Below are 106,576 nucleotides of genomic sequence, written 5' to 3'. Positions count from 1 at the left end.
TGCACCTGCCCCAAGCCTCGCCCCTTTGCCCCCACGTCCCCGGTGGCCCCCAGCCGGGCTGAGCCCCAGGCTTCACTCCTCCATTCTCTCAGCAAGAGGGGCAGGGGACCCCTCCCTCGAGGTCCTCAGTGGCCCTATTTCGTTGGGGGGGGCAGCGCCTCCAAGTCCACCAGCAGCCAGGACCAGGCAGTCCCTGTCTGGGCCCAGACCCAGAGTCCACTCGCCTGTCCAAGCCCCACCAAGGCTCAGGGGTGAGTCCCCGGGGCGGTGTACTCACAGCCCCTTGAGGGGTCTCACAGTGCCCCCAGCCCAGCCGGGCCGGTGGTTTCTCACTGACCAGCAATGTGGGGAGGGGTCTCCTGGGAGCTCTCTGAGTGGAGCCGGGGAGACACAGATCCTGATCTTGGTTGGCCCTTGTCCCTGGTGACCCAGGCTCATCCCCCGTCTTCTCTGGGCCTTGGTTTCCTCCTCAGCAAAATGAGGGTCTGGGACCAGAGTCCCACGGGCCTGGCCAGCGCTGACCAGAGCAAGCCTGAGCTTCAGCCTGAGGAAGAGTCCTCTCTGCACAGCCCAGGGTGCCTTCCCTGTCTGGCTGGCCAAGGACCCAAGCAGACGCTGAGCAGGACAGCGGAGGCAGCAGTTGCCGGGGGGAGGCTGAAGGTGGGGTCCATCCCCGGGGGACTCAGCCCCCTCCTCACTGGGAAGGAGACTCCCGATCTGGGAGTGGACCGTCGTGACAGTGCTGGGGCCTGAGACCCGGGGCTGGGGGCCTGGGCTGAGTCTGGTGCCTGGACCCAGGTGGGTGGGAAGGGGTCGGCTGAGCATGAGAGTCGTGTGAGTGTGTGCTTGTGCTGTGTCTGTGTGTCCTGTGTGTGTTGCGTGGGGTGCAAGTGCCCAGGAGACCAGGGGCTCCCCATGGGCAGGGGCGGGAGGCCAGGTCAGCAGTCGGGACAAAGCAGCCACAGTTCTTTCCCGGGGTGGGGTCCTGGACGAGCCGTCCACTCCATGGCCTTGGAGGCAGATGGAAGCTCCCTTGGCAGGCGAGTACTCCCGATATGCAGGGAGAGGAGAAAGAAAATATCAGAAGCCGCGATTATCTCTCCCAGGAGGGAGTCACCAGCGCAGCCTTGAATCCGGCCCTGGGCAGAGGAAAGGCCGCTGCCTGCAGGGCTGCGGGTTAACCCTTTGCCTTCCCCTCCTGCCAGGGCTGGGGCTGCCATGGGTGACTCGGGCCGCACCCCTGGCCCACTGGCCCATCGAAACCCTCCCAGGCCCTGCAGCCAGCGGTCAGATCCTCCGGGGACCGGCCATCTGCCCACACAGCCAGCCAGGGGTGCCCAGGGCCACAGGGGCCTCCGAGTTCGGCAGCACCAGCCACACTGCCCTCTCTGCAAACGCTCCGGGGCAGCCAGCACAGGCCTTGCCCCTCACTCCTGAAGACCCCCAGGACCACCCAGGTGCCCCCTTTTCTCCCAGCTAGGGTCAGAGGCCCAGACCTGGTTCTGTCACCACAGCTCCAGGCCCACGTCCTCTCTGTAAACCCAGTGTAGGGCCACCAGATGCCGCAAGTAAAAATTCAGGACACCCAGTTAAATTTGAATTTCAGATGAACAATGAATAATTCCTAGTGTGAGTGTTTCCCAAATATTTCATGGGACACACCTATGCTAAGAAATTATCCATGTTATTCTGGGACTCAACTCTGACTGTGTGTCTGTGTTTCTCAGCCAGGGCTGCTCGGGGCCAGCCGTGTCACTGCCTCAGGGCGGGAGCCCCTCCCCTCCTGCCGCGCCTGCAGCCCCCAGCTTCGTTCCTGTTTTACTGTTTATGAGGTCAGACGAACAGCCTCAAGTGCACAGTCCCGGGGGTTTTGTCGAGTGTGGGACCCAGGCCATCCCATCGTGCGTCGCCTCGCGTGGCTGGGCCACTCGGACTGTCGGCTTCTCCCAGTGTGAGTCCCCGCAGCTTTCTGTCCTCTTCTGTGAAGGGGACTTGGAATGGCTTCCAGCTCGAGGACATTGTTGTTCAAGTCTCCTTGGGGGCTGATGATTTCATTCCTCTTGGGCAAACACCTAGACGTGGAACTATGGGGTCATGGGGTGACGCAGCTTTAATTCGGGGGACCCTGCCCAGCTGTGCCGTGTCCAGTACCCCATCTGACTGGTGCTGGAACCGAGGCCCGGGGAGGAGCCTGCCATGGGAGCTGCCCTCCAGGCCTCCCTGCTCCTCTGTGGAGTGCTCCCCCCACTGCCTGGCCTGCCCCTCGGGGTGGAGAGGGCAGAGGGGTGATAACTCTGGTGACTTCGGTGAGTCCCGGGACACTGGCCTCAGGGAGAGAATGCCGGGGATGGTCAGGATGCAGGGCAGGCCGCGGGACAGGACAGGGCAGGGTACAGGGCAGGGTTGGGCCCAGACCCTGGCTCCCAGTGGAGCCCAGACTCTGCTGGTGCAGAGACCAAGTTCTCGACATTGGACTCAGACAGGCAGGCCGACCTGTCCGGGGACTGTCGCTGGAGAATCCACCTAGGGTTAATGGTGGGCTGCTTTCCAGGGACTGCAGCCTCGTTAGACTTGAAGATGGGACTACCACCCCCCACCCGAAAACGAGGACTGGGGGGGAGGGAGCAGGCGAGCGGGCCTGAAGGCCACCCCTTATCACCCGGCAGCTCTGTGCCAAGCACGTCCTCTCAGCCCACAAAGATACCTTCTGTCTCCCAGGCAGAGGGAGGGCCAGCAGGCGGGCTTGGTGTTGCAGGGGCCACTGTTGGGTCCACGGTGTCCAGGGCTGGGCTGGACCCAGCTGCAGGGTCTCTGCACCACGTGGGTCCTCCTGAGCCCCTGCTGACATGAGAAGGACCAGGACACAGCTCCAGCCTGTGCTGCTAGCCAGAGCGCTGGGGTCTTCCTGGGGTGGGCGGTCCAGCTGGAAGCCCGAGGGATGGGGGAAGGACACCCGTGGAGGCCGCACCACTCGGGGTGTATGGGGGTCTGCGTCTGGAGGGCCTCCTCTGCTTTCAGGCACTTTCAACCCCTGCTCTTACAGGACTTCTGCTTGAGTCCCTTGGACAGGTGGGAGCCGGACTGTGGCTGTCCAGGGTGTGGGATGGGGAGCTGTCCCCAAGGGTCCCGGTGCTCCTGCTCACAGGTCTGGGTTTCACTCAGCACTGGGGAGCCTGGAGGAGCTTGGAGGGGGGGAGGTGTATGGGGTGTACTGTCAGAAAGCCTGAGTCCCCCTGCTGGTGGCCTCTCCTGACCCCAACTCTCAGGGCTGAGGTTTGCCTTGACCTCACAGAATCCTCGAAACAATGAGGTTGTGAGGAGGGGCCAAGACCCGGAGAGGTTACAGGACTCTCCAGGGGTCACAGCCAGGCAGGCCAGGCTGGGGTTGGAACCTCCCCGACCCTCAGGCTCCTGGTCCCTCAGCCGCCTCCTCTCTCTGACCAGCTCTACTAGGCAGTCTAAGGGAGGTTTCTGAATCACACACACAAAACTTCCACATGTCACTGTCTGGACTTACAACCTGCTGTGGCTCCCTGTGGCCTTAGGGAAACAAAGCTGGTGGGGGTCAGGCCAGGCCAGGCCAGCAGCAGGACAAGCCTGTGGCCACTCTGACTTCCACAGCAGTGGCAAGGGGGACGCACCTGCACACACAGCCCACCTCTCCACCTGCCCCTGCAGACCTCTCTGGATTTTTAAAGTGCTTTATAACTAGCAGGTGTTGCTTCTATAATCTGGAAAAGAAGTTTAAGAAAACAAAGTGAAGAGCTCAGTGGTGCTTCAGAATAGTCCAGGGCCCGCCCCACTGTCTCTCTGTCTCTCTTTTTTTTTTTTTAAAAAAAAAAGCTGACCGGTAAGGAGATCTTAACGGTTGACTTGGTGTTGTCAGCACCACGCTCTCCCAAGTGAGCCACGAGCCGACCCTTGTCTCTCTCTCTGTCTGTATGTCTCTGCCTCTCTCCGTCTCTCTCTGTGTCTCTGTCTCTCTCCATCTCTGTCTCTGTCTCTCTCTGTAACTCTGTCTCTGTCTGTATGTCTCTGTTCCTCTGTCTCTGTCTCTGGCCTGCCTCCCTCTTGCAGAATGGAGGCCGGGAGCCCCAGGTCAAGGTGAGACCATGGCTGCGTTTCCCAGAAGCGCCGGGGGCAGCTCCACAGGGAGGGCAGATGCCACCTGGCACACAGGAGGACAGGGGCTCAGTAGCGGCCTTGGGCCCAGGCCCCTGGAACTCTGATCTGGGCTCCTTCTTTAGCTTCAGGGTGTTTGGAAAAGTGGGGCCCGTCCCTTCCAGTGTCCCCACAGGCCCCCTGTGGGATCCACGGACCTCAGGGAGTGAGAGGGCCTGTGAGTATGAATGAGTGAGCGTGTGCATGTGTGCACGAGTGTGAGCATGAGTGTGTGAGTGTGTGCATGTGAGTGAGCGTGCAGCGAGCGTGTGTGCGTGAGTGTGAGTGTGCATGAGCGTGAGCATGGGTGTGACCGTGCCTGAGCTCCCGGGGCCACACTGTAAAGCTGCCCTCCTGTGCTCCGCCTCCCTTCCACCCACCCCACAGGAGGACGCGGTCCCACATGCCCCTTGTCCCCAGCCCAGGACACCTTGGGTCATGCTCTCTCTGGCTTCCCTCTCACTCCTACCTATTCCCCTCCCCCCACAGAAGGTCCTGGCTTCACCCACCAGGCATCCAGTACACTGCAGGAGATGCCATGCAGAGCCACCTGGGGGTGTCCATGAGGCTCAGAGCCCCCCATGCACAGGCTCAGCTGGCCTGGGGCAGAGGGAGAGACGGTGGGCCACTGGAACCCCCAGGGCCACTTGCAGAGGAAGGACAGGGAGGGGCCGGGCATCCATCCCTGGCCCCCGGAGCCTCTAACTAGTGCAGACCACCACAGTGGCAGAAGAGGGCACAGAAGGCTGTGGGTGCTGGAGGAGCAGGGGTTGGCTGGGCGGGATACTCAGGGGACCCAGGGGCAGGGCACCTGACATAGGAGGCCCGAGGCTCCTGGCTCAGCCATTCAGTTTGGGACCTGGCCTGCACCCCTGCTCCCCCCTACACAGGGACTTCTGTGAACCCAGACCGTGGCCTCTCTTGTGGACAGAGTGGTGGACACTTACCCGTTTGGACCCAGCTGTCCCCAATTCTGGCTGGCATCGACCACACACCTATTTCCTTACACTGCAGGGGCTGAGCTGCCCTGCCGAGACCCCTCGGCTTGGGGACCAACTGCCCTAGGCAAGGGGGGTGTGTGTCTGCATATCTGTGTATCTGTGTGTGTGTCCGTGTGTCTGTGTACCTGGCACAGACAGGCCCAGGACTTTGTGTCTCCTCTGAGGATACTGGTCACTGGCACAGGGGTGCGAGTCCTCAGCCTCGCTCCCTGGCCAGCCTCCGCTGGGCCCATGTCCTGGGGAGAGACCACCTGCCAAGGTTAAGATGCCCCCTGCCTCCTGGGTTCCCATGGGCAGGAGGTTCTGTGGGCTTTGTCCTCATGTCCAGAGCCTGGCACATGGGGGCAGCCCCAGGCCTGCAGGAGCTCAGATGCCCTGCCTGGTGTCCCTCGGTCTGGGGGCCACCTGGTCCAGGGTGAGGGGTGGGTATCTCTCTGTGAGGTCTCTGTGTGGCAGCTCTGGGTCTGTGGCCAGCTGGCCCTGCATTCCTGCCCACTGGGGCTGCAGATAGCTGAGCCCACATCAGGTCCGTGGTCCGGGAGGGCTCTCTGGGCCTCACACTCTGGACCAGCATCCACCTAACCCTCCAGACTCCTGGGCAGCCCCCAGCCACAGAGGCCACTCCAGGCCTGGGGGTGGGGGTCTGGGCCTCAGGGACCAGAACAGTGGGGGATGGCAGGACACGCTGGTCAGGGGCTTGAGATCCTCTGGTCTGGCGTCTGGCTGTGGGAGCAGCCGGAGCTGCTGGCGTTGCCAAGCTGGGCAGGCCGGGAGGGGAGAGGTGCCCCCAGTCCCTGGACAAGTGATGCTCCCCCGTGAGCACCTTCCGGGCCCCTGACGCAGGCAGAAGCTCATCAGGAGATACATGTGGAGGGCGGCCGGCCAGGGCTGGCCCCGTCCCAGCTCCTGGGCAGCAGCCCCCGGCCCCGCGGGCCCCGCTGCCCACCCACCCGCCCACTGGGCCTGGCTCCGCTCTGCTCAGAGCAGGTCTTTGTGCCCCAATCTTGCAGGTGTGGGGGTGGGCCAGGGTCCTTGGCACAGAGCAGCCCTCTGAGCACACGTGACAGCGGCCGGCCAAGGTCTCTGCCGTGCATAAATGCGGAGCTCAGCCGGCAGCAGCAGGACTCCACCACTTAGCAGATGAGCTGTTCCCAGGCTCCACTCGGCTCTCAGGCCACCAGGGACCTGGTGCCCAGGCGGCTGGACCCAGGTAAGGCAGAGGCCAGTGCCTCCCCAGGGCCCCAGGCTTGGCCCCTGGGGACAGGGCCTGGGCCTGGCTCGGTCCCTCTTCACACCCACAGGATGGTGGCGCCTGCTGCCCGCCAGGCCTTGGTCCCGAGAGGCCTCCCTGCTGGCCTCGCACAGACGCTCCCAGGACGCCGCCTCCAGCTGCAGCAGAGCCGGCCTGCCAGAATCTGCTCACCGTTCCTTTTTCCTATGCATATACTTCTTTGAGGGTCTGGCCTAAAGAGGTATAGGGCATGGGAAAATGGGGCGACGAGGTCCCGCAGCCAGCACCTGCGCCCACGTCTCTTGTGTCCTGACCGAGGACTCCTCCTGCTCCCCTCTGTGGATCTGGGGACCTGCAGGATGTCTGCTGTGTGTGCCTGGCAGTGTCCGGGGAGGGCAAGTTCCAGGTCCTCCCCTGGGCTGACTGTTGCGGGTTCGGGAGCTGGGAGAGGGGCTGCTGGGGGGAGGGCTAGAGAGGCCGTGCTCAGTGATGACTCTGGCTGAGGCCAGGGGAACTCGGAAGGTGCTGGAACAGGACCTGCGCTGGGACAGGGCTGGGTCTGGGAGGCACCTGGCGGGGCAGGGACCCCCTGCTTGAGGGACATGGGCAGACGTGGCAGGGGGTGGGGGTGTCTGGGGCCTGGGCATTGCTGGGAGGACCTGCGAGTTGTTTTCGGGACATTTTCTTTCCAGCCACGCACCTGCCCTGTGTACGGCCTTGCTGCTCACGCCCGCGGGGCTGCGGCTCTGGAGGGACCAGGACGAGGCCGAGACGCTGCTGGCAGAGGCCATGGCCTTGATACGCTTTTGCAGCGGTGGGCACGAGTTGACTTTCTGATCAAGAATGTCCATAAAGCTGATTCCGTGTAAACTCATTAAGTGTTGTAAAGTTTTGACTATAAATAAAATTTCAAGAAGAAGCCTCTCTGCTGGGCTGTTTTCCTCTCCGTGCTGGTGGGCTGCCACACTGCAGGGTGGTCTTGGGGGGTCTTCATGAAGAGTGCTGAGCATGAGGGAACAACGTGGTTCCCGGTGCCCGGCTGGGACGTGGTCTCCAGGAAGCCAGGGGTGGCCTGCACTGTGCCCCAGCTGTCTCTCTGCAGGTGTGGCCTCTGCAAAAAATGGACAGAGGGAGCCTCTTGACGCTAGAGTTTAAACAATGCTTGTCGGGGTGTTGTTTTTAAAAGGAGGCCCGAGACAGCATCTGCGAGACGCCCCCCAGGTCTTCAGGACCCACATCTGGGCACCTACTTTGAAGGCTGTGGAGCCTTGATGTGCTGACTGACCCAGCAAGTGCAGCGCTGTGCTCCTGGCCTCTATCAGCCGCCGTCCACCAGGCTGGGCTGGGCCTGCCCCCCCAGCTTCTCCCCTAATCTCAGCTGATAGTCACCTGCAAAGGGCCACAGCCCAGTGTGGGGAGGGGAAAGGTCAGGCAGCAGGCGGAGGGCTGGGGGCTTCCAGGTGGGAGGGGCCAGGCCACACGTGCCACAGCCCCCAGAGGCCCTGCCTGCTCACGCAGCCACACCTCCACTCCTTGGGCCCTTGAGAAGCGTGGGGGCCTCAGATGCCTTCAAACCCTCCACGGGGCACTTTAAAGTGCCATTTCGGATCAGCACAAACTGAAGTTGGCGTCCTGGTGCTGCTGTGTGTGAGTATGCAGCCGCCGCGACGTTACTCACAGTGTTTCCTACAATGGGCAGGATTGTGGGTTGCAGGCATGGCTTGATCCAGCGCACTCTCCACACTCATCGTGCCTGGCTTTGCCCCGGAGAGCTGTGGTGTGGCCAACTGCAGCGGCACAGCACCGCTCCTGGCTGAGTCGACTCCCCCAGAAAAGCTGTGCTTCCAGGGGGCCATGCCCTCCTCGGGCTCTGGGCTGGCCCTGCTGGGTCCCGTGCCCTCGCCTGCACTGCAGGGTGGGATGTTCCCTGGGCAGGGCCTGGAGCTGCCAAGACTCTGTGACGGTGGGCTGCCCAGGCTCGCCAGGCCAATGTGTGTCCATATATCAGCTCTGCTGAGAAGAATTGAGGGGATGGGGTGGGGCTGGGGAGGCGCCTCAGAAGTGCAGGCGGGCATCCTGCCTACAGCCCGTCAACCCCAGGTGCTCATCCCATGAACAACACATGAGCCTGCCTGGCAGATCTCACCGTGGCCTCCCTGGGGTAGAAGTTTCCACCCACCTGTCACCTTGCCCTTTGCAAATACAGCTACTCTGGGAATGAGGGTCTCACTGGCCTGGCAAAAGGGGGAGCCCCGCCCTGCCCCATCGCTGGCCGTGCTCCTGGGCAATGATGGGTCCTTTCTGGGGTGGGGATGGTGGAGCCTCTTCCGCCAGGCTGCAGATGACACGGGCTGTGTGGGGAATCTCTGGTTGAATTATTATTCTAGTGCCGGGTGTGCAGGGCTCCTCCAAACGCCCTCAGGGCAGGGCACACCGGTTCTGCTTTGCCTTCAGGGCTCATGGGGCGGCCTGGGAGGGCTGGTGGGGACGGGCCGCTCACTGTGCTGACCACTGTCCTGCTCTGCACATGGCGCAGGATGGGGCCGAGCACTCGGCACTGGAAAAGAGCCCGGGGCCAGCCGGCCAAGCTCACCTTTGCTCTGGTCAGCAGCCCCTCCTGCGACTCCTGTCATCATTTCAAACAGAAAACGAGAAAGAAGAGGGTGATCAAGCCCACAGACCCAGCAGGGAGGGCCGGCGGTGGATGCATCGCGGTGCTTACCCTACTCACACCAGCCCCGAGACGGCGTCCCCGACACCCCACACCATCGGCGCTGTCCCCACCTGCCCCAAGTCTGCAGTTTTTTTCACGCAGTTCCTGATCTACATCCACACAGCGAATCTGCTGCTGTGTCCCCTGGTCTCTGAGCCGGGGACAGACCCACCCTGTCCCTCACAGTGGAGACTGCTGGAGCAGCCCAGCCTGGCATCCACGGCAATGTCCAGAGGTTTCTTGTACACGGGAACTTGGATCGGAAGGTGCGGTAAGACTTGTGGCAAGACTCTCATGGTGATTCTGCGAGCCACCTACCCTGGCCTCAGTGCATGTCACCAATGCTCCTGGGTGGGCTGGGGGCTTGACACTGTCCACCTGAGCCCTGGGCCACTGATGTCACAATGGACACCTGGATTGAGAGGACCAGGCAGAGGAACATTGGGGAGCTGCAGAGGATGCCCAGGACCCTGGGAGTGGGGACGACACACAAGACATACACACAGCACTCATATGACACACACCACACACCATGCTGTGAACACTCAGCTTCAGCAGGGCCACTGGGAGCTCCAGAGAAGCAGGATAACCAGGTACTCAAGGTTTTGGGGGCATAGAGAGAGCCCGGCTTGTGTCCGACACATCTGATCTTGATGCAGACAGTACTGGGGCCACCTTCTGCTCAGAAGCCCCCCAGCTCCGCTTTGATGCAGAGTGAGTGCTGTAGCCCTCAGGGCATGGCCTTGAGGTGGGGGGACCCCCATCTGCCTTTCTGGCATGCCCTGGGCAGCACCCCTCATTCCTGCAGTCCTTGTCATGGATGCCTTCCCCGACTGCATTCTCTCTGTTGGGAGCAGGGTCTTCTGTCCCCAGGCATAGGGTCTGCCCACACGGGCCTGAGGCATCTAGGCTGGCACTCAGGGTGGCGGGATTGAGAAAGGGGAGAGGTGGGGACCCTCCTGTGACCCACGGGGGGCGATTGAGCTGCAATGGGGCAGGGAGGACTTAGTGGTCAGCCAGAGGACCTTCAAGGAAGAGTGGCGAGCTGTGGCCAGTCACCGTGTCTAGCTGTGGGGAGAGTGGTTGTGACACTGATGCTGCTACTTCTTGAGGTCTTCAAGGTCCCATCCAGATACAAACCCATCAGGCCTGAGACAACTCACACAGCACCCCCGGGCAGGGGGCAGCAGGCCGAGAGCCCGTGTCCTCTAGGAACTCAGGCTATGTCAGTGCCGGACACCTGGAGCCTGCTCCTTTCCACACGCCCCTCCCCCCAGAAGGCCAGGCCTGTCTCATTGCAGATACGGACCCGGCTCAACCCGCAGGAGCCGCCTGCCATGGTGCCCAGTGCAGCTGGCCTGGGCTGGCTGGACCTTGGAATGCCCCAAACCCTGGAGTCTCCATTCACACAGCAGCGGCCCAGGGACAAAGGCCACGTGGCTTCTGTGGCTGGGCACTTGGGATTGTTTTACCTCTCGTAACATGCCCCATCCCCAAGCCTGCAAACCCATCCTGTCCAGACACTGACAGCAAAGCCTGGTTCAGACTTCAATCACACGCCAGAGAAAACAGGGGCCTTCTTGTTTGAGATTTCATTATAAAAACATGCTGATTATGAACACTCTCCACAATACGGAAATAAGCGACGAGAAGAAAGTGAGGGTCTTGGTACCCAAGACTGGTAGTGTCAGTTTGCTGTGTACCTTTCCACAGGCGACTTGCAAAGGACCAAACTTCTATTCCCGTTGGGACACAGGGCGACCTCGGCCTTCCTGTGGGCTGAGCCTCCGGGTCCTCTCACCATGTGTGCCCCGGGCATTCACACACCCGGCTGTCCGTACAGACACCCTTGGCACAAGGTGGACAGATGTGTGTTCATGTGGCATTTGCACCAACGTGTCTACCCATGGGGAGAGAAGACCCACCAGCCCCTCGACCCTGGCCCAGCCTCTGGGGAAGGGCTTCCCTGTCTATTGGTGGGCCCTTGCAGACTCTGCAGGGAGTCGCCTGTCCTTTGCCTGTTTTGTGGAGTGGAGGCTGCTGGGGGAGGGTGTGTAGGCCTCCCTCTGCAGGCAGAGGACCTGCTCTAGGGGATGCGCAGGACGGGCTTGGCTCTGGAGTCACAGACATGGCTCAGCCTGTCCCTCGTCAGTGGAAGGACAGCCATGAGAGGGCAGAGTGCACACGGCTCACGTGCCAGGATTCACATAGGGCCGTCACCACTGTTTTAACTTCCCAGTGGGCAAAGTGACAGCCTCTGCTCCATCCTGCTTTGGGGTCATTAACAGGGACTCAAACCCAAGGTTACAAACACAGCCCCTTCATTCCTCCTAGTCTTTTCATGGTTTTCTTTTTTATACATAAAGCTGTAACCTTCATTTTTTCCAATTGGAAAGGCAGTTTTTCTAACAGCTTTTATTTAATAAGTGATCCTTTTATCATATTCTCAAAGCCCTACATGTAACGAGCCCTCTTCTGGGGACTGTTCACTGACCCATCAATCACTCCCTAAGCTGACACTTTCATGGGGGTGGGGGGTGTGAGTCCCAGGAAGGAAGCCAATGTGGGCAAGACTGGAGACGCGGTCAACACTAGTGCAAATCTGACCGAAATGCCAATCAGGTTTTTGGAAGGAAGCAGGTTTCACAAAGTTGTGTTCACACTCGTCAGACCAAATCACTTCAGAGGGCACGAGGGGGAGGGCGGACTGCGATGAACGCATTGGCAGAGGAACTTTGATGCCAACATGATCAGGTGGCTTTTTTGGGGTGGGGAAGGAGAGTTACCCATTGTGGAAAATAAATTTAAAATTTAACCTCATTGAGGCATTAAATTATTCCACAAGAACTTTTTTAAAATGAAAATTTATAGATAATATCAACCCTACTTTGGACCAAGTGGTACTTTAAACCTAAAAGCAACCATTATGTCACAAAGAATAAAAGACAAATAAAATCTCAGCAAGCGACAAAGAGTTAGATAAAGTTTAGGAAGCCGAGGAGACCAGCGCCCAGGAGCTGAACGGGCAGAACTTCGTGAGCAAGGAAATGTAAGGCCTGTGTCTCCATGTGTGTCCTTAAACCAAACCTGTGGAGTTTCTAAAAAAAAAACCCAAAACCCCCAAGATCCCAGGAGAAGCGTGAGGGGGCTGAAGTCCAGGTGCTGAACGAGGCGCCGGCTTTGCTGGGTGAGGCGACACCCCACCCCAAGGACAGGTCATGGAACCTGAAAGCCACGTGCACAAAGACGCCACCGTCAGTAAGCGTCTGGAGCCGGCCCTGCCTCATTGAGCTGGCGGGAGGGGATGACAATGATGACACTTCGGACAGTCCACAGGCAGTCAGGCCTGGCGGGGGTGGGGCACAGCTGAGGGCTGGGGTGAGAGGCTGTGCAAGGGGAGACCACAAGGGGCTTTTGCTTCTGGGGCAAGCATTAGCTCCCAGGAGGGGGCCGGCAGGACCTTAAACCCCAGTCCTAGCAGGAATGCCCCCCAGTCCTCCCCACTCCCATCCCTTCCTGGGAAGAGAGAGACTGCCCCGCCCCCACGACCTGCCATCCACAGGCATCTCTTGCACAGGCATCACTTGCACAGCCATCACTTGCACAGCCATCACTTGCACAGCCAGGTCTGAGGACGTGGCCTCCTCTATGCAGATAGTCTGAGGGGGCTCCACGACACTGGACACCTGGCCTGGGCCAGGGAGGCTTCCCCGGGAGATCTTGGCAGGCCCAGAGGTGCAGGTCAGCCCTGAGCAGCTGCTCTGGGAGAGCCAGTCCATAGAGCCAAAACTGGAGGGCGGCTTTTGGCCCTTGGGCGGGGTGCAGGAGGGATGCATGGCCCAACCGTGGCGCCCACGCAGGATCCACTGAGGGCTGGGGGTTGGGGCACGAGAAACGGAGAGACAGACGGTGGGAGCCACCCACAGGATCCCTGGAGGGGCGGCAGGGCGGGCTGCATTTATAAACTCAGGAGGGGTGGGAGCCAAGTGTGCACAGGAGGCTCTAGAATCGCCCAGAGCAGCAGCACCTAATTGCCTTCAATTGACAGGCACACTGGAGGTCGTTCACACCTCCCGGGCTCCAAGACGTCTGGGGCAGGGGCAGAGCTGCGGTCACTGGTCACTAGCCATGTCATGGTTTGGGGGCTTGTTACATCCTTTCATTTACCCCCACCCCCACCCTGGCTGGCCGAGGTTGTAGGAGGACGTGCCCCCAGCCCGTCCCTCCGGGGCAGTATGAGAGGTGCTGGTGCCCAGCCTGGAGGTGACAGGTGTGGGCACATGAGGGAGAGCAGGCCTTGGGGAGTCAGGGTGGCCTCGGTGGAGCCGTGCCCGATGCATCCAGGATGTCCAGATAGGCAGGCATTCTCAGAAGCGGACTGCCACAAGCAGGGGCTGGGGGGTGACCACAGAGGGACCGTCCGGCTGCTATTAGCCCCGCTCGGTGGGCTCAGACGCCTCTAGCCCTGGCCCAGCCCGTCTAGGGGATCACTCCAGATTCGGGTGACAGGTCGGTCCTGGAGGGAACCGCTTGCTCAGGGCACGGACAGCTCCCTGCCTCGCTGCCCAACAGGACGAACGACCTCCCTCGCCGGCGGCGCGGGGACTCGCTCTGGCCGCAGGGCTCGTGCGTCCCCGCCGCGCCGTCCAGACGGTCGCCCCGACCCGCCGCGGCTTCACCCCTGAACCTGGTCCGCGTTCCGGGAGGTCTCGGGGCGCCTTCGGACTGCCCGCGCTCCGAGGGACGGGGCCGCGTCGGCAGCCCCCGCCCCGCGCACACCAGGGGCCCGGCGGCCACCGGGCTGTCACCCCTAACCGCGCCCTCCGAGCCTCCGGGCTGGGAAGGGCAGGAAGAGGAGCCCGTCGGGCCCCCGGGCCCGGGCAGCGCGCGCCGGCGTCTGACCCCGCGCGGGCCGGGGGCTCGGCTGGGTCGCCGCCCTGGTCCTCTCCGGAGTCACTCGGCCGCCTTCCGCCGCTGCCGTCCCGGTTCTCCGGAAGGGGCGTGGAGCACAGCCCGAGGCGCGGCCTGAAATGCAGTGGGACGTTCGTGGGCACGGCCGCCTCGTGCACGCCGGCGACACGCTCGGTGGAGCCCGGGGTCGCATTTCTTCCCGCCCGTCTTCCCGGGCCCGGCCCCCTCGGTCTCCTGCCCGCCCCCAGCTCTGCAGGCGCTTCCCTCCGCCCCCGCCGAGTCGGAAGGTGACCTCGGCTCCGCTCAGCAGGGCCACACGGCCCCGCCCCCAGCCCGTCCCTGTCGCCGGGCGGTCCCCTCCCTTCCCCGGTGGCCGGAGCCGCACACCTGCACACCGCCGCCTGCGGGGCCCGGGCCAGCCGGCGTGGGCGGCGCAGGGGGCACCCCACGCCAGAGCCCGAGGCCACGGCCACGCGGGCGGGCGCCGGCGTCTAGTCACCGGGCCTGGAGGAAGGAGGCCACGGGCTGCAGAGTCACCGACGGGGGCCGCTGGCAAAGAGGGACCATCCTGGCGGCAGCAACGGGCTGGAGGCGGGGCTCAGGAGGGAGGGGCCGTGACCCCGCCGAGTGGAGCTGAGGTCACCTTCGGCCCATCCCACCCTCCAGCCCCCGCCCTGCCCTGCCCTACGGTCCCCGCTGCCACCCGCACTCTCTGTCCCTTGCTGGAGCACCCCACTGCTTGTTTGCGCTCCTTGCGGAAAGAAGGGAAAATGCGAGCGTGTGGAGCGATGTGGGCCTGACCCCACCCCAGCTGGGCCGGCCGGGGAAGAGAGGTCGGGGTGTAGGATTCTCAGGCTAACGGTGCAATGGCCAGAGACCCCTCGTGGCCCGTCTGGGAAGGGGCTGCTCAGGGTGTCCGGCTGCCTTCTCTGTCTCAGCCTGGGTCTCTGGTCATGTCCTTCTAGAGGCTAGTCATCCTGCAGGACAGAGGCCACCTGCTGCCACCCTCCGCAGGAAGATCAGGAGTGGATCCTGCTTTGGTCCCTTTCCACCTGTGCTACCTTTGGAGGGTGCACCAGGGAGGGCCGGGTGGACACACGGACAGGGTTAGATGCTGCGTGAACCCAGACGGATCAGAGAAAAGAGGAGCAGAGCTCTCCCCTTTTGAATTTGGAAGGGGCCCCCTTGTGGGAGACTGGTGACAGGTGACAGGAGTGTCAGGTGGCAGCCTTGACTTAGGAGATCTGTGACTTGTGACCTGGGGCTGGGAACGCAGCACTCATGGCCAGGGGTGCCTGTCACTGCAGGTACCTCAAGGCGAACGCTTGAGGACCAGTACCACGCGGGGCTCTGGGGACAGCTGTACATTAGTGACTGCCTCTAGCAGATGGGGCCACCAGAAAACAGGTGGGATTAATCACGTCCCAGTCGAATGGGTCAAGAGTGGGACTTAGATTGTTGAAGGGACCTTACGGAGACAGGTCAGAATGGGGGCTTGGAACATAAGGGGAGTGACAGACGTCTCTCGGTTATCCTGAGTGTGAAAGTAACAGATTAGACCTGTCATGTGTTCAGAGAAACCTGGCAGAAAGAATCATCCACACACGGATAAACCGCCAACGAACAGGCCCCAAACCTGAGAATCTCCCCTGCCAGGGGTGGGGGAAAGGCAGGGGCTGCCCCTGTCCTTAAGGCTGGGGAAGGTGCCAAACTCCTGCAAAGGACTCTGCAGTGCCAGATCTTGGCAGGTGACAGGTGCCCTGGCATAGCTGTTATCACAAAAACTGTTAGGATTTTACTAAAAGGATTGCAAATGGTGGTGATTCTGGGAGACAGCTGCACGCAATGGCATGAGGGAGCCCCTCAGAGGGCGTCAGGGAACGAGGCCAGGGCTGGCTGGACACGCTTCCGGGTGCGGGAATGACAGCACTGAATTCCCAGTGTACACCTGTGTACATTTAGCGACACAGGAATATGGTTCCTGGAAGACAAATTTAGCAGCAGAAGAGGCGGCGGCAACGTGGTTATGAGCCCCCCACGGCCCAAACCATGGTGAAGAAATCAGACATCATCGATGCATTAGAAAAGCCAGTAATCAGACCAAATGCCTGTGAAGAACTCAGAGTCTTCCATATCTCATTATAAATCACATAAAGACAAGCACAAATTTACCAAAGCCTTAGGGTTACATCTTTGCAAACCTGATAGATAAGGTCACTGAGCCCAGTTTGCACTCACTCTTAAGGAAAATAACATATTTCAGAGACTGCCCCAGGAGACTAACAGCCCCGAGAGCCTCGCTGGACTGCAGCAGGGATTTGAGAATGTTCAGAACCTCAAATCATCCACAGGCGGAACAGTATGCAGATGATACTCTTAGAGGGAAACGTACAGAACAGACCGTGATTTGGACAGACGATGAGACTCCGCAGCACAAGGTTGTACAGGAAACGCACTTGTTAAGTTCTTAAAGATCAAGAGAATAGCCCCATCCAGGGTTAAAAGAATGTCCACAAATTGAGAAGATTGTTTGACTATTTGGAGAAAACAATTAACATTCAGGTGTTCTCTTATAACCAATATCAAAATCACTAGGAAAAGCTGACTTTACAAGGGCCAAAGCAGCCCTAATCACCGTGATGGATTAAACACGACTTGAAAACATTGACTCTGGTACCACTCCCTGCCAAAAAAAAAAAAAAAAGAATGAAATAATGACCAGGAGCTGAGCGAGGCCAGAGCTGGGTTCCAGCCCACTGGTTCCCAGACAGAAACAAATGCAGCCCCTGGGGAGCACTGACCAGGGGACACCCAGCAGCCAGGTGATACAAAGGGCAAGTTATGGGTCCAGCAGGGACCTGACTCAGTGCTCAACAAATGGGGCCTGGAGAGAACTAAAAGGCCATGGTGTAAAAGGGAAGGGACACAGCCAACCCTGGTCCCTGAGCTGCAGCCGAGGCAGGGCCCCATGGCAGGGAGGGGAGGACACGACATTGCTGCCAGAGGTGACACCTGCGACCTCATGGAGGGGGATCCCCTCTTGCTGCATAAAGGCCAAACCCGGTCACAGGGGCGGGCATGGACAGGACAGCCCAGCAGCTGCATTTACAGCAGTGAAGCCACCAGACCACACTTACAGAGAAGACACCTGGGGCCACCCTGCACCCAACTCACAGCCACAGTCACCAGCCACACAACTGGTTCCACACGGTGGAACAGGACTCAGCCTGCAAGAGGAGGGAAATCCCTACACACGCCACAGCATGGGTGGACCTGGAAGATGCTGTGCTGAGTGAAACACGCTGGACACAGAAAGGCTTTGTTGCTATGAAGCACCTAAGGCAGTTGAACGCAGAGACAGAAGGTACAGTCCTGGGTACATGGGACGGGGCTGGACTGGGCTGAGGGAGCGGTGGCTGCTGTAGGGGTAGTTTCAGCTTTGGAAGATGAAAACTTCTGGACATGTGGTGTGAACGCAGTCACTACCGCTGACTGCACACAGAAATGACTAGATGGTCGAGTCTACAGCATGTGTTTTACTACGATTTTCACAAAAGGAACCAAATATGTTGCCCCAGGGGTCCCCAGCAAGACAGGAGGGGCCCTCTCCTAAGGAGTGGTCCTAGGAGACCCTGCACTCAAGGTCAGAGCTCCCAGGGGGCTGCTGACCCCACCACACCCCAATGCCGAGCCCAGAACACCTGTCATGAGACACACAAGTGCCACCACGTGGGCAGGGGATGGGCCTCACCACTAAGGAGCCACGGCAGGGTCAGCAGGAAGGGACCCTGGGAAGAGCAAACCGGTTTAAAGACTACAGAAACTTGCCAGGGAGCTGAGTGAGCTCGCCAACCGTGCTCTGGCCAACACTGCCATTTTAATCACCGCAGAAAGGACTCTAACAGCCAAAACACCCCGCACCAGGTTAGCAGACACCAGAGGTCCAGGTCGCCAGAGGAGGAAGTGTGGCACATGGTCCCGAAACAGAGCCTGGGCAGGAGGGCAGAGGAATGCTTTGGTGACCCCGCACAGCTCTAGCCCAGAAACAGCCCTCACCCAGGGTAGAGGATCCAAAGGCCCCTGAGCAGTGGACACACCCAGGCGGCCCCCACTCTTAGAGTGTATTTGCTGGGATACAGTCACTTGGGGTGACCTTCCCAGGGGGTGTGTGTGTTGGGTATGTTTGCAAGCTCGGCTGGGAGATTCTCGGGGACCACAGCACGGTGAAGTGTGTCCGGATGAGAAGACACAGTTCTCTGGGACCCGGCCTCTGACACCGGCCCCCAGTGCCTACTGGACGCTCTCATTTCCCCAGGAGCTGCCCTCAGCACTAGCGTGGGGGAAGGGCTGTGGTCCCCACCTCCCGCCCCCGTGCCCCCAGGCAAATGGCTTCCCCGTCAGGATGGGCCCGGCGTTCCCCGGGATCCCATTGTTATGCTAGTGGAGCCCCTCCGGTCATATCCTCCTCTCCAACTCCCCCACCCCGCCTCCACCCCTTCCCACTCACCCGTCCAGGGTGGGGCCCTCAGGTGACTTTTCTGGAAATGCTCCCCAGGCGATCTTGATGAGGTCCTCTCAAAACTGAACAGACCCTGCCTTCAGCCTCTGCCGAAAGGCTCGGAGCCCAGCCCTGGCCGCTCAGCACCTCCCAGTGCCTTACGGACCAGTCCCCTCTCCCGCGACGGAAGGGATACCTGCCCAAAGCCCTGCTCTCCCTCCTCTGCGGTTTCCAAGGACCTCTGAAGACTCCAGTGTTGTCCAGGCCGAGCTCAGTTGAGTGGCTGGAGACCGGCGAGGCCAAGGTAGGACTTGGGAACAGCTGCCCACGGGTGGAGGGGACACAGGGCGCTCACAGGCGGGCCGGCCCTGCGGTTCCCTCGCGACCCCCAAACTCCCCGTCAGGTCTGCTTGGCGGGGATCCCCAGGAGGAAGGGGTGGTACTCACCGCTGTGCTGACGAGCTCCTGGTGGGCAGAATCTGTGTGACCCTGAGGTCGCTGGTGTGTGACAGGGACTCCCACACCACGCCACGTGCCCGTAGCCCCCTCCCCTTTGGACAGCTGGCCCAGGGGAGGTCCTGGCCACCAGCCCTGTGGGCTCCCAGCCCTGGGGCTACACGTGGCTGCACCCTGCAAGGTATCCAGTTAACGCCTTAAGAGTAAACTGGCCCCCTGCTTAGGATGTGGAAACATTTTAACCTCGTCCTGACCTTTGCAGCCGGAAGGAGACCGTGCCTTCCTACCAGCCCGAGAATTTAAACTCATCGCCAGAATTAGACAAAAAAAACACCCAACTTTTTTATTGGAAGTACCTAAGTTTGGGTTGGGGGAGGCTGTAGGAGGGGGTCAGAGCAGCCGGGAGCTCGGCCCGAGAGAGGGGACAGCTGGCCGTAGGCCGGGCTCACTGGCGCGGGTCACCCAGGACCCCTCGCTCGGCGGCCGCACTGCCCAAAATGAAGCCCACGGCCAGAGACACGGTCTGGTCGAAAGAGCCTCGCAGCTGCTCCACGTGCTGGTTCAGGGTCAGCAGCTGGTCGCGCAGCGGGCCCAGGATGGCCACGATGTCTCCGAGGTGCCCCAAGGTTTGTAGCAGGGCGGCGTTCAGCGACAGGGGCGCGGCCTGCGGGGGCGCGCGCTCCTCGGGGCGACCGGGCGGCGAGCCCGGCTCTTCCAGGACAGGGTCGAGGGCCGGCGGGGAGCCGGGGTCGCGGAAAGGCGCGCGGTCCTCCCGGAGGCCGGCCCCGGGGGGGAAGGTGGACAGGGCTGCGGGAGAGGGGGCTCGGGGGGAGCCGGGGGCCCGGGCGGCGTCCGCAGACTTCGGCCGGGACGGGCTGAACCGGAGCGTCCAGGCGGGGTCCCCGGCGGCCGGCAGCAGCGTGGCACCTGGGGACGCGGAGCGGGTGGTCGGGTGGCGGCCCGGTGGTGTGCCCGGCGCCCCCCACCCGCGGTCCCCGCCTACCTGGCTCGTGGGGCGCCGGCGCGGGGGCGCCGTGGGCCGGGCGGCGGCCGCGCTGGGGGCGCCCGGGCGGGCGGCGGGGCCGTCTGCGGCCGGTGTCGCCCAGCAGCCCCATCAGCTCGCGGATCTGCGCGTCGAAGGGCCCTGGCGGCTGGCCGCCCTGCGCGTCGCGGAGCTTGTCCTTGAGGAACTTGTAGCGGCGGCGGCACTGCGCGGGCGTGCGCCTCACCTGCTGGCGCGCCAGCGCGGCCGACACGCGGCGGTAGGTGGGCAGCGCGCGCCGGCGGTCCAGCAGCAGCGAGCGCCACACGGCTGGCTGCAGCAGCGTGCCCAGCAGCAGCTCCGTCTCCCGGGCGCTCCAGGGCGTGCGCTGCGCCGAGCCCGGGGACACGGGGGACTCCGGCTCCTCCAGAGCGCCCGGCGACGAGGGCCGCCCGGGCGGGGTCCCCGGGGCCACCCCCGCCAGCCGCGGCTCGGGCCCAGGGCTGGCGGGCGACGGCGGCGCGGGGGGCGCAAACGGGGGCGGCCGCCGGGGCCGCAGCAGCATCCCGGGGCCGGGCCGGGGCACGCAGGGACTCCGGGACCGCGGCCGCCCGCACGCACTCTGAGGACCCTGCGCCGCCGCCCGCAGGTGCAGCGGGGGCCAAGCGACCCTCCCACCGCCCGGCCGCCCCGCTCCGTCCCTCCCCTCTCCTCTCCACCCCCTCCCCGGCCCCTCCCTCCCGCCCCCTCCCCGGCCCCTCCCTCCCGCCCCCTCCCCGGCCCCTCCCTCCCGCCCCCTCCCCGGCCCCTCGGTCCCTCCCCTCCCCCTCCGACCCCTCCGCGACCCCTCCCCAACCTCTTCCGCCCCCTCGGCCCCGCCCCGCCCGGCCAAGTTGAGCTCGGTCTGTTCCTGCGCGGTGACGTCCTCGTCCCTCCCCTGATGCGGAAGAACCTGCAGAACAGGAGCGGTTGTCTCAAAATCGTTTAATTGAGATACAACATACCAAGGTGATGCGCAGAAGGGGCGTTAGGCGCAATCGCTTTTACGCACGTGCTGCGTCCTTCAGTCCCCGCCCACGCCCAGCCGAGTCACGTGATGTCAGGTGCCCTCCCGGGGCGGGGTGACGCGACCCCTCACCTCCCGCCCAGGGCCTCTCCCGCCCCTTCCTGCTCTCCCGCCTCTTCCCGGCCCCGCTCCTCCCCCGCCGTAGCACGTGCGCCTGGGGTGTGCCTAGTTCGTTCATCCAGGCGACGGTGTGCAGGCGGCATAAGGGCTGGGTTTGACAAAGAGCGGTGACCAGCTGTCAGACTTAGTTTCATAAATCACACACTCCCCCGAAAGGAACTTCTTTATTCTGATGAAGTATGTCTATGGTTAACGTTACAGACAATGTAAAATACGGAGCGCTTCTCCCCGACATTAGCACTTGCTCTTCAACACTCTCCTAGAAGTCCCAGCCTGTGCAGTAAGACAAGAAAAAGAAACGAGATGTACAAAGACTGGAAGGAAACGGTCACTAGTTCAGATGATGTGACTGTACACATGGAAAGTACAGGATAATCCACAAGTGCAGTATTAGGGTTCAGTACATCTAGCAAGGTCACTGAACACAGCAATAGATAAAAATAAGTTGTATTTTTGTACACTAGCTACAGCAATTTAAAAAACACTTTATTACTGAATAATTTTAGGTTTGGTTCCTGTTTCCCCTAATATAAAACATCTTAGATAAACATGGTACATTTGTCAAGGCTAAGACACTAACATTGGCACACTCCTGTTGCCCAAACCACAGACTTTATTTCCTTTTTACCAGTTTTTCCACTAACGTCCCTTTCCTGCCCCAGGCTCCCGTCATGCACCATGCTGCATGTGGCTGCTGGTCTGTGGCAATTTTTCATGTCCTTGACACTGCTGAGGAAGACTGGCCAGGTGTTTTGTGGTACATCCCTCAATTTGGGCTTACCTGGTGTCTTCCATGACTAGACTGGGGTCCCCCAGAGGGGAGGTGCTGGCTCAGAATGTGACGGGACCCCCATGCTTGGTTAGGGTGGTGTCTGCCAGGCTCGCCACTGTCCCGTCACTGAGTCCATCCCCCACTCGGGAGGGTGTTAAGCTCCACCTCCGGGAGGAGCAGGATCTGTCTCCCCTTCCCCAGTATTTCCTCATGCAGCACATGCTCCTGTCAGTGTGGACTCTGGATGTGTATTTTGTCCTTCATGTCATAACGCAGTGCTATCATTTTTTTGCTCAGATTATTCCAGCTTTGACCACTGGAGTGTTTCCCAGGTCTTTTCCTCTTTTTCTGGCCTATTGATACGTCCCCCTCCTCCTTCAAAGCACTTTCTGTCTTTGCCAGCCCCAGCCCTGGAATCAGCTGTTGAGCCATTTCTCAAAAAATCTGTGGTTCCTTTTTTTGGAGAATAGTATGTGGAACCACTGTCTGGGTTGAGGGTGTGCCAGCTGTCACTACTTCTAGGCCAGTGGTTCTTGGGAGGGATGTTTGGCAATGTCTGAGCATTGCTGGTTATCATACCTGGGGTTGGGCAGTGCTTCTGGCATCTGGGGGGTGGTGACCGGCAGTGCTGCTGAACAGCTTGCAGTGCACGGGGAATGACCGCCCCCCGGGGCAGTGGTGGGCGGCTGAGAAGCCCTGTGCTGAGGCCTTTTGGTGTAGGGTCTGGAGGTGTTTGTGTGTTCTAACTCCTGTGTGCACATATCTGTTTATTTCTGAGTCTGTGTCCTGTTAGGATGAATGCGAGTGTGCGTGAGGTCTGAAATGCTCTCCCAGCACTTCCTGTCCCTTCTTGCCTTCACTGGCTTTTCTGAGCTTCTCTCTGGACAGTGGTGGCCTGGCTCTCTCATCTGCAACCTCAGTGTGCGTGGGAAGTAGTGCCAGGATTGCAGACCTGAATCCCTGTGAGTGACAGATCTGCCTGACTTCTCAAAGATTTTCCAGACTGAAACCAAGGAAGCGCGCCAGGCTCCATGGGTTTTAACAAGTGCACAGAGTTGTGTATCTACGCTCCTGTACCGTAGAGAACGACCCCATAAACATGGAGAGAAGATGTGGCCTTTTCCAAAGAAGACACTCAGATGGCAAGTGGGACGTGGAGAGATGCTCACCACCATTGTCATCAGGGAAGTACAGAGTAGAGCCACCCATCGGTCCGGAATGCCACCATCACGGCCGGCAGATGCAGGCAGGGTGGGGGAGGAGGGGCACACATCGTCGCTGGCAGGAGTACAAGGTGTCACAGCCATGTGGGGGATAGAATGGTGGTTTTTTTATGAAACTAAATGTACTCTCACCGGATGACCCAGCAATCACGCCACTTAGTATTTACCCAAAGGAGCTGAAGACCTACGTCCGCACAGAAACCTGCGCATGGTTTACAGCAGCTTTATTCATAACTGCCAAAACCTGGAAGTGGCCAAGATGTCCTTTCGATGGGTGCTGGGCAAACACAACCTGGGGCATCCATGTGACCTTTGACCCCTGCAGCAACAGGGATGAGTCTTAACTGCATTTTGCTCAGTGAAAGCACCAGATCCCAAGGTTACATCCCGTATGATCCATTTGTAGGACGTTCCAGAGAACGCAAAACTACAGGGACGGGCTGCCAGGGGCGGGGAAGAGGGGTGGGCCACAGAGGGATGTTTTTGCTGATGGGGCAGCTGCAGTGCAGGCCACCGCTCCAGGATTGGGGGCAGGCAGGGTGGACGCCCACTTTCCTGAGCATCCCCTGGGAAACAGCACCAGGAACCCCTGTGTGAGCACATTGTGTAGAAGCTGACATAGGAGGGGATGGAGTGAGGCTGGAGAGACAGGGCGAGGTGCATCAGGAGGCTCCCTGCGTGCTCAGCTACCAGTGTAGGCAGCGGCAGCGGGAGCAGCTTATGTCTTCTGAGCCGCTGGGCTGGCTGCCACAAGCCGCTTCTGCAGATCAGCGGCCGAGTCACAGAGGGGCACTGAGCAGCCTGACGTTGCACAGCCGGCATTTTAGTGATCTACTGGGTGTGGCAGGCCACTTAAGCCTGGCGAGGGATAGCCACCGCTTTGTTATGTGGTGATTCTGTGGGTCAGGAGCTTCGACGAGGACCTCGTCCCCTCTGTGTTTTCTTGTGACTGGGGATGAGGACCTCGTCTGCTCCTCTGTGTCTCCTGTGACGGGTCGAGGACCTCGTCTGCTCCTCTCTGTCTCCTGTGACTGGGGACGAGGACCTCGTCTGCTCCTCTCTGTCTCCTGTGACTGGGGACGAGGACCTCGTCTGCTCCTCTCTGTCTCCTGTGACTGGGGCGGGTGAGGGTGCCTCTGGCTGGCAATGCTGGGCTGGCTCTCCTGGGCGCTGTTTCTGGGGCTATGGCCTGGCTATTGTCTGGGTCTCTTATACCTTCTCTAAGTGGGCTGGGCTGGCTGGGACAGCTGGGGCTGATGGGGCGTCCCCCACTCTCCACATAGCCCACCCGTGGTCACCTTGGGCTTGTTCCCGGTGTGCTGATCTCAGGTAGTCCTGTGTGGTGGTGGCTTCTCCTGGAGTAGTGGGGGCGGACTCTGTCAGCACAGGAGGGTGGCATGTGGGTGGGAACCTGGGAAGTGGGGCTTCCCTGGGGGGTCAAGGAACCGTTGGCTGTCAGTGCTCCACAGGTCAACTCCGTGGGTCAGCAGAGCTAAGTTTAGTAAGACCCACCAAGGCAAGGGAGACCCCACCGCATAGCTTCTCAGTAGGGGAAGTTGGGGAAGAGGACTAGGGTTTCAGTGATTTTGAGGTAGGTGAGGACCAAAACCACCCAAGCACACATGGCCTGGGCGCCACAGTACCTGCCCACATTGGCTCCTGCCCTGTGAGCGTGACTTTGCTGTTTCATTGTCTTCTGCATAACCTGACTCCTTCCTCCTGCACAGACAGATTGCTCTTCCACAGAAAGCACCAACAGTTTACACCCCAAAACTCTCAGAGTCCCTGGCCTTAAACCCCTCCCTTTGCAATATCTGTTAACCTAAACTGTGACATCAGGGTCCTTTCCCAGTGGCAGCCAAGCCCCTCATGAGCAGCCCCCCCACGTCCCTCTCTGAGATGGGGCTGCAGCTCTGGCGAAGTCACTGCGGACCCAGGTCCATCTTGCGTGGGTGATGCCCAGGCTGCCAGGTGGGGAGCTGGCTGGTGAGCGCTGAGGCCACAGCCTCCTGGGATGGGTGGCCAGCAGTGTGGCCTTAATGACCCAGCTATTTCAGGCAGTTTGCAGTCTCCACCAGAAGCAAGTATTTCCTGCAGCAGCAGGGTAGGTTTGCTTGTCTCATGGGCCTGGGCGTTTTGGGGTTTCAGTTCTCCTGGTGGGCCTGAATTAGAAACACATCTCCAGACCTGGACCCTTTCTCCATGCCGTCGAGGGAGCGCTGGACCCGGCAGCTTAGTTTTCGGAACTGAGCTGCCTCGCACCTTGCGTCTTCAGAAGTGCCTGTAAAGTGGACCTCTTCTGTGGAGACCTTCCTACCCTACAAAGCAGACATCACCCCAACCCACAGAAGGAGCAGCAGGCAAGCAGCTTGCTAGAAATGATTTTATTTAGAAACCACATGACATGAGGGCGCCATGCAAACACTCCTGCTGAAGCCAAAAGCTGGGTCCTGCAAAATGAGTCGTTACAATCAAAATGTTGATTTGCGCTGGACGCTACCTTTGTTAGATACAAAATCTAAACATGTAGAATTGATCGGCAGAACAAAATCTTCATATAAAAGCCTAAAAAAATGAATCGTATTAGCAGGGCCAGGATGTGAGCTCTTCTTACGTTACATTTAAGCAGGGCCTGGGTGTCTCCTGTGAATTTATGTGGGGAAACACAGGTTGACATTAAAAATTTGGCGTTTTCTCACAAGCAAGTTTTCCTAGAATTGCCACTAGCTCGTTGCTCTAAATCACTAATCCTAAAACACAAAAGAACAATTTTGAGTCTTGCGGTGCCTGGGATGGCAGCCAGGGGTGCGGCCTCCCTGTTGCAGGAGAGGCCAGTGTGGGGATCAGACTAGGAAGGCTCCCTAGACTTGCCGCAGCCATCCTGTTTCGAGCCCTGCCCAGAGGGGCTTCCTCCAGTCACTGAGCAAATGCTCAACCCCACCTGTTTGGAGACCATCGACTTCAGGGAAGGGCTTGGTACCATCGAGGCAGCAAACTTCACGTCCTCGTCTGTCTGACAAAGCCATGGGGTGCAGCAGGTGGGGGAGCTGGGGGCGCGGTGTGTGCATGCACGGCTGCTAGAGGCAGTGGGCAGTGGCCTGTGGGCTGCCGCTCAGGTAGGGGGGCCCACAGAGGTGACATCTGTTTGGAGCTGCTGCTAGTGCCCCATGCCCTTTCCTGGGAAGAAGAGCTTTGCTGGGCACAGCTATCTCCCTAGCATCTGTCCTAAGCTGGGGGTGTGGGGACTAGGCACAGGGAGGAGAGAGGGTGTCCAGCCCAGGTGACCCCCTCGCTCATGGCTGTGCCAGGCTCCTGGGGGATCTGGGCTGGGGAAGAGTAGGGAGGACTGGGCAGTGGAAAAGGGGGGGAGTTCTGGGTGGGGGTGGGTGGGTACGTGTTGAACCCGGGCTGGGGCTCAGGTCATTGGAAACCTCAGGGGCTCCAATGGAAGTTTTGGAACTCTTGGGCCCGTGGTTGGAGTGTGGGCTCAAGAGGTCAGTTTTGGTCCTTTGTTTTGGTCCTTTGCTGCTGAGCAGACATAGGGTGGACTCTATTAAGTCAGGGGCGGTTGGATGTTGGGTCTTTTTCAGGTGAGGGGATTACTGGAGAATTGGGAGAGGCCATTAGTCTATAAGAAGCATAGATAGGTATGAAACTCTGGAGAAGTCTATTTACTCCATTCTCATTTTAATTTTGAAATTTAATCTTTTAGTTCTAGCAGAAACACACAAACCTCCAACACTGTGTGCCCATCTTGGCTCTGTCTGTTGGGAAGAGAGGTCAGCTCCTGGCCTCTGGGCCTGGGTGTGAGCCCAGCCCTGCCTCTCCCTGTGGAGTAGCCTTGGGTGGGTACCCCTGAACCTCCACCTACTAATCCCAAATTAGTGAAAACCCACGTTCGTCAGGGCTGGGTGCAGAGCAGCCTCATCAGTGTGTGCAACCCCGAGCAGCAAGCAGGTGTCCGCGAGGCGAGGCCCCTTTCTGCCCCAGCCGCCTCCGCGCGGGCCTGATCCAACTGCACACCCAGACCCCGGTCCTCGGTTACTGGAACGTGGCTTTCATTCTCCGTAATTTGTCCTGGATCTTCCGGGAATGCTTCTCGCTGGAGATGTGGTGGAAGTTGGCCCTGTTGTCGGCCGCTAGGATGGAAATGTCGGCCCCGCTGAACCGAGCGATCCTCTGCTTGAGGTACGACTGGAGCTTGAGGTCGGGGCTGAGCGTGTAGGGATTCTCCTGGAAGGCGTGCACCTGGCTCACCACCTTGGCGATGTTCCTTTTGTGGGGGAAAGAAAAGGACGTTAGTTTGCATAAGTCACAAGGAGCCACGTGCTGAAGCGCACGGATTCCTGGCATGTTCTCAGGAATCGTGTGAACCAAACCTTTTCAAAGTACAAAACTGAAGGGTGGACGTTCTGCATTAGTCTCAAGGCCACCTCTTCTCATTGCTCAGGCCTGTCCATCTGTCCATCTGTCCGTCCACCCACTGTCCAGTCCACAAATATTTATTGAAAACCTACTGTGTCCTGCTGTGGTTGGCACTAAGGATCCCAACACGAATAAACCCAGGGCCACCCGTCAGGGCTCCCACTTCAGAAGAGGAGGAGGCAGCCACGGGGTCCCTGAGCTGCGCAGCCATGTGTGCAGGGGGAGAGTGGCCACGGCAGGAGCCCTTACAACGCCCGGGAGTCACAGACGTGGGAGCCAGGGCTTGTCCCCTGGAGGACTGGTCGTTAAGCGGTGACCAGCACACCGCTGGGTGTTTTCCTGGAAAACTGAGACTCAGAGCAGAAGGCCTTGATTCTGGCTGGGGGAGGCCACCTCAGGCTCTGCACATGGGTGCTCCCCACCCAATTTTGGCTGAAGACACAGTATGTTCAGTACGAGTGACATTTTTGCTAACTAAAGGACAAACGTATATATACGTACACGCATATAAAAAAGAGTCAAGAAGAGTAAAAACTAAATCTTAGCCTGTGTTCTTTCTAGATTGTGGCTCTAGATTACATTACGAGTTAAGGTTCCTTTTTGCTGACATGGGTTTTCTGATTTCTTACAATAAACACACATTTGTGGTGTGTCTTAAACATTACTTCTTATTAAGTCGGGGGCTTTCTAAAAATGGGACCTTGCATTTAGCAGGTGGGAAGCCAGGTCCTCTGGGCCTTGTCCACCAACGGGCTGTCTGCCCCTGACCCTGAGGGGTGTGTAGCTGGGCTGTTGCCTGACCAAGCTCCACCTGACCGCCAGTGTGGACGATGGAGGGAGGAGAGAAGAGATGGGAGGGTGGGAAGTGGTGGGGTGTGGGCGAAGGCGAGCCCAGCCTGCAGGCCTGGAGAGTGTCTGGGCTGTGGGCACCTGGAGGCACCTCGAAAACAGGCCTGAGCCTGCAAGGAAGGGACGGCCTAGTGTGCCAAGGCAGAAATGAGACAGAAACGAGAGACATGGTTCTCTGTGGACTGGAGTGTGCAGCCCCTGGTGGGTCACGGTGGTGGATTTTACAACTAGCCCCCGGTCTCTGCCTTCCAGGGGGTGCGTGGGGTGCCTGGGTCCCTGGAGGTGGTGCTGGGCAGGTGAACGGTGGAACCACAGAAACAGGCCGAGGACTGACCTAGATGGACGGCTCTAGGGAGAGGGGCCCAAGGAGTAGCAGGTGTGGCAGGGAGAGCAGGGACCATGTGGCACCTGGAGGCGGAAGGGACAGGTCACATTCTGGGTGGCCTCTGGGCTGCAGACACCAGTGGAGGTTGGGTCATAGGTGTGCCTGGGTCTTGAACAGGGTTGTCACCAGGGAGCTTTTTGGGATCATGGATACCAGGGGTGCAGGAAATGCTTGGACTAAATTTGCAGGTGGCTGGAGGTCACCTGGGGTAGAGGGAGCATGAAGGTCCTGGGGCCGGTGAAGGCTGAGTGATGGGCAGGTGACACTCGTCACCTGAGCCTGTTGCACCTGAGGGCCTGTGGTCATGCTGAAGTCCCCTCCTCACCTGAGCTTGCTCCACCTGTGGGCCCCGTTGGTCATGGTGAAGCCCCCCGTCTCCAGCTGTTGGATGTGCATGGCCAGGAGCCGGGCTGAGGGCAGGGTGGGTTGGGCTCGGAAGCGGCGTCCTTCCATCAGACACAGGCTGTCACTCTTCAGGAAGACCTGGAACCGGCAGAGGAGAGACAGGAGTGGTCAGTGCAGGAGGCTCAGATGGGCCAGCTCAGCCTGCTAACCCCAGCTGGAGCCTGTCTTCCAGATTCAAGGCCTCCACAGCATTTCCGATCCAAAATGTACTTGGATTATTGGACTGTGGGTCAAAAGTCAGAATGTTTAAGCTTGTAGGCACAACGTGACCACCGACGCTTTTTCCTCATGCTCCTGAAATGGCAAATCCCTTTCCTTATTCTCTGCTGGGCTCCAGGGCAGAGTTGGGTGACTCAGCCTCCCCAAGAGACACCTGGGCTGGCCAGCTGCCGCCTTGGGTCTGTGTCCAGTGAGGGACCCACACCTGCCCTCCCACCAGGGAGAGCTGTGTCTGGGGCATGTGGCTGGGCCAGGCCGTGGCTGCTCTGGGGCATCTGCCACTGGCTGTGATGGCAGCAAGTTCCTGCATCCTCATCCTGGGAAATGCCCAGTCACTTCGAGCAGCGTCTCCTCATTTATCTCATATGGCCACCGCTGCACTCCTGGAGGAGGCCCCAGCTGCAGACCTCAGTCCTGTACTCTGGGCACTATGACCTGTGCCATGAAGTCATAGCAGCCAGGTCACGTGACCAGCAGGCCAGCTGGGGTCCCACAGCGAGGCCACACCGGCCAGGCTGCACCATGCACAGCTGCACGAGCACCATGTCTGGGGGGGCCACAATGCAGGCCCTGCTGCCTGAGCACCCCCGAGGTGTGCTGAGCAAGTCCTCAAGGAGAAGCGCCAGGTGGATGCAGCTGCCGGGAGAAGCTCGCAGGAAGTGCTGGTACCTCCACGGCCTTCAGTTCCTCCATGACCTCTGCTATCTTTGCAGGTAGAATTCTCCAGGCCTAGAGAGAAGCACAGGTGAGACCCCTGCAGCCATGTGGCCCACACCCCCACCTGCATCCCAGAGGTGGACGCACCGGGGACTGCCGCACGGCTAGGTGCTCCAGCCCGCTCAGGATCTGCATGGCCGTCGCAAAGTTCCTCTGCTCATAGCAAGACTTCGCAATCAGCAGAAATTTGGACAGCAAGTTCACCTGCAACTGAAACAAGAAAAGCACAGATTCAGTGTCCTCTGGTTTAAGACGAATAGAGAACTTCTGAGAAAGTTAAAATAACCCAGCTGCAAGGCACGGAACAGCATGTGCCACATCGTCTGTGCCAGAAGGAGGTGGGTGGGCGGACACAAGGCTATGGGACATGGCGGGGAGGGGTCCTGGGGTGGCAGAATGGGATGGGCATTTCTTGCAACAAAACAGAAAGGTGATGCCCACAAGTGGAGAGATCTGAAAGGAAGTCCAGCCTCACTTCTTCAAATGCAGTATCACACAAGGACGGACCTCCCCAGGCTCCCAACAGCACGAGGAGTGGGACGGGTGGGAGGGACACAGCTTCAGGACCTAGCAATGTGCCCCACCGAGGAAGACAGGAAGACAGGAAGATGGAACCGACGTGCCCAGAAGCAAATAGGGGCAGTCCAGGATGTGGTCCCTGAGTCCCACTGCTTCATCCCCAACTCCTTGGTTGGCAGTGTTGAATTTGCTGGATTTACGAGGAATGTCCCCTGGGTGGCATGTGGCACATCCAACGGGATTCTCACACCTTTTCAGAGCAGTACCAAGGAGCTGTGTTCAAGGAGATTTCTGGAAGATTCTGGAGAATTCAGGAGATGCCCCTCATTTCAGAGCTGCCTCCCTGAGGACCGTCACCACACCAGGGCCATTCTTCAGGTGGGAGCATTGGCCACGGGTCCCTGGGCTCAGCCCCGTCTGCATTGTCCAGTGCAGTTGAGGTCACTTGGCTGTGGCCTCCCAGCTGTCCGGCCCCAGTGCTCTGAGGACCTTGGGAAACGTTTCCCGCCCTTGCTTTCTAAGTTGACCTCGCAGTATTTTCTTCATAGGCTTGCACAGCTGTACAGTCTGTAATTTCTAGCACTTTCAGCAAAAACTGTTCCATCACTTTTTTTTGTTTTTATTTTTGCATTTTTTAATTGTAAAAATGCATAATATAAAATTTAGTCTCGTAACCACTTTTAAGTGGCGTTAACGACATCCATATTGTCATACAACCAAGCTCTAGAACTTTCTCATCTTGCAAAACTGAAACGCTGTCCCCATTAACTGCGCACCCCCCACCCTGACAGCCCCATCGCACTTTCTGCCTCTGTGACACTGACGACTCCAGGAACCCGTGCACGTGGAATCATACAGCATTTGCGCTTTTGGGTCGGGCTCATTTCACTCATCCAAACGTCTTCCAGGGGCATCCGTGTTTAACGAGTGTCAGAACGTCCTTCCTTCTTAAGGCCGAGTCACATCTCAAGGTCTGTATGCACTGCGTTTTATCTGTGTGCCCCTCTGTGGACGTGGGCCTCTCCCTCTTGACTATTGTGTTCCATCACTTTAAACATATCTGATGAAATCCAAATCCTGTTTTGCTTCCACACTCACCATTATCCATCTTTGCAGGCAGCTGCTCTGGGAGGAGGTGAGCCCACCTCCAGGCTGAGGCCGTGTTGCCACGGGGTAAGGGACTGCACTACATGGAAGGAGCCTGGGGACCCCCGGCCCAGGGAGGCCGAGCCACGCAGACCTCAGGTGCGAGGAAATCAGAGGCCTCTGTAACAGGGCGTTTGCTGGGTGGAGGTGCAGACCCCAGGGTTAGGGGGACTCGGTCCTCCCGAGAAGCTGTGGGCACTCTGGCCCCTCCTCCAGGGCGGGTGGGCACCTGTAGGGAGGTGCTGGCCAGGGGCTGGTGACCCGCCTTGCGTGGGCTGCCTGGTTCCCTGCCTGGGAGCAGGAAGGGCAGGTCAGGCTGATGCCCCCAGGCCAGCCCAACGCCCAGACCTAGAAGGGCTGGGACCCACACCGCACCGTCTTCCGGGGAGGGAGCAGGACCCCGACAGTCTCTGCCTTCAAGGAACTCGAGGCAGGGGTACGGCGGGAGCCACAAAGCCCGACCCTGGGAAGGCTCAGGCACCGCGGTGATTGGGTGACAGGAGGCCTGGGGGGTGTGGCCTGGCTGAGCCCTGTGTGGGTGACAGTGAGCAGGTGACTGTATGTGCACACATGTGCATGTGGCTGTGGGGGGATAGTGTGTGCATAGCTGTATGTGTGCGTGGCTCTGTGTGTGTGTCTGGATGTGTGATTGTGGATGACTGTGTGTGACTCTGTGCGTGTGTGTGTCTGGGTGTGTGTGACTGTGTATGACTGTGTGTGACTCTGCGTGTGTGTGACTGCATGTGTGTGTCTGGGTGTGTTTGTGTGTGTGACTGTGTGACTGTGTGTGTCTGGGTGTGTGTGACTCTGCATGCGTGTGTATGATTGTGTGTGACTGCATGTGTGTGTCTGGGTGTGTGTGTGTGACTGCGTGTGTGTGACTGTGTGTATGACTGTGTGTGACTATGCGTGTGTTTGTGTGTGTGTGACTGTATGTGATTGTGTGTGCGTCCTGGTGCATGACTGTGTGACTGTGTGTGTGTGTCCTTGTGTGCATGAACACAAACTTGTGTGGGGGTTCTGTGGAGTGGGGAGGCCTGTCCTGGGCCTCCAGGTGGCTCCCAGTGGCCCATAGCTGAGGAGCGTCCCCAGCAGAGAGAGGAGCGGGTGTCAGGCTGGGGACGTGACAGCCATACCCACAGGGAGCTGCTGGTGTGGCTGACCACCAGCTGTGTCCACAGTGCAGTGAACGCTGTAGTTCTGCTTCTCCCCTGTGCTGTGGGCCGGGTGTGGCTCCTTGGGACACGTGGGTCCCTGCACCTGGAGAAAGTATCAACTCTGGTCCCATGGGAGTCATTGCCCAGCCCAAGCAGTGGACCCCATACCCGCTCTGATGGCAGAGCCTCGGAGGTGCCCACCTTGGAGGTGTGGCTGGTGACAATTTCGGCAGCTACCCAGGTGCTGACGTCATCTGCATTTCTTAGAAGCTGTAACAGGTACTTATCTTGGATGTAATTGGGCAGAAATAAGCTGCAGGTTTTGGCTGACAGAGACTCGGCAGAGCTGGCTCTGGAAGAAACCGCGATGTGGGTTACTCGGATGCAATGGTGTCCCTGCCCGGCCCTGGGGCTGCAGGGGCTCAGGCTGGAGTGTGTGGGAGCCAACAACATCTACGAGACCTTAGAGGAGGCCCCTGAGATCTCCCACCGACCCTCCAAACCCAGCCCAAGTGGCCCGTGGTGGACACACACTTGGGGATGGCGGTGCTTTTGTCCACCACGCCCAGGGCCCGTGAGTTCAGGAAGTGGACGGGGTGGCACTTCTGAAACAGCTCCTGCAGAGACATGAAGCAGATGTTCAGGCACTGCCCCCAGGGGCCTCTGGGGCAAGGCAGTGTCCTGGGGGGGCTGGGGCTTTTGGATGCTGTCACTGCAATTCTAGGTCTGGCACCCACCCTATGGGCCACGGTGCTCAGCTGGCAGGGTTCCCCCTGTTGTCCTCCAGGACCCCAGGCACCTGGCCAGTCCTGATGACAACAGGGGTTGCAGTTCACCATCACTGCTATCACGTGCTGCCGTGTGACATGAGGTCCCAGGGGAGGGGGGACCCAGGAAGGGGCTGCCTGGGGGCTGGGTGCAGAGGGAGGAGTTGGGAAGGCACCCCACAGCAGGGCAGGGGCACAAGGAGCTCCAGAGGGAGGGGCCCAGCGCCCAGGGCAGCCCACAGGCCCCCTAGCACACATGAGGTGGAAGTGCTGGGGCTGAGTGGGCAGCGGGCCAGTGTGCCTTGTGCTGGCTTAGCCAGAGCCCAAGCCCCTCCTGGGGCCTCCCCCAGACCCGTGCACCTGGCGGTGGACCCCACTCGCCTGCTGCAACAGTGTCAGCTGGCTGAAGAGCTGGTGGGTGCTGTACTCGGTCAGGAAGTAGGGCCCCTTCTCACTGGCCTTGGCATAGGGGCCATAGAAGTCCTCAAAGAAGCAGGGCTTGGGCAGGGCAGACGCGATGGTGTACTGGCGCTCCTTGTGGTGTGGCAGCACCAGCCCGTTTCCCCGGGGCAGCCTCCATGGGAAGCTCTGCAGGGTAGGACAGGTCACACTGAGGGGCCCCACCGGTCATCCCATCCAGAGCAGGGCCGTGGGGGCAGCTGAGGGCCCTTCAGACTGGCTCCTCTAAACCAGAGAGCAAATCCCTCCTGCCCATGGCTGTTTTGGCATGAGGACACCTGTCCTGATCATTTCAGTGGTTCCCCCATGAAATAACCACTGAAGTCTGGGGCTGTCCCATATGTTAATGGAAATGCCATTCATTTCCCCACAGTGGTTTCATCCTTCTGGTCTCCAGCCTGAGGGTCAAGTGAGTCACAGCAGGACCCTCCTCATCTGAGGACCTGGTCAGCCCCTCAGCTGTCCTTACCCATGGTGGGTGGGCCAGGCAGGTAGTGCCAGCCCAATAGGGTTGGTGCCTGGGACTGGGGACATGGGAGCTCATGTGTGCGTGTGTACCTTTGGGTGCGTGTGCATGTGAGTGCATGTCTATGTGTGCAGTGCATGTGCTACACATGCGTGTGTACATGCACGCACACGTGTATATGTGCACATGGGCATGTGTGTATGTGTGTGTGCAGTGCATGCACTGTGCATATATGTGCATGCACACATGTATATGTGCACGCATAGGCATGTGTGTATGTGTGCATGAGTTCTGTGCATGCATGTGTGGATATGTGTGCAGATGTACATATGCATGCAGATGTATGTGTGCATGTACATGCAGACATGTATTTGTGCATGCATGGATGTGTGTGTGTGTGTGTGTGTGTGTATACACGCAGCACACATATGTGTACGTGTGCATGTGCCCATGTCCTCGAGGCTGGGCTCAGGGAAGTGCACCTGCCTGTCCAGGGATGTCCTCCGCTGGAAAAGGACCTCACCTTCCGGGAGATGCCATCCTCTGAGAACCTTTTACAGAGGGTGTTGAAGGGCCTGGTGTCCTCCTCGGCCTCTTTCATGTCCTCCAGGTCTGCACCTCTAGGGGTGCCCTCGGCCCGCCGGGCCATGCCCACCTCCAGGAGACCCAGCAGGTGCTCGGCAGAGCCGTCCAGGGGCAGGATCTAGGCAGAAGCACAGTGGGTCACTGCCACCTCCAGAAGTGGGAGGCAGATGAGGGCAGTGTCTCCCACTGTGGGAGTCACAAGTGCTGGCCGGCGCTGGCTTGGTGCAGGGTCACCTTGGAGGAGATGAAATCCTCGAGCTGCCCCAGCAGCCCCGTGTTCCTCGTGAAGTCAACGGTGTAGCAGTCTTCCACCCAGGCCTGCAGGATGCAGAGGCTCCTCTTGTAGATCTTGGTGAAGGTTGACGTGGGGTCCTGGTGGGCCCTGGAGGTGGATGGGAGCAGGTCTGAGCTGCCTGGGACACGAGAGAGAGAAGGGCAGAGGCCGGGGACAGCGTGTGGGCTCTCCCAAGGGGCAGGGTGGGGGCCAGGCTCCACAAGGTGGGGAGGAAGGTGGAATGGGTAGGGTCTCTGGTGGCTCCCTTCTCTCAAGGTGGGAGGTGGCCTGCTGATGGCCAGAGGCTGCCTGGGGTGCCTCAGCCTGAGTGAGGGGCAAGCTCTGCTGGGTAATGATGGGCCAGCTTAGAGAAGAGGCCAGGTACCTGCTGCCAGCCCACCATGCCTCCCTGCTGACCCCAGCCCCTCAGCCGTGGGTGCTCTCCAGAGGGAGGCCAAGAGCCAGCAGGACCCTCCCCTGTTGGCTGCCCTCTCCCGCTGGTGGGCTCAGCTCTCACCTGTCTTGCCACGTGTACTGCACCACCATCTGCTTTCCTCCCACATTGGTAGGTAGGGGTCCTGCCCGCACCCCCACAACTTGTCACCTCCTGGGGCACAGGGACGCCCGGCCTCCGTCCCCTCCCACCCACTCCTCTCTGCATCCCCCTAAGGCGTGGCTCCACCTGTCTAGTCAGGCTGCCCTGCACCTCGTCCCCAGCAGGGTCTCCAGGGGCAACCTCACTGTCACAGCCCAGGCAGTGGCCGTACCTGGCCAGGGCACCACGGATGCGGTCAAGCAGGAAGCGCAGGAAGTCGTGCGGGGTGCAGAAGTAGCGGAAGGTGTACAGGAACTGCTGCACGTAGCCCTCCAGGAAGGCATCGCTGCGGGTGGGCCGGGGCGCCTGGTGACCCGGGACTGCACGCACTGGGGATGCCCCCGCCTCCCGCACATGCCCGGCCCCGCGGAGACCCCGTTTCAGAGGAGGGGCTGCACCAGGTGACCCTGGCAGGCAGGCAAGCAACCTGCCACTTCCTGAGCGTCCCCACCCTCAGGGCTGCCCCAGGAGGCCTCATGTCGAGGACACCCGTGGGTCTCCACATTGGTCTGTGACATCCGGGAGCCCAATGACCGATGGTCAGAAAGATGAGGTCCTCAGGGCATGTCTGACTGTGACTGTGTGTGCCTATGTGTGTGCATGAGTGTGTCTGTGTGTGTGACTATGTATGTGGGACTGTGTCTATGTGTGTGCATGAGTGTGTCTCTGTGACTGTGCGTGCAAGTCTCTGAGTATGACTATGCATGTGTGACTGTGTGTATCTGTGTGTGACCATGCGTGTCTGTGTGAGACTGTGTGTCTCTGTGTGCATGAGTGTCTGTGTGACTGTGTGTGTATGCATGAGTGTGTCTGTGTGTGAGACTGTGTGCAAGTCTCTGTGTGTGACTATGCTTGTGTTACTGTGTCTGTGTGCATGAGTGTGTCTGTGTGTGACGATGTGTGTGTGATTGTGTGCGTGTGTGACTGTTTGTGTGCAAGTCTCTGTGTATGACTATGCATGTGTGACTGTGTGTGTATGTGTATACATGAGTGTGTCTGTGTGTGTGACCATGCATATGTGTCTGTGGGTGATTGTGTGTGACTGTGTGGGTGTGTGACTTTGTGGATGTGTATGACTGTGGGTGACTGGGTGTGTGTGTGTGGGGGGTCTTGGTAAGGTGGCTCCCAAGTGGGAGGAAGTTTTAGGTGGGGCACATCATGTCCCCCTGGGGGCCTCTAGCAGCCTCATGCTGGTGGCCACAGCCTCTTGCCCCAGTTGCCCTGCACAGATGATGCCCACAAGCTCTGCAGAGCTGGGAAAGCCCCTCGTGGGCGCTGTTCCCTCAATGGAAGCGCTGTGCTCATGCACACACTGTACACGCCACACCCCGACACACACCATATATACGCATACACCATACACACCTGCAAACACACCTGCATACGTGTACACACCACACAATACCCCAACACAGCACACATGTGTACATACCACATGCATACCACAATCATACACATCACACACGCACTTGTACGTACACACCACATGAATCATCATACACACATCATAATAAAACACAATACCCCAACACATCACAAATGTGCACACCTGTGCACTACACACACGCATACACAGGCATGGTCATACCCATAACACACAGACGTGCACATCACACATGTATACCGCACACAGTTGTATATAACAAGCACACACGTTTCCTGTAACAGTACAGAGACCCTGTGGTGGGCGTGTGGCTGCACCTGTTTTGCGGATGAAGAGGAGCTTGAGCCGTGTGTGGCGTGTGTGACGTGTGTGGAGTCCCCGCAGCAGGAGGCCCCCAGCATGAGCAGGTGCAGCCCACCTTGGGAGAAAGGGGTTGGTGGGGAAGGGGCCGCCGTGGTGGGACCTCCCTACTCCCCACTGGCTGCCAGGAACCTTCGCCCCTTGACCGTCCTCTTTGGCGTCCCCTGCTGATCAGATCTGGGGTTGCCACAGCCTCTGGCTCAGAGAGGGCCCCGGGGCTCTGAAGTTGTGTCATGAGAGTCCCCAAAAGCCAGGATGGGAGGGAGAACCATCATTGACTGGGAAGGTGGTCTCCCTGGCCCAATGCCTGGGACAGGGTCAGGCCATCAGGACAAGAGAGCCTGCTGGGAGCTGCTGGTGCCTGAGAAGGAGGTGAGAGCAAGGGGCCACTCAGGGCAGAGTGGGCAGAAGGGCAGAGGGTGCTGGTGGGCAGCTCGGGGGTCCGCTCCCCCAGCCCAGCTGACGGCCCTGTGGAGAGGTGAGAGGATTCGACAGCTCTTCCCTGCTGCAGGGCAAGTGTGCGCACGACGGTGTCTGATGAATAAAACTATACACCGCAGGAGCTAGCAGCTGCCTAACCTCATTGCGTCCCTGGGGGACCAGATGGTTAATTGTGGGACGTTTGACCTAGTGAATTGGCTGGAATCCAGGCTGTGTCTCAGAGGCTCTTGTGTGTGTTTAATTTTGGAAGCTACTGATGTGTTAATTGTGCAGGGCCGCATTCCCCAGGGCTCCTGCAGGTGCCCTCTGGGCACACCCTGAGTTCCAAACACCCTCAGCCACGGGGGAGTCTGCGTAGCCTGTGCCTCTGAGGACACCGTGGCAGTGGCTCAGCAAGCAGCAGGTGGCAGCAAACACAGTCGACTTATAACTGATGAGATGTTTTCCTGAATTAGTAAAAGGTACAAACCTGTCCTACACGAGGGAAGGGGGACTTTCCCCTCTTTTCAGCTCCGGGGGCCTATTTTTTTTCTTGAATAGGCTTTTTTTTCCCCCCTTTTGCTCACAGAAGGCCGGTGGGCGGGGTTGGAGGGGAACAGGGCCCCTGGGCAGCGCACCTGGAATACAGGTAGGCCATGAGCCCCAGCGGCGTGCCGGCCTGCAGGATACGGGCCTTCTTCTGCCGGCTGCTGCACGGGTGCTTGTTGACGTTGTAGAATATCAGGGAGGAGGACTCGTCCAGGGGGCTGAAGTCCAGCGTGTCGCAGTGGGCTGCCGTGATGTTCACGATCACCGGCAGGGCGCAGGGCTCCAGACCCCAGCGCTCCGCATACATGACCTGGAGGGGGGCACCTGGTCACCCTGCCTCTGACCCCAGGGGTGGCGGGGCTTCCCAGCATCGTGGGCCCCTCGACTCAGGGCTGGTTCCTGTGACCTCACAGAGACCGACTGATCGGCAGCAGGAACCCAACTGGGGCGAGGGCCTCGCTGAGGAGGGGCCACTTGCCTGCAGATACTTCTTGACCAGGCCGAGGAACCGCACCTTGGACTTCATCTCCTCCAGCTGCCCTCTCAGTTTGGACAGCATGGTCTTCACCTCGGAGCCTGTGGGGCAGGGCAGTGTCGGCACGCCGGCTCCTGAGCCCACCAGCGCCTCTGCCGTCCTTGTGCCTTACCTTTATTCCGCTTTTCCTTCTGCAAGAGCTTCTGGTAGAACTTGAGAGTCTTCCGGTAGTTTCTCTTCTCCATCATGAGCTGCTGCTCCAGCTCCTGGCGAGCAAACAGAGCGTGTGAGCTGGGACAGCCGCGGCCTGGGCAGACCCTGAACATGGTTCACACGCCTGCAGAGTCCACGCAGAACCAGGACACCGAGAACATGCGAGCACCGGGAGATCCAGGGAAAACGACTGAGGAGCACCTGGAGAACATCCATGCGCCTCCATGGGGACGGGAGGCCTGCTGGGGTGTCCCAAGGAGGAGAAAGGACAGGGGCAAAGATTGGTGGTGAAAAGCATGGTAAGTCAGGACTTGGAAGGGACTGAACTCCACAGTCCTACTTTTAAAAAGTGAGGCCCCAGGAGGAAAACTGCCCTTTATCACCGTCCCCCAAGGATGCCCAGCCCCAGCAGTCCCCATGCGTGGTCAGCGAAGGGGTGGGCATGGTGTCCAGGTGCTTTGGTCTGTCCCCACCCCTGGGTCATGGCCCCACCCCTTGGCACCTGACTCCACCTCTTGAGCCCTTGTGCCACTTTCTGGCCTGACCCTGCCTCTTGGGGTCTGGCCCCGCCTCCTGGGGTCTGGCCCCACCTCCTGGGGTCTGGCCCTGCCTCCTGGGGGTCTGGCCCCCTCACTCAGAGTCAGGCCCTCTCAGGGGTGGCTCAGGTATGTCTACAGCAGGGAGGGCTGTGCGTCTACCAGGTCCCTGCACCTTGGCCCTCATGGGAACCGGATGCCGACCAGAGTTCTCATTCGGCCCCCTGCCCCAGTGTATGACCTGGCACCTCTGGGACCTGTCAGCTCAGCTTATGCCAACTTCAGGTCGCTGCTCTGCTTGACGGCACCAGGTGGGGCCGAGCTCTTCCCGGGACTAGATGCTTGAGGAGGATCTGTTTGTGCGTTTGGGAAGAGGACGCCTCCTGTGCCCGTCAGGGCTCCCCTCCTGAGGCACAGTCTCCCCTCTGTCCCATGGGGCAGGCAGGCTCCTGGCTTGCACAGAGATGGAGGCCGGGAGAAGGGCGGCCCCGAGGACAGGGCCAGGTAGGGGCAATGACTTCAGAATGACAGAACAGAGGTGGCCCCCACTTCAGGGGAGAGGACAGCCAGCCTCCGCGACTGTACCCCAGCTGTGAGCCCCGTGCCTGCCAGGGAGGGCAGTGGTTGTGAGGGGTCGAGGAGGTCTGAAGCCTTTCTGCAGGGGTCCGCGCAAGCTGGGACTCCAGCGGCTCTTCAAGGGGGACTGTGAGGTTGGCTTTTCCTGCAGGAGGATGGGCTGTGGGCCACAGTGAGGGGTGGGCTGTGGGCAGGGGGTGGAAGGGGCAGGGCGCCGCTGGGGACCACAGACTCCTGGAAGAACCGCTTCCCGCACCGGGGCTCAGTGTGGCCCCAAGCCCCGAGTCGGCCACACTGAGGACAGTGTCGCTCTGGAGCCTGGTGCGCGCAGGCTCCTTTCGTGAAGTCCAGTCAGCTCACACCAAAACGCACTGCCCCTGGTCTCATCCTCCTGCAGTGGACTTTGCCTTGTTGATGGTGTTTATTTTTGAATGATTTTGCAAAATGAAAAACAGGTGGTATTTAAATCCCTTCCATCTGGTGGTTTCAATGACGATGTGGTTCATTGGCCGTCTTCTGCCAGGCCTGGTGTTTTAGCAGTGGCAGTCGTGGGCAGCCTCATGGTTGGTCAGAACCTCTAGGCCCCCGAGACCTCTGGCTCCTGCTGCAGCTTAGCGATGGCAAACTGCTGGGGGAGGATCGCATACAGGAGCTGCAGGCAGAGTCTACCTCCATCGAAGCAAACCTGGGAAAGCCGATGTAGACCATCACAGGATTTGCACGCAAGGCTGGCGTGTCCGAGGGGGCCTGTCAGACACTGCTGCAGGCTGCCCCAAGCTGCGACTTTATCTTCCTGGCACAGTGTCTGGAGGACAGCCCAGCCTCAGTGCAGCTCTCCACCTGACAGCGGGCGGATGCCGACAACTCACTGGGCCTGAGCCTCACTTGTCCTCATGGAGGCGGGGAGAATGGGTCCCCATGCTGGGAGCAGAGCAGGCGCCAGGAGCCATGTGCCCCTGGGCCTGGGCCTCCCACACGGGAGCTGCTGGCCACCTGTGGCTGTCTAGATGAAAAAATTAAAATGTCATTTCCTCAGTCACGTGGGCCACTTCTCAAGTGCTTAGAAGGCACACATGGCTGGTGGCTACCCTGTGGACAGTGCAGACCTAGAATATTCTGCCATCAAGGAAAGTCCCAGTGGACGGCACATTTCCACGTCAGTAATGCAGGTGTGTCCATGGAGCCGTGTTCATAGGCTGTTCTGCTGCCTGGGCAGCCCCTCCACACATGGCTGCTCTTGGATCCTGGCTTCTGAGGACAGTGGCCATGGACACGACCCCCTGGTTACCCTGCATCAGGCTCCATCCACCCCCGTAGCCCCATCCACTCTTGGGAACACGGGTGTTGACAAAATCCCCTGGGGGGTTTGTGGGCACTGAGGCATTCCAGAACTCGGAGGGCCCCCCTGCGTGGTCAGGATGTGCCTGCCTTCTGTAGAGCAGCTCACGCAGACCTGCCCATGGGTCAGTGTCTCAGGGCCTCAGTTTAAATAGTTGACATTTGTCAGCCTCACTCCCCGTGTTACTCAACTACAGATAGATTACTTGAGAAGGAGTGTTTTGACATATTCACGGTAAATCTATGTGAACTGAAATTCACACAACACATGGGAGGTGGAGAAGAATTCAGGAGAGAAGGGCGTTGTGTCTGGGCCACACCCTGGGGGGAGCACAGATGTGGACCACAGGCTGACTCGGACTGGCCAGGTCTGGATACAGTACTGAGGATTCTCTGACTTTAGCTGGTTTTCCCCTGGCCTGACCTGACAGAGGTTTCTCACAAATTAAAAGGGCATTAGCTGCCTGGAGCAGTAAGTGTGGGTGACTGGCAGGCACAATTGAGGCCTGGCGGCTACTGGCTTTAACTGGAGAAATGGCTGGTGGATGCTGGGGAGCAGACAGACAAAACCGTGGTCGGAAGGTGGGTGGGACAGCCACGACTGCAGACAGACAGACCTGGGGGATGAACCGAAGCCATCACCGTCCACCTAAACACTGAAAGCAAAGGCTGTTTCAACAGCAGGAGAGGTCAGACGCAGCACCCAGGCCTGGAGTGTGAGGGGGACCAGGGCACTGCTCTGCAGCCTAGGGGACACCTGCATGTGGCCATGCACACATGGTCGCAGAGGTGCCCAGAACCTGGGGGAAAAAAGGACGAGGACCCAGGCCTCACTGTGGAAGGGAAGGAGACCCCAGGAGCTTGCAGCCTGGAGGAACCAATGGAAACGAGGGTCTCAATGAACACAGCCCCCTCCCTGCGCTCGCTCCCGAGGACACAGTCAGTTCCTAGACTGAGTCATAAAGTGAAGTTCAGACAGTGGCAGGTGAGGGCTCGGGTGACGACCACTGGCTGTCCCTGCAGCTCAGGGATCAGAGGTGGGCGGTGGTGAGAGAAACCAGGGCAGGGATGGGGGCCGGCAGCTGGTCACCGGGGGCGGGCCCTCGATGGGACAGGCAGTGGCCTGTGTCCAGAGCTCTGCTGGTTTCCCCTGCACACAGCTGGCCAGGCCTGGCCTCCTCTCATGCTGACCGGGGCTGAGCATGGGTTGTCCCTGACCCGGGATGGCACTGCCTGCCAGAGAAGCCCAGGCCAGGCTGCACCACCCCTGGGGTCCAGCCCAAACTTGCCACAAGCCAGGTGCTTCTGGTATTTTCTCTTGTCTCAAAGTGATGCTGCCCATGGCCAGGAGACCGGAGGGCTGTACCTGCCTGCCCCAGCAGGACATGTGGCCTAAACCTGACCTCACATGTCCAGCGCATAGGAGAGAGGAGCCGTTCCTGCCCTGAAATGTGGACAACATGGAGACAGCAGAAGATTCCCACTGAAAGGTGCAGCGGGAGTGGGTGAGACCACCGTGGTGGGGGTCCCTGGGGCAGGTGGGGCACCAGGAGTGAGAGACACCCTGGGCAGGGGGCTGGGAGCCCAACACGCCATCTGTCACCAGGAGTGATCCTTTGCTTGACCAAGGGCCTCACCGCCTGTGGCGCTCCTGAGGCTGCAGTGAGTGATGCCACCCCCCGGGACTCACCGGGCTCTGGGCCTCGAGCTCTGGGGACCCGCCGGCCTTCTGCCTCCCCAGGTCCTTCGCGTAGCTGTAGACGTCTGCCCCGAAGCAGTCGGCCTCGTAGAAGGCGCTGCACCAGCCGGGGCTGCAGCTCTGGAACTCCGCTGGGCTGGGGGCTACGGCCGGGATGCACTTCTCGGGCCTGGCCAGATGGGCCACCGCCTCCGTGTCTGAGGCCCTGCTGGCCGGCTCGGGACCCCCACCCTGCTGCCCGGCCCCTCCAGCCTGGGGCGGCTGCTCTGTGGCAGCTTTGATAGACTTTTGAGGCCGAAATCCCACCTCAAAGTTTCCCCGTGAGAGCTCGTCTGAGTCTATGTCTGTCAGTGACGGAGGCGAGCAGGGTGCTCTGCTGCCCCGGGCCGCGGCTGGCTTCTCTCTCCCTTGAAAGAAGGAGGCGAGGGTTACGGGCAGCAGCTGCACTCGGTGTGTTCTGGGGAGGCCCCTTGCTCATGGTGGGGCCACTCACTCCTGGCGGGGACACTACATGTCCCCTTCTGCTCTCGAGAGGCCCACGGGGGCCCCTAACCTCTGCTGCATGTTTGGGTGGAGGTGACAGGGGAGACTTGCGGGTTGAAGGACGGTTCTGACCCTTCCTAGATACAGGTCTCCACGGGGCATTTTCACTGTTTCTAAACTGCTTGTCAAATGGCAGAGTGGGACCCCATCCTCCCCACCAGCACTGACCCCTCTTTCCTTGGGGCCCCTCCGTCTCTTCTGGAATATTTGAGAACAGGTGCAGCTGTGCCATGTCACACACCAGCCCCTCAGTGGCACTCTGGGCTCCATCAATGCTGGAAGATTCCGTCTGGTGTGGGCACCACTCCCCGTCACCCAGGGGCATGCAGACCTCGAGCCCAGGGCCTGCTCACTGTTCCCTAATTTGCTTAAATACGAGAGAACTTCCAAAAGTTCATGGAAAGATTCGTATTATCTTTTAATTCTATTTTTCCACAAACTTCGAAGTGCTCTCCTGGGTACCAAAGCCCACCATCAGTGTCTGGTTACTGGCCGGCAGGCAGATCTGGGGTGAGCACGCCCGCCCCTCCTTAACCCTGAAGTTGGCCACTCTGCCAGGCTGCTTGGACTGCTTGAGACTGGGTTTCGGGAAATTACAAACTTTTCAGTTGACCTGGGAATCGTGGGCTAACAATCCAGCAAAAGCAGCGTCAGGATCTTTAAATGACATGTTTCCAGGGAAGATGCAAAGACTCCCCAGCCCTCGCTCCCTGTGGCTCCCCCAGTGTTGGGACTGACAGCCCCAGCCCCAAGGCCCTCTTCCTGCTGGCTGCCCAGTGTGGGGCAGGGGGAGAAAACCTTCCCTTCACAGGACAGACCCCTAAGATCGGACAGCCAAGCCCTGGGATCTCGGGGTACCCCCAGGGCAGCAGTGACAACAGTTGGAGAAGCCCTTCCTGAAATTGCCTGGTGGAGCCACCAGGGACCAGAGGACCCCTCCCCTAGACCCTCCCCCACCGTGGGAAGTCCCTGCCCCACAGTGTGCTGTGGGCGCAGGTCCTTGTCTTACCCAGTCCATGCAGCGAGGGCCTTTTGCTGGATGGCGAGCAGCCCCCCAGTGTGGTCTCGGGTTGGGGCCCTGCCTCCTCGGGAGCACTGGCGAGAGAACGGATGGTCGGGAGCCCCACCCCACCACCTTCCCCTCCACTTCCTTCAGCCATGGAGGGGCCTCAGCTGGGCAGAGCGACCCCTAAGCACTGAGCCTCACATGGGGCGCACTGGGGATGAGCTGGGCCCCCCCCCCACCGTCTTTGCTGGCACCTCCCAGGCACACAGGCTGCAGAGTGCCCTGCAGCTGGGGGCGGTCACCAAACATGGGATCCCCCAGGATGGGATCTCTGGGTCATAACTTCTTGGGGTCCTGAGACAGAATCCAGAAATAGCCCAGGACAGCCTTTCTCAATGCTGCGGAAACTTGTGGGTGTCTGGGTTGGGGAGTAGGGGCTGATGGGGGTGCTTGTCTTGTGCCTCTGTTTGGAGAGCTGCTCTGGGCACCGTGTGGAGCAGCGAACGGAGCCCCCACCCCTGCTCCCGCTCCCAACACAAACGCACACCCTAGAAACAGCCACACCCCAGGTGGTGGTCACCACAGGGGGTCAGGGCTGCCTGGTTCTTGGGTGTCTGGGGTTGCCTCAGGCATGGCCAGGATGAGAAGTCCCTGCCCCTCACCATATTGGCCTCTGCTCTGGGAGGGGGGAAGGTGGGCCCCACATCCTATTGTGGGCCAAGCCTGGCACCGAGGAGGGACCAGGCACGTCTAGGGTGTCCATTCCTACTGGGGCAGCCGCAAGGGTGAGGAGGCCTGGGGGTAGGGGTGGGGAGGCCCAGTGGGGGGTTGGGAGGATGGGGAGGCCAGGGGTCATGGGTGGGCAGGGGAGCTGCCTGTCTTCCCTGCAACGGTCACCCCACGGGCCGGTGCCGTCGCCTGTGCCCCCACCTAACATGGGATGGGAGCCATCACCCTGCCCTGAATGTCACCTGGGGGTTGCGTGGGGGGACCAGATAGTGGTCCCTCCAGGGTTTGTGGCCACTTGCTTCGGGGCCTCCTCTCCCCTCTGGGCTCCCAAGCTGGTCTCTCTGAGCAGGGAGACCTGTGGCCACCAGTGCCCAGGCCTGATGCAGCCGCCCAGAAGCTGGTGCCAATGGGAAAGCTGTGGGGAGTGGGTGGGCTTCGGCCCAAGGAGAGGGGCCGCTGAGACCCCTGCCCCGTCCGACGCCCGGAGGGTGGCCACTGCAGGGAAGGCGAGGAGGTGGAAGCTGAGCTCAGCGGGGTCCGGGGGTGGGGCACGCACCTCTTGGAGGGTGACGTCGGCTCGTTCACCACTTTGAAGAGATTCTGCAGCAACTTCTCATTCCAGTAGAGGTCACAGAACTTCTCCGAGATGGCACCACAGAAGGTGGCGAAAGTGAGGTCTTTCAAGGCAAAAATGTACTCCCCTGGGTTTGCAGAACGGCAGAGGCGAGTTAAACTCTGGGCAGGAGCGTTTTTCTGGGTTTCCTCTTAGTCTTGGGCTGGAGAGGGCTGGGCTGCGGGTGGGAGCTCCAAGACCCTCTTCCTGCCTGAGGCTCAGGTGCCTGCTCTGGGGGCTGCCCTCTGTCCCTGCTGCAGCCGGCCCCTGGGAGGCCGAGCTCTGCCCGCCGGGCTCTGTGCAGGGTCGGGCTCACTGTGTCCCCAAGTCCCCTTCACACTAGTGCCTGCTGATGGGTTGTATCCCCTGTGGCCTCTCCCTGGCCCTGGGGTTTCCTCCGGGGGCGTCCTCTGTGGCCCCACGTACCCATGATCAGAGCCTCCAGCCCGTTGTCCAGGTAGCCGTCAAAGGCGAACTCCTCCCGGATGAGGCGCGTGGCCTCCTGCAGTGACGGGCAGGCCGTCCTCCTCGGGAGGCATGAGGTGTCCACACTGGGTGGGCAGAGCTTGCGGTCTGCAGCCCGGGGCCTCTCAGGGGGGCTGTCTGGGGTCCGGCCACTATGCTCCCCAACAGAGCTGCCCTTGGGGTTGTCTGGACTCACTGCGGCCAGGGAGGGGCCCCGTGCGGCCGACTGGGTGCCCTGTGGCTCCTGGCCTGGGTGCTCAGTGGCCTTGCTCCTGGGTGGCTTGGATGGGTGACGTGAGCTGTGGTCGGCTGAGGTGGGCCCTGGGGGGCAGTGCCTGAGGCTCCCAGAAGGGGATTCAGGTGGGACCTGTCCATCCAGCCCTTGCTCTGGGGGCAGCGCTGAAGCCTTCAGGGCGGGGACAGGAGAGCCAGTACTTGCTGATGAGGCCCCCTCTGGCCGGATTGCAGGGGTGGGGGATGGAGTGCAGGAGTCCCCCCGGGCTGTGCCGTGTGGGTCCGACTCCCTGAAAGGTTCTGGGGCTCCTCCCTGTGGCCCTGGAGTTGGCACCGGCTGGTCAGGTGTCGTTGGGCTGGTGGCCCCAGCGGGGGACTCAGGCCCATGCTCCTTTGTGTCCCCCCTGTCTGGTGGGCGGCTCCTTTCTGTGGGCCTCTCAGCTGGCCCTGTGGACAAGGCCAGCTGGTCCCTGTGGAAAGGACGAAGAGGGAACTCAGGAGGAGCCACCTGAGCCTGGTGCCCTGCCTACTGGGGGTGGGATGCTCACCTGGCTCCACCTGCGTCCTGGGGGACGACGATGGGCTTGAAGTGAGTGGCCTTGGAGGTGAAGGCCGCTGGCAGCCCGGGGGCCCCTTCCCAGCAGGAGGGATGGCCAGGCAGGGGTCCTGGCACGGCGACCAGCCTGGTGTCACCGCTGACTGGCAGGAAGCCTGGGGACAGAGAGGCGGGAGGTGGTGGGGGACTGGCAGAGGCCCTAGGGTGATTTGGCATTTCCGCGCAGGGTCTGCAGCCCTCCTTTCCCCCTCCAAGGGCCCCTTCCCTGCCGGCTTGGCCCTGGAGCTGGAAGGTGGAGTGTGACCAGTGCTTGGGGGAGGGGACGGCTGCAGTGAGGACCAGAAGGACCAGGCCCTGCTGAGAACGGGCTGAGGGGGGTGCAGGTGGGCACTGAGACATGGTGGGCTCTGCGTGTGGGGAAGACTGGCAGGAGAGAACTGGGGGGTTGTGCCATGGGGTTGGGTGGAGGGAGGCCTGCGCGGGGGTGGTTTGACGAGATAGAGGCCGGGTGGCAGAGCCGGCTGGGAAGGACCGGGAGAGGCCAGGCGGGTTGAGCTCAGGACATGCGGCCCTGGGTTTCTGGGTGATGTCTGATTGCGGGTGTCTACTCAGGGCTGGACTCCCAAAGGCAGGGCAGCCGTGGACGTGGGGTGCAGGTGCCAGTGGGGCAGGAGGGGCTGAGCGAGGGATGGTCAGGGCAGGGGCCCACCTGGGCTGGGTTCAGGAGCGGGCGCTGTGCTGGGTTTTAGTTCAACCACCGAGAAAGCATTTTGGAGACTGATGGTCTCTTCCTCCTGGTAGACCTGGGTGGGGGACACAGGCAGTCCTGGTCAAGGGGGCAGCAGAGGCTCCTGGAGTGCACGGTGGATGCCTCTCTTCCAGGGCGGCTGACACCCACGTGTGTGCCCCCACCCACCCTGAGCCTCCGTGGAGCCTCCTGCTGGTGCTCAGGGGCCTGGCATGGAGGTTCCACGTCCTAGATTTGGAGTCGGCCCATTTCTGTTTGGAACAGGAGCCATTAGAGAGTCTTTTGCTTCCCAATTCGGCAAGGTTTTGGCAGGTTTCTAGGGAACAGGAAGATGATGGTGCAATCTGAGACCCAGAGCCCATACTCCCAGAGCTCGCTGGGGTCTATGCCCTGGGGGTGCTGGTCTGTCATCCTGGGAACCCCAGGACCTTGGGACCCCTTCTGATCCTCCTGGCCCCAGTCAGTGCACCCAGGAAGCTGACGGGCACCTTTGGAAATGCTGCCAATGACTGAGTGTCATGCTTTATGACCCTCCTCCCAACACTAGCTGAAAAGTCCCCATGCAAGGCACAGTGGCCAACAGAGACCCTGGGTGTGGGGCTGCTGGGAGCAGATCCTTGGCGAGCTCGTTCAAGTTGATGGAAAAAGCTGAAACAGCTCTGTCCGAAGGGCAGAGTGTTATCCCCCACCTCTTCCTTGAATTCTCCACAAGTCTATGGAGAATTATACACAATGAAAAACGGGTGCGTGGGCAACTGGCAGGTGCAGGCTGTGCTGTGCTCTGGAGAGCACCTTACCTTACAAGTGGATGCCCTCAGGTGGGCTAAGATCTTCCCGCTGTCCATGCCTCGCTGAAGGAGGTAACCACCGCACACCTGGAAGTGGGACACAGTCCATGCGTCCACACAGGCTGAGGTTTGGGCACCTGCTCTGCCTGCTGGGTGCAGGCAGAGGCCATGCTGGGGAGGGTGGCTAGAGCCCACTCCAAGGTCCGAGTCCTGGGAGGGGAGGCCAGAGGGGAAAGGGGAGGCCGGTGGGACCCCCAAAGGAGGTGGCTCGAGGCTGTGGACGGTGTGGGGCATTCGGGGTGTGGGGGCCTCTCCCTGCTCCCCTCCATCAGGCAGGGCCCAAGTGCAGGGGTCAGCACGTGGCCCCAGGACACCCTGAGGAGAGGGGGGCGCTCTGGGAGGAGCGTCCCTGTGGTCAGCCGGCAGAGACCCCAAACTGTCTGCCCACACAGATGGGCCACAAAATGAAACCTACTCTTCTGGCCTGCTTGAAAGCCAGGGGTCAGGCCGACTTTTCCTAGAAACAAGGACTTGCGTTCTGGCCGCTCCCCCTGCCTTCCTGGCTCAGCCACAGTGGCCCTGTCCAAGGCCATCGGGGCCGTGGGCAGGGGTCATGACAGCAGCGTGGTTACCTTGATGGCCTCAGCTGCAGATGGCCGCTCCAGGGCACTGCGTCTGGCCATGTCCAGGAGGAGGGTCTTGAGCCTGCGTGGCAGAGCCAGCTTGTGGTTGTGGGGGACGCTGAACTTGGCTGTGGTCCACAGGATGGCGGCCACACAGTACACGGAGGCCTGGGTGGAGGCAGAGAGAGAGGGATGGGGCCTGTAGGTCCATCGTGTCCACAGAAATGCCCCTGCCCGGGCTCCCCAGAGGGACCCCGAGGCACCATCTCAGAGCCTGGCAGCCCCCATCCCAGGCTCCCATTTCAGAACCCAGGGGCAGGGACTGGGGTCTGTATGTTTAACAAGCCCCCACCCCCACCTGAGTCTGCTTGGGTTTTGAACGCTCAGGTGTGAAAAGCCTCAGCCAGCTGCCCCGCGTTGGGCTCTCCTCATGGCCGCAGTGACCGGGGAGTTGAGGGGGACCAGCCCCAGCCCCAGCATGCTGCTAAGTGGCTCACAGGTGGCTCTGCACAACGATGCGCCTCCACGTGCACATGCGGCTCACTCCACGCCGCTGAGGCGAGGGGCGCTCCGCACGCAGCTCGTCCCCCATGTGCTCTTTTCCGTGGGTTCTTGAGGGCCCCTGATCCTCGCTGACGGCCCGTGTTAATTGTACCAGCTCTGCCATCCAGAGTCCACCTGTGCAGGTCAGGTGCTTCCAGCGTGAATGCTGGGGATGTTTTGTTTCAGCTCGGTCGGCGAGAGGAAGGTGAGGCAGGATGGGGCATGCTGGAGCTTCCCTCGCTCTGAGCAATGCTTCGCAGCCCAGAGGACAGGTGCTGGACGCCGGGCGAGCACGTCCTCGGCTGTGGGCTGCCCGCCTGCAGCGGGCTCTCACGTTTCATCCCACCGGTTACATTTCCTCAGCACTTCGTTAAAGCGGAACAAGCAACAGAACAATAAACCAAGGCCTGATTGACAGCGCTGGCCGATCTCCACGGCATAGACACCCCCCGTGGCTGACGCCAGCTGCCAGCGTGGCGCCATGAATGTGGGGCTGGAAGAGCCGCGGAGCAGCTCACCTCTGTGTGGACCTTCCACCACCCAGACGCAGCAGACGTGGACAGCCCAAGGGCACAGATGACAGTCAACTACAGTCCAGTCCTTAGGAGATGAGTCTTGAGTACTTACTAAACATTTAAACTTTACTCTGTGAGGTAATTGTGGACTGACATACAGTTGTAAGAAATAAGACAGAGGTTCCACTGCGCCCAGTTTCCCACAATAATAGCATCCTGCAAATCTGTACAATGTCACGGCCAGCACACCGGGGTTGACACAGTCAAGCCACAGAACATCCACCACTCCAGGACCCTCATGAGCCCTTCACAGCCGCATGCGCCTTCCTCCCGCCCAGCCCCTCCTTAACCCCTGGCGCTCTAGTCTGCTGTCCTAGCTACAGTTCTGTCATTTCAAGAAGGCCACACAGGTGGAACCCCACACTACGCGACCTTCCGGGGCTCTCTTTCCTCTCAGCATGATCTTCTGGAGATCCATCCAGGTTGCTGTGTTGCCAGGGCTCCACTCTCTATCGCTGGGCAGGATTCTACGGTGTGGATGTCCCACAGCTCGTGTGACCATCCATCCCTTGAGGGACACTGGGCGGTTTACAGTTTGGAGCTATCATGAATAAAGCTGCTGTAAACACTCATATACAGGACTTTGTGTAAACATGAGTTTCATTTCTCTAGGATTAATGCCTGGGAGTGCAATATCTGGGTTGTACTGTAGTTGTGTGTTTAGTTTTTAAAGAAATCGCCAAACTGTTCTCCAGTGGCTGTGCCACTCTCCACCCGCACCAGCGTGGGTGACATGTCCTGGTGCCTTGCATCCTCGCCAGCATTTGGTGTTGTCAGTACTCGGGATTTTAGTCATTCTAGTAGGTACGTAGTGGCGTCTCACCTTTTGACTTGCAGTTCTGTAATGCCCGCTGACACCGGCATCTTTCATGTGCTTATCTGCCCTCTGCGTACGTCCTTTCGAGAGGTGTCTTTCAGACCTTATGCCCACTTCTTAATTGGGCTGTTTGTTTTTCCTATTGCTAACTTTTAAGAGCTCTTTGTATATTTGGGATAAAAGTCCTTTATCAGGTGTTGTGCAGATATTTTTTCCCAGTCTGTGGCACATCTTTTTTTTCTCTTAAAAGTGTCTTTTTCTGAGCAGAAATTTCTCGTTTTAATGAAGTCTAACATCACTTTTTTCTTTCATAGACGTGCTTTTGGTGTTGTCTAGAAATTCATTGCCTAGATTTCCTCCTATGTTATCTTCTAGAAACTTAGCAGTTTTGCATGGGTCTATGATGCATTTTGACTGAATTTTTGAAAGGTTAAGGTCTGCGTCTGGATTCCTTTCTAACACATTTGCTGAGCTGTTCCCGCACCACTTGTTGGAAAGGCTGTCTCTGTCGTGCTGGCTTTTGTCCTTTGCCAAAGGCCAGCTGGCCGTGTTTATGTGGGTCTGTTTCAGGGCTCTCTGTTCTGTTCCACTGGCTTACATTTAAGTAGTTCATTTTTTGGAGTAATTGTAAATGAATTGAATTTAAAATTTTTTTGTCCACATATTTACTGCTAGTATCAGAAATAAAATTGATTTTAAAATTTTTTATCCAATAGGCCATGACTTTGCAGAACTCACTTGTAAGTTCTAGGAGGGAGTGTGTGTGTGCGTAGATTCTTGAGATTTTCTTCTTTTTTTTTTTTTTAAGATGACTGGTAAGAGGATCTTAACCCCCGACTTGGAGTTGTCAGCACCATGGTCTCCCAAGTGAGCCACGGGCCAGCCCTAATCTTGGGATTTTCTATGTAGACAACTGTGTCATCTGCAAACAATTTTATTTCTTCTTTCCTGGCTTTTATGCTTTTTAGTTGCTTTTCTTGCACTGTCGTAGTGGCTAGAACGTTTAGCCCCATGCTGGGTAAGATTGGTGAGAGTGGGCATCCTCGCCTTGTTCTCAATCTTAGGGGGAAAGCGTTCGGTCTTTAACCATTAAGTATGATGTCAGCTGTAAGCTCTTCTGTTTTGTTTTTGTTCTGGTAGATAATGCTTTGTATCAATTTGAGGAAGTTTCTTCTCTTCCTATTTTTCGGAGAGTTTTTTTATTTATTTTTATTTTTTTATTATTTATTTATTTATTTATTTATTTATTTATTTTCTCGTGACCGGCGCTCAGCCAGGGAGTGCACTGGTCATTCTTATATAGGATCCGAACCCGCGGCAGGAGCGTCGCCGCGCTGCTAGCGCAGCACGGTACCGAGTGCGCCACGGGCTCAGCCCGAGTTTTTTTATTTTTATATTTTTAATCATGAATAGCTGTTGAATTTTATCAAATGGTTTTTCTGCATTAATTAATTTGGTTATGTTTTTTTTTTTTTTAAGCTGGTTAATATGTTAGGCGACATTGGTTGATTTTCAAATATTGAACCAGATATGTATTCCTAGAATAAACCCCACTTTGTCATGGTGAATATTTGTTTTTATATATTGCTGACTTCTATTTGCATATATTTTGTTAAGAATTTTTGCCTTTATATTCATGAGATATACTGATTTTTTGATACTGTCATTGATTTAGGTAGCAGTGTAATACCAGCTTCATAAAATAAATTGGGAGGAGAGTTTCAAGATGGCGGCGGCTGCAGCTGCTGGCGCGGAGTAGCTGAGGTGGAAAAGGCGGCCACTGGGCCTCAGGCAGCCGGGAAACTTGTGGACCTTCCTCTTGCCATCTCTTAAGGGAGGACCGCTGCTGCTGGCCGGTCGTGGGGGGTGACCGCCACTTTGCCCCCGGCAGGAGAGGCTGCCTCATTTACAGGCAACAGCTTTGAAGTGTGGAGCAGGAAAAGAACTGTTTCTTAGCTGCAAAAGCGAGTCTCGAAACAGGGAACACGGCGCCAGGGATGCTGTGGATGCAGCCAGGATCCCGGAGGCCGGGGCCGCGCTGAAGGCGGCCAGCTGCCCTATTCAGGATTCGAGGTTTCAGGCCGGCATTAAAGAAGATTCCTGGGAGCGCCCGAGCCGCGCCGCAACTGAACAGCCCGAGGCGGCAGCAGCCGAGAACACGGAAGGCGACAAACTAGAGACAGAGAGCGAGCACCCGACCTGGCACAGCACTGTGAGTGACCCCCTGGTCCAGCTCTGTTCGGGGGGCGGATGCCCACCTGGCTCCCGCCTGCACCACCAGGCCACTCACCGCCCTGGTGCTGCCTCCATTTTCCCAGGTGTGAGCAGCTCCGCCCTGCTCGGCCATCACTGAGCCCTCCCACTTGCTTGGCCTGGCGCAGGGCTTTCCGGAGCCTGCGGACCGGCCTCCTCTCCCACTCCCTCCCCAGATCTCTGGCGGGGCTGGTGGCGTGGGGCATCCCTGGCCAGTGTTGGGAGGGCAAGGAAGTACGGGCGGGCCGACTGTCACTCCACCACACCCTGGACTCCGCCCCCAGTAAGCTTCCTGTTACTGGGAGGCAGATACCATCTCTGCGGCCACCAGTTTGGAAAAAAGCCTAACGAATTTCTGGTTGGGAATAGTGTGGTAGGAGAGTTCCCAGGTCCGCTTGAACCTGCCGGAGAGCAGGCTGCAGGCGGGCGCTAGGCTCGGTTTATACCGGGGGGATACAAAGGTGAACAAGACCCGAGAAAGATCTACACAGTGCTACAAAGGCAGCCAGAGAGACCGGTCGTCTGTGCCTAGCAGAAACCTGGTAGACTTCCTGGGCGAGGCAGTGCCGAGCAGGGTCTTGAAGGCCCAGCTGATAGACGAGGGGTGCAGAGAACACACCCCAGCCCAGCACAGTGCGCACAGAGTGGGGAGACGTGCGGCCAGGGAGGCGGAGACTCGACAGAAACCACACACCCGGTGGGGTCGCCACTGCACGATCTAACAGCCTGGGCCAGAGCACACGGAACAGGGAGAAGTCCTGCACAGGAAGTGAAAGCTCAACAGAGATCACACACCCTGTGGTACGTGATCCACCAGCCCAGCAGAGTCCAAGCTGACCAGAAAGGTGGCTCCCCGGAGAAGCCCAAGACCCGAGGCAACCACTCACACAAGGCACTAGAGGCCAACTGAGCAGTCACGGAGGGAGCCATACGAAATTGGCAACCACAGCAACATCCTAGTTAGTCATTAGTCTCAAACCGGTGGACTGTGAAACCCCCTGCCACAATGAATAAACACCAAAAAAAAGATACCAGAAATACAAAAAATCAAGAAAGTACACCACCAAAAGTTAATAAATCTCAAACTCTAGATCCTACAGAACAAGAAGCCCTTGAAATGACTGACAAGGAATTTCGAGTGATAATTCTAAGGAAACTGAATGAGATACAAGAAAACTCAGCTAGACATCATGATGAAATGAGGAAAAGTATACAGGATCTGAAAGAGGAAATGTACAAGGAAATCAATGTCCTGAAAAAAAATGTAGCAGAACTTGCTGAACTGAAGAAGTTATTCAGCAAAATAAAAAACACAATGGAGAGTTTAACCAGCAGGCTTGTCGAAGTTGAAGAGAGAACCTCTGAACTTGAAGATGGGCTGTTTGAAATAACACAAGCAGACAAAAAGAAAGAAAAAAGAATCAAGGACATGGAAGAAAATCTGAGAGAGATATCAGACAACCTCAAGCGCTCAAATATCCGAGTCATGGGTATTCCAGAAGGGGAGGAAAATGGAGATTCCATTGAAAACATATTCAACAAAATAGTGGCAGAAAACTTCCCAGGTATAGGAAAAATCACAGATCTTCAGATCCAGGAAGCTCAACGATCACCAAACGTGTTCAACCCAAAAAGGCCTCCTCCAAGACATGTCATAGTCAAATTGGCAAAACTCAGAGACAAAGAGAGAATCTTAAAAGCTGCAAGAGAGAAGCGTCAAATCACCTATAAGGGAGCCCCAATCAGATTAACATCAGACTTTTCATCACAAACCCTAAAAGCTAGAAAGGAATGGGATGATATCTTCAAAATACTAAAAGACAAAGATTGCCAGCCAAGAATACTCTACCCTGCAAGGCTATCCTTCCGAAATGAGGGGCAAATAGTATATTTCTCAGACAAACAAAAACTGCGGGAGTTCACTACCACACGACCACCCTTACAAGAAATCCTCAAGGGAGTACTGGGTTTGGTTCCTGAAAAATAACTACCACTGCCATAAAAACCCAAGAAAAATCTAAACTCGCTAGTATAATAAAAATGGCATTCATGAAGAGAAAACAAGCTAACAAAAACACTATCTACAACCTAACGAACCACCAAACAAAGAAAGCAAACAGTAAATCAGAAAGCAAGGAACAAAAGAAACCTAAGACAACCAAACAACCAATAAAATGCTAGGAATAAATCAACACCTTTCAATAACAACTCTTAATGTAAAAGGCTTAAATTCCCCAATTAAAAGACACAGACTGGCTGACTGGATCAAAAAGCAGGACCCAACTATATGCTGCCTACAAGAGACCCACCTCACCCATAAAGATTCACACAGACTAAGAGTGAAAGGATGGAAAAAGATTTACCATGCAAACAGAAAAGAAAAACGAGCTGGAGTAGCTATTCTTATATCTGACAAAATAGACTTTAAACTAAAAACCATAAAAAGAGACAATGAGGGACACTACTTAATGATAAAAGGTCTGATCCATCAAGAAGACATAACAATCATAAATATGTACGCACCCAATGTCGGAGCAGCCAGATTTATAAAACAAACTCTATTAGACCTAAAGAAGGAAATAGACACTAATACCATAATAGCAGGGGACCTGAACACCCCACTGTCAATATTAGACAGATCATCTAGGCAAAGAATCAGTAGAGAAACACAAGATCTAAACAAGACTCTAGACCAATTGGAATTGGCAGATATCTACAGAACATTCCACCCAACAACCTCAGAATATTCATTCTTCTCAGCAGCACATGGATCATTCTCCAGTATAGATCACATATTAGGTCACAAATCAAGTCTCAATAAATTCAAAAAAATTGGAATTATCCCATGTATCTTCTCAGACCACAATGGATTAAAACTAGAAATTAATAACAAACGAAACTCTGGAAACTATACAAACACATGGAAATTAAACAGCATTCTACTTAATGACATATGGGTCCAAGAAGAAATCAAGCAGGAAATCAAAAAATTTATTGAATCTAATGAAAACAATGATACATCATACCAAAACCTGTGGGATACTGCAAAAGCAGTATTGAGGGGAAAATTTATTGCATTAAATGCTCTCTTCAGAAGAATAGAAAGATGGCAAGGGAACAACCTAACACTTCACCTTAAAGAACTAGAAAAACAAGAACAATCCAAACCTAAAGTTAGCAGACGGAAAGAAATCATTAAGATCAGAGCAGAACTGAATGAAATTGAAAACCAAAAAACAATTCAAAAGATCAACGAATCAAAAAGTTGGTTTTTTGAAAAGATAAATAAAATTGACAAACCATTAGCATGGCTAACAAAAAAAAGAAGAGAGAAGACTCAAATAACAAAAATTAGAAATGAAAAAGGCGATATTACAACTGATTCATCTGAAATACAAGGAATCATTCGAGACTACTATAAACAACTATACGCCAACAAATTTGAAAATCTGGAGGAAATGGATAAATTTCTGGACACACACAAGCTCCCAAAACTGAACCGTGAAGACGTAGAAAATTTGAACAGACCAATAACAATAAAGGAGATTGAAGCTGTTATCAGAAGGCTCCCAACAAAGAAAAGCCCAGGACCAGATGGATTCACAGCAGAATTTTACCAAACATTCAAAGAGGAATTGACACTGATTCTTTACAAACTATTCCAAAAGATTGAAACGGACGCAAATCTCCCAAACTCATTCTATGAAGCAAACATCATCCTGATACCAAAACCAGGTAAAGATATAACCAAAAAAGAAAACTACAGGCCGATATCCTTGATGAATATAGATGCAAAAATCCTCACTAAAATACTAGCAAACAGAATACAGCAACACATACGAAAAATTATTCATCACGATCAAGTGGGATTCATCCCAGGGATGCAAGGTTGATTCAACATACGCAAATCAATAAATGTGATACACCATATTAATAAACTCAAACACAAGGACCATATGATCATCTCTATAGATGCTGAAAAAGCATTTGATAAAGTTCAGCACTCAGTCATGACAAAGACCCTCTATAAGTTAGGTATAGAGGGAAAGTATCTCAACATAATTAAAGCCATATATGCCAAACCCACTGCCAATATCATCCTGAATGGGGAAAAGCTGAAAGCTTTTCCTTTAAGAACAGGAACTAGAAAAGGAGGCCCACTCTCACCACTCCTATTCAACATAGTGTTGGAAGTACTAGCCAGAGCAATCAGAGAAGAGAAGGAAATAAAGGGCATCCAGATTGGAAAAGATGAAGTCAAACTGTCCCTGTTTGCAGATGACATGATCCTATATATCGAAGAGCCTAAAACCTCTACAAAAAAACTGTTGGAATTGATAAATGATTTCAGCACAGTAGCAGGATACAAAATCAACACACAAAAATCAGTAGCATTTCTTTTCTCCAATAGTGAACATGCAGAAGGAGAAATCAAGAAAGCCTGCCCATTTACAATAGCCACCAAAAAAATAAAATACTTAGGAATTGAGTTAACCAAGGAGGTGAAAAAATCTCTATAATGAGAACTACAAACCACTGCTGAGAGAAATTAGAGAGGATACAAGAAGATGGAAAGATATTCCATGCTCTTGGATTGGAAGAATCAACATAGTGAAAATGTCCATACTACCCAAAGTGATATACAAATTCAATGCAATCCCCATCAAAATTCCAAAGACATTTTTCTCAGAAATGGAAAAAACTATTCAGACATTTATATGGAACAATAAAAGACCACGCATAGCCAAAGCAATGCTGAGCAAAAAAAATAAAGCTGGAGGCATAACAATACCTGACTTTAAGCTATACTACAAAGTTATAATAACCAAAACAGTATGGTACTGGCATAAAAACAGACACACTGACCAATGGAATAGAATAGAGAATCCAGAAATCAACCCACACACTTACTGCAATCTGATCTTTGACAAAGGCACCAAGCCTATTCACTGGGGAAGGGACTGCCTCTTCAGCAAATGGTGCTGGGAGAACTGGATATCCATATGCAGGAGAATGAAACTAGATCCATACCTCTCACCGTATACTAAAATCAACTCAAAATGGATTAAGGATTTAAATATACACCCTGAAACAATAAAACTTCTTAAAGAAAACATAGGAGAAACAGTTCAGGAAATAGGACTGGGCACAGACTTCATGAATACGACACCAAAAGCATAGGCAACCAAAGGAAAAATAAACAAATGGGATTATATCAAACTAAAAAGCTTCTGCACAGCAAAAGCAACAATTAAAAGAGTTAAAAGACAACCAACAGAGTGGGAGAAAATATTTGCAAAATATACATCTGACAAAGGATTAATATCCAGAATATATAAGGAACTCAAACAACTTTACAAGAAGAAAACAAGCAACCCAATTAAAAAATGGGCAAAAGAGCTAAGTAGGCATTTCTCTAAGGAAGATATACAAATGGCCAACAGACATATGAAAAAATGCTCAACATCACTCAGCATCCGGGAAATGCAAATCAAAACCACATTGAGATACCATCTAACCCCAGTTAGGATGGCTAAAATCCAAAAGACTCTGAACGATAAATGCTGGCGAGGCTGCGGAGAAAAAGGAACTCTCATACATTGTTGGTGGGACTGCAAAATGGTGCAGCCTCTATGGAAAAGGGTATGGAGGTTCCTCAAACAATTGCAGATAGATCTACCATACGACCCAGCTATCCCACTGTTGGGAATATACCCAGAGGAATGGAAATCATCAAGTCGAAGGTATACCTGTTCCCCAATGTTCATCGCAGCACTCTTTACAATAGCCAAGAGTTGGAACCAGCCCAAATGCCCATCATCAGATGAGTGGATACGGAAAATGTGGTACATCTACACAATGGAATACTACTCAGCTATAAAAACGAATGAAATACTGCCATTTGCAACAACATGGATGGACCTCGAGAGAATTATATTAAGTGAAACAAGTCAGGCACAGAAAGAGAAATACCACATGTTCTCACTTATTGGTGGGAGCTAAAAATTAATATATAAATTCACACACACACACACACACACACACACACACAAAACCGAGGGGGGGGGAAGAAGATATAACAACCACAATTATTTGAAGTTGATACGACAAGCAAACAGAAAGGACATTGTTGGGGGGGAGGGGGGAGGGAGAAGGGAGGGAGGTCTTGGTGATGGGGAGCAATAATCAGCTACAATGTATATCGACAAAATAAAATTAAAAAAAATAAAAATAAATAAATAAATAAATAAATAAATTGGGAAGTATCCCTCCCTCTTCTCTTTTCTGGAAAAGATTGTGTAGAACTGGTGTTAATTCTCCTTTAAAATTTGGTATAATTTTCTAGTAAAACAATCTGAGCCTAGAGATATATTTTAGGAGAGTTTTAAAATTATAAATTCTATTTCCTCAAGAGCTATAGGGCTGTTCTAATAATCTATTTCACATTAGGTGAGTTGTAGTAGTTTGTGTTTCTTGAAGAATTGGTCCATTTCACATAAGTTGTCAAGTTTATGTGTAGAGTTGTTTGCAGTTTCTCTTATTAGCCTTCTGATGCCTGGAGGGTCTGGAGCCATATCCCCTGTGTCATTCCTGATACTGGTAATTTGCGTCTTCTCTATTTTTTCCCTTTGTCAGTTTTGCTAGAAGTTTGTCAATTTTATTGCTCTTTCGCAAGAACCAAGTCTTTATCTCACTGATTTTCTCCGTTTTTCTGTTTTCAATTGCATTGATTTCTGCTCTTATCTTTATTTCCTTGCTTCTGCTTGCTGGGGTTCTTAAGGTGGGGGCTTCCATTACCAAGTTGAGACTTTACCTCTTTTCTAATGTATGCATTTAGTGCTATACATTTCCCTTTTGGTTCTGTTTTAGCTGCGTCTCACAGATCTGGACATGCTGCATTTTCATTTTCACACAGTTCGGTGTATTTTTTAAACTCTCCTTAAGACTTCCTCTTTGACACAGGGATTATTTAGAAGTGTGTTGTTCAGTTTCCAAGTGTTTGGAAAGCTTTCTTTTACTGTGGTCACAGAGCACATCTGTAAGTCTGTTGAGGTTTGCGTTATGGCCCAGGAGATGGTCTTTCTTGGTATATACTCAGTGGGCACTTGAAAAGAATGTGTGTTCTGCCGTTGTGAGGTGGAGTCTTCTTCAAGTGCTGCTTAGATACTATTGGTTGATGATGTTGATAAATTCCTCTATATCCTTACTGGTTTACAGTCTAAATGTTCTATCAGTTTTTGAGGAGAGGGATATTGAAGTCTCCAGCTATAACTGTGGATTTGCGTATTTTTCCTTTAATTCTATCAGTTTTGCTTCTCGTATTCTGCAACCCTGTTATCTGGTGTATATATATTTAGGATTGCTATGTCTTCTTGGTGGATTAACCCCTTACTGTTATAGAATGTCCCTCTTTTGTCTCTTGTAATTTTCTTTGCTCTGGAGTACACAGTATATGATACTAATGCAGCCATTCCTGCTTTCTTTTTATTAATGTTTGCATAATGTCTTTTTCAAGCCTTTTTATTTTCAACCCACTTATATTGTTTTATTTAAAGTAAGATTCTTGTAGGTAGCACATGGTTGGGTCATTTTTTCTTTTAATCATTCTGCCAACCTGTCTTTTAATTGGTGTGTTTAGACCATTTACATTTAATGTAGTCATCAATATGTTTACGGGTTAAGTCTCCCATTTTATTTTTCATTTTCTGATTTTTCTCTCTATTTTTAGTTTCTCTGTTCTATCTTTCTTTTTTTTCTGTGGGGACTTAAACTTTTTTGAGAATTTCAACTTAATTTATGTATAATATTTTCAAGTATATCTTTTTGTATAGTGTATAGTTTTTTAAGTGGTTGCTCTAGGTACTATATTATATATATACATATAACTTGTCACAGTTTACAGTGGCTGCATCCTCCATTTATATCTCATTACCTTCCCCCATTTATAATATAGCTGCTTTAAATATTTCTTCCATATACATTTAGAAGCATAATAAACTGTTATAAGTTTTACTTTGGCCATCAGACATAATTGAGAACACCTAAGGGGAGAGAAAGTCTATTGTATCTACCCATATTTTTGCTTAGCATGTTATTTCTTCATTCCTGGTATTTTAAGATTATTTTTGTCATTTCCTTCCTGTTTAAAGAACCTCCATTAGTCATTTTTTTAGGGTAGATTTGCTGGCAACAAATTCTTAGTTCCCTTCATATCAAAGTATCTTGACTTGTTCACTTCTAAAGGACACTTATGCTGAAGATAGAATTCTGGGCTGGTCGTTCTCTCAGCCGCTGAGAAATGCTGTGCGTTCCTGCAGCCCGCGTGGTTTCTGGTGATAAATCCACTGTCACTGGGATTGTTAACCCCCCATACGTAAGCTGCCGGTCTTTTTCTTCTTTTTCTTCTCCTTTTCTTTCTTTTGGTCTGTGGTATGCAGAGGGTTGACTGTGGTGTGTCTGGGGGCGGATTTCTTTGGACTTGTCCTGTTTGGGGTTTTCTTGCCGTCGCTGGGAAGTTTTCAGCCATTTTTCCTTTGAGTACTTTTCCTGCTTCACCCTCCTCCCCTCCTTTCAGGATTCTGATGAAATGGATGCTATATGTTGGCTGTGGGCCCACAAGTTCTTCGGGCTCTGCTCGGTTTCAGTGGCGCCTTCCTCTCTGTTGTCCAGGCTGTGTCATTTCCGTTGTTCCGTCTTCCATTTCACCAACTCTCTTCTCTGTCCTCTCTGTTCTGCCATGATGCCCATCCACTGAGCTTTGTAAAAGTTCAGTTCATTTGGTTTTCCTTTTTATCTTCTATTTCTTTGTTTAAACTTTCTTTTTCTTTGCTTTTGGTGGCTGGCCAGCCCGGGGATCCGAACCCTTGGCGGTGCTGTTACGGGCACGGCTGAGCTCTAGCTGGCAGAGCTAACCAGCCAGCCCTTTGTTTAAACTTTCTGTTTCTTTGCTGTGACTTTCCTTTTTTCACTTGCTTCAAGTTATTTCCTGCGTTTCTGTCATCTCAGTGCTGGCGTCTGTTGACTGTCTTTTTCATTCAGTCCGAGACCTTCCTGGTGGTTGGCATGGCAAGGGATTCTCAGTTGGAACCTGCACTTCTTCGTGCTGTGAACTCTGGTCTGGTTGAAACCTTCTCTTTGAATCCAGATTTGTCTGATACCACTCTGGCACAGAAAGGGGCACTGCCTTCTTATTGCCCGGTGGGGGCAGGAGTCCCGGTTGCTCAGTTGGCCCCACGACTCCCGAGGAGGGGGCTCACTGCCGCTGGGCGGGGCAGGGAGTCCTGGCTGGAGGGTGGGCGCGCCTCGCCTCGTCCCGCAGTCCGGGGGGCGTGCTCACTGCCGCACTAGGGCTCCTCCAGAGACCTCCTCTGACACCACCCCAGCCGGGGCGGGCCCCGCGACTGGTGGGGGGGTGGACGTCCAAGGCCCCACGTGGTCTCCACTGACATCTCAGTACAGGCTGGTGGGGACGAAGGTCCCGGCTCCTGCTCAGCCTCTGATGCTGCCTGGCTGGGCAGAACGCTGGCTGCAGTAGGGTGGATGATGGCTAAAAATGTCTTGCTAGTGGTTCCTTCCTGGCTCGTTGGCTAGAGGGCCCAGGCTTTCGTTGAGGCTTTTTTTTCTGCCTGTGCCTAGTGCTGCCTTCTTAAGCTCCAGATCTTGATAAACGAGGCAAGAAGAAACCCAGGGCCCTTGCTGCCATGTTGCTTCTTCTCTCCCCCGTGCAGGTCAATCGCCTCGTGCCGGCTCCGTGCAGAGTGCAGGCTGTTTAGCTGTGCTCGGCGGGAGGAGCAGGGACGTATCATCTCCACCTTCCCAGGGTGGAACTTCTACAGTGGTTTTGAATATAATCAATTTAATTGCATTACGGTTTGTGTAATTTAATTCTTGATACTGGCTGTGTTTAACAAGTGCCTTGCAGATATTCCTGAAAGTTCAGCCCTCGGCTCTGGTCAGCCAAGGGGGGCGACTCAGAGTTGTCCATGCGGGATCCTGCCCAGGCTGCCCCTGCCAGGGCCTCGGCCACGTGGCCCTGGGAGGGGGGAGGCACCTGCCAGGCGGAGCCGAGGCGCCGGACGTGGGGCTGCATTTGGGGACCCACCATTACTCCCCGAGTCCTGACGCTGGGTCTGCTGAGGCTGGGGACAGCCGCGAGCAGGAAGCCGTGAGAAAGGACAGGGGAGGGCCCAGTTACCTTTTCAGTCCCCAGCTTTTCCTCTGCCACTTCGGGAGCCAGGAAGAACGAGTCGTAAGAGCCTAAGAGAGAAAACCCGGCTCAGTTTTCCCTTCAGCCCAACAAACACATGCCGGGACCGCCCCGGGGTGACCCTGCGTACCCACCGTTGGCAGGGGGTGGCCCAAAGAGCACAGCCCCGTCCTCAGCCACCAGCACAGAGTCCAGGCACAGGCAGGCTGCAAACAGAGTGGGGTCAGGGCAGGCGGCCCCACCCTGCTCTCTTGGGGCCTGTGGAGCCGCAGTCAGGGTGGGCAGCCCCCCAACCAGTCCCCATCATGCAGGCACTGTCCACGTAGGCAGGACATGTGCTGCCTGCCCCACAGACCCCCATGTCACCAGGGGGTGCAGCCTCCTCCCTCCACAGAGGCCCCTGGCAGAGTGGCTGGGAGTGGACAGGGCCTGGGGGGCCCCTGAGCTGCACCCCTCCCTCCCACTGGGCAGAGCTGCGGCGGCTGGCACTGGCGTGGCTGCACCAGGTGCAGCTAGCTGGGAATGAAAAGGAGCTGAACAAAGAGGAGGGGTGCGGGGACGACCGTGCCCTGCAAGTCACGAGTCCCGGCCTGAGGCCGGGCACATGGTGCGGGGAGCCAGAGCACGGCAGCCCCTCCCCCGCCCTTTTAGACACTGTCCCCTCATCCCTGCCCGTCATGTTTTAATACCACAGATGTTCCGTCCATGGGTCCTGCTGTCTGTCGGGGTTGAACTTTTGGGGGCCACAAACCAGCGCAATGTCTAAGATCCCTCCCCGACCTTCCCACACCAATTTTCGCCTCCTTGGAGACAACGTCATCCCCTCAGGATGTGTGGGTCAGAGACACCTGCACATAGGCTCCCCCCTCTTTATGCAGGAGTCACGTTGTAAGCATCTGCCCCATGGCCCCCAGTGCAGAGATGCTCCCCAAGGTGCCCCAGGCAGGCCAAGACCCCTTTTCCAGTGTGGACACTGTGCCCCAGTGTGGATGCTGCCCCCGCCAATGTGGACACTGCCCCTGCTCCGGCAGACCCGTGCTGCCCCTGGGTCCCTGGGCTTGGGCAGGATGGGCTGCATCGGTCACCTGGGTGTGCGGTGTGCGTCTGCAGGGCACGCAGGCAGGCGAGGCACAGGGCCCACAGCTCGTACTCCCTGAAGGGCCGGCCCAGCTGGGACAAGAGGTCCTGCAGGGACACCCACTGTGGGGGAGAGAAGCAACTCAGTGTGGACAGGACCCAGCTGGCGGCCCCACCAGACGTCTCGGGAAGGACTTCCAGCAGATGGTGACAGCACGAGAACCACTTTACCGTGACCACGATGCATGCCTGACAAAAGGGGCCGGGAAAGTCCTGAAGTCAAAACAAGTGTTGACGAGGACATGGAGAACTTGGAGCCCTCGTGCACGCCAGTGGGATGTGAGATGGTGCAGCCACTACAGGAAACAGTGCGCTGCTCCTCGAAAAACTAACTCCACTTCTGGGTACACGCCCCCCAAAATTGAGAGCAGGGTCTCAAAGAGATATTTGTACACCTAGGTTCACGGCAGTCTTAGTTACAGTGGCTGAGGGGGTAAACCACCTAGATGTCCATCGATTGACGATGGAGAGACACAGGGTGGTCCCTCCACATGGTGGAACAGGACTCAGCCTAAAGAAGAAGGGAAATCCCAACACACACGACAGCATGTGTGGACCTGGAAGACGTTGAGCTGAGTGAAACACGCTGGATACAAAAGGAAACACCGCAGGGCTCCCCTGACACGAGCTACCTGGGGCATCAAGCTCAGGGACAGAAGTGGGGTCCTGGCTACACGGGGCTGGGGGAGCGGTGGGGACTTGCTGTTGGACAGGGACAGAGTTTCAGTCTGGGAAGATGGAAAGGCTCTGGAGATGGACATGGTGCTGGCTGACAGCGGCGTGAGCACATGAAATACCACCAAACTCTGAACTTTAAAATGGTTAATGTGTGGGGCTGGCCAGCTAGCTCAGTGGGTCAGTGCGTGGTGCTCATAACACCGAGGTCCACGGTTTGATCCCTGTACCAGCCAGCCTCCAAAACAAACAAACAAAACAAAACAAAAAAATGATTAAAGTGGTAAAATTCATATCATGTATATTTTCACACACACAAGTCCTGAAGTCAGAAGAACACATGAGCCCGGAACGGAGTCTTCCACTTGGAGGCCCACGGAGCTAGGACCAAAGCCCTCACCCTCTTGAATCAGAAGCACGTGCCTTAGCAGAAGGCTCCAGAGACGAGGGTCTTCACCAGAGACCCCCTCCAAGGCCCCTCGAGCACTCGGGGGCTGACACATGCAACAGTTTCTGTCCTGCGGCTCTTCCCAGCTCATGGGCTGTTCTGTGCTGGGCTGGGTGGGTGGCCTGCATTCTGGGGCCCCAGGCCCCCCAACAGCATCGGTTACACATGGGAGCTGGAGAACTGAGCTTGGGACCCAGGATGGTGGATCCCTGGCTCTGGACCAGCCCTGATGCTTGACAGGCTGTGCCTGTGCCAGGTGGGCCCTGACCCTGGGACAAGGGTATGCTTAGTTTTGGGGCAGGGAAGCCTAGTGGTTAGGACGATACTAGGCTTTTGGTCAGTTTTGCTCTGTGTGGAGCCCGAGGTCGCAGCTCTGCCCCTCAGGGCACCGCCTATGACGGGCCGCTCTGCCAGTGGGTGCCTCAGTTTACCCGTCTGGAAAGTGGGTGTTGTGCATGGGAAGGTGTACCAAGAAGGAAGGCCGTGGGAGAGCTGGGATGTGGACGGAGTACATGGTGCACCAGGCCCAGGAGGAGGAAGGCCCTTCAGCATCTCGGGACTCCAAGACGGACTTTTGTTCTAAAGTCACCATGTTTCTCACGTGAATCACCCTAAGCGCTCATCGGGTTAAGAATAAAAATAAAAATCACAGGACGACAGCCCCCGTTCTCTGGTCAGCAAAGCCAGGTGGGCGCTGGTCACCCTGCCATCCCAGCCCCACCCAGCAGCGGCACGGGCCCGGCCTCTGCCAGGACGCAGCAGCGGCTGCTCAAGCACAGGCGCTCCTGGCATCCTCAGTCTCAACCCACGGTTTTGGTTTCTAACATTTAAACAATCAGAAGACGTAGAAGAGGAAGGCCCTGAGTGTCAGGACTGGGAGCCGAGCCCCTGAGACGACCCCTGTGGGCGCTGGGGCTGTGGGCCCCGCTAGCGGGAAGAACACCGACGTAGGACATGCTCCTTCTGCGACCGCCTGGGGCTGGGCTGTGTGCAGGTGGCACCTGTGCATGGCTGGGGGAGCTGGAGGGACGCCTCCCAATTATTGTCAGAGTGAGGGTTGAGGCTACCTTCCCTGCATTAAAGAAGGACCCAGGCGGTGCGGCCACTGCTCACGCCCCCCCCCCCCCCGCCCACGCGGCCCTGGGCCACCCACCTGCTCGGAGGCTACACTTCCAGGCTCCCCAGCTCCTTCCACAATCTCCTCGTGCCCGGCAGTGTGGGCCTCATGGTCTGCATCTTGAGGGTCCACGGGATGGGACAGGGGTCTTTCCTCTGCAGGTCCTTGGCCGGGGACTGAAGTCTCGGGCTGTCCTGAGACCCCAGGCTGCCTGTCCCCACTGTGGCCTGAGCCTGGAGCGCCCCCCAGCTGGATTGCGGGCTCCTGCTCGGGCCACGGTCTGCACTTGGGTTGTGGCTGGAAGCTAGAAAGGCCATTTTTCCCCTCCAGAAAGACCTTCCTGGGGTCTGGAGGGGAGAATTCGGGTATAGGCAGCTGGCTTATGGAGGTCAGCTGCAGGCAGAAGGCGCTGGCCTCGGGGCCAGTGGGTGGCAGTCTGGGGAAGGACTGTACCTTCCTCAGACGGCTCCTCTTGAGGAAGCCTCTGTCCAGCTCACCCAGGGGGCATCTGGTGTCCAGGATGAGGCTAGCCAGCCCCTCCTGGCCGTGGCTTTCACCGTTTTTCACAGGGGCCGATAGCAGAGGCTTGGGAGGCGGGGGTCTGGGGCTCTGGCCGGTCTCCCGCTCTGGGCCTTTGGGGGCAGAGATCAGGGGCAGGTGCTCTGGGGCAGGCAGGGCCCCTGGGTCAGCCCCAAGGTCCCCAGGCAGCTTCCTGGGCCCTGTGCTTCTGGGGACAGGTCTCCCCCTCCAGGTGGTCTCACTGACATCTGGACACAAAGCAAGACATGGTTACCATGGAGGCCCCTGCCAGGGACCCGTGCCTGTGTGGCCTCCTGCCCCCCACCTTGGCCACCTCTGCCCCAGGTTCCTGCAGGACCCCCTCCCCCGCCCATCACTACAGACCCCCAGCACAGGGTCTCGCAGGATGGGGGCTCCTGTCCTGCGCTCCCAGACCCCCACCCCTTCCCTCAGGGCAGGCCCCAGAAACTTCCTCACCTGCCTCATTAACCACCTAATCCTGCTAATTAAAGAGGCCCCAGAAGGCTCCTGGGCCTCCCTCTTGCAGCTCTGGGCCCGGCTAATTATCTCACCCAGAAGCTCATGGTTTTTCCATTGCCATCACTTGAGTGATACTCCCCAGAGGGAGAGCCTGACTCTAGCCACGGTATCCTGGGGACAGTCTCCACGCACGTCTCAGCGTGAGTGGCCGTAGACACATGCGTGCCCCCTGAGTGACTTGTGCCATTCCTCGCGGCGCTGTGGGGGCTCTGCTGTCTGCTGTGTTAGCACGGTCGCCTGGTGCAGCATCACAAACACTGACTCTGCTCGGAGCACGGCTGGCTGCGCGGGAGGGCCCTGAGGCCACCGCGAGGCTCCTGTGGCTGGGATCCCCTTTCCTGAGGCCCCCGAGGCTCCGAGCTACAGGCAACAACCCAGAGCAGACGCGGCATCTGCTCAAAGGGATCAGAGACCACTCCAGGATCTAATGAGAGCTGTGAACACCACCAAAGTGACAGCAGTGGCTTTGCCCCGTGACGCATGCGGACCCACCAGATGCTTTGTGGTGCTGGCAAACGGAAGTTAATTGTGAAAGATCCCACATCCATTTACCGACATGTTCATGAGACTGGGACAGAGATGACCAGCTTCCTCGACCTCCAGTTGTGTGGGTGTCGCAGAGCTTGCACCAGTGTCCTGAGTGTGTGCCTTAGTGTGGAGTGCGAGTGTGTGCATCTTGTAAATGTGTGCATGTTTGTACGTGTGTGTGACTGTCAGCAAGTGAGTGTGGGTATGTGTGTACACGGGGGTACACTGCTCTGTTTGAATACATGTGCGTGTGTGAGTGTGGGTGTCTATAGGGTGTGTATGTTAGTATGAACATTTACGAGTGAGCGTGTGATCTGTGTTATTGTGTGTGCACAGAATGTATATAAGCATATCTGTTGTGCATGTGTATATGTGTGTGAAGACGTGTGCACATGCATATACGTGTGTATATACACACTACATGCATACGCATGTGTACATGTGTGAATATGTGCACATATGCACATGTGGGTGCACGTGCCTACCCTGAAATGCTCCAAAGGACTCGATGGAGAGCACCCGCCTCCCCACGGCCGAGAGACTCCGGCACAGGCGGCAGGAGGACGTGAGCTGCATCTTCTCTTCACACAGCGCCATGATGCTCTGTGGGCACGAGTGCACGTCTCAGGCAGGAGGCCACCACGGAGGAAGCCCCGCCCCTGGGACCTGCGGCCTTACACCACACCGTGTCCTTCTGAAGGTGGTGGCCGACATCCCTGGAGCCTGCCCACCTGCCGTGTCATTTTCTGGGCTTACAGAAAACCAGGTAATTCTGTTCAGCCCGTGATAATTATAAGACGGAATCTCCCACAACACAAGCATACAATAAAAAAATCAAGTCCTTATTTAAACAAAGGCAGCGCGATTCAGTTCTGGTCGAGGAGCCCGAGTGAGGCTGCTGGCCCGCACGTGTTGGGTGTGCATGTGGCGCTGGGCACGTGGAGGGTTGGGGGGAGCTCACCTCAAGGTCAGGCCGGTCCTGGGGGTCCTCCGCCTGCATCTGGCCCAGCAGCACCTCCAGGTCCTGGCTCAGCCTGGGCTCCAGCTCCGGCTCCACCACGTACTCCAGGGCAGCCTTCAGGGTGGCCCCCAGGGAGTAGATGTGAGCCTGCGGGCACCACGGGCCATCAGTGCCTTGTGCCATCTCTGCACGTGGCCGCCGCTCCCCTGAACTGGGAGTGCGCATCTCAGGGCCCACACATGCGAGGCCAGGACAGCACCTCCCGCCACGGGGATTCTCCTGAGGGGGCGCAGCAGCAGCACTGGGCACCCAGGCCGCCCCCCGTGCTCGGGTCTGGGGTCTGTGCTGGCTCAGCTGCCCCCACAGTCCCCTCCCGGGTTTCCCATCTCCCAGCCCCCACTCTCCCAGGGCACTGATGCCAGGACCCCATTCCCTGATGGCTGCACGTCTCTGAAGGGTGGGGGCTTTCCTTTTTAGACGTATTCTTCAAAAACTCACACCTTGGGCTGGGGGCTGGGACAGCTGTCAGTCCCTGGGGTCTCCGTCTCACCAGGGGGAGCCTGCCACCCAACCACGCCTCTATGCGTCCAAAAGGTTCATGGAGGATAGGGCTGGGCTCCATGCCCTTGGAGACCCCGTGACACATGGGTGCTCAGGCAGTGGAGGTCCCTCCCCTTATACTGAGGCCACTGGACGTTCTGCTGTTACAGTCGACGCTCTGGTGAGCGTCCCGGTGTGGACCTCTCTGTGCTCCGCACCAAGTTTGTGAAGCTCAGTTCTGGAAAGTGGGACCGCAGGGTCCCAGGCCACTTCCGTTCACAATTCACAGCTGCTGACAAACTTCCTGCCTACGTGACCAGCTGATTTAAGTGCCCAGCCGAGCCCACGCCCCCACTCTGCTCCCACCTGCCGCTGCTTTGCCCCCTGCTGGGAGTTTGCATTTCTATCACCGTGACTGAGACCAAGCACATGCTGTATCCGTTGTGGTTTTAATTTTTCCTCTCAGTGTCCCCTGGGCAGCGCCGGCCTCCCACCCAACTGTGGTGGTTTTGGGCACACGCTTTGTACCGTGGGAGCTGACCCTTGGCCTGGCGCCATACGCATGCTCACGGCTGTCACGCACTGTTGAGCTTTGTTTACGTGTCTTCTCACATTCGAAACCTCCACTTTTTAACTGGTGAAATCGGAATTTTTTTCTTTAGCAGCTTCTTAGGAGGACCTTCTCCAACCCAAGGTGATAAAATGGCTTTCCTCTGTTTCTGGTAATATTTTTATAATTTAAAAATACCTAGATCATTTGAAAGGAACGTGAGTTTGTCCATCGGTTGCCACCCGTCTGTCCTCAGCTCCGGGGCCCTGGGCATGTCCACGCATGTCCACGCGTGGCCCCCGCCCCGTCAGGACTGAGGTTTTTTTTTGTTTTTTTTTTCTGACTGGTAAGGGGGTCTTAACCCTCAGCACGGTGCCAGTGAGCACACCGGCCATCCCTATGTAGGATCCGAACCCGCGGCCTTGGCACTACCAGCGCCGCACTCTCCCGAGTGAGCCACGGGGCCGGCCCAGGACTGTGCGGTTTTAATGACAGCAGCCCAGAGAGCGTTCTGACATCAGGGGGACATTTTTTTTCTTTTTCAAAAGCAGTTTGTCTACTTTCACATTTGTTAGATTTTAAAAAACAAAGGCAAGCTCCCCCACTCCCATTCAAAAGCGAACCAGAAATGGCTGGGATTTTATTGTAACTGCAGTGGCTTTTTATATTAATTTGGGAAGGACCAACTTTTTACAGAATAAAGTCTTTACATGCAGACAGTGTCTGTCTTTTTTTAAATTTCTTTTTTAGTTGATAAGTAACTATTGTGTGTATTTATGAGGCACAGTGCGATGTTTTGAGTTTACAACGCGGGGTTAGTTGCTCATGGCTTGTTCTGCTGTTCTTGGAAGAGTCTCGATCCTTCCTGCTGTACGCGCTTCCAGGCTTTCTACAGTTTTTGTTGCTATTATAAACGGAACATTTTAATTTCATTTCTAACTGGTAATTCCCAACACAAAGGAAAGTGTTTACATTTTGGGAAGCATCTTGTTTTCGGCTACCTCCTAAGCTTCTCTCTCAGTTTTCACCGAAGCCTCTTGGATTCCAGACCCCCAAATGCATCACCTGCACACCGTGTGACACTTCCCCTGCCACGCACACTCTGCAGGTGTGTGAGCAGCGTCTGGGGACCCCAGGAAGGCCCCTGCAGGGTGCAGCTAGCAGAAGTCGGTGATGGGAGCTCTCTCTTCCACGAGTGCAGGTTGCATTCAGTCATGAAATCGTGTCCGCCAGCAGATCCTCTCCCTGGACAAGCGTCTCTGACTTGGGAGTTTCCTCGAGGTCTGGTCACTTTGCTCGCATTTGTGATGAACGCTGTGACCACGGTCTCTGCCGTGCCTGAGGTGTGGAGATGATGGGGACATCCTCATCCTTGTGGGCTCCCACCTGGAAGCGTCTGAGCCTCCAGGTGTGCTATGAGGATGGCCGCTGGGGTGAGCAGGACCCCGACGTGTGGCAGCGCCTCCCTGACATGTCTAAACTCAGAGTGCATGCCTCGCTTTACTGGTGGCCTTCGCTGTGGCTTGTCACCTGTAGCCGGGGCAGTGGACGTGGCCCCTCATGAGGGTGAGAGGAAGGGACACTGCGGGGAGGGGCAGCGAGGCAGCTGCTGTGTCACGGGGCCAGTGCCCACTGCCCATACTCAGATGGTTCAGAGCCGCCTCTATGGCAATTCTGCCAGGATGTCAAGCAGGTGCAGGTGAGGATCACAGGGACGTCGGGCTCTGTGCGTTCCTGTGGTTTGTGGCAGGGCTGTGGACACAGAGAGCTGGCCTTCCCTGCCCCGGGTCTGGCATCCAGCAGCTGCTATGGCCACCCCGACGACTCTGGTCGCTGGGCTGCTCTGTATTTGTTGTGGTCATTTGGAGGGCAGTTGTCACGACTGCACCATGCTGGGGCCAGGCTCCTCATGTTCTCTCTCCAGTGGGCGCCCGCATTGGGCAGCGACGCTGCTGTACCCACACGTGTGGCACCTTGGGCGCCCTCTGCCTTTCTCTGGAGGACGGCACCAGCTGGACCCTCCTGCTCCCACTAGAGTCTCTTCAGAGTGGTGTCATCTCTCCACGCGCTCAGCCATCTCAGCCTTGCTTGGTGCCATGTCCTCACAGGTGCACCACCCCCCAGCAGCTCTAGGGTCAGCACCACAAGCAGGAGGGGCCAGTGAGACCCCCAGAGGGGGCAGGAGCCGGGCTCAGACCACTAGGCCTGGGGGACACAGTCCCCAACCCGACCTGAACCACCTTTGAACCCCAAATACCTCATGACACAGGCTGCTGGAAAGGGCTCCAGAGCGGGATGCTGGGCATGTGACAAATGTGCGCAGGGCGGAGAACTCTGCAGAAGCCTCTGATCCAGGAGGACAATGCACTGCAAACCACAGCTGACAGTGACCGACGCAGAAGCAACCGCCAGGAGCAGTGATGGCAGGGCGACGTGAGAAGCTGCCAGCGTCTGACTGCTCCACCCCTGAGAGTTCCCTGGAGATACTGAGTGGGGTCACGCTGTCAGGGAAAGCCCCTCTCAGGAAACAAGGGCACCTGAGGCCCTGGGGCATTCCTGGCAGAGGGGCCGCAGGGGCAGGGTCCTGGGGCAGCGAGGGCACTGGGAGGTGGAGGGGCGGCCAGCAGGCCCCAGAGCACCTTGGGCCTTGTCCTGGGAGCCCTGAGCAGTCCTGCCCTGCGGGCTTGGCCAAGGCAGAGGGGGAAGGAGCGGGTGGGGTAAAAGAGGGTGAGGTTGGCTCCCCGGGAGCCAGAGGATCACCCCAGACACGGCAGGAGCAGGAGCAATCAAGCCGAGGAGGCCAGAGCGTCGCTGCTTCCTGCAGAGCTGCAGGGACGCAAGTGTGCAAGGCCCCCGCCTCATTGCAGGCGCCGCGTGGCCTGGCTACCCCCGGGAAGCAGAAGACAGCACAACTGGAAACGTCCCTATGAGATCAGATTTCCCGAGCAAACGGAGTCAAGCCAAACAGGCTTTATTTCACGCTTGGTAAGTAAAAGTTTTCCCAAGTTAAAAAGGTCGACTTTTGGGGAGGGTGGGACGCGGGGCTCTGGCAGGCTGGCCCTGCTCTGAGCCACAATTCAGGCGACCAGCTCTGCACCATCTGTGGTGCCAGGATCAGGGTCCAGTTCGGCCCCAAGAGGCTCCTGGGAAGCGTATCCAGCTGTCTTGAGGTGACCAGCTCAGACAAGAGCAGTCACAGGCAGCTCATTAGGGCTCCAGGGTCCGGCCTGCCATTGTCCTGTGCTGCACTCGACGTGTGCAAATGCACCCACTGTGAGACCGTCACATATGCTTACGGGGGGTTTCCAGGGCCACTCTGTCCCGGGGGCTGCCTGACCCTGGAAAGGGCTTTGCTAACCAGGGCTCTGTGGGGAAATGGCCAATCCAGGCCTGCGGCAGGAACCGCAGAGAGGGGCCGGCACATCCTGCCACGCCACGAGGCAGGTCAGAGAGGTTCCCACTGGCTGGACAGGGCCTTCTGCGCTTCAATCAGAACCACAACAGAAGCGACTGGAACCCACCAGATGTGCTTAAATCATGAGGTCGTAACATTCTAAAGCCGACCCTCCATGGTCACAGCTGGATTGAGCCAGGGGACAGACTCACTCGTGTGCACACAGGCAAGTACCAGGAAGAATCGTGTTCTTCCCACGGTCCTGAGTGCCGGCCCCTCGGGGTTGCCTGATGGCGAGGAGGGCGGGTGTCCCACTCAAACACAGACAGTCGCAAGCCCGCACAAGCTGGTGGGGCGGGGTGGCCCCCAACGGCTCAGGGAGGCAGACATCATGTGCCCGGATGGGCACACACACCTGTAGGAGGCTTGTGGGGACAGAGGACACACGCCAGGCCTCTGGGACAAATCACCAGCTTTCCTCATCAAAACCTCACAAGGAAGAACGGGATGGGGGCGGGCAGGGCCCGTAAGAGGCTCAGGAGACGCCCCAGCCAAGTGTGCCAGCAGATTGCGCTCGTCCCCACGGAAGAGGCCTCGGGCAGTGGAGGCAGATCCGCACCCTGACCCCACAGGGGCTCCTGCGGGAGGCGCTGCTGAGGCTTTTAGGTGGGACGGTGGCACTGTGGCTGCATTTCCAGAGATTTCCTGTTTTCTTGAGGAATCTGACACCGTTCACTGGTGAATCAGTTTTGAGGCTGGTGCGAGGTCGTGGGGTTCGTATGCTGCTCTCATCACCTCCTTCTTGTGTGTTTAGAATGTTTCATTATAAACATTAAAAAAACACATTGTCCACTGACAGCCTTGCCTTCACCAAGGATGGAGGCTGAGACTCAACCCCGTGCCTCAGGCACACACCATTCTACATACATGTGCCCACGACACACGCCTCACTACACACACACGCCCACGACACACCACATCACATACATGTGCCTACAACACATACTACGCACATGTTCACAACTATACTATACACATACGACCAATGACACACCACACCACATACACGTCCCCACGACACACCACACCACATACACATGCCCATGACACACCACACTACACACGTACCTATGACACACTACACACATGTGCACGTGCCACATGCCACACTACGCACATGTACACAGACACTACACCACAAACACATGCCCAATGACACACCACACCACACCACATACATGCACCCATGACACACAGCATGTTACATACATGTACACACACACCACTCTACATACTTGTGCACATGAAACATATATAGCTCACCATACTGCATATATATGCACAGACACATATGCACCCCCTGCACCTGGACACAGACATGAACACACACACACATTTTCTTCCAGGCAGCACCTGTGCCTGATCCCAGGAGCAGGTGTGCGCAGAGGTTGGTGTGTGGCTGGGTGATCTGCTGCTGCTCAGGGCGGGGAGAATGTGGACTGTGACAGCAAAGGTCAGGTCAGAATTCTGGCTCTGCCATGCCCTGGCCAGGCCAGCTCAGGCACGTCTGCACTTTCCGAGCTGTGCTGTACCTGCCTGTGGACAGTGCCTGTCTCTACAGAGTGGGTGGCACCAGGCCCGGCCCTGACAGTGACTTTAGCAGGAAGACACTGGACAGCACCTCCCTCAGGCTGGGAACAGCATCAAGCACAGCCCAGCTTTCCAGGGGACTCAACGTCCTGAGGACCCAGAGCATGTCAGCTGAACTATAGCAAGTTCTAAGGGACTGGGAGCAGTGCGGGCCTATGCAGGCCAGGGTCAGGGAGGACTCATGGAGGAGGTATGACCAGAGCTTGCGTATATCATCAGGGGACAGGAGAGGATGCTCCAGGCCAAAAGAGCAGCCTGGGTAACAGCATGGAGGCAGAAACGTGGACCAAAGGTTTGCAAACTCGGCTGAGTGTCTGAACAGCTGAGACCTGTTACTTCCACAGGGGACAGGAACCCAAGCAACAACACCTGCCTGGGCTTTGGCCTTTGACAATGATTCCCTTGGTCCTGAGAATAGAACCCAGCTCTGTACCACAGCCTGCAAGGCCAGGCTATCCACTCCTGCCCACTAATCCCCTTTGTTTCTCTCCAGGCACACTGGCACCCATCCATGCACACATCCACCCATCATTCACCCATCACTCATCCACCCATCCATCATCCATCACCCACCCGTCACCCATCCATCCCTCCATCACCCTCCCATCACCCATCCACCCACCCATTATTCACCATCACCCATCCACTCACCCACCCATCACCCATCCACTCACCCACCTATCACCCACCCATCACCCATCCATCCCTCCATCACCCATCCATCCCTCCATCACCCACCCATCACCCATCCACTCACCCACCAATCACCCACCCATCACCCATCCATCCCTCCATCACCCACCCATCACCCATCCACTCACCCATCACACATCCTCCATCCATCATCCACTCACGTACTCACCTATCCATTTACCCATCTACTCACTCACCCATCCATTTATACATCCCTCTGTTTTGTTTTGAAAATAACTCAGAAAATAAGCTTCTAGGAGTTTGTTGGCTGACACTGTCCACCGCACACTGGCGGTATCAGCACTGTCCCCACTCAAGCTTTCGTGCACGCCATCTGTCTGTCCGTGAGGCGCCTCTGTGTTCATCCTTCATGTCCTCACAGTGGCCTCCAGGGCCTGTTGCTGTAAACAGGACCTTGTTCTGTCTTCACAGCCCCGTTTGCAGGTCATCCCGCTTGTTGGTCTCACCTCGGTCCCCTGTGTAGATGGTGACCCCCACAAGTCAGGATCCCACCTGCTGTGTCTGTTCACTGTGAGCCCAGCACTGGCTGAGCATGTCTGTGGATGGGTGGGAGCTCGTGCTCAGGCTGACGAGGTCAAGAGAAGAGCTGTGGGGCCTGGGGATGGCCAGGGCAGGCTTCCAGCCATGGGTCATGTTTCTTACTTTTAGAAACGAGGCAGCCTTTGGGATTTCCTGAGCAAGGAGTGTGGGTGCAGACATGGGCCTAGGAAGACTGGCTGCACTGCGTCTGGAGGATCTGGGAGGCCCAAGGGGTCTCAGCAGGGGGGCAGGTGGACCCAGAAGGTTCAGCTCGGTGGTGCCTGGACCATGGGGAGAGTTCAGAGTAAGGACATGGAGTGACTGGGAGAACTGCTCCCTGTGGGGAGGACACAGAGATGGGGAGCAGGGTGGGGGTGACATTTCCCCAGTGAGAAAAGGACCAGGGCCAGCAGGGAGATGGCAGGAGGCATGGCGTCTGGCAGCATAGTACAGCACAGAGGGTCCAGGCAGTAGGGGCTCTGGGAATGTGGGAGGAGGCGCAGTCAGAGGGGCAAGCTCAGCCTGGACGCGGCCAGCAACCGTGGCCCAAACCTGCTCCACCCCAAGCAGCTGGAGACCCAAGGGCCGGGTGGGCACCTTTTATCAGCAGCTGCAGCGGCTGACCATGCCCAGCCCTCCAGGGAGGCGAGCCGGGGTGTTCCCTGGGTCCCCGGCAGGAGCGTGTGCCTGAGCAGTGTGAGCGGGACTGTCTAGGATGTGGAGCTGGTGGCACTGGGTATGCGTGAGCCATGTGGCAGCTGGTCCTGGGGTCTCCACCATGCCCCATGTAAATCATCAGGGGGTCCTGACAGCCTCTAGCAACAGGCACCAGAATAAGCTAATCTGGGAGCAAAGCAAAGACCTCAGGAACCCAGAGCCAACCGGGAGGGTGCATGGACCCTGCAAACAAAGGAACACAACTCAGTGTATGCCACAGGGTGTCCTCACAGGGTGAGGTAGGAGGGACTGACTTGCTAGGAAGAAGGACAAGAAAAGTCAACCAAGGAATTAAAGCAGCTCAGAGAACAGAGGAGTTCCCATCCCTGGAAGATTCAAGAGATGTGAAGCCTTCAGAGGCCTCTTCCCACTGCCACCACCTGCTTCCTGCGTCCCCCTCTGCTGTCTACAGCCGGTGTGTCCAACCTCGCTTGTTCCTGCACCGTGGCAGTGGGTGACAGTTCCCAGCCTTCCAGGACAGACCCTCCACAGAGCTGGAGCCCAAGAGCTCAGGCTGAAACTGGACGGCTCACGTCCCTGCTGGGCTCAGCTTTCTCTGCAAATGGCAGGAACACAGCGCCCCCCACAGGGAGAACTGGACCCACCCACCAGTGAAATGAGGGATTTCAACACACTCACCTCGATTGTTAACGGGTAAGTGGGCAATAAAGTAAAATAAAATGCTACAGAAGTTCTGAACAATCCTACAAATGGGCTTGAGTTACACAGATAACACCACGTCTCCCAATTAGGGAACACACATATTATGAATATAAAGAAAACCTCAAAAAACTTCAAATAGTTGTACATAAGGACAGTATATATGTATATATTTTTTACCACAATTTGATTGAGTTAGAAGTTAAAAAGAGAAAGAAAAAGAAAAAGACAAACAAAAAGTCCTAGTGTGTTCAGAAATTAAGAAATGATTGTTGGGAATGAAAGATCTCTAGAGACCACACATAGCATGGTAAATCTCACACATGTAACGCTGGGCAGAAAGTCCACCCATAACAGGCATGATAAAGGAAAAAGCCCACTATCTGCTCTGCTTGTCTGGACAGAGTTACCCTGGGTGGGGGGTGGGGGGCAGTCGGGGGCAGCGGGGGCAGCAGGAGCAGCGGGGCTGGGATGCTGGTCACACTCTGTTTTGTGATCTGGATGCTGCTTACAGGGATGCACAGTTTGTCAAAATTCATCAAGCTGTATGCGTGCGATAACGTTTTTCTGTATGTATATTTTAATAAATTTTAAGTAACCCCCCCCCAAACCCTTTCACATTGTTAAATAACTCATGGGCTAAAGAAGAAATCTTGACCCCTCCCCGCTTCTTGGACCCAGAGGGGAGCACCAGCCCCCGTGGCCCAACCCACTGAGGTGAGCCCAGCAGACCTGCGTGGTGCTGGGGTTCATTCTATGACCACAGAGTCCGGAACAGGACCCAAGGTGGTTTAACATCACCAACACCACACCTACTGTCAAGCAAAGACAATTCACCACCACAATAGCAGCCAGGGCCACTCAACAGCCAACCGCAGTGTAACAGAAGAAGCAAGCCCTCTACCAAATGACCAAACGTCAATGAAAAAATATTAGAACTGCAAATAAGCAAGAAGAAATGACACCGCTGAAAAAATACAATAATGCTCCAATGTCAGCCTCCATGGAACAGGGAATCCTTGAAATGTCTGCAAAAGAATTCCAAGCAATGATCTTAGGAAAACTTGAAGAAATAAAGGAAGACTCAGTTAGAGAACACAATGAAATAAGAAAAAATACCCAGAATATGAAGGAGGAAATCTACAAAGAGATTAATACCTTAAAAAAGAATGTAGCAGAACTTCTAGAAATGGAAGATTCACTCAATGAAATAAAAAACACAAGTGAGAGCTTGAGCAGCAGGGTAGAGCAAGCAGAAGAAAGAATTTCAGAGCTTGAAGATGGTCTTTTTGAAATAACTCAGGCAGACAAAAAAAAAAAAAGAAAGAAAGAAAAAAGAATTAAAAATAATGACAAAAATCTAAGAGAGATAGCAGACAACCTCAAGTGCTCTCACATCTGAATTGTGGGTATTCCAGAAGGGGAGGAGAAAGGAAAAAGTATTGAAAACCTATTCAAGGAAATAGTAACAGAAAACTTCCCAAGTGTAGGGTGAGATACAGACCTTCAGATCCAGGAAGCTCAAAGGTCTCCAAACAGAATCAACCCAAAAAGATCCTCCACAAGACACATGATAGTTAAATTTGCAAAGTTCAAAGACAAAGAGAGAATTCTAAAAGCAGCAAGAGAAAAGCATCAGGTCACTTATAGGGGAACCCCCATCAAACTAACAAACAGCAGACTTCTCAACCAAAACCCTACAGGCCAGAAGAAAGTGGAATGATATATTCAAAACACTAAAAGAAAAAAATTGCCAGCCAAGCAATCTTTACCCAGCAAGGCTCTCCTTCAGAAATGAGGGAGAAATAGTGTATTTCCCAGACAAGCAAAAATTGCGGGAGTTCACCATCATACGACAAGCCCTGCAAGAAATTCTCAAGGGAGTCCTTCATCTGGATTCTGAATAATGGTGACCACTATCACGGATACACAAGAAAGAGTAAAACCCGCCATTAGAACAAAAGTGCCAGTGAGAAAGGGAAAGAAGCTAAATCATACCACCTTAAGTTTCCAGTTAACATTCAAGAAGAGGATAAAAGGGGAAATAATGATCAAAAGATATTTAAACCATCTGGACAAGAAGCAATTAAATGACAGGAGGTAAGCAACACGTGTCAATAACTACCCTAAATGTGAATGGTCTAAACTCCACACTCGAAAGACACAGACTGACTGACTGGATTGAAAAGCTAGACCCAAGTATACGCTGCCTTCAAGAGACCCACCTCACCTGCAGAGACACACACAGACTAAAAGTGAAGGGATGGAAAAAGATATACCATGCAAATGGAAACCAAAAACGAGCAGGAGTAGCTACTCTTATATCAGACAAAATAGACTCTAACCCAAAAAACATAAAAAGAGACAAAGAAGGCCACTATATAATGATAAAAGGATCTATCCAGCTAGAAGACATAACAATTGTAAAAATGTATGCACCCAATACCGGAGCACTCAGATATACTAAGCAACACTCTTAGACCTAAAGAAAGACATAGGCCATAATATGTTAATATCGAGTGATCTGAACACCCCTCTGTCAGTATGGGATGGATCTTCCAGGCAACAAGTCAACAGAGACACAGGACTTAATCCATGACCTAGACCAACTGGACCTGGCAGATGTATACAGAACGTATTACCCAACAACTAAAGAATATACTTTCTTCTCATTAGCTCATAGAACATTCTCCAGGATAGACCATATATTAGATCACAAATCTAGTCTCAGCAAATTTTAAAAAACTGAAATCATTCCAACTATCTTTTCAGAGCACAATGGACTAAAACTCGAAATTAATAATAAGCAAAACCCTGGAAACTATACAAATACATGGAAACCAAACAATAGGCTCCCGAGTGACCTATGGGTCCAAGAAGAAATTAAATAGGAAATCAAAAAATTTCTAGAAACTAATGAAAATAAAGATACATCATACCAAAACCTGTGGGATCCTGCAAAAGCAGTACTAAGAGGCAAATTTATAGCAATAAATGCTTACATCAAAAGAATGGAAAGACTTCAAATAAACGACTTAACACTACACCTCAAAGAACTTGAAAAACAATAACAATCCAAACCTAAAGGTAGTAGATGGAAAGAAATAATTAAGATCAGAAGAGAACTAAATGAAATAGAGGCCCAAAAAACAATAGAAAAGATCAACAAAACAAAAAGTTGTTTTTTTGAGAAAATAAATAAAACAGCAAACCATTAGCTAAGTTAACAAAAAAAGAAGAGAGAAGACCCAAATAACAAAAATCAAAAATTAAAAGGGAGACATTACAACCTATACCACAGAAATACAAAGAATCGTTAGAGACTATTATAAACAACTGTATGACAACAAATATGAAAATCTGGAAGATATGGATAAGTTTCTAGACACATACAAACTACAAGAGTGAACCAAGTAGGGATAGAAAACCTGGACAGACCAATAACAAACAATGAGATTGAAGCAGTAATTAGCAATCTTCCAACAACAAAAAAAGTCCACGTCCAGATGGCTTTACAGCTGAATTCTTTCAAACTTTTAAAGAGGAATTAATACCAATTCTCCTCAAACTATTCCAAACAACTGAAACAGAAGTTACTCTACGAAATTCATTCTATGAAGCCAACATAACTCTGATACCAAAACCAGATAAAGACACAACAAAAAAAGAAAATTATAGGCCAATATCCTTGATAAACCTAGATGCTAAAATCCTCAACAAAATATTAGCAATCAGAACACAGCAACACATTAAAAAAATTATACACTATGATCAAGTAGGATTCATCCCAGGCGTTCAAGGATGGTTCAACATACAAAAGTCAATAAATGTGATACATCATGTCAACAAAGTCAAGGACAAAGGCCACATGATTATCTCAATAGATGCCGAAAAAGCATTTGACAAAATTCAACATCCCTTCATGATAAAGACTCTCAACAAATTAGGTATAGAAAGAAAGTATCTCAACACAATAAAAGCCATTTATGACAAGCCCACCACCAGTACCATTCTGAATGGAAAAAACTGAGGGCTCTTCCCTTAAGAGCAGGAACAAGACAAGGATGCCCACTCTCACCACTTCTATTTAACATAGTACTGGAAGTACTAGTCAGAACAATCAGGCAAGAGAAAGAAATAAAGGGAATCCAGAATGGAAAAGACAAAAAAGTCAAACTTTCTCTATTTGCAGATGACATGATACTATATATAGAAAAACCTAAAGACTCTATCAAAAAACTCCTAGAGCTGGTTAATAACTTCAGTAATGTTGCAGGATACAAAATAAATGCCCCAAAGTCCATTGCATTTATATACTCAAATAATGAACGAACAGAAAGAGAAATAAAGAAAGTAAGCCCATTTACAATTGTCTCTCTCTCTCTCTCTCTCTCTCTCACACACACACACACACAAACACACACACACACACACACACACACACACAAAAAAAAAAAACCCCTAGGGATCAATTTAACCAAGGAGGTGAAAGACCTCTACAATGAGAACTACAAACCACTTCTGAAAGAAATTAAAGAAGACACAAAAATATGGAAAGATATTCCATGCTCTTGGATTGGAAGAATTAACATTGTGAAAATGTCAATACTACCCAAAGTGATCTACAGCTTCAATGCAATCCACATCAAAATACCAATGACATTCTTCACAGAAATAGAAAAAACAATCTTACCTTTTATATGGAACAAAAGACCCTGAATAGTCAAAGCAATCCTGAGTAAAAAAATAAAGCAGGAGGCATAACACTACCTGACTTCATATTATACTACAAAGCTATTGTAACCAAAACAGCATGGTACTGGTATAAAAAAGACATTCAGACCAGTGTAGTAGAATTGAGAACCCAGAAATCACCCCGCAGGCTTACAGCCATCTGATATTGGACAAAGGCAACAAAAACATACATTGGGGAAAAGACTACCTCTTCAACAAGTGGTTCTGGGAAAATTGATATCCATATGCAGAAGAATGAAACTAGATATGTATCTCTTACCATACACTAAAATCAACTCAAAATGGATTAAAGACTTAAGTATAAGACCTGAAAATGTAAAATTACTAAGGGAAAATACAGGCGAAACACTTTAGCAAGTAGGTCAGGGCACAGACTTTATGAACATGAGCCTGAAAGCATAAGAAGCAAAAGAAGAAATAAACAAATGGGACTATATCAAATTAAAAAGCTTCTGCACAGCACAGGAAATAATCGACAGAGTGAAACGACAACCTACAGAGTGGGAGAAAATGTTTGCTAACTGTGCATCTGACAAGGGTTAATATCCATAATATACAAGGAACCCAAACAATTATACAGTAAAAGAACAAATAACCCAATTAAAAAATGGGCAAAGGAGCTGAATAGACATTTTTCAAAGGAAGACAAACAAATGGCCAACAGGTACATGAAAAAATCCTCAACATCACCAGTCTTCAGGGAAATGCAAATTAAAACCACATTGAGATACCTCCTCACCCCAGTTAGACTGGCAAAAAGATGGTGAATAACAAATGCTGGTATGGGTGTGGAGAGAAGGAAACGCTCCTACACTGTTGGTGGGACTGTAAATTATTACGGCCACTATGGAGAACAGTATGGAGGTTTCAGACAACTATGATAGATCTTCCATATGATCCAGCAATCCCGGTTCTGGATATATACCCAGAGGAATGGAAATCATCATGTCGAAGGGACACCTGCACTCCCATGTTCATCACAGCTCTGTTTACAATAACCAAGATATGAAACCAACCTAAATGTCCATCGATGGATGATTGGATAAGGAAATTGTGGTATATATACACCATGGAATACTGTTCTGCCATAAAAAAGAATGGAATATTCCCATTTGCAATAACATGGATGAACCTGGAGAAATTTGTGTTGAGTGAAACAAGCAAAGCACAGAGGGGTAAATACCGCATGTGCTCACTCATAAGTGGGAGCTAAGAGAGACAGAAGGAGGGAAAGAAAGAGCACAGTGGTGCGGTGGACTTGCAGAGGGAGAGAACATTCCTTGGGCTACAAAGTGGAGTGGGGGGGAAAGGAGGAGAGAGAGGGAGGTTGGGGATAATTGGGTGGGGGACACAGGGTACAAATGCAATTTGTGGTAATGGGCATGCTGCCAGTATGGATCTGATCATCACATCTTGGGCACGAGGGGTGACAATCGGCATTGTATCTCATGAATATTCATAACCAGTTAAGAAAAAAGAAGAAATGTTAGTGGAAATAAAAAGAAAAATACCGAGAGGTAAATGATGCTGCACAGACCACTTGACAAAACTCACAGGATGCAGCAAAGCCCCTGTGCTGAGGCAAGTTCACAGCCCTGAGTGTTAACACCATTATCAGGAAGGAAGAAAAGCTGAGAACAACGGAGCTGGGTGTCCCCCTCAAGTTAGGAAAGAGACAGACACTAAACTCAAAACCAACAAAAGAAAAACGAGGATAAGACACAAGACTTTATGGAAAAGAAACCACAGGAGACATCACGTGACAGAGAAGGTGCTCTGGAAAAACTAACAGCAGACGACCCGGGCAAGACCGAGAGGGGGAAAGCGCACGTTAATGATCCGTGAGCAAGAAAGGGGCCACTGCAGGTAATGCAGCAGCTGCAAAGGGTGTCACTGCAACCAAATGCCAACAACTTGGAAGACAGCTAAAAATCCAGACCAAAAAGCTGACTCACTAAGAAACACAAAACAGATTAGTCCTGCAACTAATTTTAATTAAAAATTCAGCAATAATTAAAAATCTTTCCTCAAAGGAAACAGATGGCTTCGTCAGTGAGTTTTACCAGACTTTCAAGGAACAGATCATCCCATTTTAATATAAACAGGGCAGAGAAAGAGAGGGCATGCTTACACAAGACTAGAACAGTCCTGATGCCAGCGCTCGTTAAAAACATCCACAGAATGGAAAATCACCCGTCCACTCACGAAGAATGCACAGAAATCCAAAGCCAGCCTCAGTCAAGCTCAACAGCACATAGGAAAGACAAAACACTTGACCAATTTACGTTTTTCTAAGTAGGATAGGGTGATTTAATATTATTAGAAAATAAAGAAGTACATTCATAGTAAAACTAGATAAACCCAGCATAAGGGGGAGCTCATGGGGCCAGAGCAATCGGGCTGCACAGGGAAGGAAGGCAGAAGCACGCCCTGCGAATCGGGGCGGCCTGGACGCCCTTGGCCACGCCACCTCTGTTCCCTGGCTCCCTGCCGTTCCTCACTGCACACGGCAAGATGAGGAAGGGAAATGTGAGGTGTGACTGTGGGACAGGAGGGGATAATACTGCTGTTTTTCGTTGGTGATTTGATCAGTTAAATAGAAAAACTAAAAGAATCTGTCAGTTCCTAGAAATAACAGAAAAATTTAGCAAGATGGCTGCTGATAAAATGAAGATATTAAGATAATATTTCTGTAGACTTGCAACAAACAAGCAGAAAAATGTAATTAAAAAGAGAACCACCAGTTCTAGAATAGAAGCATAAAGTATCACATCCTGAGAACAAATCTAATAAAAGACATCCTGGACCGTACAGAAAAAATTTCAAACGTTACTGAGAGATGTTAAATGAGACCGAAATAAATAAAAAAGTATAAAGTGTTATAGAAAAAAAGACCATCTATTATAAAGATGTGAATTCTCCCCAAACTGATCTATAGATTTAGTGCCATTCCTGTCAAAATACCAACAGAGCTTTTCAAGGACCTTGATAAACTGATTCTAAAAGTCACATGGAAGAATCAAGACTAACAGTAGCCAGAACACTCCTGAGAAAGGACAGGGAGCAGACATGGTCCCTACCACAGAGCGGAGCTTCTTGTGAAGCCAGGGTAATCAATAAAATGCAGCTCTGCTGCACAGATGGACAAGCTGACCCGTGGAATGGGGAGACAGAGAGACCCCAGAAGCAGGCCACTTCTGTCTGGAATGTCGGTATATGGCAGAGGGTAGGTAGCCAATAAACAAAGCTGGGAAAAATGGTTATCAATATGGAAAAAGATAAAACTGGGTCCCTACCTCACACTACCTAAAAATAATCCACTACGGATGTGCCCATTAGCTTGATTGAGTCACTGGTATAGGAGGGGCTCGGTGTCCCTGGGCTTGGGTTACAGGAAGCGCCTCTGGGTTTCCAGCCACTCCCTGAGGTCTCAGGCGCCTCCTCAGAGCTCTCCCTTAGAGGACAGTTACTGCGGCCAGTTAGACATATTTTTAGCACCAACAAGGGGAAAATGAGACCACAAGGGGCTGGTTTATGCACATCCAGTGCCTGGGCATGCTCAGTAGAGAGAACAGAACTTTCCTGAATATGCCTGGTGCATGTGATAGAGTCTGACCAACGAACATGTTCCGGAAAGAGACCGACTGAGCATGTGCAAGACGAAATGTTACATAACCAGGAGCCACCCCCTTAGTTGAATATTCATTAGAGAAACTATAAAAGCCGAATCCCAGCAGAAGGCGGGGCTGCTGCTCACTCTTGAGCCTGCACTTTGTACTGGGTCTTAAGTGTTTTTCTTGCTTTTGTGTCAGACTTGGTGTGGGCCCTGCTCAGTGTCCGGAGCTTGCTGCACTCTCTCCGTGGAACCTGCATTTCTTATCTGTTATATTAAACTTGTTCTCACTTTCTGCTGTGACGCTGTCCTTGAATTCTTTCCTGTGGCGGAGTCAGGAGACTGGTAAGAGCACAGGATGGGCTGAGGCCGACTGTTGGGCCCCCAGGCCCTACCTCTGACATCAATTTCACAGTGTACACATCTATCAAAACATGATGTTGTACAGAAAAAAATTACAAAAAGCATGCACAATTTTTGTTTGTCAATTATATGTTGATAGGGCTGGGGAAAAAATCAACTTTAGGTGATTGAATTGAAGAAGAAAAACTCTTGGTAAGAGATATCAGTGAATTCCTCTTCGACCTCGAGGTTGGGAAGGTTTCTCAAGACACGAAAACACTAATGACGAAAGAAGCTTTAATAAAGTTGGCTATGTGGGGACTGAGAAACTCCTTCATCAGAGGATGGGTTCAGACAGCTTTTATCGAAGTGTGGTTCAGAGGCTGAAACTGATTTTGTCATAATGCTGAGATGTTATTTGCCTTTTCTCTCTCGTCATCTTGTGGGTGGACAGTGGCGTTTCAGTGGCCGTGGCATGGGACCTCACAGCACGGAGGATGCAGAAGCTGACATGCAAATCCAGCAGCTTTCCAGTACGCAGATGTTACAGAGATTCGCAAACACGTGAAACAATGCCCCTCTTCTCACTAATTTTTTTGGGAAAAATATTGTTATGTGAATATGGAATGGGTTTATTATTGTTATTTTTAAATGAATTAACAGACAAATATTTCTTAAATTTCTGTTCCAATTTATAATACAGTAAATACCAATAGATATAACCCACATAAACGAAAACTCTTGGGGGTACCCAATAATTTTTAGGAGTGTAAAGGGGTCCTGAGAACAAGAAGTTTGAGAACTGCCTTAAAGAAAGTTCAGACAGGGCCGGCCCCGTGGCGCACTCGGGAGAGTGCCGCGCTTGGGAGCGCAGCGGCGCTCCTGCCACAGGTTCGGATCCTATATAGGAATGGCCGGTGTGCTCACTGGCTGAGTGCGGTGCGGGTGACACCATGCCAAGGGTTGCAATCCCCTTACCGGTCACAAAAAGACAAAAAAAAAAAAAAAAAAAGAAAGTCCAGACAAACGACACGTGGAGGCAGGAGCTCCTTCAGCGGCAGGGGACGCGCGGCTGCCTGGAGAGCAGCTTCACCAGAGAGGGCTTCCCGGCCCACGCCCTGCAGACGCACCCTGCTGGCAAGACGCCCACCCCACCGGGTCCTGAGTCTCAGGAGGGTGGGTAAGGGGGTCTCGCACTGCTGGCTGGTGGGAGCGCCTCTGGGGAGTTTTAGGGACCTTGAACATCCACCTGCCCTGCTAGCTAGCAGTTTCCTCCCTAGATACACACCCAGGGGAAAGCGGCCGGACACGTTCCCGGTGCACACACTCGGAAACGCCTGGGTCAGCTCAGAGCCCTGCGACACCCGCGTGGGCTGGCCATGCTGTCTGCCCAATGGAAAGTCACGCAGCAGTCCCCGAGGGCGAGCCACACAACACACACTGCTCTGCAGACAGATTTCAACAAGAAATATGTGAAAGGAAGTTCCAGAAGAATACTCTGATTTTCTTGAGAACGTCCAAGACAGTGGACATGCAAGAGTGTTACTTTCAGGAACATATGACAGTGAGACTACAACGGACAGGGACAGGTCGCGGGAATCAAGCTGGTGCCGGTCATCCTGGAGGAAGGCGCAGGGTGGGGAGGGCGCCTGTACAGAGGTGGGTTATTTTCAGGGTCATAGCTTTCTTGTGGGTGCTGGTTACATGATCAGAAACGGAATTTAAACGTAAAAAGTCCCTGTGCGGACCAGGAGTGAGAACTGTCACAAACCAAGGATTCTGAGTACCTGGACTCTGGACCCCTGAGGTCCAGTAAAACACAAAACACCTGACACAAGAGTGGACTCAGCAGCCCTGCAGTCTGGAGGGTCCACGGCGCTAGGATATGAGTGGGGGGACACCACCCCTCAGACTCCAAGGGCCAGAGCCAATCCCAAAACTCTTATTTTGAGGTCAAATTTTAAGCTAATGATACTAAGCCAATGGACTTTTATAGAGATTTTCAAGTTTGTAATCACTCACTTATTTGTTAACAATTGATATATTTTTCTCTACCCATCCCAGGGGACTGTTGGCTCCAGGGCAGGAGGAACCACCCATGGTGCCTGGTGGATGCACAGACAGTGCCCGAGGGTCAGGCGGGCCTCTACCACCTCTCTGTCTCCTTCCCCACTCCTCATGCTGCCCGCTGCCCGTCAGGCCCCTACGCAGGGGCCCTGTGGCCAAGCACCTAGGGGCTCACAGAGGGTCCACTCCAGAGCCTGTGGAGACTTGCCTGTGCGCAACCCCAAGCAGGCAGGGGGACTGCCGCTCTGCTCCCAACCACCACCCAGCAGCCTCGTGCCACCTCAGAGCACTGGGACTACCTGTCTGCTAACTCCTGCCAGCGGTCACTGGAAATTTTAGGCACTCCTAGTATGTCAAATGTAGTAAACTTGCATTCCAGAAAACATACCATAAAATTATAATAATGACAGGCACGTCCAAAGCATTGGCCTCAAATGCCAAGCTGTCTCTTGAGCTGTCCCCACAGAGGACCTGGTGGTGGACACAGGTGGGTGAGCCCCAAAAGCAGCCCCCACCGGGTTGGCCCAGCACACTGGGCAGGGCACCTGCCACTGGCCCAGAGGCCAACTGCATGTTAACTGCGGAAGTAAAGGGGACCGCAAGGGCGAGGAGGCAGGGCTGGGCAAGCTGCCCACCTGCCAGCACTTACCTCAAAGGTGTTCCCTGTCACGTCGAACTCCGGGGGGACGAAGGCACCCTCAGGGTCATCTTGGGGAGGAAAAGAGAAGGCCTCTGATCACACACCGTGAAGCCCATGGTGGAGAAAACCCGCCGGCCACAACTCGGCCCCTGGAGCCTCCAGGAAGGCCAGGAAGGAGCAGCCCCAGGACCCCCGGAACCAAGTCCCCTCCCCTAGTCCCTCCCTTCAGACCTGGTGCCCCTGAGGACGATTTAAAGCATTTGAGGAGGCTGGGGTGAAAAAGGGAAGAGGGTTTCTTAACCATAAATGTGGGAAACTGGCTCGAAAGTGGAAGGAGGAAGGGATTTTTTCTGGTTTCCCAAAGAAGGAACTGAAGTTTCCCACTGGGAAAACCGGCCCTGTCAGCCCAGGTTCTCCCTGGAGCGGGAGGTGCCGTGGGCACAGACGGTCGACCTGAGGCAGGTGAGTCTCACTTCCAAGGTCCCCTGTGTCCACTCACCGCAGGGCCGTGGGACCAGCCTCTCCTTGGGTCAGGGCTGGCCAAGCCTGCACTGCTGCTTTGAGGGTTTGTGTGACAGCCCCAGGACAGCAAAGGTCCAGCAGCAGCCCCCGGCCCATGCTCCAACCTGACCCCCTCCCGCAGTGGAACCTCATCAGCAGGATCTCATCAGGTTCCAGAGGAAACTGGGGCCCCGAGGGTGCCCCTGTGTCCACCGGCTACATCAGTGCCCACATTCACCCCAAAAGGGTGCCTTCCACCTGCCCATCCTCCTGCCGGGCTCACCACTGAGCTGCTCCATGAAGCACACGTTGCCGCTGTTGTTAAAGGCCAGGGTGTCGGGCGTGATGCACAGTGTCTGGAAGATGGCTGCATGCGCAACACTCCGCAAGGACAGGCAGCACTCCAAGCAGACCGCCCAAGCCTCCTGCTCGCTGAGGCCGCTGTCCCGCAGAGAGAGGATGTCGGCCAGGGACACGTTCTCCTGCCAAGACAGGCCTCAACATGAGCCTGCAGGGCTACGGGGGTCTGGGTCGGGGACCTCTCCCCATCAAGGCCCCGGCACCGAATGCTGAGACTATTCTCTGGGGAAACAGGCAGCTCCTAGCAGTGTTGCATTTATAGCTCAGGAAGAGGGTTTCAGGCAAGGTCTTTTTCAAAACAGTTATCCTGCTGCTCCCTGGATGTCAGTGCCTAGGAGCATGTGGCGAAGCCATTGGTGAGCTGCCGGAGCAGGTGTCTGTTCATGGGGCCTGGGAATGGTCCTTCCTCCCAGAAGCCTGGCCGCAGCCCAAGAACTTGTGCCAGCCATTCACCTGATCGCTGGGCACCCCTGATCCCACAGGTGCACAGCGCAGCAGGCACACAGAGGTGCGAGCAGGTGAGCGGGAGGCAGGGACCTGCGGAGACAAAGTCGATGCCTGCGGAATGTGCACTTGTTTGCAGAAAGCCAACAACAGGGCTAACGGCACAACCACATGACATACAATCACACACATATGATGACATGCTTACAGAGCAGCCCAGACATTAGCTCCAGGTAGTGCACACGGAGAATGCGGTCACGGTGGTTCCTTCTGCATAGCCAGACTGTCCATACCTCCCCCATACTGGTCACCTCCAGAAGCCAAGTGGGCTCCCTGACTGTGCAAGAGCTCAGCTGTGATAGTGATGGTCCCTACCAACACTGATGCTCTCACACATACACATGTGTGATCACGATGGTCCCCACCAACACTGACACATACATGCACAAATGCATCTGCCTAACGAGCACATTCACTCACATGTGCACACATGTACCCACCTAACAAGCACGTTCACTCACATGCACATATGCACACAGGACAGACACATCCCCTACTCATGCATGCACACACTGCCACACACGAACATATACACTCTCACACCTGCACACACTTACATACTATGACACCGACACACAGGCATGTGCATGCTCACAGTGCACCCGCACATCTCATGCACACACACTCAGGCTACTGAGAGCAAACTTCCTCACGTACACAAGCACACGCTGTACACACTCCCGCACATACCTATACTTTCACTTATACACACGTACAATTACACACACTCATACATGTCCACATCCTCACTTATACACTCTCAAATACATTCACACACACCACACACAACAACATTCACACACTCAGACACACGCACATGCCCCCCACACGTATGCACACACCTACACTGTCACATACACTAGCACACAAAGCCACACAATCCACACAAGCGCACAGAGCAAACACTGTGGCCCTCTCCTGGTCTGCTCCGTGTGTGTGTGTGTGTGTGTGTGTGTGTGTGTGTGTGTGTGTGTGTGTGTACGCACACATGCGTGTGAATGTACATGCTTACACGGTCCCCCTGCAGGAGGGGCCGGGCTGGGGGCTGGGCCTAAGGAAGTGTGTGGGCAGGGTCAGGAAAGGATCGCTCGCCAGTTGGGGAAGTGGCCTCTCCAGCTCCTCCTGCAGCCTTGGCTGCTGTTTCCTGGACACAGGGGCTGCTCCTGCTGAAGCCCTGCTGCCAGGCCCTAAGAAGTGTCTCCTGCCTCCTGTCCCTGAGTTTCCCCACCCGCAGCTGGCAGCACACGAGACCCCACAGCCACAGAAAGGGGGAAAGGGCACCAGGGAGAGGGTTTCCCGGTGTGTGGCTTGGCTGAGCCTCTGTGGCTCAGCAAGGGATCCAGGGCTGAAGTCTGCCCCTGTGACCCCAGCACATCCCACCAGGCCTTTCCTTCTCAGAGTCCAGGTAAGGGCTTGACCCCCTCGCTTCCCCAGGCCCTTCCAGCTCTTTCTATGGCGGGAGTCTCCCTGCGGTGTTCTTTAGGTTTGCTGACTGATAAAGTATCTTTCTGATTGTGCTCAAACCGCCACCCAGGACTCCTCAGGACGCAGGAGAAACAAGCTCCCAGCGACACCTGCAGAGTCTGGTTAAAGAGGCGCTTTACCACTGTATACACACATGTGTGTACATGCACACACATACACCACACCTGCACATATGCATATGCGCAAACACGTGTGCACACATGCATGTGCAAACACTCAGTGCAGCACATGTGCACAGACACACACGCAAACACACACAAGCATGCACAAAATGAGGTAATAACTCCGAAGATCCCATGGGTTTGTGCTATTTAGGAGGAAGCCAGACCCAGTCCCAGCCCCACCCCAGGGCCTTGCTCTGGTTCACATCAAGCCCGCCCTGCAGTGACAAGATGTGCTGCCGAAAGAAGGGAGCCTTAGGTCATACGTGCCTGCAAGGCCATCTCACAGCCACAGCACAACCTCAGGCTTAGGCTTAGTGGGAAGATGCCTGGTGAGTGCAGAGTCCGCCACCCCAGGGAAGCTGGAGACCCCAGCTCTGATTCAAGGCTGGAAGCCCTGTGGGGATTCCCTGCTCAACTTTGAATTTGGGTGAACTCCACAGGGGTCCATAGTCATTGCTTCTGGCCATGCCTGGGAGATGATCTCTCAGCTTCGCTGAAACTGGCTGTGTTGAGGGCGGGACACAGGGCTCCAGACCTAGCTGTCACATCCAGGGGCAGGGGCTTGCCATGTCCTGATGGACCCCCCCAGGCCTGAACGCCGGTGTCATCTGCCCTCTGGGACCTGCAGCTGTGGCCCCTGACGCTTCCACCCTACTCTGGTTCAGGCGTGAGGAATGGCCCTTCCTTTCCCATATCCACGCTAGGCTGGAGGGAGTGTAGGATGAGCCTTGAGCCTTGGCTAAGGGCCAGGGACAAGGATGCGAGAGGCCTGAGGGTCACAGGCAGCATTTGGCAGCCACATGGCTCACTCAGTTCATGGGGCCTACCCCAGTTCCAGTGGATGACCCATGGCGCACCTGCACTCGCCTCCAGAAGAGGCCACTCAGAGACCCCCTGGCTCTCAGCTTACACCAGGCGGGTCCAGTTCCACAGTGGCGGCCAGGAGGCTCCTGCCCAGGTAAAATACATTCAGCAGGGCTGCAGGATGCCGAGGCAGGCACAGCAAGAGCTTAATGGGCCCTGGCAGACGTTTCAGAGGGAGATGATGTGCGGTGAATGCAAAACCGGCCGCACCTCCGGCAGCCACATGCCCAGCTCCCACGAGGCCCGCGGCAGGCTGGGACATCGCGGCCCGCACGCTATAGCCTCCTCCTGCTCCTGCCAGTGTGGTTTGACCTTGCCATTGCTAGCTAACCTTCAGTGGCTCCACCTGCCAGGTACAGACGCCGCTCCTCACCGTGCAGCACAGCCCCTTACTTTTCCCCAGAGGGCGCTGCCTCAGTGGGTCGTGGACTAGATCTGAGGGTGGGACCACCTAAGGCAGTTCCTTGCAGGGCAGGAGAGAGTGATCCCCACTTGGCAACTGTGCGGACACAAACTAAGCCCCCCATCGCAGGTGAGAGGAGGCAGAGGGGAGGCAGGTGGATGTGACCCCCCAGGGGTGGGCCGTGCTCCAGGCGGTGGCCCACCAGCCAGTCCCTGGGTCCCAGAAGGCAGGTTGGGCATCCCACCTCAGGACCCTCAGCGGGTTACAGCAAAATGTCCACTTAGGGGCTTCTTTGTGTTGAAGAAGCCTCCCCACTCGGAGTGGGGTTATCTGGGGACTCACAGAACATCCTGCACATTTCAAACACACTCTCCCATAACCATTCATTTTTTCATCCTTGGAATATTCCAGTAGGACCTGTCAACACAAAACTCAAACTGCTGCTGAGAACATTTGCTGACAATCCCCAGGTTGCCAGACCCCTGGCCGCCTGCTCGCCCCAAAGTGCCCACCCTCTCCCACTCACGGCTCTCACCCCAGCAAGGAGCTCTCTTGGTCTCCAGGGGCCTCCTGCTCTGAGCTTGTCATGCGGGTCCCCACAGGATGCAGTGGGGATATCCCCTTCTTCACAGGGTACCCCAGCTGTGTGGTCCCCTAGGTAGCGACCGGGCCTCATCCACCTTCAAATCCCAAGCCCAGCCTAGTGCCAGGCCCGCAGAAGGTTCAGGGGAGATGCTCGCTGAATTTGGGGAGGATGAGAACACTATTTGCCCCTTGGGGGTGTCTGGGGACGGCGAAAGCCTGAAGGCCAGAGCTGCCACCTGCCTCTCAATGGCACCACACATTCCTTGACTATAGCCGCCTGGCATGTGTTCGCCTCTCCTGCAGCCGCTGTCCTGCCCAGATTGTGCTGTTCTGTCTCTACTCTCACATTTCTTGTCCACAGTGGCTGAAATACCACGTGAATCCAGGAAGGGACACCTCCTCCACGAAGTCCACCTTGCTTAGCACCTGGCAGAATGTCTCCCTGTGGGCCATGTACCCATGGTCCTTTGCCTGTACCACCCCAGCAGTACCACCTGCAGGTGGCCAGCATGGCTACAGCCTCCAGGACCCAGCCAGGTCACGCTGGCTCCCACACTGTGTGCTGTAGATTAGATGCCCTGCCCCCAACCTCACTGAGGCTTAGCCCCCACTGTTAATTGTTGAGGGTGGGAGATCCTGTTACGATAATTGAGAGGTGGGGTCTTGAAGAGGTGATTGGATTGTAGGACCATGCTGCAGTGAATGGATTAAAAATGGTGGTCAGGGGCGTGGTTCTGAGGGCTTTAAAAGGCGAGAGAGGAGAGTGTCTCTGCTTTTTTTCTCTCTCTCTGCTTCCACCACCTTGCAATGTGAGACCCCTGGGTCACTGTCGCCACCACCAGATGGACTTTGGACTTCCCAGCCTCAAAAACTGTAAATGATGTTTCATTTCTTTATAAAATCCCTACTTCTGTATATTTTGTTATTAGCAATAGAAACAGACTAATACAGCATGCTCTGGGAAGATCCTCATGAACACATCGCTGCCCCCGGGGCCATGGGTCTCCGGGGTCTGCCCCCAGAGTGAAATTGCTGGAACACAGGTGCTGGTAGCTTTCACGTCACTTGCGAATGCCCAGCTGTTTTCCAAAGAGGCCGTTCCAGTCCACACCCCACCAGCAGAGAGAGAGTGCTGCCCAGCACTGGCCCTGCCAACACATGCCACTGTCCAGCCTTTTAGTTCTCACCAACCTGGCAGTCATGGAAAGGGATTCATGGTGGGTATATTTTGCATTCCTCTGATTATACAGAACAAACATCTTTTCATAGTTCACCAGCCATTTTGATTTTCTTTGGGGTCATGACAAGGAAAGGCCACTACAGGCTCGGGGTGGATCCCTCCCCACCCGAACTTTTCCCTGGACTGTGCTGAACAGTGGCATCCCGGTTCACAGGAGGTCCTCAGTCAGGTCATGGGAGGGAGACCCCCCCCAAATGCACTGTGCACGGTGGGAGTTGCTTCAACCAAGGGGGACGCTGGGGAACACTGCCACCCACAGAAGCCACCAGGGCATGGCAGAGGACAGACCGCACTCTGGGTCTGAGGGTTTGGTTTCAAAGTGTGGCACTGTGTGTTCTGTTTATGAGGCACCTTGGTGTGCCGGGCACAGAGGAGGCCCCTACAGCTCGGGTGGTGGACACAGAAGGGCTCTGTGTGAAGAGCCGCGTTCTGGGTCTGCCTGGAGAGTGACCAGGAGGTGCATCTTCTAACAGACACAGTGAAATGTGTCCTTCGGGGGAGCTTCTGAAAGCTGTAGGCTAAGCTCACCCTTTCTTTTCCATCAAAGCCATGGAGATATCCAAAGATTTATTTATTTCCTGGCCTCTCCTCTGTGCAGCCTTCAATTGCACCAACTCCAAATCCAGGCCACCGCAGGGGTGGGGGCAGGGCCACCCCCAGCTCTGCCTCCACGGCCTCTGGTGGCGGGAAGCGGGCTTCCTGAGACAGACGCCAGCACCTTCCTGCGTGGACTCCCCTCCCCTTTCGTGCCCACAGCCCTGAGAAGGTGGGTGGGGGGCTGGCCGAGGGGCAAGGTCCTAGGGAGCAGCCCCGGTTCTTTACTCCAGAAGGGTCTGGCCAGCTCTGACCCGCGGGTGGGCCAGGTTGCCCAGAAGGGCTCACGGAGAGTCTTGGGCACCATGGCCGTTTCACAAGAAGGCACTGTGGCGTCTGCTACAGGGCTGCAGGGTGCCGGCATTGCTCACCCGGAACGCAGAACGAGGCCGGACCCTTGGGAGATGAGAGGCCCCGGGGAGCTGCCCGTCCTCTGGGGGCCCGTCTCTCACGCCAGGGGGCCGGATTTGTTCGTGGGCCGTGGAGTTTATTCATTTGACCCCGGCCCCCAGCCTGCGGGGCTACAGAGGAAGCCGGTGCGAAGCTACAGGGACAGACTCAGGCCAAGTGGGGACCCACTTCCGTGCCAGAGTCTGGGCTCTGTTTCTGTGGGCAGCGGCCAGGAGGTGCGGACGCAGCCAGGGCCCCTCTGCGCCTCGCGGGGGAGGGGCCGCCTCGGGCCTCCCGGCTCCCGGGTGAAGGCCTGAGTCCCCGACAGCAGGGAGCAGCCCCAGCCCTGGGGGTCTCATCCACGCACCCCCCAGCTCCTGAACCAGGCGCCTCCGCTGGCCTCGAGGGGCCTGGCCAGAGGTCAACAGTGCCCCCGCGGCCCCCACGCTGCGGGCCCCACTCGTCCACCCGACATTCCTAACCTGGAGCCCACCCCACGCAGGTGCCAACTTCTGCAGTGACAGCCACCCACTGCCGTCCCATGCGGCATTCCAGGGGTCTTGCCCCCTCTCGCGAAAACGTCAAAGACCCAGAGGCGGGCGGGGGCTGCGCACAGCCGCGGGATCCCCCTGCCGCCACGACCTGCCCCAGCGCAGGGGTCTGGGAGGCGGGAGGCCTCCTCCGGGGACCCTCCGCGGACCCTCCGCCGACCCGGGGCTCACCTCGTCCTCCGGCAGAGTGGGCAGCGGCTCGAAGTCGTAGAAGTCCAGGTCCTTGTCCTCGTCGTAGAGCTCGGCCGCGGCCGGCTCCATGGCCTGCACCGCGCGCCCCTCGGCGCCCGCCGCCGCCGCCGCCGCCGCCTCTGCGCGCTCGGGCTCCGCGCGCCCCGCCGCCATGGCAACGCGCCCCGCCGCCCCGCCCCTTGCTCGGCCCCGCCCGCGCCGCCTGCCGCAGTGTCGCCGGGGGACGCGGCGGGGCCCTGGGCGGGACCCGGGGAGCCGGCTGTGCGGGCCCGGTGGCTTTGGCGCTTTGGCGGGCGCTGGGGGACGCCTGCTCCGGGACTCGGCCCTGGGGGATCCGCGGGGCCCGCGGCCGGCGAGGCCCGCGACTGTGCGGGGCGGAGCCGCTTTGTGTGGCCGCGGCCCTGAGCGGCGCCGCAGGAGGCGCCGGGGTCTGCGCCCCACCTGGGCACGCGGAGGGTCGAGGACCGGCGCCCGCCTCAGGATCTCCGGGAGGGTCGCCGACCCTCCACCCGGCCCCGCTCCTGTCCCCGCCGGCCGAGGGGCGGGGCTGCCGCAGTCCCGGCTGGGGGTGGCCGCGGCAGAGGCGGAGACGGCCTGCGCCCGCAGGGGGTTCGGTAGGGGGTGGCAGAGGCGGTGCCCGAGCCCCGGGGCCTGTCCTGTTACCTCGCTTGAGTTAGGGTCCCATGGAGGCCCGGTGGGACCAGCAGTTGCAGCCTGACCCCCACCTTGCCACCCGGCACTCTGGGCATCAAACAGAAGCCCAAAGAACACACACCCTCCCCCCACCCCAATTTGGCAGTCCTGCGGGCTCTTCGTTAACCCCTTCACTGCCCCACTAGGGTCCACTCGCTGAGCTTTCCTCAGCATCAGCTCCCCCAGGGGGCTAACACTACCCCAGACCCTAGCCTGGCCAGGCACACAGTAGGCACTAACTAAATGCTCCTTGAATGAATGAGGCAGGGCTTGCGACGGGTCCTGCAAAGTCCAAGGGTGCGTGTGGCGTGGGCAGGGACCCGAATTCCCAACATTCCATCCTTGGGTCAGGTCGCCGTGGCTCCCAGCCCTGGCCAGGCAGGCTGCAAGTGTCACTCAGGTCACTGGAGAGCAGTGTGGCCCAGGCTAGAGCTGGGACAGAGACCCTGCAGCCAGCTGGGAAGCCTCACCTTGTTCAAACTGCTGATCCTAGGGTCGAAGTCAACTGAATCAGAAACCTGGTGCAGCCCTCCCACCTCCTTGGGGTGTTTGGAAGCTCAGAGCAGCAGCCAGGGTGGGGCAGAGAGCTGGGGGACAGGATCAGGAGGGCAGATGTGGCAAGCAGTCCCTGCTCCAGGGTCCTGTGGCTCCATCTGCCCCCCAGCCCTCAGGCCCCGGATCAACAGAGCTCAGCAACGGGGCTTCAGGGACCCTCTGCTGCAGGGGGTGGGGGCCTTGGGCTGATGTGACCACAAGGGGGGCTTTGTCTCTTGCTGCTCAGGTAGCTTCACAGGTGCCTGTGGTGGGCTCAGACACTGAATGGAGGGGCGAAGGTAACCCCACAACTTAGGGAGCAGTCACACCACAAAGGCTCCTGGGTCTGAGGGCACATTGTCTGCTTCGGGAAGGAAGTTAATCCATCTGAGTGAGAGACAGACACATGAGACTGCTCCCGCTGGAGGCTTTGTTAGTCTTACTGAGTGTGTGCACACTCACCTACATGTAAATTAAGGTTTGCTCCAAGGGAAGATGTGTCCTGGTGCCTCACACGTCATAGATGCTCAGTTATGCTGGACAAGGGCCTGATTCCTGAGGTCAGAGCAGCTCAGTATTAGGCACTCCAGATCTTCCTAGAGCTCATGAGACAGTGTGGATGGGTATTCAGATGTCCAAGCAGCCTCTGGATGTCCACGCAGAAAAGGCCACGAGTCCTTCAGGAACAGATCATGGGAATCCCCCCCCCCCCCCGCCACCTGGTGTGTCCAGCACAGGCTGAGCTGACCCACCTTCTTCTTGAGGACTCTCAGGTGACATCAGAATTCTTTAGAAGCTGCCTGGCCGCACAATCGGGTCCATGGTCCCAGGCCATGACTTGGTGGCCCTCTAGCCTTCTCCCCTGGCTGGTCGGCTCATTCTCTGTCACCCCCCACCCCCCACTCAAGGTCCCGCCTCCTACTGACCTCCTCCTTCAAGAGGTGCCCAGGGTGGTCATCAGGTACTTGTCACACTCAGATACTGTCAGGATTTGTCTTGTTCTTCTGACCCCCATCTCTTCAGCAGATCAGGGCTCCCTCCTGTTAAGACACGCTGAGGCCAGTGGAGAAGGGGTTTTCAAACCCTTGGCTTTCATTTTCCCTCAAAGAATTCTGAGAAGCTGTCAAATCAGTTGCACATTGTGAAGTCGACACCTACATTTTTTTAAAAAGTCAGAAATGTAAATAATTGCAAAGAATGTAGTTTCTGGTATGGTGTCAATATTGACATTTTGAAATAAAACTGTTACTCTTCTAAAATTATCCAAGAAACTAAATACCAAAGTGGTTTTGATACCCACCATCAATTATAAAAAAAAAAATACATAAACACATTCTTCTCTCACAGTCAGAAATCTTCATCCTAACATTTCTTCCTTAGGCTCATTGCAGTCATCTAATTTTGCCCAGTATTTTGTCCTATTGTGATATTTTTTTATGCCTGAAAGTTTCTATTGACCCCCATCACACTCCGTAACAAATACACATGTAAGTTTTAGTAAATTGAATATTTAATAAACATTTAAAAAACTTAAAAAAATTGTTTCCAGGGATCATAAGACTCATATTAGGTACAGAAGTAAGTGGCAAAGAAATAGCTATGTTTCTGTGAGAGATGGAGACAAATACAGGAGGAGCTAGATCCTTGACTTGCTTCTGCTGGGGGAGCCTGTGCCCTGTCACTTTGTGGCTGTAACTTTGTCCTTGTTACTTTGTATACACTGGGCTGTCCCAGCCCTGCCTGGCTTTCCCTGTAGAGGGCGCTGGGGTGGCTGGAGAGCAGATGGAGCCCGCTTAACCCTCTCCCAGCATGCGAGCTGCTTCCTGCCATTGCTGTCTCCAGGGAAACTGCTGTTTGTTGCCCTGGGCCTTTCAGATCTCCACTTCTGAGTAACCAGCTCCCTGAGCTCCTGTTCTCTGTTGAAGTGACTGGTGTGGCTTCTGCTTTCCTACAGGACCCAGGCTGCTGTGGCTCCCTTCACTCAGGAAGGTCCCCTTGACCAGAAGTTGGCACACAGCATGCCATCTCCTTCTTGTTGCAACCATGCAAATGCACAACTAGGTTGTGTGAATTGTATGAATACACCACAGTTTACATTCTCTTTCCACTGCTGATGGACATTTGGGTGGTTTCTAGATTTGGGGTACTATGAACAAAGCCACTGGGGACATATGTTGTTCAAATTTCTCATTGCACATGTTTTTGTTGGGTCTATATTAATGAGTGGAATTGCTGGGTCAAATGTTATGCGTGTGTTAAATTTCTTATTTTTCCCCATACGGATGTCCAATGGTCTGGGAACCATGTTTTGGAAAAACAGTCCTTCCCCTCAGCTTTGCCGTTTTGATTTTTGTTGAATCAAGTGTGCATATGTGTGAGCCTATTTCTAGACTGTTCTTTTCCATTGGTCATTTTGTCTATCTTGCAACAGTTCCACTGTCTTAATAGCTGCAGAAGTATCAGTATGTGAAGCTCACCCCCATCTCCTCCTCTTCCCTCTTTTTCTTTGAGAATATCTCGGCTACTCTTGGTCCTTTGTATTTCTATACACATTTTAGAATTGGCTTGTTATGTGCTTTGAAAGTCTTTGATGAAAGAAAATGGTGCCAGTCTGCTCAAGCCACCTTAAATGGAATCAGGTCATTTCAGCTTGAGCTGTGGGCACGTCTCATCTGAGGGCATCTTGAACAATTGAACTCTTGCAATTAGTCCCATCTAAAGACACCCTGAACTTTAAAACTTTTCTAATCAATTACAAAGGTCACAACCTTCTGGCAGAATAATGACCAACACATCTGTGAACAATCTGTTGACTGTTATTCCATATTCCTCCTGTTAAAATGAAGACTTTCTAGCTGAGGACTGTCTCACAGACTGCTACAACCAATTCCTTCCTGCCAAGACCATGTAAAGACGCTAGCACCAATCTTAATGTTAGGCAAAACATTTTGTAACCCCTTCCCCTTCTGATTGATCTTTTTTTCTTTATGAGCCCAACTCCTTCTTCGTTTCTCTGGAGCACTTCTCAGGGTAACTCAAGTGCCTCCCAGGCTGCAGTCACTAAATTTGGCTCAAATAAACTCTTTGTTGTTTAAGTCGTGACTCAGTTTCTTTCCACGTTCACATCTTGTTGGATTTCAGTGGGATTGCACTGAACCTATACATCCACAAATCTTTATAATAAGTGTCTTCTAATCCATGTACATGTATATCTTTCCATATATTCAGATCCTCTTTTTTTCTCTCAATGATTTGTAGTTTTCGGTGAAGAGATCTTATGCATCTTTTATTATATTAATCATGAATGTTTGATATTTACTTATTGTAAATTATATTTTTGTAAAAAATTTATTTTCTCTTTAGTGCTAGCTTGCATGACCTTGTATCCAGCAGCTTTGCTAAGTCTACTTATTAATTCTAATCTGTAGATTGCTTTGGATTTTCTGTGTAAACAATCATATCATCCAAGAATAATGATTGTTTGAATTCATCATTACAATTCTTACCGTTTCTTTCTTTTTCTTCACTGTTTCTGCCAGAAACTCCTGTGCAATATTGAGTAGAAGTGGTAATAACAGTCCTCTTTGTTGAGCTCCCAGTGTGGGAGAAGGCAAGCTTTCTACTTTACTGCTAAGTGTAACTTTGCCGTAAGTTTTTGTAGCTCCCCTTTGCAGATTACTTGAGTTTCGTTCTATTGCTAATTTGCGAAGTGTTCTTTTAAAATCACAAATAGAAGTTGGGTTTTACCAAATGTGTTTTCTGCATCTATTAAAATGATTATATAACTTTCTCCTTTATTCTGTTAACGTGTTAGATTACACTGATACATGTTTAATGATAAACTAATTTTGAATTTCTGAAATAAGTCCACCTGATTGTGATATATTATCTTTTCTCGATATTGCTGGATTTGTGTAAGGATTTTTGCATCTATTTTTATTGGCCAGTCCTTTGTGTTCTCACAGTGTCCTTGTTGGCTTTAAGCATCAAGGTTATGCTCACTTCATGAAACAATTGAGATGTGTTTCCCTTTTTCTGTTCTCTGGAAGAGTTCCTGTAAAACTCACATGATTTCTTCCATAAATGTTTGGTAGAATTCTCTGCTGAAGCTATTTGGCCATTTGGACCTAGAGTTGTGGCTGTTGTTATTTTTTTTTTATGGGAAAGTTTCAAATTAGTATTTCAATTCTTTAATAATTATACAGTTATTAGATTATTAAATGCTTTAATATTTTCTTGACAGTTTTGTTATGTTGTACTTTCCTAGGAACTTATCGATTTCATCTAACTTCTCAAACTTTCTGGTACACAGTTGCGTGTACTATCTATCCTCTCTTTATCTTTTAATGTCTGCGGGATTTGTGGTAATCCCTCCCCTGCTTTAGCTCCTGACATGTGTTGCTTGCACCTTTTGTTTTCTCTTGATCAGATTTGCTAGGGATAAATTGATTTTATTAACCTTTGAGAAGAATATTTATTTTTTAATTTTGTTAATTTCTGCTCTCATCTCTATTATTTCATTCCTCCTACTTTGGGTTAATTTATTATTAGTTTTCTAAATTCTTGAAATGGATGCATAGCTCACTGATTTCCAGCATTTTTCTTCTGCAATTCACAGCTGTAGATTTCCTCTAAGCACAGTCTTAGCTTGGCATGGTTGGATGTGTCCCATTCTCATTATCATTCAAGTCAAAGTATCATCTTAAATTTCCAAACACATGGGTTTTTTCTAGTTATCTCATTGCTCGTAGTTTCTATCTTCAATGCTTTGTGATAAGAGACTGTTTGAGACTTTTTTTATGGTCCAGCACATGCTCCACTATGGTGTATCTTCTGTGTGTTCTTCACTGTTCAAATTTACAGCTCATGTGGTTGGAACTTCTGTATCCTTCTGACTTCAGTCTGCTTGTTCTTTCAGTATTGAGAGGGTGTGTGAAAACCATTCACTGTGATTAGAACTGGTTAGTTTCTCCTTTTAAGTCTACCATATTACAAACAAAATTTCCATTTGTTGTATTTCCCTATTGAAATTATTCTTTGTTTTTATAAAATGCACTTTTTATTTGTGTGTTTGGGCAAATACTTCACAACCTAAAATCCACACTGTTTGATAGTATTATTAATATTAATAAAACACATTTTTCTAGTTTTTCATGGTAAGCCTTTTCTCTTTTTAATTTTTAACCTTTCTATATCCTTATATTTAAGTTGTCTCTTATAACAGTATATATAGATATAAATAAAAATATAAATAAAACCCAGCGTGACAAATTTTTGTGTTTCAACTGGAGCATTTGGCCCATTTACATCTACTCTAATTACTAATATATTTGCATTTAGTGTAGCATTTGTTAAGTGCTTTGTGTTTTTCCACTTTCCCTATGCTCCTTTTTCTCTCTTCTGTCTTATTTTGTATTGATTAATTATTATAGTCTTATTTCATTTTTCTTCTATATTAGTTTGGAAGTTTGTAGAACTTCTGAAATCCATGGTTTGTGTTTTTAATCAGTTTGGAAAAGTTCTCACTATTATGTCTTCAGAACACTCTCTCTTGTTCTCTCTCACTTTTACTCTCAGCTCCCATCCTCACCACCCTCCCACCCCATCTCGGATTCCAATTACATGTAACAGATCTGCTCATACTATCTTCTATGTCATTTACCCTCTCTCTGTCTCTCTCTCTCTCTTTTTTTTATTTTTGAAAGCTTTATTCTATATATTTTCATTAGGTCTACTTTCCAATTCACAAACTCTCTCTTTAACTGTGTCTCATCTACCATTAAACCCATTCATTGAATTCTTTCAGTTATTTTTTTCAGGTCTATAACTTATTTATATTAAATTTTCAATAGTTTATGATTCTCTGCTAAAGTTCCCAGACTTATCTTTTATGTCTTTGGGCATATTAAGCAAGTCAAGCATGTTATTTTAATGTGTGTGTCTGATAACTCCATTAGCTGCAGCTACTTTATGTCTTTTCCTTTTGTCTGTTGTTTCTGCTGGTTTTTATTTATATGTTCTTTTCTCTTTGGGTGTTTTGTTATTTAAAATTATGTGCTGACTACTGTGTTTGCAAAGATATTCTTGGAAATAATTTGAGGCCACAGGTTCCTTGATCTTCCCACAGAGAGGGCTTCAATTTGTTCCTTTGGCACTGTTTATGCTAAAACACTTTAAGTACATTCCAGACATAACTACAAAAGGTAAATTACACAGTGTAGAGGTGGATAGGTGCTTTGGGGAAAAATAAGGCACTTTACGGGATAGGGAAGCCTGGGGCGGGGGCAAGGGTATGTATGTGAGAGCTGAAACAGGAGGTCAGGAAAGTATCACAGAGGTCACATTTGGCCATTTTCTAGGAAGTGAGGGAGAACCATGTAACGTGAGGAAAAGAGCCTTCCTTGCAGAGGAGCAGCCAGTGCCAAGGCCCTGAGGTGGCGTGGATGGAGCAAGAAGGCCAGTGTGGCTGGAGTGGGGTAAGTAAGGGAGAGTGTAGAAGATGCCATTGGGGCAGTGGCAGGAAGCTTGCCAGTTTTGGGTGTCTCATCTGCAGAATGAGTGGTCTGTGTTAGTTTCCTGGGGCTGCCAAAACAAATTGCCACCAGCTGGATGGCTTAAAACAATAGGAATGATTCTCTGGCAGTTCTAGATGCCAAGGTGTCAGCAGGACCATATGGCAGGGTTGGTTTCTTCTGGAAGCCCCGAGGGAGAATCCATCCCATGCCCCTCTCCAGCTTCCAGGGGCTGCCAGCAATCCTTGGTTTGTAGACAGGTGGCTCCAATCTCTGCTCCATCGTCACATGGTCTTCTCCCTGCATCTCTGTGTGTCTGTGTTCAAACTTCCTCCTTCCCATAAAGACACTGGTCATATTGTAGTCAGGGCCCACCCTACTGCAGTGTGACATCTGCAAAGACCCTATTTCCAAATAAGGCCCCATTCACAGGTTCCTGGGGTTAGAACTTCAACATATCTTTTGGGGGGGATGTAATTCAACCCACAACAGCATCCTCATGGCTGAGTTTGTAACCATGAAGGAATGGTTTGCACGTCCTAGAGCATGAAGGAACGGTTTGCTCC

At 54.6% G+C, this 106,576-nt stretch overlaps 2 protein-coding genes across 2 annotated transcripts; both read right to left on the bottom strand.

Annotated features, from left to right (window-relative positions):
* Positions 1-19,416: 19,416 nt before the first annotated feature.
* On the bottom strand, positions 19,417-20,518 carry UTF1 (undifferentiated embryonic cell transcription factor 1). The gene is made up of 2 exons (XM_063101781.1): positions 19,975-20,518; positions 19,417-19,898 (listed from the first exon to the last, which is right to left on the bottom strand). The coding sequence occupies exons 1-2, from the start codon at positions 20,516-20,518 to the stop codon at positions 19,417-19,419; spliced, it is 1,026 nt and encodes a 341-aa protein (XP_062957851.1).
* A 6,657-nt stretch (positions 20,519-27,175) lies between these two features.
* KNDC1 (kinase non-catalytic C-lobe domain containing 1) lies at positions 27,176-98,424 on the bottom strand. The gene is made up of 30 exons (XM_063101628.1): positions 98,251-98,424; positions 91,223-91,421; positions 90,448-90,506; positions 70,278-70,424; positions 69,802-69,919; positions 67,766-68,496; positions 65,438-65,552; positions 64,487-64,558; positions 64,341-64,402; positions 49,967-50,125; positions 49,344-49,421; positions 48,508-48,601; positions 47,791-47,953; positions 46,970-47,712; positions 46,487-46,631; positions 45,205-45,290; positions 43,644-44,059; positions 39,463-39,556; positions 39,294-39,391; positions 38,905-39,125; positions 36,275-36,388; positions 35,468-35,615; positions 35,172-35,351; positions 34,105-34,311; positions 33,491-33,573; positions 33,158-33,308; positions 30,222-30,344; positions 30,087-30,146; positions 29,119-29,276; positions 27,176-27,407 (listed from the first exon to the last, which is right to left on the bottom strand). The coding sequence occupies exons 1-30, from the start codon at positions 98,422-98,424 to the stop codon at positions 27,176-27,178; spliced, it is 5,430 nt and encodes a 1,809-aa protein (XP_062957698.1).
* Positions 98,425-106,576: the final 8,152 nt, after the last annotated feature.

The sequence above is a fragment of the Cynocephalus volans genome, chromosome 7, assembly GCF_027409185.1.
Source record: "Cynocephalus volans isolate mCynVol1 chromosome 7, mCynVol1.pri, whole genome shotgun sequence".
In the NCBI taxonomy this organism is placed as follows: Eukaryota; Metazoa; Chordata; class Mammalia; order Dermoptera; family Cynocephalidae; genus Cynocephalus; species Cynocephalus volans.
Note: the sequence above shows the minus strand (reverse complement) of the source record. Positions and strands in the feature narration are given on the sequence as shown.

Excerpts from the sequence above, each read along its gene's own strand:
- KNDC1 (XM_063101628.1), bottom strand. The coding sequence starts at position 98,424 with ATGGCGGCGGGGCGCGCGGAGCCCGAGCGCGCAGAGGCGGCGGCGGCG. Across the intron at positions 68,497-69,801 it reads GTCCTTTGGAGCATTTCAGG|ATGTCAGTGAGACCACCTGG; the intron begins GTAGGCACGTGC and ends CTTTGTGTCCAG. Across the intron at positions 39,392-39,462 it reads GAAGGAAAAGCGGAATAAAG|GCTCCGAGGTGAAGACCATG; the intron begins GTAAGGCACAAG and ends CCTGCCCCACAG.
- UTF1 (XM_063101781.1), bottom strand. The coding sequence starts at position 20,518 with ATGCTGCTGCGGCCCCGGCGGCCGCCCCCGTTTGCGCCCCCCGCGCCG. Across the intron at positions 19,899-19,974 it reads GCCGGCGCCCCACGAGCCAG|GTGCCACGCTGCTGCCGGCC; the intron begins GTAGGCGGGGAC and ends CCGCGTCCCCAG.